We start from the raw sequence: 144,179 nt of genomic DNA on the forward strand, positions 1-144,179 counted from the left end.
CGAAGCAAAGGTAAGAATCTTTACTATCTAATGTAAGCAAAATGTTGTAATTAATAAATTGCCTACATTTCTTTAAATTGACAATTCTGTGAACTGTCTTGTGCAAGTTTAAAATTGACACAATACCTGTTGGCAAAGGTGTCAGCTAGAGATGACGTGCAGGAGTTGCAGGGATTTGTAGTCTTGCATGATATCTACTTTGAGGCTAATTAGCATTTTCGAATCTGAGAGTAAATAGATCCGAATATATTGATAAAAGTCACCTTGTCCAAGGGAGATTAACATGCTTATCAAAACGTCACACCAGGGTAAGCCTACACGAGACACAGACCTTATTTTAAGTGTTTCTAATATTCCCTATGGGAAAAAGGAATGGTGGAAAAATGATTGCAACCATTTCCCTGTTTGACCGCTAGGTTTTATGGGTATTATGACACCTCCACTGTGGGGCTTTATGTCCACTGGACAGGAAAGTTGTCTCTATCCCACCCAAACAACTGCTTGCATTACACTGATGAATGGAGCGCCCTGCCAGATTACTTGATTTGATAAGCAGTACAAATCATCGGTAACATAATACATCACAAATTGTTTTGTCAAAAATGTATGGTACAATTTATCAAATGACCATCGCAGTGGGTTGAGTTATGGTGTCATATCTGGCATGATGTCAATACTCAAGTAGAGTTGAGGGCAGCCTGGCTACAGTGATTTAGACACAATGTTCTATGACCTTTGCACAATGTTTAATTCATGTAGCAGGAAAAAAAATGCTGTAGCATTTTAAATTGAATCAATTCGTATTTGTCACATGTGCCGTATACAACAGGTGTAGACCTTACAGTGAAATGCTTACTTACAAGCCCTAACCAACAATGCAGTTACATTTTTTTTATACTAAAATAAATACCTACAAAAAATAAGAATAACAAATAAAAGTACCAAATAATTAAAGAGCAGCAGTAAAATAACAATAGCAAGGCCATATACAGGGGGTACCGGTAACAGAGTAAATGTGCGGGGGCACCGGTTCGTTGAGGTAATATGTACATGTAGGTAGAGTTATTAAAGTGACTATGCATAGATAATAACAAAGAGTAGCAGCAGCGTAAAAGAGGCAGTGATCCCATCAGTCAGGATGCTCTCAATGGTGCAGCTGTAGATCCTTTTGAGGATCTGAGGACTCATGTCAAATCTTTTCAGTCTCCTGAGGGGGAATATATTTTGTCGTGCCCTCTTCACGACTGTCTTGGTGTGCTTGGACCAGTTTGTTGGTGATGTGGACACCAAGGAACTTGAAGCTCTCAACCTATTCCAGTATAGCCCCGTTGATGAGAATGGGGGCATGCTCGGTCCTCCTTTTTCTGTAGTCCACAATCATCTCCTTTGTCTTGATCACATTGAGGGAGAGGTTATTGTCCTTGCGTCACATCACATGTTGTTACCTACCCTTACCACCTGGGGGCGGCCCATCAGGAAGTCCAGGATCCAGTTGCAGAGGGAGGTGTTCCTTTTGTCCAGGTGGGAAAGGGTAGCGTGGAGTGCAATAGAGATTGCATCATCTGTGGATCTGTTAGGGCGGTATGCAAATTGGAGTGGGTCTAGGGTTTCTGTGAGCCATGATGTGAGCCATGACCAGTCTTTCAAAGCACTTCATGGCTATAGACGTGAGTGCTACTGGTCGGTAGTCATTTGGGCAGGTTACCTTAGTGTTCTTGGGCACAGGAACAATGGTGGTCTGCTTGAAACATGTTGGTATTACAGACTCAGACAGGGAGAGGTTGAAAATGTCAGTGAAGACACTTGGCAGTTGGTCAGAGCATTCTCGGAGTACACGTCCTGGTAATCCGTCTGGCCCTGCATCCTTGTGAATGTTCACCTGTTTAAAGTTCTTACTCACATCGGCTGCGGAGAGAGTGATCACACTTTTGGTATGAATTGTGGGTGTATCATTCAGGTAACACAATTTGTTTTATTTATCATAGTCATCCAAATGTTCTAATCTTTTAGATATCTGTCTGATGATATTTGAATAAGATGATGGATATTCAAAGTTTACGTTCCAAGCTGTTAACAGAGTATATTGAATAATACACTGTTATCAGAATGTTTCACATAATTATAGGCTACAGCACATCACTGACTAGGCAAACAACTTTTATTCTTGACGGGAAGATACTTTAGGCCTAATCAAAACCTATCATGTCACCCTAACACACATACCAAACAATTATAACAACTGAATATGTCATGACTTCCGCCGAAGTCAGTTCCTCTCCTTGTTCGGGCGGCGTTCAGAGGTCGACGTCACCGGTCTTCTAGCCATCGCCGATCCACCTTTCATTTTCCATTTGTTTTGTCTTGTTTTCCCACACACCGGGTTTACATTCCCTCATTACTTGTTGTGTATATAATCCTCTGTTCCCCCCATGTCTGTGTGTGAAATTGTTTATTGTCAGGTTGGCACACTTCCGGCTGGTTTGCGCCGGGTTTTGTTTCACACCCGTGCTTTGTGGCAGCTGGTACTTTGTACTTGGTTGTTGTACTTTGTGCTGCCTCACTTGTTCTTTGGGCATTTGTTTTTGTGACGCGGTTGCGTTCTGTTCAAATAATTGCCTCAGTAAAGTGCTTTGTCCACTCATCTCTGCTCTCCTGCGCCTGACTTCCATGCACCAGCTACACCCACCGTTTGACAGAATAACTAGAACTCACACCCTTCTCACGATTATCATTATTGCTAGTTAGCATTCTCACAGCTTCTTCTATGATAAATACACAACAATGATCTCACAAAACTTGCTTGTGAATCATATCTGGAATATTGATTACTCATTGATTTATAATGCATTGTTTGATGGGAAAATACTGTCATGTTAGGCTAATTCTATGCATAATTACTTAATCAACAGTGCAATCCAATTTCCTCCAATATTTCATGATCGGTTTTACAATGCCAGACATTTTTTATTTGCTTTCCAGTGCAGCCTTGAAATAAAGGCCTGAGTCCAATGTAGTCATAAGATAATCAATGAAACTGCAGTAAACAGTCAGCGAATGGCAATTAAAGGGAAAGACCTTAAAATGGTTCCTCAAGTCAAACCTTGATCCTGTATTGGACGGGAAATATTGCCTGTGTCCATCCCACCACTGGCCAATCTTAAAGCTTACTGCGACGACTACATGGACTCCTCACTCTCAGGGTTTATGGTCTGTGTAATAATTTTAAGCAAAGAGACCAGTGCCTTCAGTGGAGACGGTGTAACAGCTGGAGTCTAGGGAGGACAAGTAGAGTATGATTGATCATTGGGAGCAGTATAGCTGTGTACCTCTCACCTTCCCCTCGTGCTTATTGCCTGCTTCTGATCTCTCACATCTGTCTTGACTTCCAAAAGAAACAGTCCCCCAGGATACCTCTCACAGTTACATTCCTAACTCTGTTTTTATGGGTGAGAGGAACCTTGGGGTTAGGGACAAGACATTCAAACCATAGTTTTGTGATTTCCAGTATTTTAAATTGTACATGTTGTATTGTTTAGCGTTAGTTTTAGGGTTACAGTAGGTTAAGGTAAGGGTAAGGATTAGGGTCAGGTTCAGGGTTAGGGTTAGCGTTATGGTAACCGATTCGCAAGAGTTTGCCCAAAAATGTAAAACATCAAATTGTCAGGCTGTGTTGAAACAATTCTGCAAAATGTTCAATGCACCTCAAACTGAATGTTCAAATTCTCAAGCTTCAAATTCTCAAGCTTCAATTGTAAAACCTGTCATAAAACCCAGCAACCATGTCAAATCACAAAAACCATAGTGCCCTCATCTTATTTTAAAATTAGTGGTTTCCAATATACAGTATCATGGCCTTTAGAGGAGTCTACGGAGGAGCGGTGTAAACAGCCATGGTCTACAAAGCAGGAATGACCAAAGATAAAGAAGTGAGGGGTGAAATGCACATGCTCAAACCCAAATCTATTGGGTGGTTACTCATTTCTAATGACCCATTAAATCAGGGCACATCTTGAGACCTATTTTTCAAACAGACTGCAAACTAGATGGTGTTAGAAAAGGGTCTGCAAATTCCCTCTCAAAAATTACTGCTGTCTTATGAATATGTCGTATAAATGTCGGTATGCTAATTGTGCATTTATAACATTCTTAATGGTTTGTTAATTTACCTCCTACACTAAGATTGCACTTGAAATGAATTAATGACTACAGTGGGAGTTAACAACAGACAATGGCAGATGCAGTATATTAAACATATTTATCTACCTTTGCAAAGAGCATACATGGACTTGTAGATAATCAACATTAAAGTAGGCAACATGGAATATTTTCTTTGCAGGTTACTCCTTTACATGAATGAGACCATTTCATAGTGTCACGGTTGTCGTAGGAGGGAGCGGACCAAAGTGCAGCGTGTGTGTGTTGTTCCACATTTTATTTTCGCTGTAAAACTATGCAATACATACAAAATAAACTGACTGAACAAAAACAACAAACCGTGACAAAGAGTTAACATACACGTACTCCAAATCAATCTCCCACAAACCCAGGTGGGAAAAACACCTACTTAAGTATGATCTCCAATTAGAGACAACAATGACCAGCTGCCTCTAATTGGAGATCATCCCATACAAAGCCCAACATAGAAATACAAAACTAGAACATCACAACATAGAAAAACTAAACTAGAAAAAAAACCTGTTACGCCCTGACCTACTCTACCATAGAAAATAACAGCTTTCTATGGTCAGGACGTGACAGTACCCCGCCCCCCCAAAGGTGCGGACTCCGAACACACCTAAACAACAACAAGAATAAGCCAACCAACAAAAAAAAGGGAGGGTTAGGGAGGGTGACTAATATCTATGGGGGCTCTGGTGCAGTACGCAGAACCTTCTCATCCCGCGGATTCTCCAGCAGAGGAGGCGGCTCTGTTTCGAGGCGTAACTCCCGCTCTGCCCGCTGATCCCTCCGCTTTTGTGTCACCGGACCCTGGATCGTCGCCGAAGGACCCGGACCGCGGATCATCACCGGAGGTTCTGGACTGCATACCGCCGCTGGAGGTTCTGGACTGCGGACCGCCGCTGGAGACTCTGGACTGCGGACCGCCGCTGGAGACTCTGGACTGCGGAACGTCTCAGGAGGTTCCGGGCTGCGGAACGTGTCAGGAGGTTCCGGGCTGGGGACTGTCGCCGGAATCTCCGGGCTGGGGACTGTCGCCGGACGCTCCGGGCTGGGGACTGTCGCTGGAAGCTCTGGACTGGGAACTGTTGCCGGAAGCTCTGGACTGGGAATGCGCACTGGAGGCCTGATTCGTGGGGCTGGCACAGGTGGCGCCAGACTGGGAACACTCACCTCAGGGCGAGTGCGGGAAGCAGGAACAGAACACCCCGGACTGGGCAGGTGCACTGGAGGCCTGATGCGTGGGGCTGGCACAGGTGGCGCCAGACTGGTGAGACGCACCTCAGGGCAAGTGCAAGGAGCAGGCACAGGGCGTACCAGGCTGGATAGACTCACTGGAGGCCGGGTAAGTGGGGCAGGCATAGGATATACTGGGCCGTGGAGGCGCACTGGAGGTCTCGAGCGTAGAGCTGGCACAACCCGTCCTGGCTGGATGCTTACTTTCGCCCGGCAAACGCGGGGCGCTGGCACAGGACATACTGGGCTGTGAATACGCACTGGTGACACAGTGCGCAGAGCCGGCGCAGGATATCCTGGACCGAGAAGGCGAACTGGAGACCAGGAGCGCTGAGCTGGCACCACCCTTCCTGGCTGAATGCTCAACCTAGCTCGACAAATGTGGGGCGCGGGCACAGATCGCACCGGGCTGTGAATGTGCACTGGTGACACAGTGCTCATCACCGCATAACATGGTGCTTGCTTCGTCACTCGCTCCCCACGGTAAGCACGGGGAGTTGGCTCAGGTCTCCACCCTGACTCTGCCAATCTCCCCGTGTGCCCCCGAAAATGTTTTGGGGCTGCCACTCACACTAGTCTTGTGGTTGGTATAGTGCCTCGTAATATCGCCGCTCCGCTTTCGCTGCCTCAATCTCCTCTTTAGGACGGCGATACTCCACAGCCTGCCTCCAGGGTCCTTTCCCGTCCAGTATCTCCTCCCAAGTCCACTGGTCCATTCCACGCTGCTTGCTCCTTTGGTGGTGGGAGATTCTGTCCCGGTTGTCGTATGAGACAGCGGACCAAAGTGCAGCGTGTGTGTCGTTCCACATTTTATTTTCACTGTAAAATTATGCAATACATACAAAATAAACTGACTGAACAAAAACAACAAACCGTGACAAAGAGTTAACATACACGTACTCCAAATCAATCTCCCACAAACCCAGGTGGGAAAAACACCTACTTAAGTATGATCTCCAATTAGAGACAACGATGACCAGCTGCCTCTAATTGGAGATCATCCCATACAAAGCCCAACATAGAAATACAACACCAGAACATCGCAACATAGAAAAACTAAACTAGAAAAAAAACCTGTCACGCCCTGACCTACTCTACCATAGAAAATAACAGCTTTCTATGGTCAGGACATGACACATAGATTCATTTCGGATTTCAATACACAATCCCATATTGCATGTTTAATTTCATAAAAATGTACAGATAACTGCCAAAATGAAGGAAACATCAACATAAAGTGTCCCGAACTGCATGGCCAGGCACAACTCCAACACCATCATTAAGTTTGCAGACGACCACAACAGTGGTAGGCCTGATCACCGACAATGACGAGACAGCCTATAGGGAGGAGGTCAGAGACCTGGCCGTGTGGTGCCAGAATAACAACCTATCCCTCAACGTAACCAAGACTAAGGAGATGATTGTGGACTACAGGAAAAGGAGGACCGAGCACGCCCCCATTCTCATCGAAGGGGATGTAGTGGAGCAGGTTGAGAGCTTCAAGTTCCTTGGTGTCCACATCAACAACAAACTAGAATGGTCCAAACACACCAAGACAGTCGTGAAGAGGGCACGACAAAGCCTATTCCCCCTCAGGAAACTAAAAAGATTTGGCATGGGTCCTGAGACCCTCAAAAGGTTCTACAGCTGCAACATCGAGAGCATCCTGACTGGTTGCAACACAGCCTGGTACGGCAATTGCTCGGCCTCTGACCGCAAGGCACTTCAGAGGGTAGTACGTACGGCCCAGTACTTAAGTGGGGCTAAGCTGCCTGCCATCCAGGACCTCTACACCAGGCGGTGTCAGGGGGAGGCCCTAAAAATTGTCAAAGATGCCAGCCACCCCAGTCATAGACTGTTCTCTCTACTACCACATGGCAAGCGGTACCGGAGTGCCAAGTCTAGGACAAAAAGGCTTGTCAACAGTTTTTACCCCCAAGCCATAAGACTCCTGAACAGGTAATAAAATAGCTACCAGGACTATTTGCATTGTGTGCCCCCCGAAACCCCCCTTCCCTCCGCAACCCCTCTTTTTACACTGCTGCTACTCTCTGTTTATCATATATGCATAGTCACTTTAACTATACATTCATGTACATACTACCTCAATTGTACTCAATTGTACATACTACCTCAATAGGAACCAATATGCACAGGCAGTTAGGAAAGATAAGGCTAGCTTTTTCAAGCAGAAATATTCATCCTGTAGCACAAACTCAAAAAAGTTCTGGGACACTGTAAAGTCTATGGAGAATAAGAGCACCTCCTCCCAGCTGCTCACTGCTCTGAGGCTAGGAAACACTGTCACCACCGATAAATCCACTATAATTGAGAATTTCAATAAGCATTTTTCTACGGCTGGCCATGCTTTCCACCTGGCTACCACTACCCTGATCAACAGCCCTGCACCCCCCACAGCAACTCGCCGAAGCCTCCCCCATTTCTCCTTCACCCAAATCCAGATAGCTGATATTCTGAAAGAGCTGCAAAATCTGGACCCCTACAAATCAGCCGGGCTAGACAATCTGGACCCTCTCTTTCTAAAATTATCTGCCGAAATTGTTGCAACCCCTATTACTAGCCTGCTCAACCTCTCTTTCGTATCGTCTGAGATTCCCAAAGATTGGAAAGCTGCCGTGGTCATCCCCCTTTTCAAAGGGGGAGACACTCTAGACCCAAACTGCTATAGACCTATATCTATCCTACGCTGCCTTTCTAAGGTCTTCGAAAGCCAAGTTAACAAACAGATTACTTACTGACCATTTCGAATCCCACCGTACCTTCTCTGCTCAGCCACGCTCAAGGTCCTAAACGATATCATTACTGCCATCGATAAGAGACATTACTGTGCAGCCGTATTCATCGACCTGGCCAAAGCTTTCGACTCTGTCAATCACCACATTCTTAACGGCAGCCTTGGTTTCTCAAATGATTGCCTCGCAAATGATTGCCTATAAACAGCCTTGGTTTCTCAAATGATTGCCTCGCCTTGTTCACCAACTACTTCTCTGATAGAGTTCAGTGTGTCAAATCGGAGGGCCTGTTGTTCGGACCTCTGGCAGTCTCTATGGGGGTGCCACAGTTCAATTTTCGGGCCGACTCTCTTCTCTGTATACATCAATGATGTCGCTCTTGCTGCTGGTGATTCTCTGATCCACATCTATGCAGACGACACCATTCTGTATACCTCTGGCCCTTCTTTGGACACTGTGTTAACTAACCTCCAGACAAGCTTCAATACAACTCTTCTTCCGTGGCCTCCAACTGCTCTTAAATGCAAGTAAAACTAAATGCATGCTATTCAACCGATCGCTGCCCACACCTGCCCGCCCGTCCAGCATCACTACTCTGGATGGTTCTGACTTAGAATATGTGGACAACTACAAATACCTAGGTGTCTGGTTAGACTGTAAACTCTCCTTCCAGACTCACATTAAGCATCTCCAATCCAAAATTAAATCTAGAACCGGCTTCCTATTTCACAACAAAGCATCCTTGACTAATGCTGCCAAACATACCCTCGTAAAACTGACCATCCTACCGATGCTCGACTTTGGTGATGTCATTTACTATATAGCCTCCAACACTCTACTCAAAAAATTGGATGCAGTCTATCACAGTGCCATCCGTTTTGTCACCAAAGCCCCATATACTACCCACCACTGCGACCTGTATGCTCTCGTTGGCTGGCCCTCGCTTCATACTCACCGCCAAACCCACTGGCTCCAGGTCATCTACAAGTCTCTGCTAGGTAAAGCCCAGCCTTATCTCAGCTCACTGGTCACCATAGCAGCACCCACCCGTAGCACCAGCTCCAGCAGGTATATCTCACTGGTCACCCCCAAAGCCAATTCTTCCTTTGGCCACCTTTCCTTCCATTTCTCTGCTGCCAATGACTGGAACAAACTGCAAAAATCACTGAAGCTGGAGACTCATATTACTTCGCCACCATGGCCTATTTATTGCCTTACCTCCCTTATCCTGCCTCATTTACACACACTGTATATAGACTTTTTCAACTGTATTGTTGACGGTATGTTTGTTTATTCCATGTGTAACTCTGTGTTGTTTTATGTGTCGAACTGCTTTGCTTTATCTTGGCCAGCTCACAGTTGTAAATGAGAACTTGTTCTCAACTAGCCTACCTGGTTAAATAAAGGTGAAATTAAAAAATGTTTAAAAAATTGGGCCGACCAACCAGTGCTCCCGCATATTGGCTAACCGGGCTATCTGCATTGTGTCCCGCCACCCGCCACCCGCCACCCTCCAACCCCTCTTTTACGCTACTGCTACTCTCTGTTCATCATATATGCATAGTCACTTTAACCATATCTACATGTACATACTACCTCAATCAGCCTGACTAACCGGTGTCTGTATGTAGCCTCGCTACTTTTATAGCCTCGCTACTGTATATAGCCTGTCTTTTTACTGTTGTTTTATTTCTTTACTTACCTATTGTTCACCTAACACCTTTTTTGCACTATTGGTTAGAGCCTGTAAGTAAGCATTTCACTGTAAAGTCTACACCTGTTGTATTCGGTGCACGTGACAAATAAACCTTGATTTGATTTGAGAACAGCTTCAATGAGCCTTGGCATAGATTCTACAAGTGTTTGGAACTCTATTGGAAGGATGCGACAACATTCTCCCACGAGAAATTCTATAATTTGGTGTTTTGTTGATGGTGGTGGGAAATGCTGTCTCAGACGCCGCTCCAGAATCTCCCATAAACGTTCAATTGAATTGAGATCTGATTACTCACACACACACACACACACACACACACACACACACACACACACACACACACACACACACACACGCGCACACACACACACACACACACACACACACACACACACACACACACACACACACACACACACAAAATAATTGTCAAGTGGGCAATTTATACATGACCCTAAGCATGATGGGATGTTAATTGCTTAATCAACTCAGAATACACACCTTTGTGGAAGCACCTGCTTTCAATATTCTTTTTATCCCTAATTTACTCAAATGTTTCACATACAGCGGCTTGCGAAAGGAAAAATGCAGCTCCTTCAGGGTTATCTTTGGTCTCTTTGTTGCCTCTCTGATTAATGCCCTCCTTGCCTGGTCCATGAGTTTTGGTGGGCGGCCCTCTCTTGGCAGGTTTGTTGTGATGCCATATTCCGTTTTTTAATAATGGATTTAATGGTGCTCTGTGGGATGTTCAAAGTTTCAGATATTTTTTTATAACCCAACCCTGATCTGTACTTCTCCACAACTTTGTCCCTGGCCTGTTTGGAGAGCTCCTTGGTCTTCATAGTGCCGCTTTCTTGGTGGTGCCCCTTACTTAGTGGTGTTGCAGACTCTGGAGCCTTTCAGAACAGGTGTATATATACTGAGATCATGTGACAGATTATGTGACACTTAGATTGCACACAGGTGGACTTTATTTAACTAATTGTGGGACTTCTGAAGGTAATTGGTTGCACCAGATCTTATTTCGTGGCTTCATAGCAAAGGGGGTGAATACATATGCACGCACCACTTTTCCGTTTACATTTAATTTTTTACATTTTGCAACAAGTTATTATTTTAATTTCACTTCACCAATTTGGACTATTTTGTGTATGCCCATTACATGAAATCCAAATAAAAATCCATTTAAATTACAGGTTGTAATGCAACAAAATAGGAAAAATGCCAAGGGGGATGAATACTTCTGCAAGGCACTGTAGTGTGTTTACACAGACAGTGGTGCAACAGTGCCTCTTCAGCCACCCGAGCCACGGCCTCTAGAAAGCGGAGACAGTACAGGTGCATCAAAGCTGGGACCAAGAGACTTATAAACAGCTTCTATCACCAGGCCATCAGACTGTTAAACAGTCATCACTAGCTAGGCTCCACCCAGTACACTGCCCTGAACTTTAGCCAATGTTACTAGCAGGCTACAACCCGGTACTCAACCCTGCACCTAAGAGACTGCTGCCCTATTTACATAGAATCATTGAACACTGGTCACTTTAATAATGTTTACATACTACTTTGCCCACTTTATATGTATGCTGAACAAAAGTATCAACACAACATGTAAAGTGTTGGTCCCATGTTCCATGAGCTGAATTAAAAGATCCCAGAAATGTTCTTCTACAATTTTGTGCACAAATTTGTTTACATCCCTGTTAATGAGCATTTCTCCTTTGCCGAGCAGTATTTCTGTTTGAAATAAAGCCCTTTTGTGGGGAAAAACTTACTCTGATTGTCTGGGCCTAGCTCTCCAGTGGGATAAATACCATGAAATAAATGAACAACGTACACAAACCAAAGAAAATACTGTTCATAATTTGGTTAGTAATTTCTCTGGAACCGTCAGCTTGGTCATTTACTCAAATCTCCCTCAGCAAGGGGATCACAGAGCCACCACTCAGACCAGGATCCACCTCACAGTCTCCTTACGACCGTCGGTCAGAGGTGGACACATCACCAGTAGTTCTACTTCCTTTTGAATATACAAAGATTGAGTCATAATAACAAATTATACATTGTTAATTCCTATCATTTTGACATAATTCATTTGGAAATGTTCTTGAATTCAGTCGTTTTGTGTTCAACAGCATTTACAGAATTGTCATGTTTCTTTTTTTTTGAAACTCTTTAGTATTCCCTGACCCCTTGCAGACAACAGGCTTCTAAAATCATACACCCATAACATCCTCACTTAAACGTTATCCTCCCATCACAACAGAGCAAGCCATTATATCAGTGCATGCTAATCTCCTAATTAACAAGCTAATTAGGCAATTACAGCTTTGCAGAAGGATGCCTAAATGAAATATGTCAACACAGTCACTGCTTTCTATGGCACCTGTGGGTCTTTTCAGATGTCACATTGAAAAGCATAATATACATTTGAACAGATGAAGCATAATATCAATTTGAACAGATGACGAAGTGTTGTATATGCACACTCATGTGTAGTTCAAACAGACTAGCATTCTCTGTGTTAAAAGTCCTAATTTCATTAGTAGTGATGAGTTAATTAGGCTCAGTAATTTAAAGTCCTTAAACATTTTATACCACACATCCTTTCCAACTATACCATGCCCATTCCCAACAAAGTCCACAGAAGGTAAATCATAGATCATCAGAATATTTAATTATGCAATGCGATGCGTAGATTTCTTGCCCTGGACTCAAGTGGTGTAGCTGTAACAGCAATCATTTATTTCAAATGTTCAACTTTTCTTTATAGAAGTGGGGCTTGTTTCAATGAATCCAGATCAACCAAAAGCAGGTATACAGTATAATGAACTTTCAGTTATGACTAACTCTGCTTTCAACCAACTGAAGTGGAATTACAAATGCATTAAAAGGTGCTTTTTTGTATGCCTCAGAAGCAGTGGTTTCCTGCTTAATTAATAGAAGAAGAAGAAATTATTCATTTTAGATTAATAATATGGTTTCAGAATTGAAATCATAGTTTTATGACAATAATGCGCTCCTGGTTATGTAAACTGTGTGGTGAACTTACAGTGCTACTGTGTCTTTTTGCAGGGGGCTGTCATAGTACGAAAATGAATTATGTTGACATATGGCTGAGAACAATGGTGAAAAGTCATGCTATGCAATGCAATGAAGAATCATGCACTGCAACAGAGGAGAGGAGCTCGAGCTGTACCTTTGAGCCCTCCTTGACAGGTATGCAGTCTGACTTGACAGCTCAGTATTTCAATGATAAATGCAGTAGTCCTGGGACTCCCTATTCACTAAACTCAAGAGTGTGTTGAGCTGATACTTCAAGGTCAAGTGAATAAGAAAGAGCGGAACCACACAGTTCGCTAAAGAAGAGAATCTCATTTGCTTTTTGACTTGGTAGAAGCTGCTAGCCGCGATCTCAACCCTCAGACCTTTTAGGTTCTTGATTGAGTCTAGAACCAAATCTCTCTTAAATGTATTTCATGATTTCTTTCAAAATAAATGTATCTGCACGGTGTTCAATGCAGTGATGCAAAAATAATTGGTGTTCCATTCTGATAACAACACAAAACCCCTTTTGTCCATGTCCAATGATGGTCGTTTGATCCAAGAACAGTTATCTCAAGAGTTTTGAATGCCTCTGGGAATGCTCTTGAGTCAAGAGTGGTGCCCTTCAGTTTTCATTAAAGAGGCTGTAAGTTTAGTTACTGTTTTACCTCAAAACAGTAAATACATTTCTTAACTAATGAAACCATACAATCTTGTCTTTTAGGCTAACAGGGCTTTTGCTCATTGGCATGGATGAGGCCCTTTCTGTCTAATGAGGTAATTTCTGGCGAATATCTGTCCATTTAAGGGACCACTTTTGGCTCAAGAGCACCTCCAGAGGCAAAATTTCTGTATGGCCTCTTTAATTCAGTTTTACAATGAATTAAGATAATATAACATGTTATGTGATGGTTCGTATGGTGCCACCAGGACAGAGTTTGTGTGAACTTCACTATCACCAACATGTTGAGCTCTCTGTCTATTTTACACCAAAGTAGGGTGTGGTCCTTTGTAGTTCAGAATGGGGCTTGTAACACCAGGGTAGTGGGTTCGATTCCCGCGACCACCCATACGTAAAATCTATGCATGCATGACTGTAAGTCACTTTGGATAAAAGTGTCTGCTAATGACATACAGAGCATTCGTAAAATATTCAGACCCCTTGACTTTTGTTACATTACAGCCTTATTCTAAAATGGATGAGATTGTTTTTTTTCCCTCATCAATCTACACTCAATACCCCATAATGACAAAGCAAAAACAGGTTTTTATAAACGTTTGCAAATGTATAAAAAATTAAATACTGAAATATTAAATTTACTTAAGTATTGATATTGGTTTTTTATTAGGATCCCCATTAGCTGTTGCAAAAGCAGCAGCTACTCTTCCTGGGGTCCACACAAAACATGAAACATAATACACAATGACATAATACAGAACATCAATAGACAAGAACAGCTCAAGGACAGAACTACATAATTTTTTTAAAAAGGTGCACATAGCCTACATATCAATGCATATACACAAACTATCTAGGTCAAATAGAGGCGTTGTGCCGTGAGGTGTTGCCTTATCTGTTTTTTGAAACCAGGTTCGCTGTTTATTTGAGCAATATGAGATGGAAGGAAGTTCCATGCAATAAGGGCTCTATATAATACTGTACGCTTTCTTGAATTTGTTCTGTATTTGGGGATTGTGAAAAGACCCCTGGTGGCACGTCTGGTGGGATAAGTGTGTGTGTCAGAGCTGTGTGTAAGTTGACTCTGCAAACAATTTGGGATTTTCGACACATTAACGTTTCTTACAAAAAGAAGAAGTAATGCAGTTAGTCTCTCCTCATCTCTTAGCCAAGAGAGAATGGCATGCATAGCATTTATATCAACCCTCTGATTACCCTTTACTCAGTACATTGTTGAAACACCTTTGGTAGCGATTACAGCCTCAAGTCTTCTTAGTTATGACTCTAAATCAAATCAAATCAAATTGATTTATATAGCCCTTCTTACATCAGCTGATATCTCAAAGTGCTGTACAGAAACCCAGCCTAAAACCCCAAACAGAAAGCAATGCAGGTGTAGAAGCACGGTGGCTAGGAAAAACTCCCTAGAAAGGCAAAAAACCTAGGAAGAAACCTAGAGAGGAACCACGCTATGAGGGGTGGCCAGTACTCTTGTGGCTGTGCCGGGTGGAGATTATAACAGAACATGGCCAAGATGTTCAAATGTTCATAAATGACCAGCATGGTCAAATAATAATAATCACAGTAGTTGTCGAGGGTGCAACAAGTCAGCACCTCAAGAGTAAATGTCAGTTGGCTTTTCATAGCCGATCATTGAGAGTATCTCTACCGCTCCTGCTGTCTCTAGAGAGTTGAAAACAGCAGGTCTGGAACAGGTAGCACGTCCGGTGAACAGGTCAGGGTTCCATAGCCGCAGGCAGAACAGTTGAAACTGGAGCAGCAGCACGACCAGGTGAACTGGGGACAGCAAGAAGTCATCATGTCAGGTAGTCCTGAGGCATGGTCCTAGGGCTCAGGTCCTCCGAGAGAGAGAAAGAAAGAGAGAAAGAGAGAATTAGAGAGAGCATACTTAAATTCACACAGGACACCGGATAAGACAGGAGAAATACTCCAGATATAACAGACTGACCCTAGCCCCCCGACACATAAACTACTGCAGCATAAATATTGGAGGCTGAGACAGGAGGGGTCAGGAGACACTGTGGCCCCATCCGATGATACCCCCGGACAGGGCCAAACAGGAAGGATATAACCCCACCCACTTTGCCAAAGCACAGCCCCCACACCACTAGAGGGATATCTTCATCCACCAACTTACCATCCTGAGACAAGGCCGAGTATAGCCCACAAAGATCTCCGCCACGGCACAACCCAAGGGGGGGCGCCAACCCAGACAGGAAGACCACGTCAGTGACTCAACCCACTCAAGTGACGCACCCCTCCTAGGGATGGCATGGAAGAACACCAATAAGCCAGTAACTCAGCCCCTGTAATAGGGTTAGAGGCAGAGAATCCCAGTGGAGAGAGGGGAACCGGCCAGGCAGAGACAGCAAGGGCGGTTCGTTGCTCCAGAGCCTTTCCATTCACCTTCACACTCCTGGGCCAGACTACACTCAATCATAGGACCCACTGAAGAGATGAGTCTTCAGTAAAGACTTAAAGGTTGAGACCGAGTCTGCATCTCTCACATGGGTAGGCAGACCATTCCATAAAAATGGAGCTCTATAGGAGAAAGCCCTGCCTCCAGCTGTTTGCTTAGAAATTCTAGGGACAATTAGGAGGCCTGCGTCTTGTGACCATAGCGTACGTGTAGGTATGTACGGCAGGACCAAATGGGAAAGATAGGTAGGAGCAAGCCCATGTAATGCTTTGTAGGTTAGCAGTAAAACCTTGAAATCAGCCCTTGCCTTAACAGGAAGCCAGTATAGGGAGGCTAGCACTGGAGTAATATGATCACATTTTTTGGTTCTAGTCAGAATTCTAGCAGCCGTATTTAGCACTAACTGAAGTTTATTTAGTGCTTTATCCGGGTAGCCGGAAAGTAGAGCATTGCGGTAGTCCAACCTAGAAGTAACAAAAGCATGGATTCATTTTTCTGCATCATTTTTGGACAGAAAGTTTCTGATTTTTGCAATGTTACGTAGATGGAAAAAGCTGTCCTTGAAACAGTCTTGATATGTTCTTCAAAAGAGAGATCAGAGTCCAAAGTATCGCCGAGGTCCTTCACAGTTTTATTTGAGACGACTGTACAACCATCAAGATTAATTGTCAGATTTAACAGAAGATCTCTTTGTTTCTTGGGACCTAGAACAAGCATCTCTGTTTTGTCCGAGTTTAAAAGTAGAAGGTTTTCAGCCATCCACTTCCTTATGTCTGAAACACAGGCTTCTAGCGAGGGCAATTTTGGGGCTTCACCATGTTTCATTGAAATGTACAGCTGTGTGTCATCAGCATAGCAGTGAAATTTAACATTATGTTTTCGAATGATATCCCCAAGAGGTAAAATATATAGTGAAAACAATAGTGGTCCTAAAACAGAACCTTGAGGAACACTGAAATGTACAGTTGATTTGTCAGAGGACAAACCATTCACAGAGACAAACTGATATCTTTCTGACAGATAAGATCTAAACCAGGCCAGAACTTGTCCGTGTAGACCAAGAACTTGTCCGTGTAGACCTCTACAAGCTTGGCAACCCTGTATTTGGGGAGTTTCTCCCATTCTTCTCTGTAGATCCTCTAAAGCTCTGTCAGGTTGGATGGGGAGCGTCGCTACCGAGCTATTTTCAGGTCTCTCCAGAGATGTTCGATCGGGTTCAAGTCCGGGCTCGGGCTGGGCCTCTCAAGGACATTCAACGACTTGTCCCAAAGCCACTCCTGCGTTGTCTTGGCTTTGTGCTTAGGGTCGGTGTCCTGTTGGAAGGTGGCCCTTTGTCCCAGCGCTCTGGAACAGGTTTTCATCAATGATCACTCTGTACTTTGCTCTATTCATCTTTCCCTCGATCCTGACTAGTCTCCCAGTCTCTACTGCTGAAAAACATCCCCACACCATAATTCTGCCACCACCATGCTTCACCGTAGGGATGGTGACAAGTTTCCTCCAGACTTGACGCTAGGCATTCAGGCCAAAGAGTTCATTCTTGGTTTCATCAGACCAGAGAATGTTGAACATGAGCCACTGAGTTATTAGGGACCTTCAATGCTGCAGACATTGCAACCCGAGCCATGTCCCTCACAAAAAGGCTGTACAGAACTTATAGATTTTAAAGTTACTCTTTATGTTTTTCTAATTGGGGACCTTCAATGCTGATTGTGCCTCGACACAATCTTGTCTCGGAGCTCTACGAACAATTCTTTCGACCTCATGGCTTGGTTTTTGCTCTGACATGCACTGTCAACTGTGGGACCTTACAGTGAGGGAAAAAAGTATTTGATCCCCTGCTGATTTTGTACGTTTGCCCACTGACAAAGAAATTGTAATAATTAATTTTAATGGTAGGTTTATTTGAACAGTGAGAGACAGAATAACAACAAAAATATCAAGAAAACCGGATGTCAAAAATGTTATAAATTGATTAACATTTTAATGAGGGAAATAAGTATTTGACCCCCTCTCAATCAGAAAGATTTCTGGCTCCCAGGTGTATTTTATACAGGTAACGAGCTGAGATTAGGAGCACTCGTTACCTGAGATTAGGAGCACACTCTTAAAGGGAGTGCTCCTAATCTCAGCTTGTTACCTGTATAAAAGACACCTGTTCACAGAAGCAATCAATCAATCAGATTCCAAACTCTCCACCATGGCCAAGACCAAAGAGCTCTCCAAGGATGTCAGGGACAAGATTGTAGACCTACACAAGGCTGGAATGGGCTACAAGACCATTGCCAAGCAGCTTGGTGAGAAGGTGACAACAGTTGGTGCGATTATTTCCAAATGGAAGAAACACAAAAGAACTGTCAATCTCCTGGGGCTCCATGCAAGATCTCACCTCGTGGAGTTGGAATGATCATGAGAACGGTGAGGAATCAGCCCAGAACTACACGGGAGGATCTTGTCAATGATCTCAAAGCAGCTGGGACCATAGTCACCAAGAAAACAATTGGTAACACATTACGCCGTGAAGGACTGAAATCCTGCAGCGCCCGCAAGGTCCCCCTGCTCAAGAAAGCACATATACATGCCCGTCTGAAGTTTTGCCAATGAACATCTGAATGATTCAGAGGACAACTGGGTGAAAGTGTTGTGGTCAGATGAGACCAAAATGAAGCTCTTTGGCATCAACTCAACTTGCCGTGTTTGGAGCAGGAGGAATGCTGCCTATGACCCCAAGAACACCATCCCCACCGTCAAACATGGAGGTGGAAACATTATGCTTTGGGGGTGTTTTTCTGCTAAGGGGACAGGACAACTTCACTGCATCAAAGGGACGATAGACGGGGCCATGTACCGTCAAATCTTGGGTGAGAACCTCCTTCCCTCAACCAAGGCATTGAAAATGGGTCGTGGATGGGCATTCCAGCATGACAATGACCCAAAACACACGGCCAAGGCAACGAAGGAGTGGCTCAAGAAGAAGCACATTAAGGTCCTGGAGTGGCCTAGCCAGTCTCCAGACCTTAATCCCATAGAAAATCTGTGGAGGGAGCTGAAGGTTCGAGTTGCCAAACGTCAGCCTCGAAACCTTAATGACTTGGAGAAGATCTGCAAAGTGGAGTGGGACAAAATCCCTCCTGAGATGTGTGCAAACCTGGTGGCCAACTACAAGAAACGTCTGACCTCTGTGATTGCCAACAAGGGTTTTGCCACCAAGTACTAAGTCATGTTTTGCAGAGGGGTCAAATACTTATTTCCCTCATTAAAATGCAAATAATTTTATAACATTTTTGACATGCGTTTTTCTGTTGTTATTCTGTCTCCCACTGTTCAAATAAACCTACCATTAAAATGATCATTTCTTTGTCAGTGGGCAAACATACAAAATCAGCAGGGGATCAAATACTTTTTTCCCTCACTGTATATAGACAGGTGTGTGCCTTTCCAAATCATGTCCAATCAATTGAATTTACCACAGGTAGACTCCAATAAAGTTGATAAATGGAAATAGTACACACCTGAGCTCAATTTGGAGTCTCATAGCAAAGGGTCTGAATACTTATTTTATTTATACATTTGCAAAAATTTCTAAAAACCTGTTTTCGCTTTGTCATTATGGGGCATTGTGTGTAGATTGATGAGGAAAAAAAGTACGTATTCCATTTCAGAATTAGGCTGTAAGGTAATAAACTGTGGAAAAGGTCAAGGGGTCTGAATATTTTCCATATGCACTGTATATTATATAGTCATCCCACACTTGCTATTCTGGGGTGTTTGTATGATTTCAATGAAACAGTATTATATGAATGGTGTGTAGGTATATGACGCTTAAATGTTGTAGCCTTGCATCCAGCTCAACAACTTGTCTGCTGCCATAGCAACTGCAGGGGAGCGCTGAGCAGTGCTGCCTGCCTGTGCAATGCATGTCACCCATAGCAACGACCAATCAGAAGTTTCTATCATTTTGTTCAAGCACAGTGAAAGTAGAGGATATGATGGGTGGGCTTTCAGGACCATGCATCTGCCAGCAATAGGACACTCTGGTCGTCAGTCGCATTCAAACACAGCATTGATTGGTCGAAGTGGTTTATTTCCAATATTATAAACATGTTTACTGTTTGCCTACCCTATGAGCCTCGGCTTGGTAGAGATGACTATACCATAGCCATGAAAAGCAAAAAGTCTGTGCAGTTCATTATCAGTTCTGTATTAAACTATATAAACATCTGATTAGGCCTATGCATTTTATTTTGTTTGTAACATGCACATTTTTATTATGTGTGGAATGACAGTACTTTGGTGCACGTGCACTCGTGAGGCATAAGACAAGTGGAACTACACCGTTATTTGGTCATTATAATCACCATCTCAAGCAATGCACTTGAATTTTAGCTTTCGGGGTTCCAGAGAAGTGACAAGAATATAGACCCCTCCTCTGATGGGCGGAGCGTGCATTTGTATTTCGATGTTGTCTTTTTTTTCTCCAGCTCTTGTTCTGACACGTTTGCACTGAGTGAGTGGCATTGGCACACTTTCAATCGCTCACTACCTCTGCCATCAAACAACATAAAGCACACAGAGGCAGAGGCTCGCGCTCATAAATTTCAGCAGGCAGATATTTTTGCGCATCGCTTTACAGCGTGTAGCCTAATTAATTTCTCGCTCTTATTTTTTTCTATAATTTTTCCACTAATGCAAAACATTTTTTTAAATAATTGCAATACATTTACAGGTAGCAGGTAGGCCTACTAATTTACTACCTAAGTCTTATTTTTTTTATATTTTCATTCACATGTTTATATTTAATTTTCACTGGATATTTTGTTTCCTGCTGACAATAATGGGGATTTGAACATTTTCAAGAGGAATTGTACGAGGAAACATAATCAAAAGAAGACGACTAATAAATTACAGATCAGCAAGGAGCAATCATACACAAGTCGTCAACTCAAAAGAGAAAGACGATTTGACAAGAGGACCCCTGCAGGATACGAGGGACAGCGGCTGTCATTTTGACAAATAAGTTTTGAACAATTATAGCTTATGCATTTTCGGACAAAAACATTTATAGATACTCACACTTCGGACCGTGCATAAAGAAGGAAGATTGCAAGAAAGTGATTACTTGGACACGCGATATTGATATCATTACTGGTACTCAGCTAACGTTAGCCTATTATTTTTTTCTTATAGGCTACGCGTAAACGCAATATCACCAATATACAGCTCTCTAACGCAACACACGTTGTAGTTGTTTTTTTGTATGTGAGTTTTTCAAGCCAAGTTTCCATTTCTGTGGCTTCGTGCATTGATTCTGTTTCGGCTGACTATGGACGAACAAGCCCGGATCATGCAGGCTCTCGGCGGTGTCAGCTTGGCTGGCCACTCGATACAAGGAGGCATGGCACTGCCGCCTCCACATGGACACGATGGGATAGATGATGGGAGAAAACAAGATATCGGTGACATTCTGCATCAAATAATGACCATTACTGACCAAAGTCTGGACGAGGCGCAAGCAAAGTTGGTTCATTTATATGTTTTCTTTACAAAACACTTTACGCACCATTACTCACTATAGCTAATTAACATTAACATCCATGTAATAAAAGGCTGTCTATAAAATGCTGATCCATATGGCAATCCCATGGTCAAAATTATTTGCAGCGGCCAATGTAGATTAAAAAGTTAACACCTGTCATCCAGTAATTCTAATAGTTTTGAAACTTGCTTCTGGCTGTGTGGAGGCAAAAAAAACTTTTATGTGCAAAGTGCAGGCTTTACATTGCATTTACATATAATGTTGCGAATTGGTAGGTTGGGGCTCTTGTAAACATTGATGCGTATTTGTAAAGTACTGTTTCACAGTAACTCCTGATATTTAAAAATAACGTTGGCTAATGTCCACATTTAATTCCATGGTAAATTCTTTACCAATAGCAACAATTTTGAATGTAGGCCTACACTCTTAGTGTAAATTGTGAATTTTCTACAAATAAACTTTTTTTAAACAAACTTTGAAGTCTTGCAAAATAGTTAGCATTTCAACAAACAATGCATCCATCGTCATTCGTGTTGACAAATCACTGTTTATGCTACAACTTTGAGATGCATGTCAACATGTGCAAAATGAGCAAGACCTCGAAGTTATTGTAAAGAACAAAGACACATTATCTTAAAAGTTCTAACAACTGAGGTGTTATAGTGACTATATTTCAATGTTGGTTCTTGTCTCAAACTGAAACAGGAAACATGGACTGAACTGCCACAGAATGAAACCTGCACTCTTCAGCGTCCTCTGCGAGATCAAAGAGAAAACAGGTAAGACTTCACATTAAAGTGGAAGATTTAACAACAGGAGGACTGTATCAATAGGCAACATTGCTGAGCCCCAACGCATTTGCACACCGCCATCTTTACTCTCCCCGTAGGCAGCCTTATCCGAAGTTATCAAGCGGGAGACAGAATCAGCTCCCGTCTGTTAGGACATTTTAAATGGGAAAATTCAGGTTAACGTTACAGCCTTTGAGAAGCATCTGCAGATCTCCGCAAAAAGGTATCGGTGCTCTCATGTAAAAATTAATATAGGGTTGTTATCCGATGGTTACATAGGGATGGAATGGACAATGAGGTGCATAACATTCCTCCATATCTTATCATAAATAAAGGACATTCACTGGCTTTGGTCTTATTAGGCTACACCACACCATGCGCATTATATGAGCCGTTTCTGCGCCATGAATCTCGTGTTTTATTAAAATGGAAAGTATAGCCAACAGTGATGGTAATTATTAATCCTATATTTAGTCAGTTAGATCGTAATCTCGTGCTTAATGAGGTTTGCTGTCCACAGGATGGATCACTATTGGCATTATTGGCACGAGTCTAACCATTGTTGCCTTCTGTAACGCACATAAAGCATTCAGACGATCAATAGAGCCAGCCGTTTCTAACGTGACAAGCTAAGTGCAATGAAACTGTGGAAAGTATATATAAGAGCATTGTGTAGCCTAGTAGAAAACATAATATTCAAATATCTGCCCAGCATGTGGGGACACAGATTTTAGAACCAGTCTCTTGCCCACATTAATATTAATTTCCTAATACAAATGGGTAGCCTACGAAGGAGTAACTGTATGAGGGTTAATATATTGTTAGAAAATAGGACATGATTTAAGATTGGTATATTTTTTAGAACAGAAGATTGGTTTGGTCATCCTTAGTAGCCTACAAGATGATGAGTTAAACTCAAAAAGTTAAATAGGCTTCCCCCAAACAACCCTATTGTGTGTATAGGCTGTGTGAGAGAGTTTGTGCATGCCAGTCTGCGCGAGCGCATGAGTGAACAATTGTGGAACAATGCTACTTTAAGATAACCTTTTTCAAATTCTAACCATGATAAATCCACAAGCTACTAAGGTTAGCATACTAATTGTGCAACCTGTCTTATGCATCGTTCTTGTGCGTCGCAATGCCATGCAATCCTGACATCACAGCAAATCAAACACCATACATCGATTGAACACTATTTTATTATAATGCACATTTTCATTTCTGTTTTTTTGCCCAAAGTCTTTCTAGTGGGCCTGAGAGTTTTGCCAAAAGGATAAGCTCATAAGAAGACACGAACCACATGCTACAGTCAGTGATGTGATGGTGTGCATCTTGAATACGCTTTTGTTAGGGTAGGTAGCCTAGACCAGTCGTTGCAAGGCCAGATGCATATCATATGGTCCTAATAAATATATCACTTTTGGATATGGCACCAAATACTATGATTTTACGCCCACGCTATTGGAGAAGGTATTTTTTGTGGATAGGATACTTCTGAAAATGTTGACGAGCCAAAAGGAGGTTAGTGCTAGTCAACTTCTCACATATAAACCTATTACAAAGATGTGTTTGTACTGCAATGCAATATACAAAATTAACATTTTCAGTATTGCAAGTGTATATATTTGTAATATTTAATGTAACCTTTATTTAACTAGGCAAGTCAGTTAAGAACAAATTCTTATTTACATTGACGGCCTATATGAAAACCTATTAATAATATGGCTGTTGATTCATTGCTAAAGGGTGTGTGGCTGACTTTCTGGGGGATACTTTATACAGTGTAATAGGCAGAGGCTCTTTATTTTTGTCCACAATATTTAACTATTTCCTTAAGACTTTATTTTATGCATTTAACATTTAAATCATTTCAAGTTATGGAAATGTTTTATTCTATATCAAGCTGTTGCAGAAGCATTATAAGCTGTCCACTTTACTCTCGCTAGTGAATAGTGATCTTCGATACCAATGGTAAATCATACTATGTCAAGTTCCAGTCGTTTATGACTACAAAAGACAGGATTACAACAGTGGTGCAAGTGTTTGGCATTTTCCCCTACATGTTGGTCATGTCCACGTTTTGCATTTTGGTATCCTTTAAAAGAGTGAGAGAGAGAGGGATGACAGTTGTCAAATACCGGTAAACTCTTAAACCCAGTTGAAAGTTGCCTATCATACAGAAACCCCTTAAATGACATTAATTTGCTACTGCTTTAAAATAGTGACGAGGTGTCAGATTCATGGCCTTTATGTGGCTTATAACCAGAAGTGACTTGGGTGAGATCATAAAACTTAATGAACTTCTCGGCCACAGGAGGTGTCCGCAGGGGCAGGAGAAGGGCCCTCTTGGCTGCCTAGCCTACTTGAGGTATTCTTTATGCCTGTCGAGAAGAAAGTGGGAAAGTGAGAGAGTGATTGTGTAAGAAAAAGGGGAAACATGATCACTGGATGTTTTAGCTCTATGTAACGATGTGTGAGCGACTGTGAGTATACTGTATGTTTTATACTGTATGAGTGTGCATCATAGATTAATCCATGCATTAGTATCAACACACACGATATGCATGTATCCCTACACGCTTTCAGATCTAAACCCCACCTGTAGAACTTATTTCCGTGGGCACATATTGGATTACTTTTGACATTTTTATATTTTATATTACATGAAATATCTAATTAATTATGCATAAGAAATAGAGTCTCTAAATATGCTAATTATTTAAATGAGCTTGTTTACTATTCCAGTTGTTGTAATCTTCTTTAATCCCTTTGATGGTCTTTGTTTCATTGTCATTTTCCACAAGAACTAAACCAGTAAACAATATACTGTGCTTCTGTGCTACTTTGTTTGAGCACTCAATTTGGAAAAGCCTGTGTGTAGCAATGCTGGATTTTCTCTATCCTAGTCCCTCTGATCAGTATGTGTTTTGTGTGCTGTGTGAAGTCTGGGAGTAGCTGTAAAGTCTTTGTTTTTACTATTGAGAATTTAAATCCAGTTTTAGTTTGGAATTGAGATGTGTGTGTGTGTTTTTTGACATATGGACATTATTGATCTCATTGTAATCAGTGCTTTATTTGATTATACTATATCAATAGATACATAATAAAACTGTATCAGTAGTTTCATAATACAATTAAATGTAATTAATACAATGTACATGTAAGGAGAGAGAAATCTTCGAAAATATAAAATGCTTATTATTATTCTTGGATCACATTGTACCAGGTGTAAATAGAAACAGGCTAAATCAAACCTGAAGTGTTTGTATTGTAGCCATGTAAACAATGACAGCAAACATACTTGGATTTACATCTGTTTGAAGAGGTAATGGGTGATGTGTGTGTCTGTCTGTGTGTGTGTATGTGTATATATCTCTGTGTGTGTGAGAGAGTGTGTCTGTGTGCGTGTGTGTGTATCTGTGAGTGTGCATGTGGTTAATCTGCGGTTTGGATTCACAGCCTTCCCCCTCTTAGCCATTGACAGAGCTCAGCTGGTCTGGTGGCCTTCATAACCAAACAGTTTTTCTCTCCCACTGTGGGTCATTCACATGCCCCCGTGGCATCATACAGAGGGATTGTTTGCTCCTTTCATGTCTGTTCACTGGCACATAATCTCAATGTCATTTAGCCACCCAATGATCCCATCCGGGGAAAACCATATCCAACCATGAATTTGACAGCAGTGCAGCAATTCAACTACGGCTGTAACTACTTTATGTTTACAGTATATGCTTCAATACTGTGCAGAGCATTCTGTTTTTTTTACATTCATATGTATGTTAGAAATAAGAAGGCCATTTTAACCCACCTAGAATCTCAGAAACTCACTAGGGAACTTGGTGCATGGCGGTGGGGGGGGGCTCAGTAGCCCGTGTTGTGTGGTTGGGAAAGAAAGTGGGATGCACTTGACTGGTAAACAGATTATTTGTAGTGTTCAGAGGATTTTTGGCACTCTTCTTACTCTTATTGTAGACCCAAAGCAGATTTCCTCATTGCTAATGCCCTAGAAATATTAATTCACTTTGATATGCTAATTAGGGGGCATTATGCAAGACATTAGATTAAGTGGCAGCATGAAGTCATTTGCCTGTCAGTAAATTGAGTGTTTTTTAGCAGGAGGGGTTTGTCTTTTCACTTTCTCTTGTTTTTGCATTTCAATGAGCTGAATGTGAGATATTGCTGAAACTGCTACAATTCTTTACCTTTTTATTGTCCATTGTTTATTTTCTCTCTCACTCGTCATGTTTGATACCAGCAATCTGCAAATGATGACACTTGTTTGTTCTTCGACACATTCCTTTTGTCCACACCTCTTCTGAATTGTGCCCAGCATGTCAGGGGTAGATAAAGAAAAGTAAACTCTAAAAAGATACGTTTGCTGACTTTTTTTTTTTTTTTACTGTAGCTTGAGGAAGACATACAGTGCATCGGGCATGAGATCTCAGTGCTAATCAGATGGGTTTTGCAGTTGTTTCTCTGTGCTGGGTTTGTTTTCTCTCCTCTCCTCTCCTCTCTCTTGCCCTGGAAGAGAGGCTCGCATCAGCAGCGGGAGCAGCAAGAATAACAAAGGTGAAAGATTACCTCCATATGGTATTTCTGACCAGGAAAAGGAAAGGTTCTGCAAAAGCATTCCTCTTTGATGTGAGGTTTAATCAATAGAAAGAGATTACAGAAAACTATTACAGGCTAAATCACAGCGCGCCACAGAGGCTTAGTCCTCTCCACAGCTCTCTCAGCTGCACTGCACTCCTCCTGGCTGTATATTGACTTGTTGTTTTCATGACCTTTGACTCATCAAGTTCAGAAATGGGAGGTCTGGTCTGGAGAGGTAGGAGATTGCAAGAGGCTCAGGCTGATAAATGCCCAGATCTAGTGTGTAGAGCAGTGGATTAGAGAGACTAGTTACAGTATCTGACTAGGGGGGTAGCGTTAGCCTACATGTTAGCCTCCTCACACTGCTGATGCCACTGCTGAACATGCCACAGTATTTGTCTGTTAGTTCATCTATGTGCACGCTGTGGTTATGAACAGTGGACTGGCTGAGTAAATTTCAGATTGAGGTTGTAATTAACCACGTGCAAGGCTGACTAAAAGCATTACCTTGAGTAAATATAGTTAGGATTGAGGGTGTAAACATTTGTCAAACCTTTAGGGAACATTCATTTTAAGGCTCCCTGATAAAGAGTTAATGAGACCCCTAAATCTAGTTTGTTGTTAATTTGACATGCCATTATGATTATTATGAATATTATGATTATAGTTATATTAAATTGAGAAAACAATGAAGTTAGCAATGTTACAATCCTTACCATGGCCCAAGATCAAAAGTCAATATTTGTGAAGACTGCCTTGTTCTTTACCCTTTGCTTTTTATAGTGTTGATTTGTGCAAAATACCACAGTCAATGTATGCCGTGGAACAGAAAGCCTTTCAACAGACAGACAATTGACTTTGGATGCTTTTTGTTCGAGAGTGCCTCAGTGATGCGGCTGCAGTGACTAGATAGCGCTCGGCAGAATGGCTCGCTCACAGCTGGGTTCCTGGCCGTCTCAATGGCAGGGCTACTTGTGCTTCCTCTGCAGCGGGCAGGGGATTGGGAAGATGGGGAGGTTATCTAAGCAGCTCCCAAATCCCCTGCTTTCTCCTAACAGCAGAGAAAAAAAGCATATGATAAAGAGAGAAAATAGAAAAAGTGGGGTGCGTATCAGTATCGATGGGGAGGGAAATCTGGAATGCCATATGTTCACATTCTCCCAGTATTTGTCGTATTTTGTTTTCCTGACTGCTACAGTGTAGCAGCACCTGAATCTAATTCTGATCTGAATGAGGTGCTTTGGTACGATAACCTGCTGGTGGTGATGACCCTCCATCTGTACTCACACAGACCCCATCTTATGCTTGCCTCTCTCGCTACCTCTTCTATAGCTGGAAGCGTTTTCTGTGGGCTCCTGTGCGAACAGCAGCCCATAATTGTATTTTTGCCCATACATTATACAAATTAGTCTTTATGGCAACTGGCACACAAATGTGCATCCTCCAACAATATTTTAGTAGGTTAATTGCAACATTTCTCAATTGTACATCTGAGTAGTTGTTAATTAGGCATGACAAAGTTGGTGAAATAGTTATCTTCAGGCGGTGGCAGCCAGGAGAGGCTGCTTGGGATGCAAAAGGGAAGGCTTGATTGAAACGTTTGACATCGGTAAAGCTTGGAGCAGCATGGCCCTTGCTTGCTTTCTGTGCACTCCATTATCCTCAGTGTTCTGGTCCCTCTCTCAGCTAACCAAACAGAGTATCCCACCTGAACCAACATGCTGCTGAAGCGTGATGAATAATAGAAAAGAAAATTAGAATAAATCTCTCAGATCCTCCTCAGTATTGTTCAGCCTCATCCATCAGGAAGAAAGGCTCCTCCCACATTGACCCAGTCTGGGTATCAATGACATTGTCTTATATTTGCTAATCTCATTTAACAAATGTGGTCCCTGCACCCCCACCCCCAACTCTGGAGATGAGCTCATGTTTCATTTAATTACCTTCTACCTCAGATCGTTCGGTTTGCTCCATTCTTTGTTATTCAAGAAAATACAGTGAATATGAACATGTAGAATATTACCTGATAGACAGAATTCTGTTATTGGAATTTCATTGGAGTTTATTAATTCAGTTGGCTACTAAACTTATTTTTGTCAATGGGAATACGTTTGTCTGTCGTGTTAGTTAATTCAAGATGTTCAACCCCTGTAGAGCTGATCATCATTTATTTTTGAACACATTTATTTCCCTGTGATCGTTGCTTAAAGCTAGGCCCTCCTCTCCAGAGGTCAGATGTCATAATGTTTCCCCCGTGGGCCACCTGGTGCTTTATGTTCATGTTGGAGACATTTTTGGAACATGGAGGTAGCTTGTTCTCCATCAGGGCCCTGGCATCTGTTAGCAAGGCGTCTCCTCTAATATATTACCGGAGTTGTGGGCCCTTCAGACCAGAAAGAGACCGGCTGATGAATTCGATATCACCTTTGACTTGTCAGCTATTCTTTGCAGGTTAACCAAATTGTGCTCAGTATGAAACATTACATTTTCATTCAAAGAAGTGAATGTTAAGCCAGCCACAGCTGTTTTCAATATTTTATGCTTTTCCCCTGACATGTATATGACATAAGTACTATTTGTGATGTGTTGTCATCAATAATTTTGTCAGAAAGCATAAAAGCTTGAAAAGCCATCCAACCACCATGGTGTTTATGTCCCATATGTACTACAGCAAAATATGCTCACCTCGTTGGACGGTTCCTGTCTGATATAGATTTGACAGCGAGTAATTCTGTTAAATCAATTAGTTTTATGTTTATTTATTGACGTTTTCATAAGTATACATTAGTATGCTAGATTTGTGTAGGTACTATTTAGTTCAAGCCCATTGAGGAATGGTCTGAATGTATCTTAAGGAGCGATAAGTGATATTGATTGAGTAAGAGCTAATCACAGATCAGGTCAGGTAACAGAGACACTGGACCAATGCAATGGGCAGACTGTTACACAGTAATAAGAATGATACAACTAGAAACAGAGCAAAGGTTTGGTTACCGGATGTTTCCTATAGAGTTTCATTATCTGAGTCCAATCCTGGTCTTAATGTTTTAACGCAGTATCATTAGATGGTGGAACAATATTACCATAGAGCGTTATTAGTATAAAGAGTGTCAGATGGAGAGACTGGTACAAAGCAAGTCCTCTCTCGGTAATGATACTGCTATTTATAGGTCCCCATTTCATTAGCTCCAGTGTTTCAGAGAAGATATTTTCTCATGGGGCAATAGATGCCTGATGTTCATTTACTCCCCATACACATTAAATGTGGACAACCAACATGGCAGAATGTTTTTTTAGTAAAGAGGGGCCCCTCTGCTGTTTCCAGGAAATAAATTTTGATGTTATTTGTTTTGGTGTTGATCTATTTTATGATTGACTGACTCATCTTTAGAGGTTTGATGATACATATCATATTATCCATGTAATACATAACAGGGTATAGTGAATGGAACTCTTACAGGTGATCATTTATCATTCAGAGAAGTGTTGGCATTTTCAATTTCATCTAGATTATTAGATTTACAGATTTTATTTGAACAGTTCTAACATTTCAACATTGCAAGGCTTCAGATCATTATCCATGTTATCACACACACACTACACAATGTTGAATAACGTTATGTAGCTATTCTAGAAAACAGAACAATGTGTTGTTGTTGTCTATTTCTGCCCTTATCACATGTATTGTTTTCACAAAAGATGTTTTCTAAAGTTCTCTATTTGTTCATCTGAAATTAAGTCCCTTTTTCTATTGTTCCACAAGCCATTGTTCCACACGGTTCATACATTACAATGATATATTGAAGGCAGAAATGGGAAAAAGACTGCAATGCAATGAAAATTTAATCAGCGTCTTCTGCTGCTTTAATAAGGCAAATAATTCTTATTGGCTGCTGTGTTAAGATTTCTAATATTTAATTCATACCAAACCTTGCATTATTCTGCCCCTGCCCTGACAAGCCCCACTCTGCTGCCTGCCAAAAGGCAACATTAAAAACTTAAAAGCAGATGTAAATGTCTGAAGGCATCTGTATGGCCAGTTTTGAAGTCATCACTAAATGGTACTACCTTGCATTATTAACTATTATTAGGGACAGAGATTGTTTATCAATTGATAGTCTTTTTTACTTAACATTAAAATGAGAATAGAACATTTCGAATATTTGCCAGGTCAGATAGAACAGAGCATCAATCATTTCACTGAAACTCCTTGATGGCCTTGTATTTGTGTTTTTAAAGGCAACTTATTGGCTCCTGGTGTTGAACACAGAGAAACCTTATATTATTGAGTGATTCAGATTTACTATCTTTACTCCTAAAACAATATACATGGGACTGAAAACCCCTCCACTTCTATCATCATATTTTCTTATGGGTTGGTGAATGTATAAGACTACTCTAAATGTACCTTTCCTTTTCTTCCTTGAAGTTCATTTTTGTGGGCTGAAGCAACGGAAAGATGGCAAGTGGCCAAAGGCTAGGTGATGGCTCATGTTAAAGTGAAACGGCAGGTCCTGTTTTCCTCTCTTGGTGAAATGGCTTAATTGGTGTCAGAGCCCCAAGGATAAAGGCCTCTTGCTCTGAACATAGCCACACCGTCATAGTCTTCCCTCAGCCAGGACAAGCGGGTAACGTCTGGTGGTGAATGAGGACTAAGCCGTGCCATAACAATATGCAATGATGTTTGGGATGACAGAAATTAATACGCGCTTGCTCCCAGAAAGTCATGATTAATGACGGCGAGTCGGGGAACGCTGTCCCTCCTCTTACTCCACTTTGATGGGGATTGAAAAGCAAAAGAGGCTGGTTTCTCTTCTCTTTAGAAAGTGGATGTCACCCAGAGTACATTACTGCTGTTTTTCTTTCCCGTTTTTCCACAAGAGGAAGGCGGTGGGGGATTGGATGGTCCCTCCTAATGAATTTAGGATGGGTCCGCTCCCCTGATTTGGGAGTGGACCTATCCTGTCCAGTAGCAAGCTGGTGGGAGTACTCAGTCTTCCTTGGAGTTATCGCTGTTAGGAAGTACATAGGAAACGAAAAGCACCTACTGATATAGATAATTACTAATATTACAATCTAACAGTTATTCACAAATGTATGTTTCATTTGATTATCAGATTCACTTAACATCTTTACTATATGTCTATAGATATTATAAACAAGTTAAATGACATGTTGGCAACCTATATCCATATATCAAAATTATTTATGATGTCTGTGCACTTGGAAAAGGAACAGAAAACTAAAATAAGATATATTCAATGTTGTAAAAAAATAATGATGACAATGTGCTTTTTCATAGTATCTGTGTTTTTGAAATTACCAACATACATTTTATTTAAAGGTCCGATGCAGCCATTTTTATCTCAAATTATTTCTGGGTAACAATTGCGTATCTTACTGTGATTGTGTTCAATTAAAATGGTTTTAAAAAATTGCTTCTTGGCGAAGAACATTTTCTCAAACAAGAATGTAGCTAGTACTGTCGCGGATAGGTCTGAGTGGGTAGGGAAAAACAGAAAACTAGCTGTTATTTGCAAAGAGTATGAACTGTCTTTCTTGTTGGTCTATTCACTTTTTACTGCCAAAACTCCATCCCACCAGAACAGGCTGAAATTTCAAGCGGTCTTTTCAAACAGCTCATACACTAAAATGCCATTATCAACACTTTTACAATTGGACAGTATCATTCCAACCTCATAGTGTGGAAATATATATAAAACACAGGAAATCACATTTTTGACTGCACTGGGCCTTTAACATCTTCAACATTGAGGCTTTTCTGAAAGTGAACGATTCAGGGCCCAATGTGTGAACACAATGAACTGATGTGCAGTAGCCATGATATGAGTATCTGTTGTGTCCTAGCAGGAGACACATTAATATTTAATCCTGTCTGCCAAAGAGATCCCCAGACCCTTCTTTTCAGGCCTTACTTTCACTAATGTCTTGTCCACCTTCCTAGGTATTTCATTTCTAAGTGAAGTGGAATTAAAGCATGCATTAGGATGATACCAGGCGCCTTGTAACCGATTTCTAAGTACATGTGCATCTGCACATTGCAGTGAAAATTCAAAGAGCAAGTTTTGACAACAGACATTTTGCTGACACAGAGTATTTCTCTCACTTCTGCTTCTCAAATAAACACTAGCTCTTTCAGAATGATTGATACATATTTAGGTAGCCTTTTTTCCCCTCGTACTACTGTGGAAGGTAGGAGTTTATGCAAGCAGCAGAAACATCAACGTTTTAAACAGTCAATCACTAAGCCTCATAAGGGTCTATCTCTGCTCTCAGATGGGTGTGTAGGAAGACAATGTCAGCTTTTATTTTGGTTCTCAGTGATCTGAACAGTTACTGTCTCACCATTCATCATTTCAGTTGTTTCCTGTTGATGATTTGTACTGCAGTGTACTAAGACTCAAAGCCCACATCAACAAGATCTCATAAAGTCAATGAATCAGCATAGTTGCAGGGGTTTGTTGACTATTTAAACCTTGGCACAGTAACTAAAAGGTTGTTGGATCGAATCCCCGAGCTGACAAGGGAAAAATATGTCGTTCTGCCCCTGAGCAAGGCAGTTAACCCAGTGTTCCCCGGGCGCCTAAGACGTGGATGTCGATTAAGGCAGCCCCCCGCACCTCTCTGATTCAGAGGGGTTGGGTTAAATGCGGAAGACACCATTTCAGTTGAATGCATTCAGTTGTACAACTGACTAGGTATCCCCTTTTACCTTTCTATATAGTAAGTTGCTGCACATGTCAGTCTGTATTTTGTACTGTAATGTCCCCATTTTGCTTTTGGACTTTGAAGATAATTATGTAAATTGAGAGGCCTCCCATGCGTGGGTAAACATAGCTGTGTTAGGACAGAAGGCGTGGTTCCCCTCTTTCTCTAAATAATGAAAAATAAACCCTAACATGGTGTGTGCGTGTGTGGGTGCGTGTGCGCGAGTCAGCCAGCCTGTCAGGTCCCGGTGTGAAGGCTTGGTTTCGAGGGCGCTTGGTGCCTCTGTCTGTAAGTATGCCGAGCATGGCCTGGCCTCCCGGGTGCTGAAGGAGAGCATGGAGTGGCAGAGTTAATTTATTTAATGACTGAGCGTCTTATATCTCCCGAGCCCTGATTAGAATCCTTGCTTGATGAGAGAAGCGATAGAGTGGTGTGCACCAGCCTCATGCACGTAGACCCACGGGCTCCGATTCCTCCATCCTCTCTCCTCCCCACCCCCACTCTATCTGTCTCCGCCGCTTTCCCCAAACCTTCAGTAAAGATCAGAAACAAGGCTTAGGGAAAAACCATGCCATAGAGTGAGGCGTTTTACAATTCTTGGCTGTACACCTGTGATAATTTAGTAGTGTACCTCATCTATAATTTAGTATGGTGAGCTAAAGCGAGCGATGCTGGGAAATCCGAATGAGGAGTAATTGTGATTAGTTGTGTGATCAAGATGAAGATCTGTATGAACGTGGGAAAGCCAAACAGTGTGTGTCACTTTGGCAGCAGTGGCTGTCAGCAGTGGGGGAGCTGCGGTTGTAAAAACCATGCCCTCGCTCTCTGCCAGCATGTCTCTTGTGGAGCCAAAGCACTGCCCTGTAGATCTGGACTGGCTGTGGGAGGGAATGCAAAAACACTGAGGACTGTGAAAATAAGTGCTAAGAGCCCTAATTGTGAACGGGTTGAAGTAATGACATACTTCTCCGAGCTATCATGACTAAAGAGGTGAGAGAGAGGGGGAGAGAAGCGGCGTAGAGGGAGAAAATACTCCCTGCTTCTAACATTTTCATAAGCCATCATCAGTAATGCAGCAGCAGCCTCACAAACCAGAAATGATTTCTTCAGACATTGCTGTCAAGTCTTATTCAAATAGCAGCCTCACATTTGAATAACAGCCGACATTTTGAATTAATTAATCAGACAAGATAGTCTAGGCCTTTTCTCATTACTCTACGGGTCAGGCTGGGGAAGATATATGCGGTGGTGATGATATACTTGTCTGTAATAGTGATTTATGGAGATTTTGGATTGTACTCGATTTGTCAAAGGGCCTGGTAGCAGAAAAAAATAGGACAGTACATATTTCATTACCTAATCTTTGATTGATTCCATGATGCTAAAATATATAATCTTGTTGTTTAGGTGCATGGAAATCCCTTGTTAAGGCTACAGCCTGGCATCAAGAGCAGAAATACACACGCATGCACGCTTGCACACACACACACACCATTTTAATCTCCTCATAGACCTTTCCCATTTTACTTTTCCTATGCAATTAAGCGAGGGCTGTAAATTACAACTGTGCAGTACTTTAATTATCACAGTGTTAAAATAGAGTTCCTGTCTTTCAGAGGATTTCATTAACTTACTGACTATCCTGTGTGTGCTCATTTTTTATTCCATAATCATAAGATTCATTTGATTTACATGATGTAGTTGTAGGCACAGCCAGCCTATGACACAGGGCTATTCTGGCAAGTGAAAGATAAGTACCTATCCTAAAATAGAGACAACATATTCATGTCAGTTTCCAAGTCAACAACGATCTTGACATTTGGTGACAGTCTTGTGTTAAACTATTTTGGCTTTCAAGTTGTAATGTAAAGTAAGTTAAATATTTCATTTAGGTGTGAATCCAATACATAATAGTTTAATGACATGCATCCTTTCTTGTTTTTTACTAGCCACAACAACTTCATCTCCACATATATTGTTTCTAATTCTTGAAAATGATCATTCTTTTCTATTTACATAAAGCCACCGTGTTTGACCAGGCTGTAAGCCAAGAACAGTTCACATGGTGGAACGAAATGCCAATTACATTCAACCTACTCTGTTTATTGCTCTTAGAGACTTGAGTTTGTGGTTTCAGATTGCTGTACAGCAATGTTCAAGCTGGCTGTATATGTCTGTGTGTGTGTGCATGTGTGTGCCAGCTACCTTGCTTTGGGCATGTGTTGTTAAGAGTGTGTGAGGGTGAGACTGCAGTATGTTTTGTTTATAATTCTCTTCATGGGTATGACTTTACAGACATGTAATTGAGCATGGGCCTATACTTATGAGGGTAAAGGTGTTTGTACAACCCAGAGGTGCAGAGAGACTGATGATCTTCACCTGCTAGAGCTGCTCAATACTACTATTCAACAATGACTGAGGCTATATAACACACAAACATTCTTGTGTTGATTATTGTCTCATAGCCTTACATTGGTAGAACATGTCAATGTGTCTTTGACTCAATTTATTTTGCACAAATCTGTCATTTTTGTGGTTTTGATGGTTGGATATAAGACATACCGGAGTGTGGGTTGTGGATAAGTCATTAAAAACGGTGTCACCTCCTCACTGGCCATTTGGCTCATTTGACAGGACTTGTGAGAGCACTACAGTGTACGTGTGTGTGTGTGTGTGGTGCACACGGGCATGTGTGTGTCAGAATGGTATGAGCTGTTGCCATTCTAGTGTGCAGGCAGCCCATCACAAAATGCACCACCGACCATTGTGACAAAACATTCAAATAAATTGCTGTCAGGCTGCCGAAACACCAAGTGCAGCAATTTTTATCTGACGTGCAGAAGACCCAGACATGCAGTCGTGACAAGTAATGCTGGAGCACCTGTGAGAGACTGACGATAAAATTCAGGATATGCCTGATCCTCGGCATATTATTACTCTTCCTGAAGAGAGAGCTCAAGATGGAGAGATATGTGAAATGTGGCAGCGTTTTTAAAGCCTGGCTAATGAATACACTGCAGTTTTTTTACTGCACAATTCATTATACAGTAAAATGCCGGACTACTGATATTGAGCTGTCAATTCTTTTTGCATTATAAATATATGTAATTAGTTTCATCTCCCCTTTCTTTGAATTGCAAAATTGGGAGCAATGGGTTTACTTTTTGGACAATTCTGATAGTGATTTATAAACATTATGATGTTTTACTCATAGGTCTCCAGTGCTTTAAATGTACGCTATAACATTTTAGTTAACTTTAGAATGAGAAAAAGCTCTCCAGAAAACCAGAGATGGAGGACACATTGTTGAATCTGACATCCATCCTACACAGCATTGTTATGTTCTACCTTATATGTTGTTCATGTGGAATAGGCCCTCATTATGATTTTAAGGATGAGAGAGGAAAGCTTTTAATTAATGATATGTAAATGGTTCTGAATTGATTATGTTAGAATATCAAGAGAGATGGGTAGAAGCTGTGGTGTAATATATTTTAATTAAGAATTAATTAAAAATGATGGCAATTTTTAAGAGGCTCACAGAAAATAGTGGAATTTACTCTCTGTCAGAAGTAAATTAGCCTTTGATTAAATAAACGAGCACATACTGTATTTATAGAAGAGTTATTTTTAAACTTTTCCAGGAAGAATTACACCGTTTTTCAAAAGTAATTAGCATTATGTCAGTGGTGGACCAGTAACTGAGTTTGCCATGGGTTAATTGTGATTTATCCCAATTATAATTTATTAGATTTCCTTGATTTGTGTCAGTTTATAGATCAATAAAACTGTATTTAATTTCATGTATTCAGTGCCTGAAATTACATTGTGCATAATAAAAGCAATTACAGTGCATACAATGTCATCACACAAAAACATTTTATATGTATTACATACTGTATATACACATTATTATCATATATGACAAGTCAATTATAAACCATAAAAATTTCACAAATTTTTTCAGTAAAAAGATTAGTTGTGACTAGTGTGAAAACATAGGTAACCTCTTTAATAGTCATCTGTTTCTTTTATTCTTTGGAGAAGAGATAAACATTTGAGAACTTAGATGCACTTATCGTGTGCAGTAGTTTTACAAGGCAGCACAGGCCTTTGTTCTCTGCTAATACTAGCATGCATGCTCTTTGCGATACTCTGCGATCAATGGCAGAGAGGCTGGTATCACAGCAGTTGGAGCAGGCATAGCTCGGGGGGGAGGGGAGGGGGGTCCCTGGTGGTTCATTTTGATTGGAGCACAGAGTTTTGTGTTGAAAGGCCAGGGAGAGACAGGCTGTTGGAACCAAATCCCCCTGGATCAGTTAGAGCTTTGCAACAAAAAACACCTTGATATTCCGAGGGAACAGTTTGCTAAGGAAACGAATGAAATTAAATGAGCTATTTGAAAACAGAAACAATGAAATGGATATAAACGACTTGTGAATGTTTGTGTGTTTACACTGTATGAATGTGTGTGCTGTGTAGTGTATTGGGTGGATTGGTTGAATATACTTATGTAGAACTTCACCACAATATGTTATAGTGTATAGCAGGGGTGTCAAACTCATTCCACGGAGGGTCTAGTGTCTGCAGGTTTTTGTTTTTTCCTTTCAATAAAGCCCTAGACAACCAGGTGTGGGGAGTTCCTAACTAATTAGTGATGTTAATTCATCAATCAAGTACAAGGGAGGAGCGAAAACCCGCAGACACTCGGCCCCCCGTGGATTGAGTTTGACACCTGTGGTGTATAGCCTCTACAGTGAGGCTATATTGCTTTTTACAACAGTCCTGAAGTATTTATTTGTCATTCTCTGTTTTCAGTATTCAAAAGGCAAATATATGGATATTGAGGTGAAATAGGCTGTTAGCTGAGTAGTGCTGTTAACAAGCATAGTGAGACAGCAGGTAACAGTGCAGTATCTTTCCACAGAGAGAGAGAGCATAGGAGAGAGGGGTTTGTGATGGGAGGAGAGGAGGGCTGTGATGGGGTAATGAACCAGTTATGGGAGGCAGTGTGGACATGGTGGCTAAGAGGGGAGGGGATGGTAAATAGGGTATCAGTCCTACTCCACCATAACCCCTTCTACACACACACACACACACACACACACACACACACACACACACACACATATACAGCCAATGGCTGGCAAAGACTCTCTCTTCTTTTTGACACCTGCAACCAGTTGCAATACATCACTGTCAGGATCGCTTTCACCACCCATCTGCATTTGCACGTTAGTTACCCATGGAGGCCCTCGTCAAAAAAGTTGAGCAGTCCTGACACAAGCTCCCTGGTGGGAACATGAAAGGTGATGCGATGTTGGGAGGTGCCATGGCGGGTGTCACTGCTGGCTGCACTCTCTCCCAACACAAACCTGATTAATACTGAAGGCAAAAATGGATTGTTAGCTCATTGGCTGTTAATGCACAAATACCACACCATTCACCTTCTATGTTTAATACTGAACACATCGCATGAATATCTGGGCTTTGTTTCTTGATTTCCATCTTCCATATAGCTGATATAGGCACAGATGTAACGTTGTACCCTGCACATTGACTCGGTACTGGTACACCTTGTACATTGCCAAGTTATCGTTACTCATTGTGTATTTATTATTACTTTTGTTATATTTTTCTATTATTTCTCCATGTTCTTTGTCTCTGCATTGTTGGGAGGGGCCATCAGTAAGCATTTCGCTGTCTACACCTGTTGTTTACGAAGCATGTGACAAATACAATTTGATTTGATTCGAAAAGAGATTACATCACACTTCCATAGCATATTTCCATCGCCAGGTATCATAAATGGAGTATAATACTGAAATAGTTAATGAGTATGAGGTAGTCTAAGTTGAAGTTCAGATTCATTGGCCCTGTATTAGTGGCTCCTGTATTGTCTGCAAGGTTGTGAAATTGGCTGTGAGTCTGGTCATTGAGGAGGAAGTGACTGCATGGCGCCTCCAGTGTGAGTGAGCTCACTGTGGCGTGGTGGGGGTAGTAGTAGTCGTCTGACAGTGCCACTGTTAGCTAGCGGTCGGTGAGTAGAGCGGCGGCTCCGGCCCCGATGGAGGGGGGTCAGCGGCTGAACTCGCTGATGGGAGCCAGAACATGAAACAATGCCTGGGTAACGTCTGGTGGGTGAGCTGCACAGAATTACAAGCGAGGGAGCAGGCCTGCTGAGGCAATTACAGCCTAATGGGGTCATTTGGAAGGCAATTGCCAGGGGTTAATGTAGTATGGAGAGATGAGGTGAGATTGAAGTGAAATTTGGGGCTAGATAATGTGTTCAAATGAAAAGGGAGCGATCAGACAAGTTGTGCATTGATGAGGTGGGAGGTTGAATTGGGGAACGAGAGCATGGGCACTCTCAGTGACACAGATGGACACAGGGCTCTATCTTTCACACTAATGCACACACACACACATCGTATGCCCTGGAAGCACTACCTCTCTCCCTACTGGAGGTCTTCTTTTCTTTCTCCTCTGTCTCTTCTGTCTGCCCCTCTGCTCTCTCCATGGCCTTTCCTTGTTGGCCGCTCTCTGAACAAGGGCTGCTGTGTTTCACCCCTGCTGATGAACACAGTCTACAAGGAAGTGTTATTTTATAGATGCTCACGCTGGACAATGTTTGTGTTTCAGCACTTGTGATATAATTCTGTGTGTCATAAGTGAGAATACCAATTACGATGATCATAGTTTGATGAATACTGTGTAGTACAGGATAGGGAAGTCCTTAGTTAGAGACATGTCAAGCCCTCCTAGTATCAGTTGTGATAGAGTGGTAAACGTGTTGGAAGAAGTAGGAGAGGCACCGCAATGGATCGGGATAAAGTGGATCATTATGCGCTCTTACGTTATCCAGTTCATTACCTTAATTGCCAAACATAATCCTGTTTTGGAAGGGTGCACTGGAGCTTTGGGAACAGATCTTAGCCCAGGCTTCATCCCCTGATCCCCTGGCCGGATCTGCAGGAGGCAGCCCAATCATGCTAACGCTAAACTTTGATCAAAGCCAAACTTCCTTAAGGTTAGCCATGTGAATTCCCCTGGAGCTACTGTGTGCGCTGAAGCGAACTGCAGTATAGGAGGTTGTAGAGCACTGGGTGCCTTGCTGCTGCTGCCTGTGACCGTGCTGGATCACCGGCCAGCAATAGCATTATCATCACCTTTCAAGTCTTCAGCGTTTTTACACGATTATGCTCAACACTGGAACTTAACATCATCCATGGGTGAAGATTCTTAGAACAGTCTCTCGCCCTCACTCTCTTCCACTCTCTCTTTCTCTCTTTCTCTCTCTCTCTCTCTCTCTCGCTCTCTCTCTCTCTCTCTCTCTCTCTCTCTCCAGTCCCCCTTTTTTCTCTCACACTCTCCTGCCATCTCTGTGAAGTCTGCTCTGCTCCTCCCCTTCCACTCTACACAGAGTTTTGGCCTGGTGCCGGCCACTTCACTGAGGCATATTTTCCCAGACTCCCTGAAGGCTATTTTACCAGGATTCCCATTAGGTCTTAACCCATTACCAATGTTCCAAATAATTTACGGAGTGATCTATTTACTTTATATGGTAATTCATTCATTTGACATGGCTTGCTCAATGCACATGAAAGTCAGCATTTCATACCTGTGTCACCCATTTCTTCTGTATGTACTTCATGCTTTTCTGTTGAATTTTATGACATTTTATATACGGTACCAGTCAAAAGTTTGGACACACCTAATCATTCCAGGGTTTTTATTTATTACATTTTTTACATTGTAGAATAATAGTGAAGACATGGAAACTATGAAATAACACATACAGTTGAAGTCAGAAGTTAACAGTTGAAGTCGGAAGTTTACATACACCTTAGCCAAATACATTTAAACTCAGTTTTTCACAATTCCTGACATTTAATCAGAGAAAAAATTCCCTGTCTTAGGTCAGTTAGGATCACCACTTTATTTTAAGAATGTGAAATGTCAGAATATTAGTAGAGAGCGTGATTTATTTCAGCTTTTATTTCTTTCATCACAGTCCTTGTGGGTCAGAAGTTTACATTTACATTTAAGTCATTTAGCAGACGCTCTTATCCAGAGCGACTTACAAAACATACACTCAATTAGTATTCAGTAGCATTGACTTTAAATTGTTTAACTTGGGTCATACGTTTTGGGTAGCCTTCCACAAGCTTCCCACAACAAGTTGGGTGAATTTTGGCCCATTCCTCCTGACAGAGCTGGTGTAACTGAGTCAGGTTTGTAGGCCTCCTTGCTCACACACACTTTTTCAGTTCTGCCCACAAATTTCTATGAGATTGAGGTCAGGGCTTTGTGATGGCCACTCCAATACCTTGACTTTGTTGTCCTTAAGCCATTTTGCCACAACTTTGGAAGTATTCTTGGGGTCATTGGAAGACCCATTTGCGACCAAGCTTTAACTTCCTGACTGATGTCTTGAAATGTTGCTTCAATATATTCACATAATTTTCTTCCCTCATGATGCCATTTATTTTGTGAAGTGCACCATTCCCTCCTGCAGCAAAACACACCACACAACATGATGCTGCCACCCCCGTGCTTCATGGTTGGGATGGTGTTCTTTGGCTTGCAAGCCTCCCCCTTTTTCCTCCAAACATAACGATGGTCATTATGGCCAAACAGTTCTATTTTTGTTTCATCAGACCAGAGGACATTTCTCCAAAAAGTACGATCTTTGTCCCCATGTGCAGTTGCAAACCGTAGTCTGGCTTTTTTATGGCGGTTTTTGAGCAGTGGCTTCTTCCTTGCTGTCGATATAGGACTCGTTTTATTGTGGAAATAGATACTTTTGTACCTGTTTCCTCCTGCATCTTCACAAGGTCCTTTGCTGTTGTTCTGGGATGGATTTGCACTTTTCGCATCAAAGTATGTTCATCTTTAAGAGACAGAACGCGTCTCCTTCCTAAGCGGTGTGACGGCTGCATGGTCCCATGGTGTTTATACTTGCGTACTATTGTTTGTACAGATGAAGGTCAGTCAATACGGAACATTTCAATAACTTTTAATGTTTCTTCAAGTGCAGTCACAATAACCATCAAGCGCTATGATGAAACTGGCTCTCATGAGTACTGCCACAGGAATGGAAGACCCAGTTACCTTTGCTACAGGAGAGAAGTTCATTAGAGTTAGCATCCTCAGAAATCGGTTATTAATTGCACCTCAGATTGCAGCCCAAATAAGTGCTTTACGGAGTTCGAGTAACACACATCTCAACATCAACTGTTCAGAGGAGACTGTGTGAATCAGGCTTTCATGGTTGAATTGTGCAAAGAAACCACTCTTAAAGGTCACCACTAATAAGAAGAGACTTGCTTGGGCCAAGAAACATGAGCAACATTGGACATTAGACCAGTGGAAATCTGTCCTTTGGTCTGATGACTCCAAATTTGAGATTTTCGGTTCCAACCACCGTGTCTTTGTGAGACGCAAAGTAGGTGAACAGATGATCTCCGCATGTGCAGTTCCCACCGTGAAGCATGGAGGAGGAGGTGAGATGTGTGGAGGTGTTTTGCTGATGACGCTGTCTGGGATTTATTTTGAATTCAAGGCACACTTAACCAGCATGGCTACCCCAGCATTCTGCAGTGATACTCCATCCCATCTGGTTTGTGCTTAGTGGGACTATCATTTGTTTTTCAACAGGAAAAGGACTCAAAACGCACCTCCAGGCTGTGTAAGGGCTATTTGACCAAGGAGAAGAGTGATGGCATGCTGCATCAGATGAGCTGTCCTCCACAATCACCCAACCTCAACCCACCGGACCGCAGAGGGAAACAAAAGAAGCCAATAAGTGCTCAGCATATGTGGGAACTCCTTCAAGACTGTTGGAAAAGCCTTCCTCATGAAGCTGGTTGAGAGAATGCCAAAAGTGTACAAAGCTGTCATCAAGGAAAGGGTGTCTACTTTGAAGAATCTAAAATCTAAAATATATTTTCATTTGTTTAACACTTTTTTGGTTACGACATGATTCCATATGTGTTATTTCATTGTTTTTATCTCTTCACTATTAGTCTACAATGTAGAAAATAGTAAATATAAAGAAAAACCCTTTAATGAGTAAGTGTCCAAACTTTTGTCTGGTACTGTACATTTACATTATGTATGACAGAAGATTCAGTCATTCATAATTTGCACTCAAATGCCTGCAGCAGCCTACAGCCTTTATTTGTTTAGTTCTTATTGGAATACATTAGGCTCTCTTGTCTGGTCTGTTCACAGTGTAGCCTCTCAACCATAGCTCAGCCCCATGTTGAGGAGGTATTGTGTCAGTGCCATGGGGAATACTAGTATGATGCAGCTGTGTTGTCATTTCTGAGTGACAAATACTCACTGGCAGACAATCAGGATGGGGGAGAGGAGGGAATGGTGTCACTGACAAAGTGCCCTGACCTCTAGGGCCCCTGGCCTCCAGAGAACCAGGCACAGATTCACCTCAGGTCAGCAGTGGTGTGAACATGGTGCTCCCTCATGGAGAGCAGCTCATCCCATCGCAGGCAGAATCTGCTGGTGGAGAAGGTAGCCATCAAACCCGTTGCCTATAGAGTAGGACAGAAATTGGGTATAGATTTTGTTTGAGATTTTCAAATGGTAAACGTGTAACCGCTCTGTACCTTTATGATTGCCACCCTGTTGCATTTTAAAAGACCATCACTGGTCCCTATGAAACCTTTGTACCTAATTTGTGAACAGGCCATGAAGTATAGCCTTTACAACTGCAACAGAAAAGGAGATGTAGAAAGCTCATGTCAACAAAGCATCCCATCAAAGCCAGGCTCTTTCCTGTTGTAAGGTAGGGAAAAAAATCAATGCTGCAATCTTTTTCTTTTTGCCTTCTCCAATCCGTAATTGAAATGGAAAATCAAATGATAATTGTTTTATCAATATTCCCTTCCTGCCCTACAAGGGTCAGCGCAGAATGATCATGAGTCGGGGATATGACGAGGACAAAATGGGAAACTGAATAGCTAGGAGGCAATAAATCAGCTTTGACAACTAAGAGTGACCAGCATGTATCTGGAGCAGGCAGCTCTCCCCTCGGAATTTGTCCTAATGCTGTCCACGCTAAATAGGGAATATTCATCTCATTATGGCTGCAGTTAATATTGTTATCAAATAGTACTCTTAAAATTAATGCTGAAAGTCAAGGTCAGTTTTGTTATTATTGTCGTCATTTTGACTCTGGTATCAATACTAGAATAGAGGACAAAGCGATATGGCATACGCTGAGATGAGGGAGAAAAACTGAAGATAAAAAACAATTCCTACAATGTAAAGCATACAACATAAGTGCATTCTAGTCATAATACAAGTATTTATTACCTTCAGCTAGTTTGTTAATTAGCATTTTGGTTCAAATCTAGGACTATTTGTTTTTTAAATTATTAAATAAAACATTAGTTGTTTTTCGGTTCCACATACACAAATAATGTGTCTCGTAGAATTGACATGTTTTTAATCACCTTTTTCCATTAACCATTTCTTTAGAGAGGTGGTTTAGAGGACTATGGGTAGCTTGTGGCAAACGACAGCACATTTTTCCTCCTCTCTATTATATGTCCTTAAATGAACACGTAGTGCCAGCTTTATAAGTCTTGTAAAAACTGCAGATAAAACTGTTGCAGAAAATCGAAATGCTAAATCATGTGAAGTCCCTTTCCATTGGGCTCATCCTCTTGCAAGGCATTGACAAAAATATGAAATTGATTTGGTTGAAGGGTGTTAAAGAGGCGACAGGAGAATGTCACAAACAATGAATGGTCGCAGCTTGGTGGAAAATCAATGGAGGAGGTTGAAGCCGGTCTCGAGAGCAACTTGGCAGGCGCACACTGTTCCAGGAACAGATCTGTCTTCTGGCCTTGGTTGCATGATCAAAGGGAACACTTGATAGGTTTAATGAAGGGAGATACTATTCAACTGACAACAGAAATATAGATATTGCAGCACAGTGCTTTTCTACTTCTGTGCAAGCCCCAGCAATGCAGTAGGCCTGATTGATAATACGTCTTAATTGGCTGCTTAGTGGAAGTTAAGAGGCAGCTTTTGCTCTGCGTAAACATATAGTACTGTAGCTTGTCAGTGCAGGGGCAACAGCCATCATTGCAATGTTGAGGTTTTATACTTTTCTATATAATTTTTATCTATCAAAGTATTTATTTTACTGAAACATTGTGACAAGTTGTATTACATGGTAGGATGGGTAACATGGATACTTCCCCACTTGTGCCAGTTGTAATCTATTAACCATATGGTGCCATGGTGCATTATAGCGCTTATGTTGCAGTATTACGCTCTTGTGATGTATGTTGACATGATCTTTATGGGTTTTATTATCCCAGATTCAAATCAGGACAAAAAAAGATCCTCAGTACCTGTACATTCCCATTAGTCAGGTTAATCTCTGACAGTGTTGATGATAACCTGTGCAATTAAAACAATAGTATTGGCTGAATATCATTCAAGTGGACGTTGTGATACCCCCCCACCACACACACACACACACACACACACACACACACACACACACACACACACACACACACACACACACACACACACACACACACACACACACACACACACACACACACACACACACACTTAGATGGAATTGCAGTTGTAAGCCTGATGCCATATGCTACTTTCCTCTTTAGCTGGGATTATGCCATCATTATTGCTGATAAAAGCTGTTTACTGCCTTGGCTCTAAATCGATGCTCGGGGCGCTCGGAAACTGGCATTCCCTTTCCAGAATAGTTCATTTCATGCCAGCTGCTCAGAATTCAACCCTTTTGTTCAAGATTTCACAGGTTTTTACAATGTTTATTTTCTGATTCGATTTTTTTTTCTAACAATAAACGTGCTTTCTCTTCCAATTGGACAGATGTTTTGACAATATTCCCTTTCCATTTCTGTTTAAGCTACATTTAAGGGGGAAATACTGTATGTTAAGTTCTGGCAGTTTGCCATCAAGCAGACTGAATAAACATTTGTTTTCACTATTAAAAAAATGACTTTTGTGTTTTTGTTTTTAGACCAAAATGTCTGGCATTTACATTTCAGAGATCACCAAAGATTATCCAGAAGCGCTGCACAGCCCTGTGTTATCAATCAGTGTCATATCAGTCAATACAGGTTGACAACTGTGTTAAGATAACAACCAGTTCCCAGGACTATCAGGCCCCAATGACCTTGTGTGTCTCAAATTAATAATGAAAAACCAACATGAAATCACAACCCACTGGTTCCCAGGCAGTGATGCATGCCCTATACCTGACCAGCTAAAGCCCCTCCACTCTCTTTCAGACAAGAAAAACAGGCAACTCAAACAGAATTGCAATGATTGATTTCTAAAACAGGATCACATGCTTTGATCTAGTGCAAATAATGGCAGATTCCTCTCCACAGTTTAGAAGGAAGAATATAATAGCTTTTCCTATCGCATCCATTAGATGTTGAGCTAGAGCCAGTGTAGCCAACAGTCCCTGTTGCCTGTTGCAAATTCACAACACATACAGCACATATAATATGAGGCAATTATGCTTGTCATCTGTCGTCTTGTTGACAGGAGTGTTGGGATGTATAAATCGTCTGCATAAACATCCCCTCTACTACTCTACGTTTTGGCTCCATGTCCCTTAAATAATGTATCTCACTCGCTCTGCCTGGCTCTGGCTCCTGGGGTACCCAGGGAAATCACGTTGATCAATATTGACTATTTGAGAGGAATTGCGGCAAACATTAAAGGAGAGTAGGATTTACAGTAGGCTTCTACTAGGCTCTAATCTAACCATAATTTAAATCCATTGAGCGAATGGTTAGAATCCTAATTCAAATGTGATCTAACACAAGTCCTTAGGAAGGTTGATTTTAACATTTCAGTCCTTTGTTTTCCTTCTTATGAGCTTCTAACAATTTTAGTGTGTTATAACGAGGCTTTTGGAGCAAAGTGTTTGTTTGTGTTTGTATGCATGCATAGGCATGTGTTCACAGGGCATAAATCAGGACATGCAATCCAGTATTTCTTTATTGGTCAAGGGCCATTGAGCAAAATGGCTTAATGCTCTCTTAACCATTTCAGCGCTGGCAGCAACTAGAGGAACTGCTGCTTATTGCTGGCCAGCTGGCACTTGAACCAAGGAACAGTACACACACTGTGACTCTCAGTGTGTTCATCTACAGTATGCAATCTCAACAGCATTGCAACTCTCCTTTGGGCTAGTCGTACTGCTTCCTCCCTTGCATAGGCCTCTGTGTTAGCTAGCTAACTCGGGTTAATAGATTTGTCAGGAATGCGTGAAACCCATATTGCTGTGAAGTAATGCCATTAAGTATCTGTACATTTGACAATGCTTTCTTATTTAACATCAGATAATGGCTTCTGGCTGTTATTATGTATGTGTTTTTGAATGATTGGGTTAAATGTCTTGCTATGGTGTCCTGGCTCACTGAAGATCCCCCTAATGTCAAGGTTTTGGTCGAGGATATTCTTTTCATAGCTCTTGGGTATTGTGTAGCACTTTCTCACTCATGCATGAATGTCTGCACACCAAATCACGCTTTAACCTCAACCAGGAAACCCCATCCCAAGGGTCGTGCAAGCTCCAGCAAGATCTGTGTGAGTGAGTCATTGCCAGGATTAAGGTATGCTACACTCATAGAAAAAGGGTTCCAAAAGGGTTGTTCGGCTGTCCCCATAGGAGAACCCTTTTTGGTTTCAGGTAGAACCATTTTTGGTTCCAGGTAGGACCCTTTTGAGTTCCATGTAGAAATCTCTGTGGAAACCAAAAAGTGTTCTTCAAAGTGCTTTCCTATGGGGACAGCCGAAGAACCTTTTAGGTTCTGGATAGCACCTTTTTTTCTAAGAGTGTAGTCAAAACCATGCTCACTATGACATAGGACATAACTTTGCCCTATTGTATTCTTGCTCAACATTGACGGCCGGGGCACTAGTTTTCATACTGGCATACTGGCACAGGAGAGCTTGAGCTGCAGTTGGGAAAGTCAGAATCAGGGGACACAGGACTGATGTTGAGAGTTTTGGAGTGGGCCTGTAGGTTGGGTATGGAATAAGAGGGACATACGTCTGCTTTCATAGGACTCCATTACAGACGTTGAGAATTGGAGCTGGGGTTGGGGCTGGGTGGCAGGACTTTGATAGTGAGGGGATTACAGCGTGCACTCAGCCTGCTCCCTATGGCAGGTGGTGACAGGGCATGTGTGGTCCCCGACACAGGTGTGTGCAATTAGCCTGACAGCTAATCCTGGACAGCCATGAAATAGGACCTCTTCTAGAATGCCTGTGTGTGCATGCATGTGCACATGAAATAAACATCTGGCTTTTGATAAACTATACAAATTATAGGTAATATTACACAATATGAGCTACTTATTCCTAAGAACTAATGTACTTACTATAGCATTTCAGGAGGGTATTCATACCATGTTTCCTTCCACTATGTTGGAAAATGCGTATGCCATTTATTCAGCTCGTAGTAATGGGGAATGGACTTGGAAGAGAAGAGAAGGTAATGTATTGGAAAATATTGCATGACTTGTCATAGGTCAGGTTTAAAATGCAGCTTGATACAGTTATTACCTGTAATCCGGGCATAAACACAAATCCTCAAGCACCAGCCAAATTAATCATTTGCATAATTAACATGCATTTTTAACAGAGGCTGGCCCTGTGGTTGCCAAGGCAGGACTGTGGGTAATTAGGGCTAACGAAGCAGTGCCTTGGGCCCTTACCCGCGGACGTACTGCACTCATTCTCAGTACAGGGATTGACAACTGCAAGAAAAGCTCTTCCAGTTTAGAGCGAAACCCCATTTGACAGAATTAATAGTTGACAAACTGCTCCTAAAGCCCTGGCATTGTTTCTGTCAGTTGTTTGGTTTGATGTCACTGTTAGACATTATAAATCAATAGTGTCAGGATTTGGTAATGTTTATAGCAAGACAAGGTTTATTATTTCATGTGACTGTCATGGACAAATAGTATTTATCATAGCTGTCTATAAATTACTGGAGACAGACAGTTGGTTTACCCAAACCCACTCCGCTCTTGCAGGGGTAATTCCAATGTCCACTTACATATTTAAAGTAATTTATTTTCTCAGCCGTGGGCCCACGTTAACTGTGTGCTTTCTCATTCTTCTGTGGGACTCTGTCTGTGTGTTAATTACCAGGGTGCTGCTGCCACATTAACACATACAAAAAGATGATCAAAGCTAATTCAAAAGAGACCCTGTCAAATATATTTCAGACGCTCACTATCTCGATTTTTTTAAGACGGCCTGTTGTGAAGATGGAGAAATACTGGTGTAATCCTCCTCCTTTAACAGTATAAATATGCTTTTATGTTTTTCTCGATAGCATTGTCTGTCTGAGTGATCTGAGAAAGGGAGTGCAAACTTCTCAAAGAAATGCCAAACTGACTAAGGTCAGGGAGTGGTCATGGTCATGTCAGAACAAAGCGTAGCCTACTAGGTCAGACGCTGAGGAACATCTACTCCCCCTCCATCAGTAAAGCACAAATGTACGTGTCAAATTCCGACATACTGTAGCACATCAGCCACTCTGGGCTGAGCCCAAAGAAAGGGCCTTAACCTTTGTTTCCGAGCTGCACTAATCAAAGCAATTAGAGCCATCACTTTTAATAAGATGATAAATTACTCATCTCAGACTACAACTTTGTCAATGCAGTACATAAATTCTTGCTGTATTCGGTGATTGATGTCTTGTACTCTATTAGCCATGCTATCTAATTTGTATTCATTATTACAGGAAAATAAACTCACAACACGATCATTATTTACAAGTTAATGGCGAGCTAATTACAGAAATATAGCTTACGGTTGTGAGTGTGACGAAATAAAAGCAGGGCGTTCTACTGGAGAATTGTAAAACTTGGACACTGTCTCGTTGGCCTAGCGTTATATCCTAATTTGACTTTGGTGCAGGTCATGTTGTTCTTTGTGTTACCATCTCTGGTAAACACACACTATATGAAATAAAATCTAAGTTTATTTGTCACATGCACAGGATACAGAAGGTGTACAGTGAAATCCTTACAGTAGAGGGAATTGGTTACTTGCATAATGGAGTATTTTGTTTAGACATGTAGCTAGCTAAACAATGAATCATAATCCCTACTCATAACGTTACTACCCTGCATGAATCTACATGTAGCTAAAGCTAACCAAGTAGGTTCAATGTTAGCTAGCTAGCTAATATTAGGTTATAACTAGCAATGCAAATGGCTCCAAGATACGAATAATATTACTACACAGATCATACATGTAACATTATCTAGCGAGCCAGCCAGCTAATGTTAGTTAGTTAGCTAACAGTACGCTTTAACTTGCAATGAAAACAACATTCTGACAAAATTAGAAACATATAATATCTGAAAATGTAGCTAGCTAAACTCTCTTACCCGTTTACATGGATAAAAACTTCTCCCTCTCTGTCACAGATGCCATGGTTGCCCTTAGTTTGAAGATATAATCCGGAGACAGGTGTTTTATACAACAGCATGTGTTCTCTTTGCAGTCAAACACTTTAATTTTCTCCATCTCCTTAGCTATCATACTCTGCTTCCACTGGGCATTCCACTGATTTCAAAACTCGGTCCTCCAGAAAGTAGAGAGCCTTAGCAACACTTTTGCAGTTCTTCGTGATATCTTAAAAAAATGGCGTGGTAGAAAACACTATCAACACATACTGAGCAGCTCACATTACAGACAGAAGCATGCTACATGGCAGACCAATTCAAACTCATCTCCTGGCATGTCCAACCCATCCATTATCTCAGCCAATCATGGCTAGCGGGAAGGTTCCTGACTTTTTCCGTGGCTAAACCAACTAGGCTTGTAATTTAACAATTTTATTCGTATTTACGGATGGAATAAAAGTTTGTTATTAAAGCACATGAAAATTCACATTCCAGAAGGCATTTCTTCCAAAAAACGCATTTTGATAAAAAAAAACATATTTACGTTCAAATGCTTCTCCTGTGAAACGCGGGACATACGCTAGTTTCCTGAAACAAGTCACAAATAGTTTCTATAGGTTTCTTGATTACACAGCCCTGATCATCTTCAATTTCTCTCCCTCTTGTTTCTTGCTTATGACTCCCATGATAACAAAGGATTTTATCTTTGTATTGAAGATGCATCTACTGTGTCTTATGAGGCTGGGAAATCAACAAAAAGATTAACAAGAAAGGGAGAGCTGAGGATTGGGTATTGATCAGCAGTACCATTGACTATCAGTTCCACTTTCAGTAGGGAGGTCATTAGTTAGCCCAGTGCGCTAATTCATCCCTGGATTGCAGTGCATCCGTTAGAATGTTAATTCTCTACTATGATCTGACAGCTGGGCCAGAGAAAGGGGCAGAAAGGGGGTGGCTTCAGAGACGGGGGACGATGGGAGGTGTAGGATTTTGGTGTGGTTCTGGTGTAAGAGGAGGACTGTGGTATATGGGATGTGTCTGGGTAAGGGGTGCACAACTGTCCCCTCCTGTCTTTGCCCCCTAGCACTAATGATGTAAATGAAATATGACATTTGGTGTCCACATTTAACTTGCATTTGCAGTCCACTTGAGAGGGCCAGTATGCATGACCTACCTTGATTAAGCCCAGGGCTGCCTAGGACTGTACCCTTTAAACTGCAAGAAAAAGTGAGGGCGCAGAGGAGAAAGCTGAGCCTGTATAATTGGGCCAAGTAGAGCGGCGGGAGGCAGCCAGTCTCCGCTTTTCCTTTTGTATATTCATGACCCCCCCGACTTGATTGATGGAAGGATAGCATTTGGTGACACTGTCATTTGCAAGTTGAAAGGTAGTGCAGTGGCTGGAGCGGTGCTGTGGCTGTGCCTTAGAGGGGGCAGTAAGAGGAGCCTCATTCCTATGCTGAATATATCCAGCCCCTTCTCATTTTCTTTGTCTCCGTTAGAAGAACATCTGCTGACAACACAGAGTTTAAAATGAACCAAGTTGAGAATGAAAAGGGGGTGAAAAGAAACATCCATCTGTGTTTTTGCATGTGAAAAGCACAGGCATGGGCCACATTACTTGGGCCACCTTTGTAGCAGGTTAGTGTTTTTTGTCATTCTTCTTTTTCTGGGGGGAGCTCTGCAGTGGTCACTAGATAGCACTGCCACAAAGTCATAAAATCTGAACCTGTTGAGGCCACGGGTTAGCAATGAACCCTGAGACGGGATTGCTAGCAAGGCTGGAAATTCAAAACATCAAAAATCTAATAATTTCAATTTCTCAAACAATCAACTATTTTACACCATTTAAAAGATAAACATCTCCTTAATCTAACCACATTGTTCGATTTTCAAAGAGGCTTTACGGCAAAATCATAAAGTTAGATTATGTTAGGACAGTACATAGCCACAAAAGTACAAACATCCATTTTCAATTCAAGGTCAGGCGTCACCAAAAGCAGAAACCAGCTAAAATTATGCACCAACCTTTGACAATCTCCATCAGATGACACTCCTAGGACATTATGTTATACAATACATGCATTTTTTGTTCCATCAAGTTCATATTTATATCCAAAAACCGCATTTTACAGTAGCGGTGAAATTCTGATTTTTTTCTTCTCTGAAATGCTTCCGGTGAACAACGTTACAATTTTCAAAATTACTATTCGAAAACATTGGTAAATTATAATATTGTCATTCAAATAATTATAGTTTAACATTTCGTAAATGATACTGTCTTGCCAGATTTCAAAATAACTTTACTGGGAAATCACAAGTTGCAATAAACCGGGTGCTGTGCTAAGAACAATAAGCTAGCCTAATTAGCTTAGCATCATCTTGTAACCATGTAATATCAATAATACTATTGTCAATAATCCATTACCTTTGATTATCTTCATCCATTGGCAGTTCCAGGAATTCCAGGTCCACAACAAATGTGGTTTCTTTTGACAAAGTTCATAATTGATGTCCAAATAACTCCAAGTTGTTCCATGTTGTTAGCGCTTCGGTGGCTACTAAAAAGTAGCGCGGGGGGGGGGGGGTGTGTGAAGTCACGGCGAAAAGTTAAAAAAGTTACAAAAATAATCTATTTATGTTTGTTCAAACATGTCAAACGTTGTTTAGCATCAATCTTTAGAGCCATTTTTAACGTGAAACATCAGTAATGTTTCAACCCGACCTCACCTGTGTCTAGAAAAACGTTTTTTAAAAATGTCTCGTGTCTCATGATTGCGCAGGTGCAGGCCATAATGGAAGTGACGACATTCCACGGACGTCAACTTCAATGCATTCTAATTTGCTCCCTGTTAGTCATAGAAGCTTCAAACAACCTTTTAAAGATCGCTGACATCTAGTGGAATCCGTAGGAGTTGCGAACTGAATCCTTTCTCACTATGGTATCTAATAAACAATGACACTAAATAGTACAGCCACAAAATTCTCATTTTTTTTTAATACATTTTTCTCAGGTTTTTGCCTGCAATATGAGTTTTGTTATACTTACAGACACCATTCAAACTGTTTTAGAAAATTCAGAGTGTTTTCTATCCGAATGTCTTAATAATATGCATATCCTAGCTTCTGAGTTGGTGTAGGAGGCAGTTAAAAATGGGCACATATTTTTTCAAAATTCTCAATACTGCCACCGTGGCCCGTAGAGGTTAAACCTAACCTTAACCCTAACCGTAACCACACTACTAACCCTAATGCCTAACCCTAACCTTAAATTAAGACCAAAAAACAAATGTTTTGTTTTCATTCTTTTTTATAACATAGCCCATTTTTAAGGGGAAATCACTCAGTTCTGCCTCCAGGACAAGACTCAAGACAATTAAGGTCAACCTGCACGTTTGTAATCAGCTCCAAGTTGTGTGATTGAGCTGTATATTATGTCTGATCATGTTATTTTCTTATTCTTTTCTTATTTAATTGATAGCTTTCAAACATTTTATGGTGTTTGCTTTTCCCTTGTTTTTATTTGTTTTATTTGCTTCTCTGCTAATCATTGTCCATTTTCTTGTACAGAAATACCAAAAATCTTATATTACATTTACAATATATGATGATTATATTAAGAAGGTAATGTAGATATTAAACACCACTCACCATGTGTTCATACATATGGATTGTTAGAAACACTTTGTGACAATCACATCACCTGGGATAGGATATAGTAATCCTTCTACCCCCCCCAAAAAAAGATATAGATGTACTATTGTAAAGTGGTTGTTCCAATGGATATCTTAAGGTGAATGCACCAATTTGTAAGTCGCTCTGGATAAGAGCGTCTGCTAAATTACGTAAATGTAAATGTAAGTTTGTTGCTGCAGTTGGAAGGAGAAGATCTAAAATCTGCAACAGAAATCTCACTCTGTTCCTTTGTAAACACTTCTGCTGTCCCTCCAAAAAGACAGCCCACACTTATCAGAGCCACAATTTATAGCTGGCAATGTGAAATGTTCGTCTGCTGCAACTCCCATCTTTGTATTTACATCAATTAACACATAAACTCTAATTACCCAGATCACGGCAGTTGGGAGTCCATAAATGCAAAGCGACATGGAGAACCTAGCCAGCTGACAAAGAAGGAAGGTGACGATAAATAGGGAACTATCAATTAAGTAGAAGCAGTGACGGTGATGCATGTGCGTGCTGGGAGGTGTCATGCGTGGGGTGGAGGTAGGAGTGAGGAGTGAGGAGGTAGGAGTGAGGAGTGAGGGGGCAGAGGGGTCTACAGATAGCTAGCTATAAACAGAGGCTGTGGGGTTCCTGCAGCTCACACATTGACATACTGTGTAGTGGTGATGACACACTGGCTGCACATCCCTTTGCTGCTTTAACAGCACGTTACCCCAGACACTTTTTTAAGGTGTTGTTTTAGGTGATCATGTCTACGTGTGTAAGGATTAGCACCTAGTCACGTAAAGTAACGCATTCAACCTACAAAGATTCACTTTTTATTACGATTATCTTGGATTTATTTTATTTGTTCAAAATGTACAGTAATAGCCTTATGGGGAGGTTTTCATAGTGGCTTGACAGACAACCTGACAGTTTGTTTCTATATAATAACTGTGCTTTGCAGACTTAATCATAGAGAGGAAAAAATAGTGACTTCTTATAATGATTTTGAATGGATCACAGACCAAGCTTGAACCGCAGGTTAATCCCAATAAATTGAACTTGATCAAAGACCACAGCAGTAAAAAAGTATGGCTCTGTACATTAATCTAGTAAACGCATGAAACAGGCCTGGGTCCGCTCTATAAATTAAACACTGGTTGCAATAATGCTGATCTTATGAAATTCTGCAAGTGTTGGCTCCAGGCAGCTCTGTTAGGAAGTCTTGTTATCCACGTTTCTCAATCTCAAATGCTGTTCTATCTGCTCTCTTTTCTCTACAATACCCGGGTTTAGCAGGATAGCATGGAAAGGATGGCTAAATGATGGATCTGCTAAGGAGTTGTTTACAAGAGTGTGTAAAGCATTAAAGAGCTGCCAGAAGGCCATTAACATAAATGTTTAAATCAGACAAACAAACTTATATACCCAAATGAAAATGTTCCCTGCATTAATCTGGCACAGACGGCACCAGCCTAACAATTAGTGCCCCCTCTGCCACCCCTCCCACACTCACCCCACCCAGTGTTCATTCAGTAGTACCAGTAGGGTTTATGTAAAACAGGAATGGGCTACTTTGATGGGGTGGGGCCACAGAAAATATGTACTCGTCATGAGGGCCTGCAGTGGCTTGCGGAACTGCATACCTACGTCCATACCCACATAGCCCTAACCTTTTAGGGGCCCTAAGTGAAATGTGGTCCCCCCACCTTGTGATCAAAACATTTTAGAGTTAATTTTCTGGAATTCTACAAACTTTGCCATGGGGAGAGAGAAAAATGTGCAGTTTTACAGCTAATTTCCTACAATTCTACATATTTTGTGATAGGTTGAGGAGAAATGTTTGCAGTATTTAATACGATATCTGAGTGAGACTGACAAACAAAATCAATGGGGGCCCCCCGGTCGATAAATTGACCATGATTAGATAGCTGGCTAGACTAATTTACCTATCTGAAACATTTCAGCTGACATAGGCTAATTGAGTGACTGTCAGTGACTGACAAAACAAGAGAAAAACTGCTGATGCAATACCAAATGTAAAAATTTCACCTTGTGTGTTCTACTATTCTAACTCACAACAGTAAGTTGAGACCCTGACTGAGTCCCCCCAGAAAAAAACAACAACAAAAGGAGGTGGTCTCCTGATGTAGAAACTACCTGGGACAGCAGATTTGGAGTGCCATGTCACTGCTGAAGCAGCATCTTTGCCAGACACCACTCCAGGAATCTGAAAATAATTGTCAGACTTGTATATTATGACTGAGTTTGTCGGGTTGCTGTGAGGTTGTGCAGAGCTGCTGTAAAGGACTAGAGAGTTTATCTTTATTTCTCTCTCTCAACACACAGAAGGCTCGCCACATAGCTAGTTGGGCCAAACTGGAACGACTGATTTAAGTGCTAGTAAAAGTGTCTGATTTTAAATACTGTTTGCATGCCACCCCCTGGAAGACATTTCATATTCAGCAGATTTACATTATGGCCATTATTATGATTTTATGAACCATGAGCGTTTAAAACTATTGCTTTAAAAGTGCATGGGGATATCTCAGGCTCCGCACCGACCGGTGTAAATCTTTGTCTATGTCTGTGTAGCTCTGACCGAAGCCAAACAGACACCCCACTGAAGAGGAGCTCATGACTAAAAGCCATCTCAGTAAAAGAGTGAGAGAGGTTGTTGCTGCATGACCCCCATCTCTTTCTCCTAGCGGACTCCCTGAAACCTTCGGAAAAAAATGAAACTGATTTAATTCTCCCCATGTGCCACACAAAGATAAATTCTGCCAGTTTTCAGGGAATAACCTTGAACATGACAGAATGGTGTAAATTCTCCCAGTGTTTCATGCATCTCTCTTTTTTTGATAGCAGTGAATAAACCATCCTCATGCTGTTGACCTGGAGGGAGAGGATGAGAAGCAGAGTTTGAAGCTAAATTAGCCCTTTCATATGCTCATGTTTATTCTCACACATTGACTTTATATCTCTCCTCTTGGTTTCTCTAGTCTGTGCTTTCTGCAGACGTAGCTTTCCTGTGTTTAGTACCATCATGCATCATCTCTGACCACGTCTCACTAGTTAACCAAAACGTTGTTACACCAACGTTTACGGTTGTGTTTAAGTAACACTTTCTGGAACATATATCTGTTGGATGTTTTAGATGTTTGGATGCACCATTGGAAATAAATGAATTGAAACAGAGACAAATAAAGCATTTGGATTGATTCCTCCATTACCTGGATAGGCTGTTGACTTTGGGGAGAGTTATCACTGTTTTCTTAAGTGTGGCGTGGATATTTGCTGGAGGGCTGAGTGATCGAGTCAGAAGCCTGGAGCATCCTAGTGTGTTTATACATTGCTTGTATGGCAGCTTTCATAAGACATTTACCCCATGATTTGCGATGAGCTTATGTGTGAATAATTAATGGCAATTAATCCTTAATTACAGTAATTAGGCAAGTCACAGGAAATTAAGCTGCAGCTGGAGAAGCCTGTGCCTTGGAAAAGGGAGGACTGGGGCTGAGCGAACGTGCCATTTAGTGACAGTGGAGCCGTGGCACATTGAGCTTTCACCAGTGTGCCTGTTTGGCAGCAGGGGCAGGGCGTGTGGAGACACAGATGCTCCTAGGCAGTGGGCCTCTGTCACCGGGCAGCCAGTCCTGCTCTGCAAGCACAAGTAAAGGGCTCATTGGCTGTGTGTGTCTATGTGTGTGTGTGTGTGTGTGTGTGTGTGTGTGTCTACCACCACACTCACCCCATAAAACCCACCTACCTACAAAACACCCTGGAACACCACATAACATTTTCAGTTTTTACAAAATGACATTGCCCTATTTCGAGGGAGAGATGCTGAGAGCTGCTCCAATCAGGATCAGACAGTCATTAGATTAATTTACTCCCTTTTATCTTATTTTTATAAAAACTGAATTTACAACTTGGTGGAGCACCTGAGCTATAAAACTTGAATGCCAAGTTTGCTATTAAGACCCAGTTTAATTTCAGTTGATGGCTTGAAGGACCAAGGGTTCTGAAATAATTCACCAATATTTGCTGCAAAACCATTAACTCTCCAATGACTGTTCAGGGAAGGAAACCACTAAACAAGACCGGTTTCTGGTTGCTGATTTAATTGTTTGGTAAGCATTGGAGATAGTAGGTGATTTTATTATTGGCAAAGACTGAGTAGGGGAGTGGAGGAGCGGCTCTCTACGTTTTGTTCAGAACCCATTTGTGCTTTACCGTGCTTGCCTTGATGCATTTCCGCTTCTTTCTGCTCCTGTTGCTTCCAATTACACTCTTATTCAGAATCCTAATTGATATGCCAGTCCCACTAGATGAACCATAGCTTTTTTACACTCCATTTTTCCATTGGCTACTTTGTTTAACTTCCTCCTATGACCAAAATTGGGTTTATGAATATCTCAGTTAGTAAAGAATAAAGCTAGAACTTTAGTGTATATGTAAATGTGATTATTTTTACAAACTGTTTTACCAACCTCAGTATTATTACATGCATTGTACATTTGTTTTTTCATATAATGTTTGTTACAATCGAAACTGAGTGTGCATTGTTTCTCCCTTATCTACTCCCTATATGTCTACTCCCTGAAGTAGCCTAGACAATGTTACTGCTCTCCTTTTTTGTGCATAGAAGGACTGTTTTACTAATAGGGAGTTTAAGTGGCATGGGGAGGCATCCAACTGTGATATTACATTAACCCATAGTACTTGGCTGTGTCTGTCAGTGGCTGCCTTCAAAAATGCTATTTGAAATAATAAGGATGTATAGGGCGCTAAGAGATGCTCTCCTTGCTCCTGACTTACAGCCACACATCCTCCTCTCTCCTTAAGGCTCATTGGTATCATTTTAAAGCACCTTTAAGACTAATGTAATGTATGCTTAGGTTCTCTTATACTCAGCATATGTATAAGGAAATATTTATCTTCTTTCAAAACCACACATACCCCATTATGTCCTAGTCATCTGATATAATGCTAAGACCAACATGTTATCTTACTATACAACAAGGCTAGTTATGCCTAACCCTACAACAGACATCTTTTCTGCTGTTACACAAAAATTCTGTCTCCTTTTTGTTGTGTTGTGATGGACCAGAGGGAGGATGGGTAGCAGTACCTTAGCACCAACAGCCTCCTGCAGCCTAGGGAGGATAGCCAGCCTACCCCCAGAACGACAAGGTCAGCATGTTCTACAGAACATGCCCAGGGTTCTCTCTATAAATCAAATAAATTAGGCTGTGTTAGCCGTAAACTCACAGCATGTCGCCCGTAAGCTACAGGGTAACTGCACAGGAGCAATGCTTCCAAATCTCCTCCTGAGCAGGTCAGACTATGCAGGGGTCCTGAGAAAAGCTTTGTGAATCAGAGATGGCCCTCGCGTCCTTAACTGCATTTCTCCATGCTGGCATGTTTTCACCCATAAGCTTTGCCACAGAGCCAATCACGAGCAATGTAAATGCCCTAAAACAAGCAAGCTAAATAGCGTACCTAAATTGCTTACCACAATATATGTAAAATTAGCTTGGTACAATTAGTCTGTACACAGTATCTTTGCAACATTGGCATGTATGCACAGGCATAACCAAATTTGTTGAGTCTATCGCTTTAAGAGGGAGTGTGTGCGTGCGTGCATGCCCGCGGGCTTGTGTGTGTGTGTGTGTGGCTAGGGGCATTCTTGTATCTACAGTGGTGTTTACTCACATTGCCAATCAAATATGAATTCAGTAACAGTGAGAGGTTACAGCGATATGGTGCTCAGGCTTTCCAAGAGCCGTCTATGAATGAACAGTCAACACAGTGAGAGCTTCAAAGAATCTCTCTGAAGCGTTTGAGCCTCTCATGGAGAAAGCTTATTATGGTTGAAATGTTTTTCTAGGAGGCCCAGATATTCTTTGTGAACGTTATTACCCCGAAATATAGGGTATTTATATGTGTTTATATCAAGAAGCACCTGCAAAGAACCAGTTAGCAGCCTAGTGAGTTTGAGTTGTGCAGTTGAATAATAAGAACTCTTAATAAGAAAAATATTGCAATATTTCATTGTTCACTTTTCAAAACTATGTCATTTCAATTACTAAAGTATTATCTCCAAAGGTATGCTTCTTAAATACAAAAGATAAAGCTACACACGTGTTACAGAAGAAACACTATTGTGTGGATCTAATTCATTTCCTCTTCAATCTGTGTGATCATGTGTGTGAGCACCCTGAAGTTATGGTTGTAATGATAATGAGTGTTGTTGAATGGTAGCCTGTAAGAGGCCTACTTCCTGCCCTGCCGGTAGAGCCGTGCAGATGACACCTCTGCTGATCTGCTAATGGACCAGGATCTGTAAGGCTATCCCCTGGCCTCGCTCTGACCCCTTTGTGCAACTGAATTCCTCAGATGTTTGCAGGATCAAGTCACTTAATCTGTAGCACAGGCCAGGGTCAGAAACAGAGGACAAGGGAGAGAAAGAGAGAGAGAGAGAGAGAGAGAGAGAGAGAGAGAGAGGCAGGAGCAGACAAGCACGGCACTGCTGAAGGTCGGAGGGAGCAGCCCAATGTGCAGACTAGAGAACTGCAAATGTCTGGCTCTCAGCTATCTTTCCTAACCAGTTTTAAGCTGCTACATTTTTTACATACACATAAGAATATACTGAATCTCAATACTGGTAATTGCATAAATGAAAACAATGTATACCCCTTTACAAACAGGCATGAATACAATATTCCTCCAACATTGTTCTGTGAGATGGAACTTGGTTTGTGTCTCTGACTGCATCCCTGTCGTTCACCAATCATGAGAGACTTCCCATCAAGCCCCAACTGCTCCCACATGAAAGCAGCAATTCATAATTCCAGGTCTGTGTCACACACAAAAAGCAGGCTGTCTGTGCCTAATGGTTAGGCGGGCCTGATGTGAAAAGGATATAGCTTAAATAGGATGAAACCTGGAGAACTATTTGACAGTCAGACAGTGATGTATTCTGAAGGTGGAGAGGCTAGGGTGGGCCAGTGTAATGTGTGTGCTGAGGCTCCTAAACATAAGCTGGAATTTGCTTCAGTACTTTTTTTGTTCTCAATCACCTGGATGAAACAATCCTGAAGGAGCCTCTTGAATGGCTGCTTGAATGAGACCCCTGACAAGCTGATTTTCCATCCCTGGCGCCAGACTGCATTCTCTAGTTAATATTCCTAGATAAAGTGTTGCACAGAAGTAAACCAGAAGAACCTCCACTCCTGACACAGGTGACAGCATTTGCATCAATTATGTAGTCTGTGGCGGCAGAGAGGAAAGAGAGAGGAAAGAGAGAGGAAAGAGAGAGGAAAGAGAGAGGAAAGAGAGAGGAAAGAGAGAGGAAAGAGAGAGGAAAGAGAGAGGAAAGAGAGAGGAAAGAGAGAGGAAAGAGAGAGGAAAGGAGAGAGAGGAAAGGAGAAAGAGGGATAGGGAAAGGGTCTGTGACAGAATGAAGAGGCAGAATGAGCGTTTCTACTAAAAAGCATTCCTAAAAAATAGCATTCAAGATCATTTACATGAAAGCAGCAGAGGCATTACAATTGGTAAAGGAGCGAGTGAGTCTATGCAGCATTTACTGTAGTCACTAAACCCCAGGCAAAAGAGAGGGGAACGGGTGTTTCTTTGTCTGCTTTTCATTGACTGTAAGTTGAATATCTTGTGGCAGAAGCAGGGCAATGGAGAGAGAGAAAGAGAATCCCTGCTCTGAGTGAACCTCCAGCCCTCTGATTGCTTTGTCAAACAGAGCAGGCCTCAGCTGCTCCATAGACTCACCAAAGAGACCATCTCTCACAGCCCAGCGTAAGAAGCCAAATAAACTGCATTAATGAGGAGTGCACTGGAAAAGCTGCACTTTCTTCACAGTCTTACTGAAAGTGATGGGGCACTCTGTGCTGGCATTAGAGTAACAGTAGAGTAACGTTGCCTTCTCCAATAGATGTCTTATGTTATAAATGTGATAGAGTTTCAATTATATTACCAAGTGTTTACACAATGCACTTCCTTCACCGGAGTGTGTGAGCAGTAGCTCTAGTCCAGCATCATCAGAGGTGTTGTGGTTGCCTAAGAGACGGTGCCAGTGGTGCCTGGGTCCTGCCACCTGTGTGGAGGGAGATGCCCAGCTGCTGTACTGAGCCAGTGGCAGTGGCGTGACCAAGCTGCACTGGCAGCACTGTGGCCACACTCCCTGGCAAAGGTGCTAATTTTAAACCATGTCCCAGATTTAATATACCCCAGTGCAGCACTTCTTTACTGTGTGTCCATCCTCATCTCATGTGCCACTGAAAAACACACTCAAAGCTGTTGGGCCATGGTCCACACACACACACACACACATACACACTCATAAATGCAGTGTACACATTAACTCACACACACACAATCACACACACACAGAGCACCTGTCACTGCCTTTTATTCAATGTCAACCTTCAACTGTCTCACATATCCGTAGTGACACTGGCAAAGTGCTTGACTGCTTTTTGCCAACAGACTGCAGCACTTTAACTGTAGTTAGTCATGCATCATTATGGCAGATTCAAAGCAGTGTTTCTGGGAATGCCTGCAGATGGTGGAGGCAGAGCCATTTGGAAGGGAAGGAACTGTGACAATGATGCTTATTGCATGAGGAAGTGTGTATGGAAATGAGAGTGAGTCTGAGTAACAGTTACTGAAAGGAAAAGCTTGTGAAAGACAAAACAAACAAATTACAACTAAAGATGACCATAGGTCAGAAGAAAACAGTATTGTGCTACTGTTGAATAATAGCACCCAGAAGAGTTACAGTGGAGAGTTACAGAGTTACAGTGGGTACAGTATGTGCTATTGCAGTATGCTTGTGGAATGAGTCTTACTGTATTTATCCAGAACTATCTGTTTTTGAGATATGATACTGCACATGAAGTCTGCATGCAGGTCTTTGTTAGGAGGAGGCTTGTATGTGGGTATTGATCAGGAATTGTTTCCTAGAATCAATGATGTTGGCTGTGTAACAGGACCACCCTGCTGTCTATATAAAGACTTAACCCTCTTGCATCCAGGCTTTGTACTTCTACAAAAACTCATCTCGCAAAAATTGCCATACCATAACTGTCACTTGTCAGTTACTCTTTGTTAAATTTATAAGAAAGCTGTTACATTTTCAACTGAATATCCCTGTTGAAAAATAAAATGCTTTTAACCACTTTCAATAGAAGCTGATTCAAGGTTCATAAAAATGACTGGTTTCTTTATTCTTAAAGGGAATAATGAACCCATTAACAAAATACTCACTCATGGAGAAAAAAATCTTATCTTTATTCCACATGATCATACAGTGACATATTCCTTTTGACATCATTGTGTGAAAGCAATTTCTCTCCCATATTAATTCTGCTCAGCGACATTAGCACATCTATAGACTCCCAGTCCTTTATTACAAAGTAGGTGGCCTGGAGGAAAATATATGTATTCGTTCCCTATGGCATAAAATATGGATTAGTTCTCTATGGCATAAAATATGCATATAGGTTTCTTCTCCAATCTGTGTTATTCCTTAGAAAATTCACAGCTGCCTGCAGTACTCCTAAATATTTCATTAGAAAACTTTGGAATCTGTCATTACTCTGTGATGAAGTAATCATCAGCTGTCACAATTTTCCTTTAAAATTATACTTGGAAATAGGAATTGAATGATTCAACGGGTGTGGGCTGTATAGTGCCTTCAGAAAGTATTCACACCCCTTGACTTTTTCCAAATTGTGTTGTGTTACAGCCTGAAGTTAAAATGGATTACATTGCGATTTGTTTGTCATCATACCCCATAATATCAGTGGAATTATGTTTTTCGAAATGTTTACAAATTAATAAAAATTGAAAAGCTGAAATGTCTTGAGTGAATAAGTATTAAACCTCTTAGTTAGGGCAAGCCTAAGTAAGTTCAAGAGTAAAAATGCGCTTAACAAGTCACATAATAAATTGCATGGACTGTGTGTGCAATAAGTGTTTAACATGATTTTTGAATGACTACCTCATCTCTGTACCCCACACATACAATTATCTGTAAGGAGAATTTCAAACACAGATTCAACCACAAAGACCAGGGAGGTTTTCCAATGCCTCGCAAAGAAGGACACCTATTAGTAGATGGGTAAAAATAAAAAAATCAGACGTTGTATATCCCTTTGAGTATGGTAAAGTTATTAATTACACTTTGGATGGTGTATCAATACACCCAGTCACTACAAAGATACAGGCGTCCTTTCTTAATCAGTTGCCGGAGAGGAAGGAAACTGCTCAGGGATTTCACCATGAGGCAATAATGAATTTAGTGACTTTCAGTTACAGAGTTTAATGGCTGTGATAGTTGAAAACTGAGGATGGATCAACAACATTGTAGTTACTCCATAATACTAACCTAATTGACAGAGTGAAAAGACGAAAGCCTGTACATAATAATAATATTCCAAAACATGCATCCTGTTTGCAACAAGGCACTAAAGTAAAACTGCAAAAAATGTGGCAAATAAATGAACGTTATGTCCTGAATACAAAGCGTTATGTTTGGGGCAAATCCAACACAAGACATCAATGAGTACCACCATGCTTCATATTTTCAAGCATGGTGGTGGCTGCGTCATGTTATGGGTATTCTTGTCATCTGCAAGGGATTTTTTTTAATGATAAAAATAAACCAAATATAGCTAAGCACAGGCAAAATCCTGGAGAAAAACTTTTTTCAGTCTGCTTTCCAACAGATAGTGTGAGACAAATTCACCTTTCAGCAGGACAATAACCTAAAACACAAGGCCAAATATGCACTGGAGTTGCTTACCAAGACGACATTGAATGTTCCTAAGTGGCCTAGTTACAGTTTTGACTTAAATTGGCTTGCAAATCTATGGCTTGAAAATGGCTGTCTAGCAATGATCAACAACCAACTTAACAGAGCTTGAAGAATGAAAAAAATAATAGTGTGCAAATATTGTACAATCCTGGTGTGTAAAGCTCTTAGAGACTTACCCAGAAAGACTCACAGCTGTGATCGCTGCCTAAGGTGATTCTAAAATGTATTGACTCGATACTGGGGGTTGATTACTTATCTAATCAATTACGGTATATTCGTTTTACATTTTAGTTATTTTTTTGTTTACAAATGTTAGAATTTTTCATCCACTTTGACATTACAGAGTATTTTATGTAGACCGTTGACAAAAAAATGACAATTCAATCGATTTTAATCCCACTTTGTAACAAAACAAAATGTGTAAAAAGTCAAGGGGTGTGGATACTGAAGGCACTGTATTTGTTTTTGCACAACTAATAATATGAGCTTGAGTGAAAAAAATATCTACTTGGTTCAAATACAAATTTGTTATGAGAAGAGCTTACTAAGAAAAACGTCCTAAATAACTAATTTGAGGTAGAAACTCATAAGACACTGTGGCTCCTAAGGGGCTAAACAATGATTTTTCACTGTCCTCGTTTCTATAATGTTGTTGCTTAGATTTCTGGGGTTGCTGTGTTTCCGGATTCACAGACAACCAACTATCATCTATGTATATTTTGACATGGCCTATTGATTAACGAGACACATTATTTATCTTATTATTAGTATTATTTTGTGCGACAATTTGCCATTTACCTTGAAACATATAATAGTTATTATTTTCTTACATTGTTGTGTCTCAATGGGCCACTAGGCTATAAATAGGAGCTAAGTGCAATGTTCAAATCAAATTTTATTGGTCACATACATACACGTGTTTAGCAGATGTTAATGCGGGTGTAGCGAAATGCTTGTGTTTCTAGCTCCGACAGTGCAGTAATATCTAACAAGTAATATCTAACAATTTCATAACATATACCCAATACACAACATATACCCAATGGTCAGGTCACTCTGAGGAAGATGTCAGCTTGACGTCAAAACGTCAGTCACCTATTCACATCCTGTACAAAGGAATAAAGTGAGCTAAAATAAATCAATCTCTGCTTTTTTTGTTGAGTGCTCCAACTCCTTTCAGCCTTAATTAGTCCTTTTGGAAGTTTTTCTTGGTAAGCCCTTCTAATGATTTTTGTCATTGTTGTTGAGCACCCCTCATTTCCTTTGTTTGCTGAAGCGCGAAGGCCCACCTGAACTCTGACTAGTTTATTATATCCACTCTGCCCACATGTACAGTCGGCTTCCAAATTACCGTCATACACTCTGGCTGTGCTAGGAATCTCAGTGTGCTCTAAGGACAGCCTGGTAGGGAGGGACACAGGAAATCAAAGTAATGGAGTTCATAGGACTACTGTACTGGGCATCTATTAGCCCACTGCACTTCTGCCCTAACCTACAGTTTTTCCACACATTCCTTATTGTTTCCTTTCTTTTCCCTACTTTGACACAAATGCTATTGGCTTGCAATTTTAGCAAAGAACATGCTAGCTAGTAATGGCATGTACATGGCAGTCTAGTCACTGATGTGACATTTGTGGTATTTTCTACTATGCCCCTTTTTGTTATGAACCCCCCTTATAGACAGCGTCTGTTTCAAAAATGTCTTTAAAGTATTCAGATCCGAGTTGTAGTCAACATGGCAGATGCCATGTCTCCAATGAGAGATTTTAGTAGGAAATAGTTTGCATTTGTTAGTGTGAGCTTGTTGCCAAGGATCTGACTGAATCTGAAGATTTCTGTGTTTGTTTCCTTAAAACAAGTTTTACAGTTGACTTACGAGATACTCAAAAGTCATTCAACTATCAGGGAGAGTCACAGAACAATGACAATTACTGTCTGTCTTTTCTTAGCTCGTTCTGATCTTCAGTGATCACAGATTATCCATCAAGCTAGAGAAATAATTACCCTAAATGTCTTGTGAACAGACTGGGAGCAGATGCTCAAATAGCACCACTGTTTCTACCAAGGTGAATGTGTTTGCAATTTCCTCCTGTATCCCTGCTTAGTGAGATGGCCAGACAATAAATAATGAAACAATTCAAATGAATGTAGTACCACTGGTCCAGATGAATGGGTTTGGTGCCCCCACCTCCCACCTAGCCCCCACCTCCTCCCTGTTCAGCCCTATTACCACAAGGCCTCTCTACCAATCTGGCTATGTTGGGCCCCCACTGTGGAGCAGCATGGCACTGGGAGTTGTGGAACTCAGTCCCCCCATAGCCCCAGGCTGCCTCTACCTTTGGTATGCTGCTCAAGGTTAAAAGGATCCCAGTTGGGTGTTTAACACTGCATACGGCTTGGACCCGGGACAACACTAATACTAGCTATCTTGAACAAGAAGAGCAATGCTGCCGGGTGCTGGACCTTGAGGAATATCTCCCTCCTATTTCCGGGTGAACTATTTGTCTTTGGGTCTGAATTAGATGGTTTTTATTCAGATTTCTCATCAACCATCAATATGGGAGCTAGAAAAGAGCAAACAACATCATTACTGCCATTCCCAGTGCAAAATGGGCAGGTTACAGCTACTGCTCTAGAGTCACTACCATTGGAACCTATAATAGTTACCCTGTAACATCCTACTAAGTCAATGTTCCCTGTTTGTAAGACAACAACTCCTGGACTGAGATGCATGATTTATAGGCTTCTCCTGATTGTCATACACTTGCTGCTTTTGCTGGTGTTCAGTTTAATAGCTGACAGAGCACTTCTGACTTTGAGTAACAGACCTCAGAGAAACTGCATGCTGGGCTCTATAGTGACTCTACCTCTGACCCAAAGCGAGGGAGGCTAGATTTATGAAATCCACATGTTTAATACATTTCATTTTGTCCAGGGGATTTGTATCGCTTACCGCAGGATTGTAGGCTTGCCACATTTGGTGTATAGTACCGGTGGTGGTATTGTCTGAGGGGAAAAAATACCTAATATTTGTTCCTGTAGATTTGTCTTATGGCATCTCCCACTCCATACATTTCCATAGAGGTAGATGTTGCATTGTTGTGCAGACGTGTGCAGTACATGCAGCCATGATACTTCATACATAATCCCCCCTAAAAACCTGCAAAAGAAATGGAAATTGGTAAACACATACAGCGATTGAATATCAGGTGGGTTTTTAAAGGACTGAGGTTGGCCTCAATGTCATATACGACCTGTGTGTATTCATAAATAAAGTCAGAAATATGAAACATACAGTCCTGTAGCCTGTTTGCAGCGGAACTCTTCCCATTGGTAAACATATCCTGTGTGGCTTGCAGCTATGGAGACGAGGGAAAGAACACCAAATGGACTAGACCTAAGAATATTTGCTTTTCTGCAGTGTTGGCATAATGTAAAAAATAGAAAGCCATGGTTTGTTCTCACCTGTAATCAGATAACAGTTTTTATAGTGTAGTGTTTGCCTTCGTAATGGTGTTTCGATTTAGGTGAGTCTGTGTCATCCCCCTCCCATTTGGAGAGCAAACGGGAAGGGAACTATACCTTCCTACCTGTGCTGTCTCATGCTGCTGGGCCTTATGAGAGAATAAATGAAAAAGGGTAGGGAGAGAGAGATGGAGAGAAAGTTCACGGCCTGGGTCAGTAACTAGGCAGCATCACTGCCCAACACAACCAGCTGTGGACTGACAGTCCACTCTGTGGAAGTGGATGCTTTGTTTACTCCTAGGATGCAGGCTAGTGTACTGTTGACAGATACAGTACCAGTCAAAAGTTTGGACACAACTATTCATTCAAGGGTTTTTCTTTATTTTTACTATTTTCTACATTGTAGAATAATAGTGAAGACATCAACTATGAAAAAATATATATGGAATCATGCAGTAATCAAAAAACTTCACCTGGAATTCTTTTCCAACAGTCTTGAAGGAGTTCCCACATATGCTGAGCACTTGTTGCTTGCTTTTCCTTCACTCTGCAGTCCAACTCATCCCAAACCATCTCAATTTGGTTGAGGTCAGGTGATTGTGGAGGCCAGGTCATCAGATGCAGCACTCTATCACTCTCCTTATTGGTCAAATAGCCCTGTGTTGGGTCATTGTCCTGTTGAAAAACAAATGATAGTCCCACTAAGCGCAAACCAGATTGGATGGCGTATCACTGCAGAATGCTGTGGTAGCCATGCTGATTAAGTGTGCCTTGAATTCAAAATAAATCACCGACAGTGTCACCAGCAAAGCACAGCATCACACCTCCTCCTCCATGCTTCACTGTGGGAACTGCACATGCAGAAATCATCCATTCACCTACTCTGCTTCTCACAAAGACACGGTGGTTGGAACCAAACATCTCAAATTTGGATACATCAGACCAAAGGACAGTTTTCCACCAGTCTAATGTCCATTGCTCGTGTTTCTTGACCCAAGCAAGTCTCTTCTTATTGTTGGTCTTCTTTAGTAGTGGTTTCTTTGCAGCAATTTGATCATGAAGGCCTAATACACACAGTCTCCTCTGAACAGTTGATGTTGAGAAGTGTCTGTTACTTGAACTTTGTGAAGCATTTATTTGGGCTGCAATCTTGGGTGCAGTTAACTCTAATGAACGTATCCTCTACAGCCGAGCTAACTCTGGGTCTACCTTTCCTGTGGCGGTCCTCATGAGATCCAGTTTCATCATAGCGCTTGATGGTTTTTGCGACTGCACTTGAAGAAACGTTCAAAGTTCTTGACATTTTCTGGATTGCGAGACCTTCATGTCTTAAAGTAATGATGGGCTGTCGTTTCTCTTTGCTTATTTGAGCTGTTCTTGCCTATCTTCTATATACCACCCCTACCTTGTCACAACACAACTGATTGGCTCAAACACATTAAGAAGAAAAGAAATCCACAAATTAACTTTTAAGAAGTTAATTGAAATGCATTCCAGGTGACTACCTCATGAAGCTGGTTGAGAGAATGCAAAGCTGTCATCAAGGCAAAGGTTGGCTACTTTGAAGAATCTAAAATATATTTAGATTTGTTTAACACATTTTTGGTTACCACATGATTCCATATGTGTTATTTCATAGTTTTGATGTCTTCAATATTATTCTATAATGTAGAAAATAATACAAATTAAGAAAAACCCTTGAATGAGTAGGTGTGTCCAAACTTTTGACTGGTACTGTATGTGTAGCTAGTGGCGAGTGATAGTCAGAATGTATGAGGGCTCATAATGCTGCTGTCATCCAGTAGTGTCATGTTGAAATTAAGCTTTTCACCTGTTTTCGTTCAGGAGAGTCGCAGCAGACAGCTCGGGCTTCCTGTATTTATTGACTTGTTTTACTAGCCTTAAACAGGGCACTTTTATACGGGCCTGCTCAGTCTTAAGACTCTCTAGACATTTACATTATTCCTGGCTGAGTTACACACACATATACAAGGGCATGTCCGCAGGCCAGAGCGGGTATGCGCACTTCACACATACAGTGAGGGAAAAAAGTATTTGGTCCCCTGCTGATTTTGTACATTTTCCCATTGACAAAGAAATGATCAGTCTATAATTTTAATGGTAGGTTTATTTGAACAGTGAGAGACAGAATAACAACAAAAAAATCCAGAAAAACGCATGTCAAAAATGTTATAAATTGATTTGCATTTTAATGAGGGAAATAAGTATTTGACCCCTCTGAAAACATGACTTAGTACTTGGTGGCAAAACCCTTGTTGGCAATCACAGAGGTCAGACATTTCTTGTAGTTGGCCACCAGGTTTGCACACATCTCAGGAGGGATTTTGTCCCACTCCTCTTTGCAGATCTTCTCCAAGTAATTAAGGTTTCGAGGCTGACGTTTGGCAACTCGAACCTTCAGCTCCCTCCACAGATTTTCTATGTAAATACTTTTTTCCCTCACTGTATATGGGAGCCCGGCAAATATTCTCAGAAGCACTTTATCATACCGCCATGCACTGTACAGTATGTTACAGGCTACACATTAACCATACATAAATGCTACATAGCTACATATTCTATACTACTATAGTAGTTAGTAGAGTTTTTTTTATATGATTTTATATTTATTTTAATCCATGATTTTGCCCATGCATTAAATATGCACAAATAAGGAAACATTTGAAGCTCTTTACATTATTTTTTTTAGGATTGTACATTGTAGTTGAATATATATTATTTGCACATGCGTCTGAGTAATAGAAGTAAAGATTTGGAAAAGCTCTAAACATCATCTCTCCCTGGCTAATCTGCAGAACTAACACGTCCAATATGTTGGGCAATAAATGATAATGAATATGAACACCAGAGTCACAGTGGATGTGATGATCCCTATCCCAGCCTAAACCCTCAGACATTATTTACATGATTTTTTATTTCTGAATAAACCCCTTTTATTTCCCGCTGTGAGGATATTGAAACCTTTTGTAGTGGGGTAATATTTGATATGTGTATTATACTGTATATACCTCACATGTGACCTGTAATAAGACTATATGCCTATTAAATGAATTATTTGACTCCATAAAGATAATTTAGCAATATGTAGAGACTATAGTTGAGTTACTGGAATTGGAAGGTCGAGAAAGGTCTAAGAATTGTCTATATCAAAGGCAGATATTGAATTACATTGTAAAATGGATGGAATCACATACAAGCCATAAAGCTTAAGTTACAAGGCAATACTAGCATCACAAGGCATTCACAATCTAGGCATGAAGATCCCAGAGTTACAAAGTAAAGCATAAAAAACATTACAGGCCTACAAGAGAAAAATGTTCATACAACCTTTCTGCGGAGTGGATAACAGGAGCAAGAGGTAGAACAAAGGCATTTCATTCCATTTATAGCATCTGAATATGTGACTCTTTAAAACCGAAACCAACCACCATTGACCAATCAAACTAAACCAAGTTACAGTAATCTAATCAGTCAATCTCCACAGGATGTCACAGCATCTAAATAAAGGTTTGTGTGGGGGAGTGAGACCAGATAAGGCAGAATTCCTAAAGACACTAAAATCCCTTTGCATAGAGTGGTTTAGTTACCCTGTACAGTTACAAGTTACCACAGAGATCATACATCCATGTAGATAGCGTCAAGAGTTCTCCTCAGGGGACAAGTTTCAGATATACAGTGCATTCGGAAAGTATTCAGACCCCTTTACTTTTCCCACATTTTGTTATGTTACTGCCTCATTCTAAAATTGATGAAATAAAACATTTTCCTCATCAATCAATCAATCAAATCATCAATCAATCAGATGTATTTATAAAGCCCTTTTTAAATCAGCCGATGTCACAAAGTGCTTATACAGAAACCCAGCCTAAAACATCAAACAGCAAGCAATGCATATGTAGAAGCACGGTGGCTAGGAAAAACTCCCTAGAAAGGCAGGAACCTAGGAAGAAACCTATAGAGGAAACAGGCTCTGACAGGTGGCCAGTCCTCTTCTGGCTGTGCCGGGTGGAGATTATAACAGTACATGGCCAAGATGTTCAAACGTTCATAGATGACCAGCAGGGTCAAGTAATAATAATCACAGTGGTTGTAGAGGGTGCAACAGGTCAGCACCTCAGGAGTAAATGTCAGTTGGCTTTTCATAGCCGATCATTCAGAGTTAGAGACAGCAGGTGTGGTAGAGAGAGAGAGTCGAAAACAGCAGGTCCGGGACAAGGTAGCACGTCCGGTGAACAGGTCAGGGTAGACAGAACAGTTGAAACTGGAGCAGCTGCAGGTGGACTGGGGTGGACTGGGGACAGCAGGTGGACTGGAGACAGCAAGGAGTCATCAGGCCAGGTAGTCCTGAGGCATGGTCCTAGGGCTCAGGTCCTCCGAGAGAAGAGAGAAAGAGAGAGAGAGTTAGAGGGAGCATACTTAAATTCACACAGGACACCGGATAAGACAGGAGAAATATAACAGACTGATCCTAGCCCCCCGACACATAAACTATTGCAGTATAAATACTGGAGGCTGAGACAGGAAGGGTGTATTAAAAATAAAAACAGAAATACCTTATTCACATAAGTTTTCAGACTCTCTACAACTTAATTGGAGTCCACCTGTGGTAAATATAATTGATTGGACATGATTTGGAAAGGCACACCCCTTACTATATAAGGTCCCACAGTTGACAGTGCATGCCAGAGCAAAAACCAAGCCAAAGGTTGAAGGAAATGTCCGTAGAGCTCAGAGACAGGATTGTGTCGAGCCACAGATCTGCAGAAGGTTACCAAAACATTTCTGCAGCATTGAACCTCCAAAAGAACACAGTGGCCTCCATCATTTTTAAATGGAAGAAGAACCCAATTGTCACTCTGACAGAGCTCAAGAGTTGCTCTGTGGAGATGGGAGAAACTTCCAGAAGGACAACCATCTCTACAGCACTCCACCAATCAGGCCTTTATGGTAGAGTGGCCAGACATTTTTTACATTTTTACATTTTAGTCATTTAGCAGACACTCTTATCCAGAGCAACTTACAGTAGTGAATGCATACATTTCATACATTATTTTTTTTCTTTTTCTCCGTACTTTTTCTCTGTACTTTTTCTCCGTACTGGTCCCCCGTGGGAATCGAACCCACAACCCTGGCGTTGCAAACACCATGCTCTACCAACTGAGCCACACGGGACAGAAGCCACTCCTCAGTACAAGGCATGACAGCCCGCTTGGAGTTTGACAAAAGGCACCTAAAGACTCTCAGACCATGAGAAACAAAATTCTCTGGTCTGATAAAACCAAGATTGAACTCTTTGGCCTGAATGCCAAGCATCACATTTGTAGGAAATATGGCACCATCCCTACGGTGAAGCATGGTGGTAGCAGCATCATGCTGTGGGGATGTTTTTTAGCGGCAGGGACTGGGAGACTAGTCAGGATCGAGGGAAAGATGAATGGAGCAAAGTACATAGAGATCCTTGATGAAAACCTGGTCCATAGCGCTCAGGACCTTAGCCTGGGGCAAAGGTTCACCTTCCAACAGGACAACGACCCCAAGCACATAGCCAAGACAATGCAGAAGTGGCTCCGGGACAAGTCTCTGAATGTCCTTGAGTGGCCTAGCCAGAGCCCGGACTTGAACCTGATCGAACATCTCTGGAGAGATCTGAAAATAGCTGTGCAGCAACGCTCCCCATCCAACCTGACAGAGCTTGAGAGGATCTGCAGAGAACAATGGGAGAAACTCCCAAATACAGGTGTGCCAAGCTTGTAGTGTCATACCCAAGAAGACTCAAGGCTGTAATCACTGCCAAAGGTGCTTCAACAAAGTACTGAGTAAAGGTTTGGAATACTTATCTAAATGTGATATTTCAGTTTTTTTATTATTATTATACATTTGCAAAAAAATCTAAAAACCTGTTTTGGGTTTGTCATAATGGGGTATTGTGTGTAGATTGATGAGGGAAAAAACCGATTAAATCCATTTTAGAATAAGGTTGTAAAAGTCAAGGAGCCTGAATACTTTCTGAATGCACTTTATATCAAACATGGATGCCTTAGCATCACTAACACACATTCCAATTGCCAATTCTCTGGATACTGTTGAGAGAGAAATATATTTTGGCCCCTTGACGGGGGAAGGTCTGACTGGTCCTTGGACATTGTCTTGTGTTTTGTCGAGTCATTTGCCATGCGGCCGGTGACAGAGAGCACATACATTAGGGCCGAGCCTAACTTTCACACAGATGCCATCTTAACCAAAGCTTATAGGTGCACATTTATGGAATACCACTAATTAGCCACCACAGGCAAGACAACAACACACTCCAAAATAGAAGGTGTGGAGCCGTTTGCATGAGAAAGAGGATGTCTCTGTGGATTTATTGCCAATTAATCCTATGAATGTAAAAGCAGTGCTTTTCAAAGGGGTATTGGATTTCACAAACACATTATGAAAGTCGATACCATATATTAACACTTGGGGTTTCTTTGTGCCCAGTTTTCTTTGTTCTTGTGTGTGCATGGCAATATACTGCATTTGACCTGGAACCTCATGGTCTGCTTGATGTCTATAGGGATTTTGTACATAGAAAGCGGTGACATAGGGCAATACAGTCTGAAAAGGTCAGCAGGTTGCTTCAAGGAAATTGAGATTAAATGTATGTTTCCACACATCTGTTATAAAATTCTAGGTTGTCTGGAGGTATTCAACGTTAGCCATTTTAAAAAGGCTCATAGCTACAGCCCTTTGCCACTCCATCACTACATTCAACTCAGAGGCCGAGGTGAGTAATGGGCTATATTTTCCACACAAGTGCGCAACAAAAAACACAAAAACAAAATCATTAACTGCCCACATACAGTAACCAAATGCCATCAAGAGCCCATGCTCTCATTAACCTGGCACCTAATTATCTGCCTCCAGTCTGAGTCGTGACAAGCCCCGGCGTCTGAACCCAACGCTTGTTGTGTCAGCAGTGGGATGCAGCGCAACCGCAGCCCAGCCAGCAAGCCAGGGCTCCATTAGGTGTGTACCAGACAAAAGCCCCGTGCCGCAAAGGTTCCCTCTGCACACGCCGCTGCAATGTTCCTCCCGTTAATGCCTTCCCTTCCAATTAAATCTGCAACTGTTAATTACTGTAATTATGGGAGCGAGCCCCTCGCTCTGTCCCCCCCACCTCCCTCTCTCCTGGTATGTCGAGACAAAATGGCACGGTAGCTGTTGTGCTGCTTCAGTTGTGTGTCTTCTCTGCTCCGGTGAAGCCCTTTGTAGGGAATTGAGTGGGGATAGGGACTTGATTCACTTGATGGGGGTGACGTGGTGGAGACTGCACAGTTCATCATGGATAACTGGGGAAGGAAGTCACAGCCCATGGCCATGTCTCCAGACGAACTCATTAAATGGTGTGTAAAATACACTCTGAGAATAATTAGAAACAAATCATATTTTTTACCTTGTCCATTGCATATTAGACAACAAGGAGTAGCACCATCATAACACAAACTTCAAAGGGTTTTTCCCGATAGCAATTTTTTGTTGAAATGATTATTTCAAATGGTTATTTTATTGTAAATCACTATTATAATAGTTTATATTAAACCACAATATCACTTTAGTACTGTCACAGTTCTTGCGATGGATATGATGTGATGCGTTGAGTAAAAGGGGAGCTAATTAAGAGTAGATTGGCAGCCTTCCTGGTAGTCTCTGTTCTAATGTCCATCCTCTCTGTCCTGCATCTGTCACATGGTGTTGTTGGCACTGTACGTTGATCTGACTAGCTCCTCCTCACTGTCACTGTACAGACCATAGCAACCTGCAGCATCAGGCACAACAATACGCCAGCAGCCGTGATGCTCCTTTTCAGGTACATGAGACTTTGGCTGAACATTCTGTCCCTCCAAATCACAGCCACTATTTACCTTAGGTTATAAACACTGTAAAAAACAAATGTATATGTGTTCTCATTGGTGAGCATCTCAACATGTCTCACCGCTCAGCAGTATGATGGCTGTCAAAGACACCCATTTCCAACGGTACAGCCTCTGCCTCCACCTGCAATTGGGGCTATATATGTTAGCTCGTCTGGGAAGAGAATGTTAATCTATAATTTCGAGTCATATTCTTCCCTATAAAATGCACTCTTCAGAGGGAAACAGCTCCCCTCTTTTTCAGGCAGTGCAGGCTCTCCCGTGGATTCACTGAAACAAAATCTAAATGATGGACTGTCATCTCTCGTGTAGAAATGCCATTGCAAAGAATATTGTGTCTGGCACTGGATCATGGTCTGCTGTATGTTCCCAATGCTGCTTTATAGTTCATGAGTACACACACACACACACACACACACACACACACACACACACACACACACACACACACACACAAGCTTGCACGCATGCGTGGACTCATGCACACAAACACACACCACACACACACACACACAAATGCCTCAAGCCGAAACCATTTATTTAGAGGAATACAGTAAAAACATGGGATTAATGACAGAAGGAGTATTATTTGTTTCACCCTTAGCCTTTAGAGTAATGTATGCATGGCTTCATACACATTATATTTAGATGAAGTGGTATCTATATGTGCCTGGTTGTCTGTGTGTACAGGACCTGCTGTGTGACCTGGTTTCGTGCAATCTCCATCTTCTAATTAGGGAGCTGCAGAGAAGGCTGCAAAGGGAGGAAAGATTAGTTGCCTTTGGGTATTTCATAACTGGCTTTCAGTGCCACATTTGCATTATGTGCTTGGGGTCTGAATAAAGAATTAGGGTACATTTGCAGTATATTGAGGCTAGTAGCTAAAAACCAAAAGTATATCAGATATGAAATGAAATAAGAGAGGAAAAAGCAGCAAATGCTGTTAGTTATCTTGAAATGCTATAATACTACTTTACTGTAAATCTCATTTTCTTTGTTACTAAATAATTAGATCAAGGTACCATTTAAGGTATATTTGTATTCTAGGTTTATGTGAGTATTGATGGTAAATGCTTTAACAGGCAGTTAATGATTGGTGCTGATTCTGGGCTGCTAGTGCAGCCCTGTGCTTGAGCCCCATGCTGTATGTGTTCTGTAGGGTCAGTCAGTGTGATGATCTGTAGAGGAGGTCCTGTCCACTCATTTGGCCAGTCTCCCTGACCGCTGCGTGCGGCCGCCACAGCCAGGCCTGGTCAGCCATCACTGCGCCACTTGGCCACCTGCCCACTCAAAGTCTGAGAGGGCAACATCCAGAGTGGACAAACACACACACACACACACACACACACACACACACACACACACACACACACACACACACACACACACACACACACACACACACACACACACACACACACACGGACTCGGACACGGACACACGGACACAGCAAGTGACAGTAGGCCTTGTTTACCCAGTGTCCCTCCCTCAGTTGTCTCCCATCCTCTCCCTGTGGTCTGTCATGCCGTGTGTCACTTTCCACAAATGTCAATGCCACAATGGGACAGTGATTCATTTTGGTGTGTTCGGCAAAATGTCTACAAGATGTTTGTTTGGGTTATCTTTTCCCACCCCCTAACCCATCCCCTCTCCCCATTCTCTTGTCAAAGCCTTTGGGAGAGGAGAGCATCATCATCGAAGGACAAAGGCTACCTGAACTGACAGGGATCTTCTTTGACCGGAGCCACTTTTTGTCACGTTTTCTTCCCCGCCCCCTGTGCTGTCCGTTTAAAGTGTGCTGGTGGCGTATGATGAGAGAAGTCTTGACCCAGTACCAGGGGGCTGTAACACTTCACTGTCAATGGGCCTTATCAATCACCGCACTGGGAGGAAATACATCATCATGCTAGACAGGGATTCCCCAGTTTAGGGTCCTTTCCCTGCCCTCTATTACTCTGTATTTAATCTATCTGCATGCTCACTTGTTCATCCCTACAGTATCTCTGCCTGCCTCAACTCTAAAGTCAAACCCTCTGCGGTTTACAGTGGATACAACAAGAACTCAAATGCTTTGAAGTCTCTTTTTATAGAGATGGAATAGTAATGTAAGGTGTGTATCTTTTCCTATTGATGCAGTTTGAAAGAGAAAGCGTGAGCGCGCATTGACAGATGTGTAGGGAACTGTCAAATTCACCGTTTCTGTCTGTGGGGAAATATAATGATTTAGCCCCTGAATTAGACAGGATCCTTTTCAGCTTTTTTATGGTAAGAAAGAAAGTGAAACAAAATGTGGCTAATGCGTGCTAGCTTTTCCTCAGTGTGGTATCAGGTATGGTAATTACCCTACCATTAACATTGGGAATAGCTAATGTGTATTAATGTGTTAATTACTGTACATGCTTGAGAGAGCCCGAAGGCATTCTCCCAGATTCTCTGTGCCATGTGGATATAGGCCAAGCTTAAAAAAGACTTTAAGGACATCAATGAAAGAGAATCTTTATGTTTTATTGGCCAGAACAAAAGATTTCCAATGGTAATTTGATGCATTTCTCTGCTTCTAAAGCGAGAGCCACTAATCTGGAGGCTTTGAAAACGAGATGATATTAATTAAGTCAAAAGAGACATGGAAACAAGTCTGTAGTGACACAGTGTTCTTTGTGTTCTGTTGTCTCTTGTGTGTTGCTTTGGCATTGTGTTCTAATCACATGGTGGGTTAAGGTTCAGGGATTCTCACTAATACTCACCCAGAGAGGGGCCACCTCGGTGGGATCTGTTCAGCAGGCTGAGAGGAGAGCCACGGCCTGCCTGTGTCTGTATCGCTTGGGATTGAATCCTGCTCTAAGAGAGATGACCTTTGCAAATATTGACAGAAAATAAATTTGGTTTCGATTAGTTAGCTTTAGGAGACCTTTGTGGATCAATGCAATTAGATGCACAGTGTGTCGATATGCACTGGGCCTTTTGGTTGGAGCATTGAGCAGGAAAGGAACTGCAGGGGGTCAGGGTTAGGTGTATCGAACAGGATATTTTGAAAGCAGTGGAAGTAACAGAGATACAATGTGTTCTTTCAAATACAACAACGCACATGGTTCACAATCAATTTGCAACACACTATTGTGCAGTTTGTATTTTTCCATGTTTTTATCCCTCTATATAACCAAATGCGGTAGAGAGAAAATAATTAGGTATATAATTAAATCTGTGGAACAAATATTCAAACAAAGTAATGTAAAAAGGGAAAATCATCTCACTAAATAAAAATATATCTCACTTTTCCTTTGTGATGTACTGAGGTGTTATGGTCTTCTCTCTGTGACAGTGTAGTACTGCAGTATGATCTGGTGGATAACCCTCCTCCAGCCCCTGATCCTGCTCCTCTCCTTAGCAGCTCACATTACCCCAGCAGGGCTCTGCCTTTATGACTCTCCTGCTCACACTTCAGTGATGAGAGTAAACAAACGCTGGGCCAAAGGTCAGCTAAGCCCCCAGAATAAAAGAAGGCACAGGGGGAAAGAGGTGGGAGGAAAGGAGAGTGGCCAGAGGCATTGCTCAGATCACTGTCAGAACTTCAAGCAGGGGTGATAAACGAGACAATGGCACTAAACCGGAAATGATTCTAAACAGTGGAGGGGAGAGAAAGGCCTGCTTTGTCTTCATCTGTCAGTTGTGTTATTTCATCGGATCAGATATGACATTGAAACATGTAAAAATAATAAGTAAAACCACACCTCACTGATATGAATGTATTAATCACAATGTCGACTTCCTTTCAACCCTTGAGTAGAAATTAGGTAAACAATATGAACACAGATTTTAATGAGAGAAAAACAAAAATCCAAGTAGAGAGAAATCCAGTAGAAGATGGAAAATCACAGCACTTGGTCTTTTGGCTGGGAGCTGCTCCCTGCTGTATGTTGAGGCAGGTGGAGGGGGGAAGCGTTTCCAAACCTGTTTGTTATGGATGGGCCTCGATAGCTGCTCTGGCACAAACACACGCTAGTGGGCTGCTGGAGGGGTGGAACAATCTCAGACCAGTGGAGTAATCATTTTTATCCCGCTGATTTCCCAAATAGAAATGGACATGTATGATAAAAATGTCATGGCCACTCCACACGTTAGCTTCCTAATAGGATTGCACGTCACTTCCTAATGTCTCGCTCTGTTTGCCCGTGCTCTGAATGGACACATTATTGCTCAAAGGAACTTTACTGTAATATATGGTGAGACAAGTAGCTCTTTATGGCCTGTGATTATTTGGTTTGAATGAAACCCTGTAAATCCCCCAGCTGTGCTTCCCCTGGATAAAGAGTGAGTGGAGTAAAAGTGACAACATGGGTTTGGTGTGGAAATGTGAACTGCTGCTCTCAGAGTTCTAGTTAATATACCTGACATGAAAAACATGCCTAACTACTTACTATCACCTCCAGCACAAAGGAAAGTGCGGACTTGAGCTTGTGTCTGCAGCAAAGGGTAGGCAAAAGTACTACACTGAGCAAAACGGTTTGCTCAATCAACCTGCAGATATTACAACCACCAGAGGTACTATACTAATAGCTCAGCATCTTTACAGACATGATGGTGATGGGGTTAAAGTTAGTGGAGTAATGGCATATTGTTCACATGGGTGATTTGGCTTGGCATGCCTGATGCTATAACTCTTCCAGCATCAATGTCTCCAACACAAATGGCCACATGCATCCTCTACTTTAACACCATTACAACTACAAGACAAACATCCAGCCAATAGATCCACAGATAGACACAAATTTGTGTCTTGCAGTAGCATCTCCACATCTGAGACACACACCAATGTCGATGGGGATTGTTAATGGGGTATGTGATGAGAGAGAGGTGACAGTATGTTACTTTAAATATCCATATAGTATCACTGTTTCAATGTCGTGTACATGTGGTTATGTATGTGTGTCTCAGAGAGCGAGAGAGAGCACTCACTGGGTGTGCTGGGTCACAGTCAGTGCCTGGTATAGCCCCTCTCTGATTGCTAGGCTACTGCCTCACACAATAGAATTACTAATCTTCTTATTTAAAATTCAAGGGCTCACCATATCTTAATGAAGCCTTAAGAAACTGTTAAATCCCTACATATCTGGCAGATTATTGAATAGAGATAGCCCTGGTAATCATAACGTCTAAGTGGGCACTCAGTGTTTACTGCAGATTGGGTGCCCTTTTTATTAATTTATTGGACTGAATAATGCAGATTTATTTGGCTGGTAATTCTGATCGGCTGCAGTCACATGACAACATTCTCTATGCATGCAGGTGTACTCCTATGCTGACTGATGGCTAATTAGGATTGAAATGTATAGGAAAGAATGAAAAGAGAAAAAGAAACAGCGGGTCCCGATAACAATAGCAAAAGTCAGCACTCAATGATTTGTTTGTGTGTGTGTATGTGCATGCGTGAGTGCGTGTGTTTGTGCGTGCGAGCCCTGAGGTATCTTAGAGTTGCACAGTAATCAAGTGCACAATTTAGAAGAGAAAAAGGCAAAATATTGTCTATGAGTAGTTGTAAATGAAGTAGAATAATGCTAAAAATGGTAACGTTAAGAGTGTGGAAGAACCCTGGCTCTGTTTTTAATCACAGAAAACCAACAGACAGTGGTGATTTCAGGCTTTGCATCATGCAGAAAACGCAGACACATGCTTGAGGTTTATTCCTCTGTTTAGCATCCTTTCGGAGAATAGAAGTGCCACCTCGCAGTTGAGCATTTGTCAGTTTATGGATGTTGCTGTCATGTAAGCCTCCCTGTACACACAGTGTGCAGTGCAGTGTGTAGATAAAATAAGGCAGGCCCGGGCTTTAGGCGACAGGAACACAGCACGTACACAGGAGGTACCCAATCCATTCCCACAGGGGATTACCCACACTGCACTTTGGCTATATGACAGACATCCAGGGAAAGGTACCTATAGAAAATAATTTTGGCTTTAGCGGCTCACTGCTCAGGATACTGTACAAGACAATACTTGTGAGGCTGGCACTGCATAATCTGGGCTGTTCTATGTTTTTTACCCTCATGGAAATCAGCCAGTCAGCCATGGAGGAGTCAGTTTAAGAGTGTGTCTAGGTGTGGTTCTTGGTCAGACCATCAAACCCACCCTCTGGTATAGAATGAACACTAAACAAATTACAAATGATTATTCAGTTACCATGGAGGTTCTGCCCTATCAAAAAAAGAACAGTATCAAACTCCTTTGTATCTGTGTCATATCTGGAGGTCTGGACGTCCTCATGTCTAACTGTCACTCTCTCTCTCTCTCTGATGTCTCTCAGGCCTCAGCATCCGTGGTGCCCAGGAGGAGGACCCTCCCGACCCCCAGCTCATGCGCCTGGACAACATGCTGCTGGCGGAGGGTGTGTCAGGACCAGAGAAAGGGGGTGGATCCGCCGCTGCCGCCGCTGCAGCCGCAGCTTCGGGAGGGGCCTCAGACAACTCCATCGAACACTCCGACTACAGAGCCAAACTCACCCAGATCAGACAGATCTACCACACAGAGCTGGAGAAATACGAACAGGTTGGTGTGAGTCACACCTTTAACCACCTTCACATCACACCTTTAAGCTTCATAGACGTATTATTAGAGTACAAAACCAGGAACAAAATATTTGTTGTAATATTGGAAACGTACATATTTTGTGGTTCGTTAACTAAGTCTAAGTTAACTAAGTCTCTGGAGTAGTGTAGCGAAAGTCTAAGTTAACTAAGTCTGGGAAGTAGTGTCTAAGTTTTTTTCTTTTTTTCTAATTTATTAGAAATGTTTTAACCTCTTTTTCATGGTATCCAATTGGTAGTTACAGTCTTGTCCCATCGCTGCAACTCCCGTACGGACTCGGGAGAGGCGAAGGTCAAGAGCCGTGTGTCCTCCGAAACACAACCCAGCCAGGCCGCACTGATTCTTGACACAATGCTCGCTTAACCTGGAAGCCAGCCGCACCAATGTGTTGGAGGAAACACCGTGCACCTGGTGACTGTGTCAGCGTGCATTGCGCCCGGCCTGCCACAGGAGTAACTAGAACACGATGGTACAAGAACATCCCTGCTGGCCAAACCCTCCCCTAACCCGGACGATGCTGGGCCAATTGTGCACCCATGGATTTCCCGGTCGCGGCCGGCCACTCGAGAGGCCCAGTGTAGTCTAAGTTAACTAAGTCTGGGGAGTAGTGTAGTCTAAGTAAGCTAACTAAGTCTGGGGAGTAGTGTCATCTAAGTCTAAGGTAACTAGGTTAACTAAGTCTGGGGAGTTATGTAGTCTAAGTCAACTAAATCTGGGAAGTAGTGTAGTCTAAGTCTAAGTTAACTAAGTCTGGGAAGTAGTGTAGTCTAAGTTAACTAAGTCTGGGAAGTAGTGTAGTCTAAGTAATGTAGTCATCTCAGTAAAATGAGAATATGATCAACTCATTCAGGTGCCATGTTGAGCTTCAGCAATAGAGAAGAGAAAATGAAAGGTGGAACACTGATGCCTCAGCAATGCAGTGAGGTGAATTAGACTAATTTACTCCCGGCACTCTGAGAGGAGAGGAGTGAGGGAGGAGAGGAGAGGAGGGAGGGGAGAAGAGGACACACAACACTTTGCCTGGAGTGAATACATCTTTCTTAGGGGTGTTTCCAGGTTTTAATTATCTAAATGTAAATACTTAACGAATTTTACTCAGAGTAATGAGCTAAAGTGTGCACTACGTAAATGAGTTATTCTAATTAATCATGTATGAACTACTGGTTTAACGAAAAGCTGTTTAAATTCTCTCTGTGCTGGGCCAAAGCCAAATTGCAAATCGGCATTTGCATTTATAGATGACTTCACCAACTAAGTAATTGAAGTGCTCAGCAGTCGTATAAATACTGGGCTGTGTTTTTCAAAAGCACGATCAGTGAAGATACTTTTAACTAAGGGAGAAGGCTCATAAACACATTCAGCTACTGAAAGTTGTTCCTAACCAAAGGATACTAGCCAGGAGGGTACTAACAGGGCTGTGTTGGGCTCTGTGATTTCTCTGCAGGCGTGTAACGAGTTCACCACCCATGTGATGAACCTGCTGAGGGAGCAGTCCCGCACGCGACCTATCTCTCCCAAAGAGATAGAACGCATGGTGGGCATCATCCACCGCAAGTTCAGCTCCATCCAGATGCAGCTCAAGCAGAGCACCTGTGAGGCCGTCATGATCCTGCGCTCCAGATTCCTTGATGCCAGGTCAGTGTGTATATATGACGTGCATGTGTGTTACTGTGTGTCTCTGTGTTCCAAAACCTTTGTTAGACCATGACCCACAAAATCAATGTTTTCTAGACCCACAAAACCAATGTTTCTAGACCCACAAAACCAATGTTTCTATCCTGGAGCATACAGTAGGAAGGCACTCAGAGACAGAACTATATGGAGACATATGATCGTAATAACAATACTTCCTAGAAAATGTACTTCTATATCTGCGAAAAACAAACAGTACACTGCAAATATTCATAGATGATATTGCCATAAAGCGCACGTGTTATGTGTTATAGCCATCTTTCAAGATAATCATCCGCGATCACCTGAAAGCATTTTAGATTAAATGAAGTGGGAACAAAGTCATATGTAATCAGCTGGTGTTCTGGATTACTGTAATCACAAACCGTTTGTGGAGTGGAGCTCTAAGGAGAGTGGGAGGAAGCAGAAACCAAGTAGAAGCACATTTGCTGCCCATTGCTTGTGTGAAGTGCAGTAAACAAGGCAAAATAAGCAGCAAATGCTAAATAACATGATAAGTAGTTCCCTGGGGGGAAGAAGGGGACCCAGATCTAGTTAGAGTTGGTTTGTTCCCACTGGAGTTCCCTGTTGTGGAGTGGAGCTCTAAGGAGAGTGGGAGGAAGCAGAAACCAAGCAGATGCACAGTTGCTGCCCATTTGCTTGTGTGAAGTGTATTAAACAAGGTAAAATAAGCAGCAAATACTCAATAATATGATAAGTAGTGCCCTAGGGGGGTAAAGGAGACCCAGATCTAGTTAGAGGGGATTTGTTCCCACTGAAGTTCCCTGGGGCCATGGCATTCCAGGAACAATGCTCAGCTGAGCATGTCTTGATTTCTATAATGTACCGAGATGCAACTGGGCCTAGCACTCCATCACCAAGCCTGCCCATCTGCTGTGCTAAACACTACACATTACATGCTTGGCCTGGAGATCAGAGACCAACAGACCAAATGAAGCTATGTATGTGTTTCTGTGTTTCTGTGTGTGTTGTGTGTGTTTGTGGGTTTAGCGGTTGGAGGATGGCTTGGTGTGTGTTGATGAGGATGGTGGTGAAAGGAGGACACAATATTCCGCTCCTGAGACCCCCATTCCTCATTATTTTCACCATTTATGTGTGAGATTGATTTGTGCTATTTGTTCGATCCAAATGGATGAGTTAATGCTGGTTTTGCTAATGAGCTTCCTTGGCCTTTCTCTCATTTTGTTCACTATTCAGGCGGAAAAGGAGAAACTTCAGCAAGCAGGCGACGGAAATCTTGAACGAGTATTTCTACTCGCACCTCAGCAACCCATATCCCAGTGAAGAAGCCAAAGAGGAGTTGGCCAAAAAGTGCAGCATTACAGTATCCCAGGTGGGTGCAGCTTCCTTATCTCAGACGCAGTGGCTGGTGGGTATTCAGGGGAGAAAAGGCAGTATACGAGGCCCCTGGCTGCAACTCAAGACCATTCTGGAAGGACGGCTAGGCCACACTATCAGAGAACAATGTCCTTATCTTACCTTGACATTGAGCCTAATGACACCTCAGCTAGGGCAGGTTCGGCCTATCACAGCAGTGGCCACGGGGAGGGGAGGTCAGTGTCCTAATATTGGCTGCAATCAGAGGCCTACAGTGGGTAAGCCCTCCATATATGTCCTCTCTGGGCCTGTTATTCCTCCATACATTTCCACTCTTGGCCTGTTAGTCCTCCATATATGTCCACTCTGGGCCTGTTAGTCCTCCATATATGTCCACTCTGGGCCTGTTAGTCCTCCATAGATGTCCACTCTGGGCCTGTTAGTCCTTCATATATGTCCACTCTGGGCCTGTTAGTCCTTCATATATGTCCTCTCTGGGCCTGTTAGTCCTCCATAGATGTCCACTCTGGGCCTGTTAGTCCTTCATATATGTCCTCTCTGGGCCTGTTAGTCCTCCATAGATGTCCTCTCTGGGCCTGTTAGTCCTCCATAGATGTCCACTCTGGGCCTGTTAGTCCTTCATATATGTCCTCTCTGGGCCTGTTAGTCCTCCATAGATGTCCTCTCTGGGCCTGTTAGTCCTTCATATATGTCCACTCTGGACCTGTTAGTCCTCCATAGATGTCCTCTCTGGGCCTGTTAGTCCTCCATAGATGTCCACTCTGGGCCTGTTAGTCCTTCATATATGTCCACTCTGGGCCTGTTAGTCCTCCATAGATGTCCACTCTGGGCCTGTTAGTCCTTCATATATGTCCTCTCTGGGCCTGTTAGTCCTCCATAGATGTCCTCTCTGGGCCTGTTAGTCCTTCATATATGTCCACTCTGGACCTGTTAGTCCTCCATAGATGTCCTCTCTGGGCCTGTTAGTCCTCCATAGATGTCCACTCTGGGCCTGTTAGTCCTTCATATATGTCCACTCTGGGCCTGTTAGTCCTCCATAGATGTCCACTCTGGGCCTGTTAGTCCTTCATATATGTCCTCTCTGGGCCTGTTAGTCCTCCATAGATGTCCTCTCTGGGCCTGTTAGTCCTTCATATATGTCCACACTGGACCTGTTAGTCCTCCATAGATGTCCTCTCTGGGCCTGTTAGTCCTCCACAGTTGTCCTCTCTGGGCCTGTTAGTCCTCCGTAGATGTCCTTTCTGGGCCTGTTAGTTCTCCACAGTTGTCCTCTCTGGGCCTGTTAGTCCTCCGTAGATGTCCACTCTGGGTCTCCTGCCATTTTCTTTGTCATTCTCTCTGTCTGCTCGATCAGTCCAGGTGGCTGGATGTCAACCTGTATAGGTTATCCAGTTAATCCATATGATGTTTAAAGTACATGTGAAGTCACAGTGCTCAGGCTTAGGCTTGTACATGCAGACGACACTGCTTCACCCAATAAACATTTTGTTTTTACAAACAATTTATGTGACTTTCCCACTTTACCTTTAGGCTAATAGATGGGTTAACCTGAAGGCAATATAATCTCTCACACCCAACCCCCACACCCAAACCAATTCAGCATTGTTATCCTCCTTCACTCTGTTCTGCTACTATTGTTAAAAGTTGGCTCATTTAGATTTGTGTATTCTAGTTCAGATGTTAATCCATGGTTGTTCCAATTTGAGAATTACCTATACAATAAACACTGATTTGCAATGTTCTCTCTTGTCTGTGGGGAGGGGGTGTGGAGGGGTATATTGAGTGTAGTCATGCAGAGTCAGATACTGTAAAAGCCCATTCTTTTTTGCCTTCAGGGGGTGGGAAGCACCATCACAGTATCACAGGTATGTCATGACTTCTCCTGATCCACTGTTGTTGTTTTCATTCTTTTGTATATTTTCTTGGTTTCTGTATGTGCACCTTCACAGTCTACCACTGCACACAGATCCCCTTCCTCACACAAATGGACTGATATCCTGGCATTCAAAATCAGTCTGATGCTATTTTAATGTAGGCGTACCATGCTTACAGCTTTACTGTACGTTTGGCACCAAGCAAGTTCCACTGTGATACATAGAATGTCTGTTATTTTTCTGTTGAATATCACACAATATTGGGTGAGCAGATCGTACGCCAAGGCTAGGTATCATACAACATTTTCATTGTATTTTCAGCACACTTTTGATCATTATTTATGATTGCTAAATACCATTTAAAGACAACAACCATACCACCACATTATATTTTTGGTTTTGATGTCTCATGTCATATCATTTTACTTTTTTGTTATTTCTATAACACAAATCATTTGTTTTCTACACAGTATGCATTTTTTGTTAGTTGTAGATCATCTGCTAGTTATGTCCCTCTTGGTTTTGGAACATGCAGTGTATGTCTAATGTTCTGCTTTCTGCCAGTGTGGTTCATGTTAGTTGAAGGAGTGGGCATTGACCCTCACAAGTGGAACAATTCTCTGTTCTGAGTGCTTGACTTAACAGGGCACTGTAGGAGTTCCCAGGAGGACAAATCAGTCCAGAAATAAGAGGCCTTTTAAGAATTCACTTGAACTCATCTCAAGCCCCATTAGCAGGGTTCTCCTTGACAAGCCTAGTCCACTGCAGCCACTCCTATTGACTACTTTGTAGTGCTTTGGCTCAGTCTTAGTGAGTTAGACTATGTCAAGTCCTCTCTGAGTTTGTTGTCTTACCCAAGCATAGGAGAGCCTGGTGAAGTCAGAAGAGTTACTCCAGAGAATGGGCAGTAATGGCGTGTTTGGGTATTTCCAGATACTCTCAAACTCAATGGTGAGGTTTGTTCACTAAGGAAGGCATTATGTACAGTATTACAGTACCTTTGTATACTTCATTATAGAACTTTCTTTTCATATACACCACTTGTGACTGTAGTATAAATATGTGAATCAATAAGCATTAGATATCAGTCTGATGGTTATCACATATGTCTAGGTGGAATCTACTGCTTTGATTTATGGATTGACTAAGTAGGTTTAGGTGGACATTACACAATGCCAACTGAGTGTGTGTTTCATTGCATGAGCATATACTGAACAAAACTTTAAATGCAACATGTAAAGTGTTGGTCCCATGTTTCATGAGCTGAAATAATAGATCCCAGAAATGTTCCATACTCACAAAAAGGTTATTGCTCAAAAATGTTGTGCTCAAATGTGTTTACATCCCTGTTAGTGAGCATTTCTACTTTGTCAAGATAATCCATCCACCTGACTGGTGTGGCATATCAAGAAGCTGATTAAACAGCATGATCATTATACAGATGCATCTTGATAGTACGTGTTCCGTTTGTATTTTTGTTCAGTATAATTTGAGCCAGTTTGCTACAGCAGGAAAATAATCCTGCATCAACAAGAAATGTGAATTATTATTTGTATTATAATTCATGGACATTTTTTGTAGTGGTTGATAAATCTTTCCTTAGGGAAAATCAAGTCTGACATTTTAAAGTGGATATTACAAACTTTAGAAGCATTTTTAAACCTTGAATACACTACAAGTTTGCATTTCCTGCTGTGCAGGAAAATCCTCAGCACCAAAAGAGTGTTAAAGTTAAGATCCTACATCTGTAATTCTGTTGTTCAAGATATTACCTCACTTCATGAAGCGATGGCCCTCTACATTCAGGATGCAGTCTTACTGTATTATTTCACTCTGTCAGTATGCATGTGTGACAATAAAGGTGTGGGATTGGACGGCAGTGGTTTCTGTCAGTGTTTATGGATGTGCCAGGGGCCATAATTGATATAATCTATAGACAGTGCTGCTGTGAGGGGGCACTCTGCTCCCAGAGCACAGACAGGGACAGGCAGCCCTCTAAACGGACAAAAGAGAGAGAGCTCAGAACACAGGGCCGTTTCAGCACCACAATCTGTGTTTACCCATTTCAGAGCTCACAGTCTTCACACATATCAATATTTCAGGTCATTATATATTTAGGCGAGGGATGCCTTGGGTTAAGGTGTTAAGTATTCATGTTCTCTGTTCTATTATTGATAATATTAGCAGCAGGATGGCCACTGAAACCCCTTTGTCTGTATAATTAAGACCCATGTTTGAGGTTTCGTTAAAGAGTCTCCCGAAGAAGACCTTATAAATCCAGTGGTATTGAGATCTTGGAAAGATCATCTATTCCCTTTCAATGACAAGAGCAGTGTATTGACCCGGAGTGGGGTAGAAATGTTAGTGAATTATTAACTACTCTTACATGCCCTCTCTAGTGGGTCACTGAGAACAAACTCGGTGTCGTGTTCTTGCAAGGAGTCTGCATGACCATTATACAATCGCTCCTTTTGATGCAGCTGCTGAGGTCAGGTAATTCAGTCTTTCAACTTGGCTCCCACTACACAGGGAAGTCAATTGAATGCACAGTCTGCCACAAGATAAAAGGGAATTAGTTCTGTGGATTGGGTTGTGGTCCCTACCTTACGGTGCCTGCATTTACACAATGTTTACCTCAACTGTGAATCACCAAAGCCAGAGTTGAGTGGGCAGGAGAAAAATGTGTGTGACCAGGGGAAGTGGCCCCTTAATACCCAGGGTAGAGGATGCTAACACTGCTGAGGCTGTGTAATCTAACAACACCAGTGGTTAAACACAGTCATAACAACTTGTCCTGAATAATATACTGCTCAAAAAAATAAAGGGAACACTTAAACAACACAATGTAACTCCAAGTCAATCACACTTCTGTGAAATCAAACTGTCCACTTAGGAAGCAACACTGATTGACAATACATTTCACATGCTGTTGTGCAAATGGAATAGACAACAGGTGGAAATTATAGGCAATTAGCAAGACACCCCAAATAAAGGAGTGGTTCTGCAGGTGGTGACCACAGACCACTTCTCAGTTCCTATGCTTCCTGGCTGATGTTTTGGTCACTTTTGAATGCTGGCGGTGCTTTCACTCTAGTGGTAGCATGAGACGGAGTCTACAACCCACACAAGTGGCTCAGGTAGTGTAGCTCATCCAGGATGGCACATCAATGCGAGCTGTGGCAAGAAGGTTTGCTGTGTCTGTCAGCGTAGTGTCCAGCGCATGGAGGCGCTACCAGGAGACAGGTCAGTACATCAGGAGACGTGGAGGAGGCCGTAGGAGGGCAACAACCCAGCAGCAGGACCGCTACCTCCGCCTTTGTGCAAGGAGGAGCAGGGGGAGCACTGCCAGAGCCCTGCAAAATGACCTCCAGCAGGCCACAAATGTGCATGTGTCTGCTCAAACGGTCAGTAACAGACTCCATGAGGGTGGTATGAGGGCCCGACGTCCACAGGTGGGGGTTGTGCTTACAGCCCAACACCGTGCAGGACGTTTGGCATTTGCTAGAGAACACCAAGATTGGCAAATTCGCCACTGGCGCCCTGTGCTCTTCACAGATGAAAGCAGGTTCACACTGAGCACATGTGGCAGACGTGACAGAGTCTGGAGACGCCGTGGAGAACATTCTGCTGCCTGCAACATCCTCCTGCATGACCGGTTTGGCGGTGGGTCAGTCATGGTGTGGGGTGGCATTTCTTTGGGGGACCGCACAGCCCTCCATGTGCTCGCCAGAGGAAGCCTGACTGCCATTAAGTACCGAGATGAGATCCTCAGACCCCTTGTGAGACCATATGCTGGTGCGGTTGGCCCTGTGTTCCTCCTAATGCAAGACAATGCTAGACCTCATGTGGCTGGAGTGTGTCAGCAGTTCCTGCAAGAGGAAGGCATTGATGCTATGGACTGGCCCGCCCGTTCCCCAGACCTGAATCCAATTGAGCACATCTGGGACATCATGTCTCACTCCATCCACCAACGCCACGTTGCACCACAGACTGTCCAGGAGTTGGCGGATGCTTTAGTCCAGGTCTGGGAGGAGATCCCTCAGGAGACCATCCGCCACCTCATCAGGAGCATGCCCAGGCGTTGTAGGGAGGTCATACAGGCACGTGGAGGCCACACACACTACTGAGCCTCATTTTGACTTGTTTTAAGGACATTACATCAAAGTTGGATCAGCCTGTAGTGTGGTTTTCCACTTTAATTTTAAGTGTGACAATGGATTTCCATTGATTATTTTTGTGTGATTTTGTTGTCAGCACATTCAACTATGTAAAGAAAAAAGTATTTAATAAGAATATTTCATTCATTCATATCTAGGATGTGTTATTTTAGTGTTCCCTTTATTTTTTTGAGCAGTGTAGAAAACACTGACCAGGTCTTCACAAACTGATATATTCAATAGAATTTCCCCATCGTATGATCTGTCGAAAGCAATTCTGTTTTTGAATTGATTGTAATACTTTTCTATTTCAAGCATTCATGTAACACAATGTTGAATACTGGAGAGTTCATTATTTCTATCAATAATCAGAAGCAAATATATTTGAGAACTACTGTTTCCAATAGAACTATAGCCCCAGTCGAACTATAACCCCAGTATAACTGTAGCCCCAGTAGAAGTATAGCCCCAGTAGAACTACAGCCCAAGTAGAACTATAACCCCAGTGGAACTATGGCCCCAGTAGATCTATAACCCCAGTGGAACTATGGCCCCAGTAGAACTGTAGCCCCAGTAGAACTGTAGCCCCAGTAGAACTGTAGCCCCAGTAGATCTACAGCCCCAGTAGAACCATAACCCCAGTAGAACTACAGCCCCAGTAGATTTATAACCCCAGTAGAACTATAACCCCAGTAGAACTATAACCCCAGTAGAACTACAGCCCCAGTAGAACTACAGCCCCAGTAGAACTACAACCCCAGTAGAACTATAACCCCAGTAGAACCCCAGCCCCAGTAGAACTACAGCCCCAGTAGAACTATAACCCCAGCCCCAGTAGAACTACAGCCCCAGTAGAACTACAACCCCAGTAGATCTATAGCCCCAGTAGAACTATAACCCCAGTAGAACTATAACCCCAGTAGAACTACAGCCCCACTAGAACTATAACCCCAGTAGAACTATAACCCCAGTAGAACTATAGCCCCAGTAGAACTACAGCCCCAGTAGAACTATAACCCCAGTAGAACTACAGCCCCAGTAGAACTACAGCCCCAGTAGAACTACAACCCCATTAGAACTATAACCCCAGTAGAACTACAGCCCCAGTAGAACTACAACCCCAGTAGAACTACAACCCCAGTAGAACTATAACCCCAGTAGAACTACAGCCCCACTAGAACTACAACCCCAGTAGAACTATAGCCCCAGTAGAACTACAGCCCCAGTAGAACTATAACCCCAGTAGAACTATAACCCCAGTAGAACTACAGCCCCAGTAGAACTACAACCCCATTAGAACTATAACCCCAGTAGAACTACAACCCCAGTAGAACTACAACCCCAGTAGAACTATAGCCCCAGTAGAACTACAGCCCCAGTAGAACTATAACCCCTGTAGAACTATAACCCCAGTAGAACTACAACCCCAGTAGAACTATAGCCCCACTAGAACTACAGCCCCAGTAGATCTATAGCCCCAGTAGAACTATAACCCCAGTAGACTATAGCCCCACTAGAACTATAACCCCACTAGAACTATAGCGAAACCAAAACCAGTGATAGTCACCATGGTGATTAACATTATAACCATTTTTCAAAGGCCTCTCATATATTGCTAATCCAAGCTCATTGTCATTATCGTTGTGTTTATTATGCACTATAATGCCATGTAGATGGCATTCATAAAAGTGTCTGGCTGTGGTGTGGCTAGGTAGTTTTCATTATGTTGTGTTAAAACAGCGCTGCTGATAAGTGACTTCTTTATGATGCGCTGTGAGGCCCATAGATGCCATTGAAGCAGACAGGTACGGGCTCGGTCCTCCATGTGATTTCATAAAGAATCGATTAAAGGTAGCTACAGCCATTACCCAGCAGCACACACACACACATAGACAGACAGACAGGCAGCTCAGCTCAGCCGTTACTATTAGATGAAACAGGCCAGAGGCTTTAGAGAGCTGTCTGGAGGCTTCTTTTTACCTATGCTTTGTTTTAGCTCTCTTAAATGTTAGCCCAAGTACTGTACCTCAGAATCATTACTGATATTAACTGCATTATAGTTCTGCATTTTGTGAAATATAAGAATGCCATTGTATTTGTCTTAAAGTGATTTCTCAAAGCATGGTAATGTGTTTTTATTTCCAGTTAAATATATACAGTAATATATATATATATATATATATATATAAACCTATATAAAAGTGCATAAAAACCTCTCTCTGAGTGGTATCATTACTGGGATGTTACTGTAAATATATATATATACAGTAATATCCCAATAATGATACCACTCAGAGAGAGGTTTTTATGCTCTGCAGTGGTGTTGGTGATCTGGCTCAAAGGTTGAGACTGCCTGCATCCTCACTGCCCTTAACATCCACTGTAAGCAGGTTAAGTAAAAAGGATGATGGCTAGGGCTTTCATTGCTTCCAATTAAACCTTGCTTGTTAGTTTAACCTCTAGGTAAACACATTAAACAATTGATGTCAAGGAAACCCTGCCAACAGTGGCATCGCCTGAATGGTCATTCATTTTAATTGCCTAGATATTAAAGATTTAGAAGCACAGAGACACGCAGGATAGAAACGATCTGATGTCATGCAAATCCAGTTGGTTTGCGCATGCTGCAGCATTGGCGGGCTGCTGGAGATATTAAAATGTAAGCGCAGGGGTGGAAATTAAATAAAGCTTCATTAGGGGCAGCTGCTCTTTGGCTGGTCCGGCAGCAGGCTGCAGGAGCTGAGAGGAGCCATAGCACGGCGACAGGCCACTCTAATTTATAGGCCTATTAAAACACAACCCTAATCTCTTTATTATTCCACTCTTATTGCAGAGCCAGCCCTCACAACCTGGGACATTTATTTCTTTATTTATTTTCCTTTTTTTCTTTCTTTCTTTCTTTCTTTCTTTCTTTCTTTCTTTCTACCATGAGTTTGGAAGGATTTATTTCTGTCACTGTGCTGTAATACTGTAGTATTAGTCATAATGATATAATACAAATATAAGCATTTAGAAATAGAAATATAGAAACTGCACTTTTTAATTATAGAAGCTATACTTTTTACAGTTTTTAATGTTGGCATTTATTATTGTTGAAGTGATAGCTAAACTGTGATGATAGCGTTTCAATTAATAGAGACACAGCAAACATTTTGCCCTGAGATTGTGTTTCATATGGACACAAAAGTTCCTCATGAACGTTGTGTTGTAGGCCTCACTGTTACTCGTTGACCTCACCATAGCACCACAATGCCTGTATTATGCAGCCTGGCTGACTGAATGTGCAGTGGCCAGACATGGGTTTGATGCTCTGCACTGGTGGACTAAGAAATCATCTTCATTAATATTCATCTGTGTATCTGTTAAGCAAGTTCTACCACCAGTGCAGTAGCAAATAAGTCTACACATAAAATGTCTGAACTTATTTACAATCTGAGAAATGTTCAGTGTGTGTTTTGGGAGGGAAGCAGCCCCTTGTGTGTTGGTTTTGTCAAGAGACAAACAGAGAGCATGTCATGCTCCTTTCTATGATAACGCACAAGTGATTCCTGATTATTGCTTAATTAGCCTGCATACCCAGTGGACATTATTGCAGGGGCTGGGAATTGAGTACTTGATGGACCCAAACGTGACATCTTGAAACAATCACACTGCTCAGTGCACAGTGCCTTGGCTGCTTGACGTCTGACACCTCGGCTCTCCCTCTGCTCTCTCCCCCAGGTATCCAACTGGTTCGGCAACAAGAGAATCCGGTACAAGAAGAACATAGGCAAGTTCCAGGAAGAAGCTAACCTGTACGCTGCTAAGACTGCAGTAACAGCAGCGCATGCAGTGGCCGCCGCAGTGCAGAACAGCCAGACCAACTCCCCTACCACACCCAACTCCGGTAGGCACCCCTGTGCAGGCCCTAACTCTGCCATCCACCCCCAGCCCTCAGTCCCCAGCCCCCCATGCTTAACCCCCACTCACGCACCATTCACACAGGCAGGAGTGACAGGCACTGCTCCCAGCCTTGGGATCACAGAGTCTCCTGTCTGATACAGTCGATGCCAAATAAGACAGGCAAACTCATGCATAAAGAGTGCATTCTTGGTTTGTGAACCGAGAACAGATGTATATCTGACAAAAAGACAATTCAAAATGATGTCACTGAGGTTTTGTTTTCCCTTGACTTTTCCTCAGCCCCCCCTCTAATTTGTCAAACTGTAGCTCCACTGTATGGTAGTGCATTTTATTCTAAGAGAGATTGAAAATAATAGCTGGGAGCAGTTAGAGTAGACTGTATAGGTTACACCAATGTGAAATAACAACAGCAATGCACACAATTGTTAATGAATAATGGGACTCACAAATGACAGTACAAAGACATCCAACAGAATGTATAGTCCAGGAGAATGACTGTGATTTTGGACTTGGCTGACCTGACAAGGGGATGTGATCTGGTAAGCGATAGCTATTTGAAGTGGTCCCCTTTTTCTTGCACCCAGGATTCCAGATGAAAGATGAAGAATTTCAGCTGGACTCTGCAGAGAGCAAAAACACTCTTTTAACCAACATGTTTACTGGTACTGCTCTTTTCATAAGCTTCTTATTGTCCTTGTCATTGGTATATGATATTTCCCCACTAACAGTAGATAGGAAGTTAGGGATGTGGAACAAATTGGGAGCTTAAAGCGATCAGCCACATGTTGGATCACTGTTTGTTTCATGTGATTTTTATTGAATTTGTTTTGCCTCTCTTTTTTGTGGACAATCTGAATACCCTCCTCAGAATTATGACATGATCACTATCCTCTCCTTTATCATGTGTTTCCTTGCTTCCCTTCCTTTTGTAGTTGCTTGCTTTTTGGGAATCTAGTAACCGAGTGTAGTATTGAGTGTTGTGTATGTACAGTAGAGTGTGTTTGTGTGTCTCTGTGTGCTTATGTGTGTGTGTTTAGTTAGTATGTACTCTTTCCTCGTAGCCTTCTATATAGTTATTCAGCTACTTACATCTTCCCTTTCCAGGTTCTTCAGGTTCTTTTAACCTCCCAAACTCTGGGGACATGTTCTTGAGCATGCAGTCTCTGAATGGGGATTCTTACCAAGGGGCACAAGTCGGAGCCAATGTGCAGTCACAGGTAGGAGCCACAAACAGGGACAGGTCTTATGTGCAAATGCTCAGAGCCGTCCCAGTTTTGCCTGTGTGCTGAGCCATCCACAGTGCAGTCTTGAAGTACAGTAACTAAGACATGCTTCCCACATTGGGCCAGCTCAGATTCCCACAGTGTCACAGTCTCTACTGTAAAAGTGACAATGTGGGCTCCATTGTCTATTTTGAGAACATTGACAGTGTTTACTGACTGTAATTCGCTTTGGATGGAATATTCTGGCCTACCTAAAAATATCACACCCCATTGCTATCAACAATTATTTCTAAAAGACTCCAGAAAATGTATTTATTTAATCTCTGTAACTGACTCGATTGAAGATTCCCATTTTGTGAATGCATTTGGCTTTGACTTGAGCTCTTGGGTTGGTGTTGGGTTTTATGGTATTGTATTCCTCCTACAGTCCTGTCTTGTATTCTTTCCTGTCTTTGTCTCATTTTGGTTGTGTTACATTTTGTTGTTGTTGTTGTCATCCATTATGTTATTTCTTCAGGTTTAGAGACAGACATAGAGAAACATTGCCAGAAGATACTGACCCTACCGTTACACTTGTTTATACTGAACTGCACTGGGGTCGAAACACAATCATGGTTACATTAAGACACCATGGAGCCGTCGTGAGATATGGGTTGGAAAATGTACCTCAATGCAGGGATGGGATATTCCACTGTACTAAAAATGTTACCTTTATCCACACTGCTCCATATAGAAGATTGGAATTACAACCAGTTTTCCCGGAAACCTGCCCTTTTTGTTCTCATGCTAGCTAGCATTAGCCACATCAGCCATTATTGAATGGCATGTGGCGTTGAACAACAAAGGAGCGGATTGGCTGACACTGCCATTCCAAAATGTGGCTAATGCTAGCTAGCATGAGAACAAAAAGGGCAGGTTTCCGGGAAAACTGGTTGTAATTCCAATCTTCTATATGGAGCAGTGTGGATAAAGGTAACATTTTTAGTACAGTGGAATATCCCATCCCTGCATTGAGGTACATTTTCCGACCAGTATCTTGCGCCGGCTCCATGGTGTCTTAATGTAACCATGATTGTGTTCCGACCCCAATGCAGCTCAGTGTAAACAAGTGTAACGGTAGGGTCAGTATTTTCTGGCAAAGAGAAACATATCCATAAACATGTCAGATGCCCCCATTAGAACTAGAGATTAATGGTTTTGGACATAGTCGCAGGAAGTAGGGGTGCTGAGGGTACCCCCCCTCCCAACAACAGCACCCCCAACCCATCTTCCAGCTGCCATGGTTTCATAAAGTGCACACACCAATCATAACATCATGGAGAGATTAGTCTGGTTAACGTGTTGTCTGTGTCTCATAGTCCCTTCCCACATGGAGTAAGTTTTGTATGTTTTGAAACATGGCATTGAGCATGTGTGTTAATGTAAAACCCCATGCCATAGTGAGTTGACAGCCATGCCCACCCTCTCTCTCCCATCAGGTGGATACCCTGCGCCATGTTATCAGTCAGACGGCAGGATACAGTGAAGCTCTAGGGGGGAACACTATGTACAGTCCACACGGCTTGAATGTAAGTGTCTCTGCTTCCTCTTCCTCTAGGTACCATTCTGGAGATAGTGGTTATACCTTGAACAGACCTTTTCCAAACTGGATCCATTCTACTGTAAACATTAGTCACAGTATGTTAGTAGTAAGCTCGGATACAGTTCACCTTGCCTTGCTTCCCACTGTGTGATAAAAGTGAAAGCTTAGGCAAATTAATTGCACTCATTTATTTTCTTTCTTGACCAGTTATAAATTTCCTTTTCTCAGAACAAAGTTTTGAATGTTACTAGAAAAGGTTTTATGGAAATCTAGGCTGTCAGGAACATAGTAAGAATAGATGGCTAATCTGAGCTCAGTGAGCCAGGGAAGTGAGAAACTCCATTCCGCACTGCCATAGCAAATGATTGAGCTTCTTAAAGGATGAAGCGAACATGTGACATAGGAGATTAGAGATTGTAGGTATGTTGACACATTTTCATTGCAGGAGGATAAAAGCATAGTTTAATAAAGCACACATAGATCATAGTGCAGGTGTAATAAAATCCCCCTGTTTTTGCTTTTATAAACATCTTGTAATATCTTATGTGACTGAAACCAAAATGAAATGAGTAGGCTTTTAGTTGTGTATCTATGTTTGATTTAGCTTTTTTTAAATGCTTCAGAGACATTGCCATATCCTTATCATCATGATAAAATATGAAAGTGAGATCGCCTGCAGCCTTTTACAGACGTGAATTCCATCTTCCTTGATGAGGCCTGATATGGTGCTTTTTTGTAATACAGTGCATAATCTGAAGCCATCAGAGTAAAGATTAATTTATTTGATGAGAGAGAGCAAGAAAAGAGAAGCAGAGGGAGGATGAGAAATGGCTACTGACATATTTCCCTTAGCAATATCAGAGAGAAAATATTACCATTTGTTGTCTTTATGTTGCCATGGTTGGGACAGTGAAGGCTCAGTTATCTTCAGCTTCCCATCATGACAGCTATTGTTATTGAGAGGCATTTGAATATCATGAGCTTATATGTACAGTCTAAAATAATCATATAAAAGTTAGACATTTTCAGTAATACAAAGAGATAATCCGAATACTTTCGACATTATGAACCTTGGTCAATCATTTCGATTATAATTTTTTTCTTCAAACTTGAAAATCACTCCAGTCCCAATTCATTGTATAAAAGTTGGATACATGCTGTTGAAGTCAGAAGTTTACATACACTTACGTTGGAGTCATTAAAATTCATTTTTCAACCACTCCACAAATATCTTGTTAACAAACTATAGTTTTGGCAAGTTGGTTAGGACATCTACTTTTAATTTTTCCAATAATTGTTTACAGACAGATTATTTCACTTATAATTCACTGTATCACAATTCCAGTGGGTCAGAAGTTTACATACACTAAGTTGACTGTGCCTTTAAACAGCTTGGAAAATTCCAGAAAATTATGTCATGGCTTTAGAAGCTTCTGATAGGCTAATTGACATAATTAGAGTCAATTGGAGGTGTACCTGTGGATGTATTTCAAGGCCTACCTTCAAACTCAGTGCCTCTTTGCTTGACATCATGGGAAAATCAAAAGAAATCAGTCAAGATTCCAAACGCCTGATGGTACCACGTTCATCTGTACAAACAATAGTACGCAAGTATAAACACCATGGGACCACACAGCCGTCATACCGCTCAGGAAGGAGACACGTTCTGTCTCCTAGAGTTGAACATACTTTGGTGTGAAAAGTGCAAATCAATCCCAGAACAACAGCAAAGGACCCTGTGAAGATGCTGGAGGAAACAGGTACAAAAGTATCTATATCCACAGTAAAACGAGTCCTATATCGACAGCAAGGAAGGAGCCACTGCTTCAAAACCGCCATAAAAAAAACACTATGGTTTGCAACTGCACATGGGGACAAAGATCATACTTTTTGGAGAAATGTCCTCTGGTCTGATGAAACAAAAATAGAACTGTTTGGCCATAATGACCATCATTATGTTTGGAGGAAAAAGGGGGAGGCTTGCAAGCCGAAGAACACCATCCCAACCGTGAAGCACGGGGGTGGCAGCATCATGTTGTGGGGGTGCTTTGCTGCAGGAGTGACTGGTGCACTTCACAAAATAGATGGCATCATGAGGCAGGAAAATTATGTGGATATATTGAAGCAACATCTCAAGACATCAGTCAGGAAGTTAAAGCTTGGTTGCAAATGGGTCTTCCAAATGGACAATGACCCCAAGCATACTTCCAAAGTTGTGGCAAAATGGCTTAAGGACAACAAAGTCAAGGTATTGGATTGACCATCACAAAGCCCTGACTTCAATCCCATAGAAAATTTGTGGGCAGAACTGAAAAAGCTTGTGCGAGCAAGGAGGCCTACAAACCTGACTCAGTTACACCAGCCCTGTCAGGAGGAATGGGCCAAAATTCACCCAACTTATTGTGGGAAGCTTATGGAAGGCTACCCGAAACGTTTGACCCAAGTTAAACAATTTCAAGGCAATGCTACCAAATACTAATTGAGTGTATGTAAACTTCTGACCCACTGGGAATGTGATGAAAGAAATAAAAGCTGAAATGAATCATTCTCTCTGCTATTTTTCTGACATTTCATATTCTTAAAATTAAGTGGTGATTCTAACTGACCTATGACAGGGCATTTTATGATTAAATGTCAGGAATTGTGAAAAACAGACTTTAAATGTATTTGGCTAAGGTGTATGTAAACTTCCGACTTCAACTGTATTTGGAAGAACATTAAATGAGCACACCGTTTTTTTGTGGTGTTTACAATGTAAGCAAGCACTCTCTTGCTAAACTATAACACAGGCTGTCATTAGTGTTCTCAGACAGAGCTTGCTGTCATTTTGGTTTTGTTGAGCACCCTTTAGCCTGCAGGCCTTTAGAAGAAGTGTCAACCTCTAGCAGGCTCAACTGAAGTGTTTCACACTCTCCCACAAGGTTTCTCACTTTCCTTCACTGTTTAAGCCAGAGCTCACTTAATCACCACATGAGAATATGCTCTGAAATCCAACATTATTGACAAGTCAACACATCCAATAAGAGCACCTGCGAAAAGAGAAATATCCAGGCAACAAAAAAACATGCTTTAGATAATTAATTTCAAGAGATGGAGAGGCCTTCTCATCCAGCAACACTCTTATTTCAATGCAGTACCGACATTGTGACAAAGCAGACCAGATATAGCTATGTATTGACCTATTCCAGGCGATCTAAATCATCTAAATACTAATTCCGCCAATAAGCCACATGAGTACTAGAGCTCCCAGTTTACGGTAATGCAGACAAATTGTTTTGATAATGAAGTGCATCATAGGTAAATGAGCATACGCTAACCTTTTGTTTTGTTGATATGACAGAGGTGATCCAGCAAAGGCTAGTCCCTGCCGCGAGCCAAGCCAAGTAAGGCTGGCTCAGACTGGCTCTCTTGGAAAGGGCCTGCCCTGTCACTTCCACTCACTTCCACCTCACCCAGCCCCAGCCTTCCCTCTTCCTGACTGACAGAAGAATATGTAGCAACAAGCTGCTGAAATCTGATGGGACATTGATTTCAGAGTTCGCTCCCATTGGCTGAGACATGAGGCCAATTTGTTTCAAGGAGTCTCATTGCTAATGCTAATATAACGCAGATAATGCCCATTTGCTTGGCAGTTATACTATATCAAAGGAGACTATGGATGGGAGATATCAAATTAAGTCAATGAATTCTAATGTATCTTTTTGCGCAATATTCCAAATACCTGTATGGCAATAATAATAAAAAATATATATTTTTATGAACGTTTATTTCCGCTTGTTCTCATGATGTATTTTTGGTCTTGTGTCTTTTGCTCCTCTGTGCTGTGTGCACCTTCCCATTTACATCTGAGATCTATATCTAATGACGAGATGCTCATGTCTCCGTCCTAACAATGGGAGTTGTTGTGCCAAAGGCGGGAAGGCATGTGACAAGCTTAGGTCCAAAATAAACACATAGAAATGCATTGGGCTTATTTTGGACAGATTTTAGTGAGAGTGAAACTTCTTGCTTCGCCTCTTCCTCTCTGTTTACACACACACACCAAGCCCCTCCCCCTGCCACTCACAACAACAAAGATGAGAGAGCACTTCTTCCTCTCTGACAAGCGGTTTCAACTCGCCATTTGCATTTGAGGTTTGGTCCAACAGAATCAGTCATATGGACACAGAAACACACTGAGACATTTTACTGTAATAGAGAAGTTAACCTTTCTAACGATACACTTTTTGTGTCTCAACTCCTCATTGTGCGCAGAGCAGACGTTACTAAAACAGGAGTATCAATGAACATGATTGTGGAAAATATATGCTCAGTTTGTCCCGCTAGCAGCAGTTATACTAGTTGTCTAGTTTGTGTTTTATAAATATGCAATAAACATAAAACACAATTATATAAAGAATTGGCAACTCGTTCTCATTCTGAGAAATAAGGTAGGCCACTTGATTTCAACATCTGAACAAAGTGGACAGGCTAGCATGCTGTTCAAACAGTTGGAGACGGACAGAAAGGTGTGTTCATAACAATTCAACCTTGTTAACTAGCAAATAGATAGAATTTTGCTAAACTTTAAATATTAAGATTATCTGGCTACTCACTGAAATGTAGGCTTGTGCTTGACTGATTGTTTATGAGACCTGTGTTCATTTTCTATCATGCCTGCTGCAAGAAGTTAGTCAAATCAAAATCAAATGAAATTGTATTTGTCACATGCACCGAATACAACTGGTGTTGACTTTACCGTGAAGTGCTTGCTTACGAGGAATTCCAAACTATGTTTAAAATAATAATAATAAAAAATATGTAACACGAGTAATACAAGTGCATTTTCATAAACAGACTTGAAAGCCAGATCACTGATTATTGCAAAAACAAATCCCAGGTTAAACTATTTTGATGAAATAATACAATTATTACTGCCTCTTTTGGTTTTGCAAGGTTTATATTTAGCCTATTGTAGGTATAATTTCACAAGCCAGGAATTCATTAGTTTACTGCTGACTGTTTAAAATGCAGTGTATTGACCTTTAATTGTACAACAAAGCTTATTTAGAAAATTGCCCATATACATCGTGAATCGCCCAAGTGTGTAAAAATGTAGCTATGATTTTTAAGCCATATCGCCCAGCCTATTTTTATAAGTGAATTAGTAAATGAGCATATGTACACACACATACTGTGTACACAATGAGAATGACTATTATACCTTATGTTTTGGTTATCTTTATTCTACTAAATATATTTTATTGTACAGAGATATCTTATTCTCCCTCACATGAAAATGTCTTTTGGGGAATAATAACTGGTCTTGATTACAAATAGAGGCTCCTTACAAAAGCATTAGGTTGTTAACATGGACTTCTTCATTTGTAGTGAGATATTATATTACTAAGTGTTTAATTGTGATCCCTTCTCTTCTGCTTCCTTCCTAGGCTAATGGGGGATGGCACGATACAACTACTCCATCTGCTGTAATCTCCCCAACAGAAGGACCTGGAAGTGTGCACTCTGATACCTCAAATTGATCTCTGTTATCGATGCATCTGATCCCCAAGCTGTAAAGCCTGAACTTTCACTGACTGACCAACCAGAGAGGATAAACAAAACTTTTTTTTCAGAACTAATTGTCTGCTGCATCTACCAGAGTCCTCAACTCCCCTCGCAATGACTTTCTACAATATGGACACCTGATGTTTTCTTGGTAGTTCAGTGAAGTCATCACTCAAACTTCATCAGTCTCATGATTATAATTCACCATTGCTATAGTTATGTTTGTCATTTGAAGGGGTAAGCACGTACTGTACAAATCAAACAAGACCCAGATCTTTATTGTGCAACATTCATTTCAATTGACAATTGATTTAAGAATGATCTTTCCCAAGCTGAAATTATTCCCAGTGCTGAGTGTATGACATTATGTGTTGTCATAGGTATTCTAAAACGTTTTGGTTTTGAAATGCAATATATATACAGTACAAGTCAAATGTTTGGACACACCCACTCATTCCAGGGTTTTTCTTCATTTTTACTATTTTCTACATTGTAGAATAATAGTGAAGACATGAAAACTATGAAATAACACATATGGAATCATGTAGTAACAGAAAAGCGTTAAACAAATATATATTTTAAATTTGAGATTCTTCAAAGTAGCCACCCTTTGCCTTGATGACAGCTTTACCCACTCTTGGCATTCTCTCAACCAGCTTCATGAGGTAGTCACCTGGAATGCATTTCAATTAACAGGTGTACCTTGATTTGTGGAATTTATTTCCTTCTTAATGCGTTTGAGCCAATCAGTTGTGTTGTGTCCAAACTTTTGACTGGTACTGTATATATTTCCTATCTATTTTTTTGTTTGTCGATCAATCAATTACCTTGTTTCTTGGTCTCTTTCCATATATTGACTAACAACATAGCGGTTCTATCACTGAATGCCAGGAGTGATGTTTGTCTGTAATGTTGTACAGAAAACTAAATAAGGCTCCCATTGTAAACTCTATGGCAGCTTGGGAGAGTTACTTTCAATATTAGTTTTGCTTTACAACCACCAGTTTGAAATGCGTTAGAAGTAATTGACAGTAGAAGTTCATTGACAATGCTAATGGGATAACTCTGTATTTTACAAACTTGCAACATATTTGACAGTTATCAACAAAAAAATCATAAAAGACTGGAGTGATTGTCAAACATAGAAAAGCATGAAAGTCATGTGATATTTAAATATGTTTTTGTTTTTGCTATGGGTTGAAATAGTCATGGGTCTAACCGTAAATCCAACCAGTTATAGCACTTCCTTTTGGCATGTGACAAGATACCAGTCACTCAAAATATGTTGTATATAATATAGCTTAAGAGTATTTATACATCCCACGAAATCAATACACAGCTTTATTACCTCATTCAAAATCATAGAAACCAATAGATTTTCAACATTTCTATAGCTTAGAGTGCTCACTTACTACCTCTAAACAATATCACGACCATCGTTTTTGTCTTTTTATTTAACATTTTTATTTAGTTGTTTTGATTATATCTTGTAATTAACTCTTTGTTTTTCATGTAATCTAATGTATATTTTAATCTTTTAAGAAAACAAAGTTGCTTTGTTGCAACTGTAAAAAACACAAAAACAAGAACATTGAAGATGTTAACAATAATATTAATACTAAGAATAGTGAAAAAATTCAATAAAAAAATAAGAGGGAGAGGTGCAAAATTGTTGGTTGGTGGATTTTGAGGGAGGGGCTAGGAGAATGTTGGTCATTAATTAACACCAAACAGTAAAACTGTTGTAAATACTGAAGAACATTTTGAATGTTTCTCATCTTGTTACTAATTCACACAAAAAAAACATTATTAAAACTGTAATGCATAGAGGTTTCAGTATTCTGAACTGTACATTTCAAGCTCTGTTTGACAGGGTTCAAACTTTCTTTGTCTTTTTTGTATTGTATGTGATTCTGAAACAGATAAAGTCATGACAAATGATTTGTGGCAGTGATTCTAATGTATTACAAATGTTTAGTGTTTCTTTCTAACCAGACTACACCCTGGACTGAAAAGTCTTCCTTGTGGTAGTTATGTGTAATTTCAAACATGAATAAACTTTTTGCTTTCAAGACGGAAATTCCTCTTATTATTATTCGTTTATACATATATTCATTACTACTACAGTCTTTCCCCATGTACACTGAGTATAACAAACATTAGGAACACCTTCCTAATATTGTTGCACCCCCCCACACTCTGAATGGCACACATACTGTACACAATCCAGTCTCAGTTGTCTCAAGGCTTAAAAATCATCATCATCTACACTGATTGAGGTGGATTTAACAAGTGACATCAGTAAGGGATCATAGTGTTCACCTGGATTCACCTGGTAAGTGTATGTCATGGAAAAATCTGGTTTTCTTAATGTTTTGTACTCTTAGTGTAGATCATTTCAGTTTCTTTGACTTTGTCATGACCAGAATGCATTACATAAACGAGTACAGTGAAAAGTAATAAGGTACTTCATTCTATTGTGGCACTAAATAAATATCAAACAACCAATCATTTTTAATGGAATTCATCTTTATAAAAATTATCTCACGAAGAATTACTATGCTGAAATATCACACTAGACCATGGTAGGATTTCTGAGTGAATTCAGCCTTTCCCTGAAAGAAAGCATGGTTTATCCACAGGGCCATGCCTGCGTCAAAGACTTCAGGGCCCATTTCAGGCATTTGCTTTGATAGAAATACGACGAACAGCTTGCCGTTACATGTGGTAGGATGACATGTGACAAGATCATATTAATAGTGCTAATTGTTGCCTGAGCCCTCTGACAAATGCAACTAAATTAATTACCTCAAGTAATTAGGCTGTTTGGAGATCTGGGATTATCCCAAATCCTGGATTATTATTATGTAAACCATTGGACAATGAAGTAAGCTTTTCATGAAGGTCTGCATGGAAATGCATTTAGATGCAATGAGTTGGGTATTGTAGAGCCTGCCAATTATGAAGATTAGTGTGAAGATTAGAGTGAATAAATAGACACAATCACCTGTCTAATAGAACATCAGAAAATTGATGATCAGAGACAGAATTGAGTGTACAAAATCCAATGACCCAATGTGGTTTTCCTACAGGAACTTGTCTCAGAAGACTGCTACCCAATATCATACAGTACACCTCTTATTTCATAGGACTGTTTAAGCGCCCTTTACTCTCATTTGAAACTGTGGCTGGAAGGTGAAGACTTCATTGAACCTGGTTCTGAGGTTACTCCTTAGCCAGCATGCTTTCTGCAATTAACTGAAATGTCAGGCACTTATAATTCCAGTTATTCTTTCTGTCTGTGGTAGAAAGGCTGTCTCAATGGGTCCTTGGTTACCAATATAAAATGGCAATTGACACTCCTATTTTCTATTTTCGTAGCAGACTCCTTGAAAATGAACCATGCATTCACTGTGACTGAAAAGGGAAGCATGCAGCTATGTAAGGGCTGTGTTTATAGTATGAACCCCTGAAGCAATGTGTTCCATTTTAGTAACACTAGCTAAGAGCTAATCCAAGATGTGCTGTTAAGGAGTGTATGCTACTCCTTTAACGCCCAGGGACCTTACATGTTATGTTCAGAGGTACAGTGAGGGAAAAAAGTATTTGATCCCCCGCTGATTGTGTACTTTTGCCCACTGACAAAGAAATGATCAGTCTATAATTTTAATGGTAGGTTTATTTGAACAGTGAGAGACAGAATAACAACAAAAAAATCCTGAAAAACGCATGTAAAAAATGTTAGAAATTGATTTGCATTTTAATGAGGGAAATAAGTATTTGACCCCCTCTCAATCAGAAAGATTTCTGTCTCCCAGGTTTCTTTTATACAGGTAACGAGCTGAGATTAGGAGCACACTCTTAGTGCTCCTAATCTCAGTTTGTTATCTGTATAAAAGACACCTGTCCACAGAAGCAATCAATCAATCAGATTCCAAACTCTCCACCATGGCCAAGACCAAAGAGCTCTCCAAGGATGTCAGGGACAAGATTGTACACCTACACAAGGCTGGAATGGGCTACAAGACCATCGCCAAGCAGCTTGGTAAGAAGGTGACAACAGTTGGTGCGATTATTCGCAAATGGAAGAAACACAAAAGAACTGTCGATCTCCCCCGGCCTGGGGCTCCATGCAAGATCTCACCTCGTGGAGTTGCAATGATCATGAGAACGGTGAGGAATCAGCCCAGAACTCCACTGGAGGATCTTGTTAATGATCTCAAGGCAGCTGGGACCATAGTCACCAAGAAAACAACACTACGCCGTGAAGGACTGAAATCCTGCAGTGCCGGCAAGGTTCCCCTGCTCAAGAAAGCACATATACATTCCCGTCTGAAGTTTGCCAATGAACATCTGAATGATTCAGAGGACAACTGGGTGAAAGTGTTGTGGTCAGATGAGACCAAAATGGAGCTCTTTGGCATCAACTCAACTCACCGTGTTTGGGGGAGGAGGAATGCTGCCTATGACCCCAAGAACATCATCCCCACTGTCAAACATGGAGGTGGAAACATTATGCTTTGGGGGTGTTTTTCTGCTAAGGGGACAGGACAACTTCACCGCATCAAAGGGACGATGGACGGGGCCATGTACCGTCAAGTCTTGGGTGAGAACCTCCTTCCCTCAGCCAGGGCATTGAAAATGGGTCGTGGATGGGTATTCCAGCATGAAAATGACCCAAAACACATGGCCAAGGCAACAAAGGAGTGGCTCAAGAAGAAGCACATTAAGGTCCTGGAGTGGCCTGAAGGTTCGAGTTGCCAAACGTCAGCCTCGAAACCTTAATGACTTGGAGAAGATCTGCAAAGTGGAGTGGGACAAAATCCCTCCTGAGATGTGTGCAAACCTGGTGGCCAACTACAAGAAACGTCTGACCTCTGTGATTGCCAACAAGGGTTTTGCCACCAAGTACTTAGTCATGTTTTGCAGAGGGGTCAAATACTTATTTCCCTCATTAAAATGCTAATCAATTTATAACGTTTTTGACATGCGTTTTTCAGGATTTTGTTGTTGTTATTCTGTCTCTCACGGTTCAAATAAACCTACCATTAAAATTATAGACTGATCATTTCTTTGTCAGTGGGCAAACGTACAAAATCAGCAGGGGATCAAATACTTTTTTCCCTCACTGTAAACTGGATCTGGCAGCCAAAACTGCCAAATACTCAATTGCGACACGGTTCTAGAAACATAGCCCTTTACTTTAATTTCACATCAAAGTAATTTTACAATTGTCAAATTTACACTTACTGTACATGGTTTTAACACAGTTGTAGTCAACAGTATTTCTCACTTACAACAGTTTTCTCGTGTCCTTCTTCTCTTATACACAGGTGTTTGGAGACGCTAGATTGCTAATTAGAACAGGTGGTTGCCTCTCTCTTCCGTAAACAAGCGGTAACATGGAAATGTGTGGGGGGGGGTAGTAATTCTACCTTTTGTTTCATTAAAATTCTTTCTCGATTATATGAAAGTACAGTCCAAAGGTTTCCAAAACCGTATCACGAGCGCCGGGACTGTTGTACACGCCGTCATCAATGCTTCAACTGAGAACCAAAGAGGGAGCCCTCTTTGGTGAATGAGAGCTAGCTCTCATTCTTGTACACCAAGAAATCAATTTACTATGAAATCTCAGTTTCAGCAGTAATGGATGGATTAAATACCACAAATGTAAAACATATGGCATTATTTAATTTAGGCTAGCACCTGACAAGCTAGCTACTGTAGCCACACCTGCACTGTACATCAGGCAGTATGACCCAAGCGTGAAAATAGATAATTTGCTACTGTTGTATTGATATTATATAGCTCAATAGTAATGTTACAAAACTCTGAATGAGTACTGCACATACCGTAGGAACCCTATGTGGTATGTAACATAAATAAATAACACACATTTAAGCCTGTCTTTATTGTTCAAATATTATTCATTGGGCTTTTGTGTTAAAATAATCAAAATGACCAAAACACCTTTAGAAATAATATTTGTCACAGAAATGCCTACTAGAGTTTTCTTTAAGGTTCATTAAAGACAACATTTTCCAAGTAAAATTTACAATGAAAATCATGCATCATTAAATATGGAAATCCTGAATTATATTAGCAATCGGCAAGATCTGAGATGGTGCCTATTAAATTAAAGAAAGATATCATGTATTTTATCAAGGTAGAGTTGATATTCTGTTAAATGTAAATGTGAAATGCAATGTTCTACTCTTTTTGATTTATTGCTGCTAGTACGTTGTTCAAAGACCCATGTTACATTTCAATAGGGGACAATGTTTATACGTTAAAATGTAAACTGCTCTTGTATGCTTGGCTCTACTCACCAAATGAAATTGGTATAATTTAAAACATAAATTAATAAACACATTTGAAAGTGTGCAGAGAAAGGCAATCTTCCTATTTTTCATTAGGATCCTTTAATATTTCATTGAAGTACCACACTCCCATTACAACACAGGGCCTGCCTCTCTCTGCTTGGTGGGTGATGTATAGACAAATGCATTGCTTTTACACCACACATTTTATTAACAATGTGCACAGACATCTCCATTGCAGGAAAATAGCAATGAAGATGAAAAAGTATTGCTGTTTTTTGTTTGGTTTTGTGTATATGTAAATTACCTAGGTTGAGTATGTTAGCATTGTGTAGGCTTATTCTGTTGTTTAAAATTGCCATATCTCACCAAATAATCTTCAGTAGGCTTACCCACCACCCTTACTAGTAGGTAAAGACTTTTGAAAGAATTGTCATAATATTATTTTAAAACCATGTATTTTGCAATATTCTTGCATTTTGATAATGGGATAGTTATACAGAATTCAGTTAATATTTATGGAGCAAATGTAGCTAGTCTGGATGTAGTCAACACTCATTAACAAAACTGCAGCTTGCCTTCAGTGGATATGGTTTTATTATAATACACTCCTCTTACTTTGTCAGAACTTGTTTTGTCATACATAGCGCACAAGCTATAGACTAGTTTGATTTATTGAGTGTGAGCATAATGGGCCATGGACTCGCTATACTGAGTAGATCTGGAGTGCTGATTTCTATAAAGAGATGAGTCCTGAGTGGCCTTTGAGCTTTAAACAGTTCAGTTAATTAACATTTGATCCCACCTATCCTTGCATCTATGATGTTCATTCTCAATTCCATTTCAAAGCCCACTGAACACATTACAACCATCTTTTCCTCCTAGAGCTGGTACAACATATGCTGTTATATGAGGATTGCAACAAGGTTTCAAGTAGCCTCCTCCCAAAATTGATGGTGGCTTATCTTACCTTGTTGGGTAATGGCAGACCTGTGAAGGCTTGTGACAGGAGACAGATGTTCTCTTTACCTCTCAGCAGAGGCATGTCAGCAAGCATGGGATGCCTTTGTGCTGGTAAAGTACACTGACATCAAGTCCCAAAAATAGAAGAGGGAAAAAGGCACATTCTCTCTTTCTCTCTCTCTCTTTCTCCCCCCCACCACCACCATTACGAGCAGGTCATAGACTGTTCTCTTTAAATGCTCTATGTACCTAGAGCACAGTCAGATCAGTAGGTTATATTCTGTAATGGGAAGTCATTAGCTTTGGGTCTGGTGCTGTGTGTTCTCAATCCCTTGCTGCTACATTCATATTTTATATCTCATGTTTCACACAGTATTAACAGCTGCAGCTTGTTTTCACCATCTGTAGACAATTACTTTGAGTTTACTTGGCTTTGTTATAATAGCATGTTTTCATATAGCATCTCTCTCAATAGGCACCATACCGAAATCTCTGACAGGTGCTGAGGAATTTGCTCAAGAGACACAGTGAGTTGAATTATTATTGCATTATTTAGTCTTGAAATAAACAAACAAGTTCCTTACAAACATTGTGTGCTACCAAGTCATGTGTTCAACTGTTCTGTGCAGCCAATTATTATTCATATCAACTAGCAAGTACCCCCATTGCCCCTTAACTCTAACAGGCCACCGTTAATGTGTAATACTTCCCCGACTGTACGCTCTCATTTGCTCCTCACTATCTCTTTGTTCTGTGACCTTTCTACATTCACCTTGCCTTGTTTCACCTATTTTCTATCACCAGACTAGCTCAGATTCCTCAGTCTAGTTTCAGTATAATAACTTGACACTTCACATTGCATTAGTCTTAGTCCCGACAACAAGGTTATGTGACCTATAGTGTCAGAGAGCATACTCCATACTTGCCTGGAGTAGCTATTTATCAAGACAGCTTTGGGCCACCTATGATTCATAGCAGAAGAAATACAAATATGAGGCTGTGGCTAGTGGCGATGGCTAGAGGCAATGTTTGTGTGACAACAACACCTTTAGTGACCACCATAAAGGCTATACAGTAGCTCTTTCTAGGAAGGATAACCATGGCACAGGACTTGTGAGAATACATATTTTTATTTTATTTACCCTTTATTTTATCAAGGATTGATGCCCTAGACCAAGGTCTCTTTTACAGATGAGCCCTGAATTCCAGAAATTAATTTAGGAAGTGATTTTGTATTTTTCTTATCAATAAATACCTTCTACTCCTCAGTTTATTCAGGAGTCAAAAACAATTGATGGTGTTTTTTCAAATTCTGAATTGTTATTTACTTCCTGAGTTTACTTCCTGAATTGACTGCCTTCAATTCGATTTGACCCCAGCCTTGAAGTACAGGAGTTGTTTGTGACCTGACCGGGTAAAGCTCAGGTGCCTAAATACATACATTATTCCCAATAGTATGAGGTAGCAGGAAAGATGTTATGCTATCACAAAGGCAGATCCACAGTATCAACTTTGACAATGAGCGTAGAAGCTAGCCAAGCGTTGTGCTGGCCAGGGTGGGGTGGATAAGAGGAGACCCAGGACCGGACAGAAGGAGGTTGTGTTGTGAACCCTGAGGAGGTTGTTAGGAGACCAGTGACCACTGGCATGATGTCATACTTCACATGTCATCACTCATCCCAGCACCGCTGGCACTAACAATGACGAGCATAGATACTGACCATTCATACTATCATGACAAACAAACGTGTTAATGTGAAATTCAGATTTTTTTTTTTCAAATGCAAAAAAATATTGTTTCTCTCAAATTTTGTGCACAAATTTGTTTACATCCTTGTTAGTAAGCATTCCTTCTTTGCCAAGATAAGCCCTCCACCTGACAGGTGTGGCATACCAAGAGCAGCATAATCATTATACAGATGCACCTTGTGCTGGGGACAACAAAAAGCCACTCTAAAATGTGCAGTTTTGTCACACAACACAATACCACAGATTTCTCATGGTTTGAGGGAGCGTGCAATTGGCATGCTAAAATGGCGGTGGAAGAAATTGCAGCAGTTTTACGGGCGCCCAACCAATTGTGCTATTATGTGTTTGTTTACGCGTTATTTGTAACTTATTTTGTACATAATGTTTCTGCAATCGTGTCTTACGGCAGAAAAGAGCTTCTGGATATCAGGACAGCGATCACTCACCTCGGATTAGACAAAGATTTTTTCAACAACAAGCAAGACTCACATGATATCCTCCAAACACCCGGCAGGGCCGATATCCCAGTTATTCGCAAGAGGAAGCAACGCAGGTACAGAGGACGAAGAGCCGGATGCCTCGTCAGGACCCGCAGAAGGCGAGTAAGAAAGCTGCCGTTACCGTCAATATTACTCGCCAACGTGCAATCATTGGACAATAAATTAGACGAGGTACGATCATGAATATCCTACCAATGGGATATCAAAAACTGTAATATCCTATGTTTCACGGAATCGTGGCTGAAGGATGACATGGATATTCAGCTAGCTGGATATACGCTGCACCGGCAGGATAGAACAGCAAGACAACAGGGGGCGGTCTGTGCATATTTGTAAACAACAGCTGGTGCACGAAATCTAAGGAAGTCTCTAGATTTTGCTCGCCTAAAGTAGAGTATATTGTGATAAATTGCAGGCCACACTACTTGCCTAGAGAGTTATACTTATACAGCTATACTTTCGTGGCTGTTTATTTACCATCAGAAACAGATGCTGGCACTAAGACCGCACACAGTCAGCTGTATAAGGAAATAAGCAAACAGAAAACCACTCATCCAGAGGTGGCGCTCCTAGTGGCTGGAGACTTTAATGCAGGGAAACTTAAATCAGTTCTACCAAATCTCTATTAACATGTTAAATGTGAAACCATAAAGAAAACTATTCTAGATCACCTGTACTCCACACACAGAGACACGTACAAAGCTCTCCTTCGCCCTCCATTTGGTAAATCCGACCACAACTCTATCCTCCTGATTCCTGCTTACAAACTAAAATTAAGCAGGAAGCTACAGTGACTCGGTCTATAAAAAAGTGGTCAGATGAAGCAGATGCTAAACTACAGGACTGTTTTGCTATCACATACTGGAACATATTCCGGGATTCTTCCGATGACATTGAGGAATACACCACATCAGTCACTGTCTTTATCAATTAGTGCATCGAAGACGTCGTCCCCATAGTGACTGAATGTACATACCCCAACCAGAAGCCATGGATTATAGACAACATTAGCACTGAACTAAAGGGTAGAGCTTCCGCTTTCAAGGTGCGGGAATCTAACCCGGTAGCTTACAAGAAATCCCGCTATGCCCTGTGACGAACCATCAAACAGGCAAAGCGTCAATACAGTGCTAAAATTGAATCATACTACACCGGCTCCGACGCTCGTTGGATGTGGCAGGGCTTGCAAACTATTACAGACTACAAAGGGAAGCACAGACGTGAGCTGTCCAGTGACACGAGCCTACCAGACGAGCTAAATCACTTCTAAGCTCGCTTCGAGGCAAGCAACACTGAGGCATGCATGAGAACAGCAGCTGTTCCAGAAGACTGTGTGATCATGATTTCCGTAGCTGACGTGAGTAAGACCTTTAAACAGGTCAACATACACAAGGCCAGATGGATTACCAGGACGTGTGCTCCGGGCATGTGCTGACCAACTGGCAGGGGTCTTCACTGACATTTTCAACATGTCCCTGATTGAGTCTGTAATACCAACATGTTTCAAGCAGACCACCATAGGCCGTGTGCCCAAGAACACAAAGGCAACCTGCCTAAATGACTACAGACCCGTAGCACTCACGTCCGTAGCCATGAAATGCTTTGAAAGGTTGGTAATTTACATACCACCCAAACAGATCCACAGATGATGCAATCTCTATTGCACTCCACACTGCCCTTTCCCACCTGGACAAAATAAACACCTATGTGAGAATGCTATTAATTGACTACAGCTCAGAGTTCAACACCATAGTACCCTCAAAGCTCATCAGTAAGCTAAGGAACCTGGGACTAAACAATTCCCTCTGCAACTGGATCCTGGACTTCCTGACGGGCAGCCCCCAGGTGGTGAGGGTAGGTAGCAACACATCTGCCATGCTGATCCTCAACACTGGAGCTCCCCAGGGTTGCGTGCTCAGTCCCCTCCTGTCGTCCCTGTTCACCCATGACTGCATGGCCAGGCACGACTCCAACACCATCATTAAGTTTGCAGACGACACAACAGTGGTTGGCCTGTTCACCGACAACGACGAGACAGACTATAGGGAGGAGGTCAGAGACCTGGACAGGTGGTGCCAGAATAACAAGCTATCCCTCAACGTAACCAAGACTAAGGAGATGATTGTGGACTACAGGAAAAGGAGGACCGAGCACGCCCCTATTCTCATCAACGGGGCTGTAGTGGACCAGGTTGAGAGCTTCAAGTTCCTTGGTGTACACATCAACAACAAACTAGAATGGTCCAAACACACCAAGACAGTCGTGAAGAGGGCACGACAAAGCCTATTCCCCCTCAGGAAACTAAAAAGATTTGGCATGGGTCCTGAGATCTTCAAAAGGTTCTAAAGCTGCAACATCGAGAGCATCCTGTCTGGTTGCATCACTGCCTGGTACGGCAATTGCTCGGCCTCCGACCGCAAGGCACTTCAGAGGGTAGTGCGTACAGCCCAGTACATCACTGGGGCAAAGCTGCCTGCCATCCAGGACCTCTACACCAGGCGGTGTCAGAGGAAGGCCCTAAATATTGTCAAAGACCCCAGCCACCCTAGTCATAGACTGTTCTCTCTACTACCTCATGGCAAGTGGTACTGGACTGCCAAGTCTAGGACAAAAAGGCTTCTCAACAGTTTTTACCCCCAAGCCATAAGACTCCTGAACAGGTAACCAAATGGTTACCTGGACTATTTGCATTGTGCACACACACACACACACACACACACACACACACACACACACACACACACACACACACACACACACACACCTTTTTTTCGCAATATTGATTAGAGCCTTTTTAGTATGTATTTCACTGTAAGGTCTACACCTGTTGTATTTGGCGCATGTGACAAATAAACTTTGATTTGATTTGATTTGACTGTGGGAATGTCAACCAGAGCATTTGCCAGAGAATTTCTCAGAATTTGGCAGTACGTCCAACCTGCCTCACAACTGCAATTTGGCAGTACGTCCAACCAGCCTCAAAACCGAGAACCACGTGTATGCTGTTGTATGGGTGAGCGGTTTGATGATGTCAACGTTGTGAACAGAGTGCCCCATGGTCTCAGTGGGATTATGGTATGGGCAGGCATAAGCTGCAGACAACGAACTCAATTGTATTTTATCGATGGAAATTTGAATGCACGGAGATACTGTTAACGAGATCCCGAGGCCCATTGTCATGTAATTTGTCCGTAATTTGTCATGTAATTTGTTTCAACACGATAATGCACGGCCGCATTTCCTTATATGAACAGTAACTAATTGTTGCATGTTGCATTTATATTTTTATTCGGTATAGTATGCTTTTTTTCTTTGTGTTCATTATTTCATTTGTCAAAGTACCAAAGTGACCACTTTTCATATGGTGTATGAAAAGTAATACTTGAAGTTCCTGCAAGTATTATTGCAAAAATAAATATATAATTTTCTATTGTATTCAATTTCTAAGATTTTTCATTGCCTGTAGGCACTTTTCTTTTCTGTGCCAACTATGTTTCTGTGTGTGCGTGCATGTGTGTGTTTGTCCACTTGGTCTCAGCGGTCTGCCTGGCCCTTTGTCTGCTTCCTGGTGGTGTCTGGGAGCTCAGGTCTTCAAGGCACCAGGATCATTTTCCCTCTGTAGCTGTTGTCACTAGTATGGACCCAACTAATTCATCTTGCTAATGGCAGGCGGCTCAGTTGAGCGCTATTATTGTTTTTATTATTTCCATTTTTTATGCTGGCTGCAGTTCCTCTTTTTCCTTGATGTAATACAATTAGCAAAAGTACACTTAAGAGAAACAGCTCTTTCTGTCCTCAGCTCCCTCAACCATGTTTATTTGTATTTATTTTATACAAAAGTACAGAAGAAATGAGTCAAATACAGGAGTGAAGATACTACTGTTCAGTTACAGAATAAGAAAATGACTAAAAGGCATCTAATCATTTAAAAATTAATATGATTTTTATTTTCAAAACACCAAAAAATATTTGGCTCATTGTCTTGACATGAATGTATATTTCTTTACTGGGGAACAATGTGAATTCAAAATGGAGTAAATACAGTCAGTAGGTTAGAGAATCACTGATGCATGACTCTCAGGAGACCGGTCGACATGAAATGACACCAGCCTGATTTCAGTCTTGACTAGAGGAAGGTCGTCGCCACACAAATGAAGAAAATGTGAAGTAGTTGGAGGTCTAAAAAGTCCTCAGACAGAACTCTCTGGGCGCAATTAAGCCCAGGATCGGTAACCAGATCTCCTCATCGACATTCTCAATAAAAGGATATTTACAGAATCTATAAAATACTCAGGCCCACAGCCTTATAGACGTCTGAGGCGCTTTACTACATGAAGAATCAAATGAATTTGCACTTTGTGGTTTTAAGTTGTGGTTCAAATGCTATTGTTTGTTGTGTGCAAAAATTGGTCTGGACTTAAAATCGAAGGTCTCATCCACATGTATGGATATGAGGAGAATACATTTAGGGAGTGATGCACCTTGAAATGACAGCATGGCCTGTCCAGAATCTGTGTCTCGTATCTTCATGGCATGAATACCAAACCTGGCACAGTGTCCGGCCCAACCACAGGAATTCATTACCATCATTGCTAGTCTGACACAAATGAAGTCCTGGCACTTGCAGTCTACCCTCTCAGACCACAATACTTCATCATAAGCCATCCTTAATTTGTTAGGTTGTCAGAGACTGCTGTTTTCAAGTCTATAGCGAGGGGCAGCCTGTTCGTTTACAGCTCTCTTTGTCACAGTATGTCAGGGCAGCAGGGGCTGGTTGGAAGTGGGTGGATGGTTACTCACATACTGATCCTTCGCTTGACTTTTTCAACCTCAAAACGCCTCCAGGACAGTTCTCTAATTAGCACCTACAGCTATGAATTAAATATACAATCCCACTAGTAGTACTGTCTGTCACCCTTGACCTTTGCAGTCCCTGTGGGAAACATGACCAAAGAGGGAGGTAGGCATACAGACTAAGGCAGACTCAAACCATACAGACTCAAACCAAATTAGCACAGACAGGTTTTTAACCAATGAGAATTCAAAGCTCAGAGAGGAGCTGGGGCAATGGAGGGTTTTGCATTCCAACTCCATTTCCAAACGGTGTCTAGCTAGGGGTATGGAACACATTTTCGCTTTTCCTCTCTCTCCCCCTAGAGAAATCAGCCTGTCTCTGTGTCCTCTCAGAGCAGCTGCTTTTCACATCTACGCATCTCTGTTCACTCTCCATCCTCCTATTGATTTCTTATGAGAAAATAACCAGCATGTCTGAATGAGAGAGTCAGGATGTTGTTTGAAAATGGGATTGTTCAGCTTATCTGTATTTAGTGTGCAACTTCAAACCCATAAAACACACACACAAAGGAATGTTCACGTATTTTCAGTGTATTAGCTGTGTAAGCGAGGAATTTTCTTTTTGCAATAAAGGTAATGATCAGACACCCCATCTCTCTTCAACCCCATCTCTCTTCAGATTGCCTAAATCACCTTAAAATCTAACACAGAGAAGCTGAGCAATATGGACGACAGCATTTGTCGTAGCACCAGACCCTCATTAACAGAAAGAGCCGACTGCTCTGGAGGGTACGTGGCCTTATGTCCCCAGGCAAGCACAATGAATGGAAATGGGATGAGAGGGTGGGGAATACAAGTCCTTCTCCATCCCCACCACAGAGGGAGCTGGTACAGGGACAGAGTGACGCTAGAGCTATCCAAATAACATATATATTATATTATTATTATTATAGTAAGACCTTCACAATTAAAATCTGGTAATATTAAACAATTTTTTTTTACAATTAATGCATTGTAGCTAAAATAAACACACTATTTATTCAGGTTAATGGAGTGAAGGTGATATCCTGCATTGATTAATGATATCACACATTCATTATTAGTACGTTTTCAGAAGACTGAACTGTTGAATTCATAAACACAAATTGGTCCTCTGATCAGTTTAACACGACTCAGGATAAGACCCAGATGCAGACATTTCGATTCTCAGGAGACAAAGGGCTGTGATACAGAGGTTTGATCCTAGACACATGAAAAGTGGGATGTATACGGAGGGTGCGGGGCAACAGAAGATGAACAGCAGAGGGGCTAAGAATCTTAGAGATGGGGAAAGATGGGGATCTGCCTCTCTCCACCCGGAGGGGAAGATCCAGAGTGGACAGCCATACCCTCTGCCCGAGATGATAGCGGGGAGCAAGGGTCCGGTGGAGGTCCGCCTGTCTCCGATATCTGGAGGTGGTCTTGAGAAGAGCGGACCAGGCTCTCTTCCAGGTACGGCGACAGCGGAGGACGGATATCTGGGCGGAGGGTATGTTGGCCTCTTCCTCTAGCTCAGGGAAGAGCGGGGGCTGATATCCCATGGAACACTCGAAAGGCGAGAGACTAGTGGCCGAGAAGGGAAGGGTGTTGCGGGCGTATTCCATCCACACGAGTTGCTGGCTCCAGTTGGTGGGGTTGGCAGAGAAGAGGCAACGAAGAGCCGTCTCCAGGTCCTGATTGGCTCGCTCTGACTGGCTGTTGGGCTGGGGGTGAAAACTGGAGGACAGGCTGGCCGACGAGCCAACTGAGGACCATGATCGGAGACTGTGTCCACCGGAAGTCCATGGATCCGGAAGACCTACTGCACCATGAGCTGGGCCGTCTCCTTGGCTGAGTGTAACTTTGGAAGGGGAATGAAATGGCCGGCTTTGGAAATCCACCACCATAAGGATAGTGGTGTTGCCATCTGATGAAGGGAAACCAGTGACGAAGTCCAGAGATATATGGGACCTAGTGCGGTGAGGAACAGGGAGTGGTTGAAGGAGGCCAGCTGGAGCTTGCTGCTGGGTCTTATTCTGAGCACACAAAGTGCAGGTAGCGACTAACGTGGAGACATCAGGAACCATGGTGGTCCACAAAAAACATTGTCGTACAAAGGCCAGGGTCCGACGGGAGCCAGGATGGCAGGCAAGTCTGGAGGAAGGAGCCCATTCCAGGACCGGGGAATGGGAAGAGTCCGGGACAATAATCCAGTTAGTCGGATTATCCCTGCAGCCAGGGAGTCCTCAATGTACCTTTCCAAAGACTTTGTCTCCAGACCCTACAGGGAATAAAGCTGCTCCTGAGGTGGCGTAGTGCCCGGGAGTAGGTCGATAATGCAGTCGTTGTAACGGTTTTCGTCGGAAGGAGTGGACCAAAGCGCAGCGTGGTAAGTGTTCATAATTTTTATTATCAAAAAACACTCAAACAAATAACGTAAGGGAAAAACGAAAGCGCACAGTTCTGTCGGGTACAGAATAACAAAAGAGAAAACAACTACCCACAAACACAGGTGGGAAAAGGCTGCCTAAGTATGATTCCCAATCAGAGACAACGATAGACAGCTGCCTCTGATTGGGAACCCTACTCAGCCAAAACAAAGAAATAGATAACATAGAACGCCCACCCCACAACACACCCTGACCTAACCAAATAGAGAAATAAAGCGGCTCTCTAAAGCGGCTCTCTCTAAGGTCAGGGCGTGACAGTCGTAGGGCCAGGGGGGAATGATGTGGCACGGACCTTGTTGAAAACCTCCCAGAGGTCCTGGTACTCTGCGAGAATGGCGGAGAGGTACAAGGCTTTTCCCAAACCCGTAGGAAGATGTCCCGGGGCGGGCTCCACCGACTTCAGGCAATGAGCGTGGCAGAACGGGCTCCAACCCTTGATAGAACTAACAGTCCAGTCGATAAGGGGATTGTGCCTCTGGAGCCGTGAAAAACCCAAATCCATGTGTACCTGAGGAGATTCGATCACCAGAAATTGCATGGACTCACTGTGGTTACCTGACACTCGCAGGTTGATAGGAACCATATTGTGGATGACTCTGCCAATAGAGTGCCCATCAAGCGCTCTGAAGTCTATGGGAATGGAGAGGGGTTGAGTAGGGATTCCCAGCTCTAACACCAGGGTAGTGTCCATAAAACTCTCGACGGCCCCAGAGTCAATGAGTACCCGGAGAGATCTTGACTGGTTACCCCATAGCAGGATGGCATGGAGAAGGGTACAAATACTGGGAGATTGGAAATTTGCAATATACCCACCAGTGTATTTGTACCTACTGATTAGCCAGGTCTTTTAATGGACCGGAGAAATGAAATGACTGGTAGAACCGCAATAAAGACAGCTCTAGGTGTTCAGTCTGCGTAAACGTTTGGCAGGAGACAATCTAGCTCTGCCAAGTTGCATAGGCTCCGGAGTAGGCGAGTCGGCAGACTTCAGTGATTCCCGGGGGAACTTGGGGAACTTCGGATTCTCTCTGGCAATGTAGACGCTGGGGACTTCCGGGATTCCTCGGAGGCGAGGTGGGATCCTTGGCAGAGCAAGTGTGACTGGGAACAGACCTCCTCTCCTTCCTACGTTCCCGTAGCTGCCCATCGATTCGTATGGTCAAGGCAATGAGAGAGTTGAGATCCATGGGGTGCTCCCGGGCTGCGAGCTCTCTTTAACATCCTCCAATAATCCATTAAGGAACGTGTCAAACAGGGATTCCGGGTTCCAGGCACTCTCGGCGGCCAACGTCCGGAAATCAACCGCATAGTCTGCCACACTATGGGAGTGTTGACGTAGTAAGAGTAGCTTCGAGGTAGCCTCTCTTCCGGACAATGGAGAATCAAACACCTTTTTTTACCTCCACCATGAACTCCTCCAGAATGAAGCACACAGTGGATTGTTGCTTCCACATCGCCGTAGCCCAGGCGAGAACCCACCCGGATACCAGCGTTTTAAGGTATGTGATCTTCGAGCAGTCCAAGGGAAAAGAAGAGGGAGCACTGGGAGAGAAAAGCCTGACAGGTTCCTGAATCTCCAGCGTAGTGCCCTGGAGGAGGTAAGCGGGGTTCTCGGGAAGCTGGAGTGGGCTGGGTAGACACGTTGCTGACAGCAGGGTTAATGAGAGGCTGGGAGGTTACTGTTGTGACTGGCTGCCTAATAGACAATCTGCGGAATTGCTCCAGCAATGTATTGAAAGTGCAGTCATGGCATTCTACCAAGGTCTGAAATCCTTCCATAAGATTTTGAAGTAACTCCTTGTGTCTTCCAATGGTGGCACCTTGGGAGGAGACAGCGTTGTAGAGCTGGTCCAAGTCTGCCGGGTCAGCTACAGCCAGTTCATACTAGCATAAGACCCAGATGTAAACACAGGAGTCAGACAGTTCGAATCTCAGGTGTTTATTACAAAACGGGGCAGGCAAATGACAGGTCCAAAGCAGGCAGAGGTCGGTAATCCAAGACAGCGTCAATGAGGGACAGAACGGCAGGCAGGCTCAGGGTCAGGGCAGGCAGAGGTCAGTAATCCAAGACAGCGTCAAACAGGGACAGAACGGCAGGCAGGCTCAGGGTCAGGGCAGGCAGAATGGTCAGAACCTGGAGGACTAGAAAACAGAAAACAGAAATACTGGAAAACAGGAGAACATGCTGTTAAGCCTTGACAAGACCAACAGAAAACGCAGGTATAAGTACACAGGGGATAATGGGGGGAAATGGGAGACACCTGGTGGGGTGTGGAGACAAGCACAAGACAGGTGAAACCGATCAGGGTGTGACAATAGTATCTTATAGAGAAGTAAATGTCGTGTCTTAGATGGGGTTGTCATTTAGAGAGGGAGATAGGCCATCATTAAGGCTGCATTTAGACAGGCAGCGCAATTATTATATTTTTTTCACTAGTTGGTATTTTGACTAATCAGCTCCGAAAAAAATTGGTAAAAAGACCAATTAGTGAAACAAGATCAGAATTGGACTGCCTGTGTAAACTCCCACAGTCAGACTGGCCATCTGGCTTTTGGGCAAATGCCAGATGGGCTGGTCAGTTTTAGCCTAGTGAAGGGAGATACATAGTCAGTTGTATAACTGAATGCCTTCAACATGTCTTCTTCTCTGAATCAGAGAGGTGTGCAGGGCTGCCTTAATTGACATCCATGTCTTCAGTGCGCAGGAACAGTGGGTTAACTGCCTTGCTCGGGGGTAGAATGACAGATTTTTACCTTGTCAGGTTGGGGATTTGATCCAGCAACCTTCCAGTTACTGGCCGAACACTCTAACCACTAGGCTACCAGGGGCCTGTCTAAATTATTTTATTTGCGAATTGATCATTATCTGGCAAAAAATAGGGCTTCAATTAACAAAATGAGGGCCTCGAGAAAAAATGGGTTGTGTGTTAGAAATGCCAGGGACGATTTATGGTCCCAGTCCGCCCCTGCCCGCAGTTGTTTCCCTCCACCCCTCCATGTTTGTTAATCACCAACCACTAGGACACACAAACTCCCCTAGGCTCTTTACTAAAAGCAATAAACACTGTATCACACTGACTTACCAACTGGCAAATTCCTGCAACAGAGGAACAAGAAAAAGTCAGACAGCAAAGTGTAGTGGATTCTCTTCACATGGGGCACCGTTTCTGTACTATTCACTATTTACATCAAGGTTATAGTAGGGTCGTTTCAACAATTAGGTGCCTTTTGAGTAGTGTAACTTGTTAAAAAAATTATGTTCAACTTAATAATTAAAAAAATTCCCATCTATTAAGTGCCAAATAAAGTAACAGCCTTGACTATAACAGGGTTGACGACTTCATCTTAAATTGATCGGATGAGCTATGGGAGCTTACTGTAATGGCTGGAAGGGAATAAATGGAACGGTATCAAACACATCAAGCATATGGAAACCACATGTTTGAGCCTATCCTCTTATAGCTCCTCCTACCAGCCTCCTCTGGTGACTATACAGATAACATGCAGCAAAAATTACTGCGTAATAAAGCAAACCAAAAGGGCCTTAAAATGGACATTGTGACAGGTAAGAGCAATCTTGGCCTCCGTTAGCTACAAATGACTCTTTTGAAACAGCACATTTCAGCAGAGGTGTCACAACAATACATGTTTGTGTTGTAATACTGCCAACTCACAAAGTGCCATTCTTATTCATGTCTGTCATGGGCATATTGTGAACAGAATGCCACAGAGCCTTCATAACAAGTGAGTACAGCTCTGAGTTGCTGTCATGAGAATGCGAGAGTGAAAGGGATGTGTGAACGTGTTGACATGTCATAGCCATCAAAATCTAGTAAACTTCAACACTAAGACATTGTCCACCATCTCAAAAGTGATGATCTAGCTTTGCTGCTTATCAGCATTGTTACAAAGATTGCATTGTACAGGTGTCCGCATGTTACACTTCAAAGTTTGGCATGTGTGGAAAAGTGCATGTGTCAGGAACTTAACTTGGCTTGTTTGTTTATCTTAATCGTACATGGTAATAACAATACATTTGAGGCATAAACAGAAAGGTAACTCATAATTGTCTAATATTTGATCTGTCATTCTCATTTTTATGCAAGCTTTGTGGCATATCTCTCCGACTGCAAATTAGTGGTGTAAAATCTTATTGAGGCAATGAAGGTCAAATAAGTTAATGTAGTCAGCGGTAATATAAAAGGCATGTTTAATTTACCTGAAAAGATTATCCGAGCAATAAAATAAATTGTGGCTGTGGTGTTTTGAGGCACTTTTTGAAAAATGTGTTTAACACTTATAAGTGACGAGAAAGAAATGAACGGGTGGAGAGTGCAAGAGAGGAAAATAAGTGAAATGTAACTCATACTGTAGGTAGCGATATTTTGATAAAGTAATCATGGTTCCAGGAACAAGCTCGAGACCCTGATATCAGCCTTTGGTGATTCTGTGGAGCACTTCAGAACATGGCAGCATCAGATTTACAAATTGAAAATCATTAATAATTCTAACCAGGATGTGATAAATCTGAAATCACTCTCGATGAACCTGGACACATTTTCATAAATCAAAAAGATTACTTGGGGATTTTTAAAAATCTGACGTCAAAGTGTCAGGCTTACTAATGGTTTTTGTAGATCCCTTACCATGATATATCATTAATCTGAGATACATTTGAAATATGTCAGCAGTGCAACATGTGATCTCTCTAATATTAGTGAATATCCTGTTTTATGTCAACACCAGGAAACAGAGAAGGCGCAAAGGACTAAGTTGTTGTGTCTTACATTGAGGAGAATAGTTAAATGATGATTATAATGATGGTGAAGATGACGAAGACAATTATGATGATGATTATGATCATTATTATTATTATGAAGATGGCATTCTCTACCAAATGCACGTTTTGGCCTCTACACTGTGGTTCAAATTGCCCATAAACCCACTGTACAGCTGATGTAATACAGAATTGCACAGTACATTAGCGTTTCATGTTTTTAACGATCAAATACACCATGCTTTGCTAAACAACCTTCAATGTGAGTGCAATGGATTTGAAATAGATAAAAAACATAGATTCCACTGTAATGTATGTTCTTCTCATTCATCCTAAATCCTGATCATGTCCATATATAATGCTTACAGGCTTTATTCTGAGAATGGTGTTGCTGAGTATCAGAACCTCTATTGTGGAGAGAGGGGTATTGACAGTGGTGTGAGCAGGGGCGCCTCTGTAATCTAAATGTCATTCAATGAAATTCATCTCCCAGAAACCCCACAGATGTCATACATATGAGTCCAAAAGATTCAATTACTCTTTCTCTTTTTATCTCCCTCACCCCTCATACCCTCCCTCTTTCCTTTGCACCAGTTGCTTATCTGCTGTGATTATAGTCATTACGTACCAGCCGTGTCTATGGCAAGATTTCATCTGAACCAGCCATGCTCAGCCACCTGCCTCTGCAACCACCTCCTCAAGTTAGGCCCAGAAAAGCCATAACACTTGTGGTTAGGACCTTATTTCAATCAGAAGTCGACTCTTAAAGGGGTTCAAACTCAATGAATACAAGTATAACAGTCATTTTACAAATATGTAACACAACTCTTGCTTCACATAATTACATTAGCACTTTCATCAACAGCTATTAAATGATTAATGTATAATGATAGTTAGGCTCATATTATCCTATGGTGACTATGTTAGAAGTGATGTACATTATTTGTATGATTGCCTCTGGATGGAGGGCTGCATCAGACAACACAGCTGCTCTTTTCATGTTCAAAATCTGTTTCTAGCACATCTCTTACCTACATGTCAGATGTACCTCTTCTCCCAGTGGGAGAGGTAGAGTTTAAATGTGATGGAGCAAAAACTCATTATTTGACAATGACATCAAAGGAGATGGCTGCTTTTGTGTTTGATGTGAAACATGTTTGAAGTGCTCTCCTCAAGATAGTGGAGTTCATTGTTGCTCAGCTCTGTGCATGATTATCTTCTATCACTACCTATCGCTGAAATGCCTGTCAGATAGTAGAGTGAATAATGATCTACAGTATTCACCTGCATGCTGTATGCTCAGCTTAGGTCTAAACCGAAACTAGTATGCCACTGGGGTATATTTATATGATTGTGGGTTAGGTCATTAACATCAGTGTTCATATTTCTCCTCTTAGTAAAACATTTTCTTAGGTATTCATTGAATTAAAGTTACACGAAAGCACCACTAAACAAAGGTTGTGGTTACCAATGCTAACCAGTGCAAGCCAAGAGGTAACTCTTCCAATACTCTCCCTGCATATTCCACATCTAACAGTACCCTTCAAAATAAACTTCACTCACTGGTCATGTTTCATGTTTTAGCGCCTAATATGTACCCATCTGTCCTTAATGGTTACATTACTTTTGCCAAATAGAAGAGTTAACAGTTCCACCAATACGTTTAGCAAGCTATATATTTAGGTAGGCCTTTAAAATCCCCCACCACTAACTATTATTGTACATGGGTTGGCAGTCTATAGTCGGGCCTGTAAAATCTTTCAGGAAGGGTCATTAAGGATATTTCATTATCTCCATATTGCCAAGGTCAGGTTGTCCATATATCCACTTTACGGCTGCTAGGGGAATATGCTGCGACTGTAGTATAATAGACAAGAAAATGTCCACACCAGGAATGATGGGAAATCAATATTGGGCCCAGCTCATCAATACAAACCTCATTTTCACAAGCAGGAAGAAGGTACTCAAGAAAAAAATTGAGGAAAATAGATTAAATCAGAAAAGGAAAATAAACTATAACAACGCTTCAGTGTTCATAATATGTTATTTATTGCATAGTATGCAGTGAGACTCCTTCGCGAAGGTTGTTCAAACCAGTTTGCTAGATTTTGTTTTAATGTACCACCACTGGATCAAGCAGTCCATAAATGTCCTAGTACAGTCATGTAACTATGTTAAAGCAGAGAGAAACATGGGCTGTGACAATAATTTCCCCCATTTATATTACAGCTGTGAGCCATGCTTTGTTCTGTTACAGAGAATGTTGATTCTCCTGGTCATTTGAAGGCAATTGTGAAGTTTTAGCAACCAAAACAATAACTCAAATGCAGGTATGATAAATTACATTATCTACTTGTTCCTTTGCTCATGTGTTATAATGCATAGGTGAATTTGATATTACCTCTTGTTAGCACATCTCATCTAATAATTGACATGTAAACTTTACATACATGTTAACTTGACATAGTTGTAGGAAATCGTCCTCACACGGGGCACCATTTAAGTATAGGTATTGTCCTATTTGTAAAGGTACTCCGCAAGTATGAATTATGAGGGATATCATTAAGAGGCATCAGTTTTACTGTGGCAGTATAAAATGACACATCACTACATAACATCTGTACCTGTGTATAGGATATAACTATGCAGTATTATAGTGTTAACAATAAATGTAATGGCCTTTTATCTGTCATATCTAGCCTTTTATAAACACATTTGTTGGGAGGGATCAAACTTTTGTGAAATACATATTTTTATGAGTGTATTGTTATTCTACACAGAATGTTCAATGTAATACAGCAAGGGGGAAATAGCCTGTGGTTGTTTAACCAGAGAGTAGTACCTTAAGGCGCTGTTTGTTATGCAGCATAGCTTCCTCCAAATGAAAATCATACGACAAAACTGATGCTGAAAAAAAGGCCTCTCTATAAACAAAGTTCTGCAGCACATATTCAATTAAGGGAGTACAGGAGTCCAAAAGATGCTTAGGTTTATTTTAGGCCAGCAAGTGACACTTACCTTACATATTGTTGTTATGCCTGAATTGAGATCAAAATATACAATTTTTTTAAAGCAGGTTTGTCATTGAATCCAAGTCTGTTTTTCCAGGTCTTTTTTTACTTCCTCTGCTCTGCATGATTGTTTGATAGGGGCCTGACTGCCTTGGAACCAACACAAACAAAAACAGTCAGAAAGCATGGAAACATTATCTTAGTCCATGTTAAAATTACACATTGTCTACTTTTTATTTTTATTTCACCTTTATTTAACCAGGTAGGCCAGTTGAGAACAAGTTCTCATTTACAACTGCGACCTGGCCAAGATAAATCAAAGCAGTGAGACAAAAACAACAACAGAGAATTACACATAAACAAACGTACAGTCAATAAGACAATAGAAAAATCTATGTACAGTGTGTGCAAATGTAGAAGAGTAGGGAGGTAAGGCAATAAATAGGCTATAGAGGTGAAATAATGATACATTTAGCGTTAACACTGGAGTGATAGATGTGCAGATGATGATGTGCAAGTGGAGATACTGGGGTGCAAAAGAGCAAGAGGATAAATAACAATATGGGGACGAGGTAGTTGGGTGTGCTATTTACAGATTGGCTGTGTACAGGTACAGTGATTGGTAAGCTGCTCTGACAGCTGATGCTTACAGTTAGAGAGGGAGATATAAGACTCCAGCTTCAGTGATTTTTGCAATTCGTTCCAGTCATTGGCAGCAGAGAACTGGAAGGAAAGGCGGCCAAAGGAAGTGTTGGCTTTGGGGATGGATGACCAGTGAAGTATGCCTGCTGGAGTGCGTGCCTCGGGTGGGTGTTGCTATGGTGACCAGTGAGCTGACATAAGGTGGGGCTTTACCTAGCAAAGACTTATAGATGACCTGGAGCCAGTGGGTTTGGCGACGAATATGTAGAGAGGGCCAGCCAACGAGAGCATAAAGGTCGCAGTGGTGGGTAGTATATGGGACTTTGGTGACAAAACGGATGGCATTGTGATAGACTGCATCCAGTTTGCTGAGTAGAGTGTTGGGGGCTATTTTGTAAATGACATCGCCGAAGTCAAGGATCGGTAGGATAATCCGTTTTACGAGGGTATGTTTGTCAGCATGAGTGAAGGAGACTTCGTTGCGAAATAGGAAGCCAATTCTAGATTTAATTTTGGATTGGAGATGTTTAATGTGAGTCTGGAAGGAAAGTTTACAGTCTAACCAGACACCAAGGTATTTGTAGATGTCCACATACTCTCGGTCAGAACCGTCCAAAGTAGTGATGCTAGTCGGGCGGGTGGGTGTGGGCAGCAATCGGTTGAAGAGCATGCATTTAGTTTTACTAGCATTTAAAAGCAGTTGGAGTCCACGGAAGGAGTGTTGTATGGCATTGACGCTAGTTTGGAGGTTTGTTCTTACATCTAGGGGTTCCGCTAGCGGAACGCCTCGCCAATATCCAATGGAAGAACGTGGCGCGAAATACAAAAAACTAAAAAATGCAATAATTTAAATTTTTCAAACATACGACTATTTTACACCATTTTAAAGACAAGACTCGTTAATCTAACCACATTGTCCGATTTCAAAAAGGCTTTACAGCGAAAGCAAAACCTTAGATTATGTTAGGAGAGTACATAGCCAAAAACAATCACACAGTGTCACGTCCTGACCAGTAAAGGGGTTATTTGTTATTATAGTTTGGTCAGGACGTGGCAGGGGGTATTTGTTTTATATGGTTTTGAGTGTGTGTTTATGTAGAGGGGCATTTGATTTATGTATTCCGGGAATTTTGGTTTAGTTCTATGTTGTATAGATCTATGTCTGTTCTAGGGTATTTAGATCTATGTTTAGGTAATTGGGATTGGGGCCTTCAATTGGAGGCAGCTGGTTATCGTTGCCTCTGATTGAAGGTCCTATATTTAGGAGTATGTTTGTTATGGGTATTGTGGGAGGTTGTTCTATGCACTGCTGTATTTAGCCTGCAAGACTGTTAGTTCATTTCTTGTTTTGTTTATTAAGTGTTCACAAATAAAGTTATGATGAGCACTCGCCCCGCTGCGCGTTGGTCCAATTACTACGACGATCGTGACACACAGCCATTTTCCAGGCAAGCATATATGTCACAAAAACCCAAAACACAGCTAAATGAAGCACTAACCTTTGATGATCTTCATCAGATGACACTCCTAGGACATTATGTTATACAATACATGCATGTTTTCTTCAATCAAGTTCATATTTATATCCAAAAACAGCTTTTTACATCAGCATGTGATGTTCAGAACATGCATTCCCACCCAAAACTTCCGGTGAATTTACTAAATTACTCATCATAAACATTGACAAAATACATAACAATTATTTTAAGAATTATAGATACAGAACTCCTTTATGCAATCGCTATGTCAGATTTTAAAATAGCTTTTCGGCGAAAGCACATTTTGCAATATTCTGAGTACATATCTCAGCCATCACGGCTAGCTATTTTGACACCCGCCAAGTTCGGGGCTCACTAAACTCACTAGAAAAATGGTATTACCTTTGCTGATCTTCGTCAGAATGCACTCCCAGGACTGCTACTTCAACAACAAATGTTGTTTTTGTTCCAAATAATCCGTAGTTATGTCCAGATACCTCCGTTTTGTTCGTCCGTTCAGGTCACTATCCAAAGGGTAACGTGTGAGCGCATTTCGAGACAAAAAAATACAATTTTTTCCTTTACCGTACTTCGAAGCATGTCAAACGCTGTTTAACACAGTGTCCAAAGAAGGGCCCGATGTATACAGATTGGTGTCATCTGTGTAGAGGTGGATCAGAGAATCACCAGCAGCAAGAGCGACATCATTGATATATACAGAGTAAAGATTCGGCCCTGAGAGGCCGAGCAATTGCCGTACCAGGCAGTGATCAGGATGCTCTCGATGTTGCAGCTGTAGAACCTTTTGAGGATATCAGGACCCATGCCAAATCTTTTTAGTTTCCTGAGGGGGAATAGATTTTGTCGTGCCCTCTTCACGACTGTCTTGGTGTGCTTGGACCATGTTAGTTTGTTGGTGAAATGGACGCCAAGGAACTTGAACCTCTCAACCTGCTCCACTACAGCCCTGTCGTTTGGAATGGGGGCATGCTCGGTCCTCCTTTTCCTGTAGTCCACAATCATCTCCTTAGTCTTGGTTACATTGAGGGATAGGTTGTTATTCTGGCACCACCCGTCCAGGTCTCTGACCTCCTCCCTAAAGGCTGTCTCGTCATTGTCGGTGATCAGGCCTACCACTGTTGTGTCGTCTGCAAACTTAATGATGGTGTTGGAGTCGTGCCTGGCCATGCAGTCTTGGGTGAACAGGGAGTTCAAGACGGGAATGAGCATGCACCCCTATGGTGCTCCAGTGTTGAGGATTAGCGTGGCAGATGTGTTGCTACCTACCCTCACCACCTGGGGGCGGCCCGTCAGGAAGTCCAGGATCCAGTTGCAGAGGGAGGTGTTTAGTCCCAGGATCCTTAGCTTAGTGATGAACTTTGAGGGTACTATGGAGCTGTAGTCAATGAATAGCCTTCTCACATAAGTGTTCCTTTAGTCCAGGTGGGAAAGAGCAGTGTGGAGTGCAATAGAGATAGCATCATCTGTGGATCTGTTTGGGTGGCATGCAAATTGGAGTGGGTCTAGGGTTTCTGGGATAATGGTGTTGATGTGAGCCATTACCAACCTTTCAAAGCACTTCATGGCTATGGATGTGAGTGCTACGGGTCTGTAGTCATTTAGGCAGGTTGCCTTTGTGTTCTTGGGCACAGGGACTATGGTGGTCTGCTTGAAACATGTTGGTATTACAGACTCAATCAGGGACATGTTGAAAATGTCAGTGAAGACCCCTGCCAGTTGGTCAGCACATGCCCGGAGCACACATCCTGGTAATCCGTCTGGCCACGCAGCCTTGTGTATGCTGACCTGTTTAAAGGTCTTACTCACGTCGGCTACGGAGAGCGTGATCACACAGTCTTCTGGAACAGCTGATGCTCTCATGCATGCCTCAGTGTTGCTTGCCTCGAAGCGAGCATAGAAGTGATTTAGCTCATCTGGTAGGCTCGTGTCACTGGGCAGCTCGCGGCTGTGCTTCCCTTTGTAGTCTGTAATAGTTTGCAAGCCCTGCCACATAAGCTGAGCGTCGGAGCCGGTGTAGTATGCTTCAATCTTAGCCCTGTATTGACGTTTTGCCTGTTTGATGGTTCGTCGCAGGGCATAGCAGGATTTCTTGTAAGCCTCCGGGCTAGAGTCCCGCACCTTGAAAGCGGCAGCTCTACCCTTTAGCTCAGTGCAAATGCTGCCTGTAATCCATGGCTTCTGGTTGGGGTATCTACATACAGTCACTGTGGGGGCAACGTCCTCGATGCACATATTGATAAAGCCATTGACTGATTTGGTGTACTCCTCAATGCCATCGGAAGAATCCCGGAACATGTTCCAGTCTGTGATAGCAAAACATTCCTGTAGTTTAGCATCTGCTTCATCTGACCACATTTTTATAGACCGAGTCACTGGTGCTTCCTGCTTTAATTTTTGCTTGTAAGCAGGAATCAGGAGGATAGAGTTGTGGTCGGATTTACCAAATGGAGGGCGAGGGAGAGCTTTGTATGCGTCTCTGTGTGTGGAGTACAGGTTATCTAGATTTTAACATGTTGATAGATAGGTCTATAACAGTTTGGGTCTAGAGTGTCTCCCCCATTTTGAAGAGGGGGATGACCGCGGCTGCATTCCAATCTTTGGGGATCTCAGACAATACGAAAGAGAGGTTGAACAGGCTAGTAATAGGGGTTGCAACAATTTCTGCAGATAATTTTAGAGAGGGACCAGATTGTCTAGCCCAGCTGATTTGTAGGGATCCAGATTTTGCAGCTCTTTCAGAACATCAGCTGTCTGGATTTGGGTGAAGGAGAAGCGAGGGGGCTTGGGCAAGTAACTGCAGGGGGTGCTGAGCTGTTGGCCGGGGTAGGGTTAGCCAGGTGGAAAGCATGGCCAGCCGTAGACAAATGCTTATTGAAATGATCGATTATCGTAGATTAATCAGTGGAGACAGTGTTTCCTAGCCTCAGGGCTGTGGGCAGCTGGGAGGATGTACTCTTATTTTCCATGGACTTTACAGTGTCCCTGTCACGTCCTGACCCTGGTATGAGGTCATTTTTCCCTAGTAGATTGGGCAGGGCATGACAGGGGGGTGTTTTGTCCATGTGTTTTGGGTTTTCTGTTTTCTATGTGGGTTGTCTAGAGTTTCATTCTATGTTGTCATTTTCTATGTTGTGGCCAGGTATGGTTTCCAATCAGAGGCAGCTGTCTATCGTTGTCTCTGATTGGAAGCCATACTTAGGCAGCCTGTTTTCCTTTGGGGTTTGTGGGTAGTTGTTTCCGTTTATTCTAGTGTACCTGACGGGACTGTTGTTGGTCATTTTTGTTGTTTTGATGTTGAAGTGTTTTCATTAAAATCTATGAATGAGCACTATACACGCTGTGCCTTGGTCTCCATTCAACAACCCCTATGACAGTCCAAAAACTTTTTCGAATTAGAATGCAAATTTCTGGTTCCTGACTTCCCTGAAAAGTTGCATATCGCGGGGGCTATTCAATGCTAATTCAGAACGCCACAGGATGTTTTTGTACTGGTCAAAGGCAGTCAAGTCTGGGGTGAACCAAGGGCTATATCTGTTCTTAGTTCTACATTTTTTGAATGCGGCATGTTTATTTAAGATGGTGAGGAAAGCACTTTTAAAGAGCAACCAGGCATCCTCTACCAACGGGATGAGGTCAATATCCTTCCTGGATACCCGGGCCAGGTCGATTAGAAAGGCCTTCTCGCTGAAGTGTTTTAGGGAGCGTTTGACAGTGATGAGGGGTGGTCGTTTGACCGCGGACCCATTACGCACGCTGTCAATGAGGCAGTGATCGCTAAGATCTTGGTTGAAGACAGAGGAAGTTTTTTTAGAGGGCAAGTTGGTCAGGAAGATATCTAAGAGGGTGCCTATGGTTACGGATTTAGGGTTGTACCTGGTAGGTTCCTTGATAATATGTGTGAGATTGAGGGCATCTAGCTTAGATTGTAGGACGGCCGGGGTGTTAAGCATGTCCCAGTTTAGGTCACCTAACAGTACAAACTCTGAAGATAGATGGGGGGCAATCAATTCACATATGGTGTCCAGGGCACAGCTGGGGGCTAAAGGGGGTCTATAACAAGCGGCAACAGTGAGAGACTTGTTTCTGGAAAGGTGGATATTTAAAAGTAGAAGATCAAATAGTTTTGGCACAGACCTGAATAGTATGACAGAACTCTGCAGGCTATCTCTGCAGTTAGATTGCAACTCTGCCCCCTTTGGCAGTTCTATCTTGTCGGAAAATGTTATAGTTAGGGATGGAAATTTCTGGATTTTTGGTGGCCTTCCTAAGCCAAGATTCAGACACGGCTAGGACATCAGGGTTGGTGGAGTGTGCTAATGCAGTGAATAAAACAAATTTAGGGAGGAAGCTTCTAATGTTGACATGCATTTAAACCAAGGCTTTTACGGTTACAGAACTCAACAATTGAGAGCGCCTGGGGAATGGGAGTAGTGCTGGGGGCTGCAGGGCCTGGGTTAACCTCTACATCAACAGAGGAACAGAGGAGGACTAGGATAAGGGTATGGCTCAAGGTTATAAGAACTGGTCGTCTAGTGCATTCGCAACAGAGAGTATAAGGTGCAGATTTCTGGGCGCAGAAGATTAGATTCAGGGCATAATGTACAGACAAGGGTATGGTAGGATGTGAGTACAGTGGAGGTAAACCTAGGCATTGAGTGACGATGAGAGAGGTTTTGTCTCTAGGGGCACCAGTTAAGCCAGGGGAGGTCACTGCATGTGTGGGGGGTGGAACAAAAGGGCTATCTAAGGCATATTGGGCAGGGCTGGGGACTCTACAGTGAAATAAGGCAATAATCACTAACCATAACAGCAATAGACAAGGCATATTGACATTAGAGAGAGGCATGTGTAGCCCTGTGATCATAGGGTCCAGTGAGAGCAATAGATGAGTCGGAGCGAATTCAGCAGTCGCTACTACACTAGGCGAGCTGGAGACATGGCGATTCAGACAGCTAGCGGGCCGGGGCTAGCAGATGGGCCTCAGGCAACGTCGCAATGGAGGAGCCTGTTGAAACCACGTCGGACGGATCGGCGGGGCTCCGTGTTGGCAGTAAAGAGTCCAGGCCAATTGGCAAAATAGGTTTTTGTAGCCCAAGAATTGGCTGATGGACCTCTTTGGCTAGCTGGGAGATGGGCCTAGCTCGAGGCTAGCTCAGGCTAACTGGTGCTTGTTTCAGGACAGATACGTTAGCCAGGAGTAGCCACTCGGATAGCAGCTAGCTAGCTGCGATGATCCGGTGTAAAGGTTCAGAGCTTGCGGTAGGAATCCGGAGATGTGGTAGAGAAAAAGCAATCCGATATGCTTTGGGTTGATATTGCGCTGTGCAGACTGGCAGGAATTGACTGGGCTGAGGCTGGCTGATGTCCGGGCTGAGGCTGGCTGGCTAGCTTCGGATGGGGGTTCCGGTTCTAAAGCATAAAAATAGCAGATCCGTACTACATTGGGTGAGGTGGGTTGCAGGAGAGTATATTCAGTCTGTAGATGGAAAATGAGATTAAAATATATATTAAATATATTTGAAGAAAATGATATATACACGAGGCAAGACAAAAACACACGTCCGACTGCTACGCCATCTTGGAATTACTGTATGTTAATTGCTTATTGACCCATTATGGCATAATGAGATCTTGGTTGCAAGGGCAGCAGTGATCTATGAGGGCAAAAATGGGCCTGTGCTGTACTGATGACCTCATTTTAATTTTCGGCTGGGCACTCGTTGGGGGAAATGGCACTTTTCATGTGTCAGTGCTTTGTAATAACCCCTCGGTTACTCTATCTCTGCCTCATCTCACCCCCAAGCCAAACCAACCCCACACACAGCTTTGGGAGAGCACAACTGGACCCTCCAAATTATTATCATTCATTGTGGTAACAGCAAGGTGTGAACCTAATTTAATACATGTAGAAAGGGAGGATTTGGCTTGTTTTAAAAGTCACCTTCATCTTCTCTGTACAACAATCTTGGTTGACTTGTTGCATGCACTGAAGAAAATAAAGCAGAGGTGGATTCCTGTCTGCAGAGATAACCTTGAGGATGTATGGCATTTAGCATTCCACTCAACTCCTGGCCATGCATCCTAAAGCACAGATTTGATCCCTACCTATACATACTGAAACATTAATACCGTTTCATATTAAACAAAACTGCTGCCTATATTTTTATGGTGGGAATATAAAGACTCTGTCAATGCATGTTAGGGCATAAGATGGGTGAAACCCAAAGGGCTATTTGCATTTATATCTGTAAGATAAAAGAGTAAAGGGGTTGGGCAGTGGAAGGTTGTGAAAATATTTCCTTATTTATCTTTTATTTTTCCTCTATTGGTGAGCATAGGTTTTAACAAACATGAATATATTACAGACAGTATCCCTCACCCCTCCACTATGTTCCATACTTCCTTTCTGACATGCTGCAATGTGGTAGCTGCTTAGCCTCACTGCCAACACAGAAGACAGCTCACGTCACAGGCACAAGCACAGAATTCCAGGAAATCTAGACTATGGATGTACAGTGAAATATTGTTACATACTACTGTACCCCTGGCGAGATATGTTTGTCATAGCTAAGGTGTATATTTCCACACAATGGGTTGTACAACATTTGTTGACACTGTATAACTACCATATAACTACCATACTACCATATAACTACCATATCCAGCATTAAGTACCAAACAGCCTCTACTGACACAGAATATTCAAAAGGTTTCAGTGATAGCAAGCACTATAGTTTGTGAAAACATTTAGATTTTTCTGCCAATGCATTACACAGGTGTTAATGTGATAGCTGTTGAGAGAGCATGAAAGAGAAAGAGAGAGAGAGAAAGAGAGCGAGAGAGAGAGAGAGAGAGAGAGAGAATGAGAGAGAGAGAGAGAGGATGTACGGACTGTAGCTGATGTGGTCAAGACAGGCCCTCTGCGTGTGGTATTCTGCAGCATCAGCACCCGGACAGGGGCCAGACGCTGGATTTATGGCGCCAGGCAGCGGAAATGACCTGCTTCTGTCATTGGGTGTGTGCCCCATCACGAGAGGCCCTAAACTATATTGGCACAGCTCTGACAGACATGTTTGTCATCTAGTCAGTTTTGAAGATACCAAGCAAGCAGTATTATTCCTTTGACAATCTCCAGCTCTCACTCTCTATGTGCACATTGTTCCTGTCTCTCCAGCCCACACCACCCTGCCTGAGAGACAGCCCTGTGGTTCCCATGTCGGCATGATTAATACCATGATCGCTATGATTTACACAATATTCACACTGAAATGCAGTAGGATATCCCATTCATTTAGTTTAAAAGGATTCTGAATTACTGCACATTCATAAGCAAACTCTTCCTCATTGACTATTTCTCATTATTTATTTCAACAGTCATTTCTGAGTTTTGTGTCATCTGCTATATATTTACCTATACTGTACGTATGAATTGAGTTAGGATTTATTTCCTGACTATTAATTGAGAGTGTACAACATGATCAACTGGACCACATACTCGTATGAGAGAATGATTCCATCCTCATCTGATGCATAAACTTTCTGGTAGTGTTGCATGAACAGTGACACCTTCTGGCACTCTACAAACCCTAAACACAATCCAAAAAAGTTCTATGTGTTCAAAAGTTCATACTAATCATAGAGCAAAGTGAAACATGTCAGGAAACCAATTTATTTATTGTGGAATTATTGCGTAATTATTTACTTGATTCTGAAGAAGGCCATTGAAGCCTGAAATGTCAATCTTTTAAACTTGCCTAATAAAACTACAACGTTTTAATAGTGAGCGACCGTTGCACCTTATCCTGTCTAATCATTTACTTATAAAATTAAAGAATGGAAGTTTCATATAAAACTTGAAATTATATGTAGTGAGTTAGTCCAGTCCTGAGACCTGAAATATTAGTTAATATAATGTCTCATGTCTTTCAATTTGTGAAGATAATGATGAATAACAATGGGATGATACAGATAATCAATCAAATTTAAAAGTAGCACAATCACTTTGTCACCGACCGCCTCGATTCGGACCTATGTAGCAACATTTTTAATTGTGTTTTTACATTGGTTAATTTTAGAGATATCGTACACTGCAGTTGAGGAACAATGGAAAAGTAATTCTGCTTTGAAAGTTGATAAACTTGTAACCCCACTTTGTTTTGGTACACCTACTGGAGAGCTCTTCTTAGTCTACACCTATTCAGCATCCCTCTTGAGTCTAAGCCCCACCCATCTCTTTAAGAAATCACATGTGAGGCCATGTACTAAACAGAGTGAGTAAGGTAGTGTAGTAAACAGCCAAAGATTTGAAGACTAAAGGTAGTTTAACCTGTTTGGGATAGGGGGCAGTATTTTCACGGCCGGATAAAAAATGTACCCGATTTAATCTGGTTACTACTCCTGCCCAGAAACTAGAATATGCATATAATTAGTAGAGTTGGATAGAAAACACTCAAACGTTTCTAAAATTGTTTGAATGGTGTCTGTGAGTATAACAGAACTCATATGGCAGGCCAAAACCTGAGAAGATTCCATACAGGAAGTGCCCTGTCTGACAATTTGTTGTCCTTCTGTTGCATCTCTATCGAAAATACAGCATCTCTGCTGTATCATGACATTTTCTAAGGCTTCCATTGGCTCCCAGAAGGCGCCAGAAAGTGGAATGGGGTGTCTGCTGTCTCTGGGCGACGAACAGCAGGAGAATTTGTGAGTGGTCAGCCTGGGGACAGTGAGACTGAGAGGCGCATTCACGACAATTCTCAATTTTTTTCTTTCAGCCTTTGAATGAATACAACGTCGCCCGGTTGGAATATTATCGCTATTTTACGAGAAAAATAGCATAAAAATTTATTTTAAACAGCGTTTGACATGCTTCGAAGTACGGTAATGGAATATTTGGACATTTTCTGTCACGAAATGCGCTCGCGCGTCACTCTTCGGATAGTGACCTGAACGCACAAACAAAACGGAGCTATTTGAATATAACTATGGATTATTTGGAACCAAAACAACATTTGTTGTTGAAGTAGAAGTCCTGGGAGTGTATTCTGACGAAGAACAGCAAAGGTAATCCAATTTTTCTAATAGTAATTCTGAGTTTGGTGAGCCCCAAACTTGGTGGGTGTCAAAATAGCTAGCCGTGATGGCCGGGCTATGTACTCAGAATATTGCAAAATGTGCCGAAAAGCTATTTTAAAATCTGACACCGCGATTGCGTAAAGGAGTTCTGTATCTATAATTCTTAAAATAATTGTTATGCTTTTTGTGAACGTTTATCATGAGTAATTTAGTAAATTCACCGGAAGTTTGCGGTGGGTATGCTAGTTCTGAACGTCACATGCTAATGTAAAAAGCTGGTTTTGATATAAATATGAACTTGATTGAACAAAACATGCATGTATTGTATAACATAATGTCCTAGGAGTGTCATCTGATGAAGATCATCAAAGGTTAGCGCTGCATTTAGCTGTAGTTTTGGTTTTTGTGACATATATGCTTGCTTTGAAAATGGCTGTGTGATTATTTTTGGCAGGGTACTCTCCTGACATAATCTAATGTTTTGCTTTCACTGTAAAGCCTTTTTGAAATCGGACAATGTGGTTAGATTAACGAGAGTCTTGTCTTTAAAATGGTGTAAAATAGTCATATGTTTGAGAAATTGAAGTTATAGCATTTTTATGTATTTGTATTTCGCGCAACACTCTACCATTGGATATTAGTGAGGCGTTCCGCTAGCGGAACGTCTGTCCTTATTAAGTAGTAGCCTACAATAGGTGTAGGAAAGTGTCATGCTAAAGATATTGTATAAATATGCTATAATATTTTTTTTTTAATTAAATAATTTATTTAACCTTTATTTAACTAGGCAAGCCAGTTTCTTATAAATAATTATTAGATAATGCTTACCCAGACACTCTAAATTGATGGGTCATGTGAAAGAAATGCTATAACCACCCCCCAGGCACATCTAGCTAAGTGGATGGGTCACTGTTGTCTAGACATGTACACATGTTCATGAAATACAATAGATGGCCGTAATCACCCCCAGACACACCTGGCTGACTTGATGGGTCATGTAATCAATCTTTTGTAGAGACATATAGCTAATGAGCTAGCTAGCTAAACAGTTAACCATAATCCCAACCTAGCTACAGTACAAACAGATTGTCATAGCTAGTCACCATGCATGAAATGCTGGAGTATGAATCTGCGAGTAGATAAAGCTAACCAACTAGGTTGGATTCCTAGGACCCAATTCTATTACCACAAAGATCATACATGTAATGTCAGCTAGCGAGCCGGCAAGCTAACTTTCGCTAGCTAGCGAACAGTATGCTTTAACTTGCAATGAAAATGACTTTCGGACAAAATTTGAAGCGTAGCTATAATATTGGAAAATGTAGCTAGACTCTTATCTGTATACATGGATGAATGCTTCACGGCAATGTGTTTTCTGTTTGGTTTGTAGCTAGCTACAGCTTGTTTGGCCCGTTGTTGTGTCAAGTCACTCCGGGTAACACTGACCGTGTGCAGAAAGTAGTCCATCACAACTTTTTCCCACTGATCTTTGTTGATAGTGCCTGATAAATTTTGGTCAGCAATGTTGTTGAGAGCAGTAGCAACACTTTGCAGTTGTCCATGGCTAACAATACATATTTCAAAAAAGCCACAGTAGCAAGGATTATCTACACGTACTGAGAAGTTCATGTTATAGACAGAAGCCTGCTACATGGCAGACCAATCCAAACTAATCTCTCGGCATGTCCAGCCCATCCATTATCTCAGCCAATCATGGCTAGTAGGAAGGTTCCTGCCTTTTTCCATGGCTAAACCAACTAGGCTAGTAATTTAACAATTGTATTCGTATTTACAGATGGCATACAAGTTTTTATTTAAGGCACATGAAAGTTCACATGTTCCAGACGCCATTTCTGTCAAAAAACGCATTTATAAAATGTAAAAAAAAATAACATTACAATACCTCTCCTGTGAAGTAGTAATGTGCGACAAACTCCTAACTTCTTGAAACGGGTCACATATATCAATACTAGAATAATGTTTTACCATTAAGTAGACCCATACCCTGGAGACAATACAATACATCTTTCACTATCCAATCACAAACTTTGTCAGATGATGTAAACATGAATCCTTTTAGTTATGGCCATTGACTGGAAACTCCAAATGAATTGTATTACATTTTGCATTTAACAATCCATCTTCATTTTTACCCAATTAAGACATATTAAGGCACGTTAAAAGCCAGGCATTAAAATCAATTTGTGATGATGTCTATTTTTACTGAAAATGTGTTTTAATTTGTGAATTTGGAGACACAAGGCAAAGTTTTGGGAATGAGAAAATTAGTAACGTGGATAAATGAATGATTTCTCTGTATTTTTTCACAATAGAATTGAATATAGCTTCAGTTTAACTTCCCTAAGGCTTTTATAATCGTACAGCAATTTCAAGAATATGGTAAGTAGCTGCACATATACACTCCAGTGGATTTCTCACTGCACCCTTTTTCATGAGCGGATTATTAAAGAGAATAAATCTGCCTCCAAACACAACAGGATGTTGCAGAACAACTTCAGTGGCCATGCGATTACTATAAAACTGCTCATATTTTTTAGGGAGAAAAATCACATAATTCCCTCTCCCTATTACCACTAAATCCATTATTTGTTTCCATCCTTTCAATCCACCAAATCTTGAAGGATTTTCCCCATCCCCAAGTCCAGAAACCATCCACAGACCACTGTTTCACATCCACTCAAATGCATATTTTCAAGAGATGCAAAGATTTCCTATCCAAGGTGTAATCAAATGCAATGAGGTGCTGCAGGGATGTTAAAGGATAGATATAGAGACACATCTAAAGGAAGAAATCCATTTTCTCTGCCCTTGCATTCATTAAGGAATCAATGCTCCTCTCAGGAGACTGTCTTTAAAAAAAAAGCAATGCCTTTCCTCAATCTAAAACCCTCTTTTATTTTGATCTTCGGAGAAACAAATCCTTTTAGAAGGTGCCACAGTACATGCATTAAATGATTGGAGAGGCTAGAAATGAATACAGTAATATGCTGATATCGTATTTTGGTGTGGAATGTTGACTGGGTCTTTATGGACATGTTTTATGAAGGAAAAAGACAAGGTCAAACCATTGGGTAAAACAAAGTTCTCTTTGACTACATGTATTTCTAAAACCTGTATAACTAATGGTATGAATTTAACTGTGTATGTATAAAGTGTTTTGTTACATTGAGTTACAATTTATTGTTGTTATCGATCTAGAGAAAGACCCCAAACAGACTGAACATATTCACAAAATGAGCAGAGTAGATATAAACCAGGTACAACCCAGTTCAAAAGATAAAAGTAAGTGATACCGGGTTTCTGGAGGCCAATGCAACAATGTATATCCTTTTTCTTCATTAACGGAGATTTGTGTGGAACACTTATCTGTTCAATTGAATTCAAAGAATAATTCAA

At 41.7% G+C, this 144,179-nt stretch overlaps 1 protein-coding gene across 10 annotated transcripts; it reads left to right on the plus strand.

Annotated features, from left to right (window-relative positions):
• The first annotated feature begins 20,343 nt into the window (after positions 1-20,343).
• Positions 20,344-105,421, plus strand: pbx3b (pre-B-cell leukemia homeobox 3b). 10 transcript variants are annotated; one of them, XM_029717228.1, is made up of 11 exons: positions 20,344-21,566; positions 22,285-22,364; positions 83,368-83,609; positions 85,093-85,283; positions 86,538-86,673; positions 88,514-88,543; positions 96,430-96,478; positions 97,197-97,274; positions 97,717-97,829; positions 99,314-99,403; positions 104,847-105,421. In XM_029717228.1, exons 1-11 carry the CDS (start codon positions 21,373-21,375, stop codon positions 104,937-104,939), a joined length of 1,296 nt encoding a protein of 431 aa, XP_029573088.1. In that variant the 5' UTR covers positions 20,344-21,372; the 3' UTR covers positions 104,940-105,421. The 10 variants fall into 10 exon arrangements, with proteins under 10 accessions (XP_029573088.1, XP_029573085.1, XP_029573083.1 ...); XM_029717223.1 differs by having other exon boundaries at positions 20,345-21,566; positions 96,430-96,595; XM_029717224.1 differs by having other exon boundaries at positions 20,347-21,566; positions 22,291-22,364; positions 96,430-96,595.
• The last annotated feature ends 38,758 nt before the right edge of the window (positions 105,422-144,179 follow it).

The sequence above is a fragment of the Salmo trutta genome, chromosome 27, assembly GCF_901001165.1.
Source record: "Salmo trutta chromosome 27, fSalTru1.1, whole genome shotgun sequence".
NCBI lineage: Eukaryota > Metazoa > Chordata > Actinopteri > Salmoniformes > Salmonidae > Salmo > Salmo trutta.

Coding starts and splice junctions, on each gene's coding strand:
- pbx3b (XM_029717223.1), top strand. CDS start 21,373: ATGGACGAACAAGCCCGGATCATGCAGGCTCTCGGCGGTGTCAGCTTG. Junction 86,674..88,513: donor GCAGCATTACAGTATCCCAG/GTGGGTGCAGCT, acceptor TTTTGCCTTCAG/GGGGTGGGAAGCACCATCAC. Junction 99,404..104,846: donor ACAGTCCACACGGCTTGAAT/GTAAGTGTCTCT, acceptor CTTCCTTCCTAG/GCTAATGGGGGATGGCACGA.